Source organism: Agelaius tricolor, unplaced genomic scaffold, assembly GCF_023055355.1.
Source record: "Agelaius tricolor isolate 1412-34295 unplaced genomic scaffold, bAgeTri1.0.p SCAF_4, whole genome shotgun sequence".
Lineage (NCBI taxonomy): Eukaryota > Metazoa > Chordata > Aves > Passeriformes > Icteridae > Agelaius > Agelaius tricolor.
In genome coordinates this window covers 13276016-13420194 of record NW_027269264.1, presented here as the reverse complement: position 1 = coordinate 13420194, position 144179 = coordinate 13276016, and the positions used below count along the sequence as shown (strand labels likewise).

Genomic DNA, 144179 nt, shown 5'->3' with positions numbered 1-144179 from the left:
TAGTGTGCTGTCCAGACCTGCATGGTTTCAGGACACAGCACAAACCATCATTCTCTCCTTCTAAAAAAGGAAAGACACAAACATGCCCTGGTCCCTTGCGTCCTGCCCCCACTCTCCCCAGAAGGGAAGAAGCACTCTACGTTTTTGAAGGGCTAATTAGTAGGGAAGCAAGTTTCTGTCTGAGGGGGCAGAGGGGTAAATGCAGCAAAACTCTAGCCTTAAGGTTGTGTGAAATGGTCCTTGCTAAGGGATGCAAAACAGTGAATGTCAACACTATCCATGCCCAAACTCACCCTGTGTGTGAATAACATAATCTTATTGCTTTGAAATATCAACAGCCCTTTTTCCAAGGTCTCATTGTCAAAGGACTCCAGGAGGCTGGTCCAGCTCCTTGAAGGGCAGTGCCTTTCCAAGGTATAATAAAACCTTTGCTCAAGGGGTAGGCAATCTTTCCAGAGATCAGAGATAACAGCTGAGTGAAGCAGTGGGAACTGGATGTCAACCCACCATGCAGAGAGCAAAATACAAAATATTTTGCTGGACCCAACTTTTCTATAGTTGTACACCACTGGTGATCAGATGTTCTTCCTTTTCTATTTCTGCAGTGTCAGCACCTCTGGGGCTTCCTGGAAGGGCTTCAGGCCCCTCTGTGGACATGTGTCATCAGTTCTTTTGCTGCTGCTGGCATCCCAATGTAAGCAGGGAGGTGCCCAGGAACCCCCCGTAATACCAGGTGTCAGAATTTAAGGGTGGTGCCTGTCTGAAATTACATGAATCACAATGTATCTGTACATGAATCTGCCTGGTCTTTGTTGCCATAAATGGCTGTTACTTCAGGGGTGCTCCTGCATTGTGACCCAGTGTTTAAGTGATGTCCCAATGGACACTTCCCTGTGCCAGTCAGAGGGCAAGGACTAGATCCCAAATTTGCTCACAGCTCTTCTTTTTTAGAGGCAGGTGAGTAAAATGAATGAGGCAGTTTACTTTCTTCCATTTCTTTGTACTTGCAAATTCCTACAGTAAAACAAAGATGCATTTTTCTGAGGTCAGCACATTAGTTTTGTGTGGAAATACACTCTTTCTGCCCTTGCTTTGCTGTTGTTAGCAGACTGATTTCAGGGAACAGCAGGAGTATCTCTCTTTCCTTGAAGTGGGTCAGCTCTGGACATTACATTGTACTCACTGGAAACTATTCCTTCTAGGTCTCTTCAGTTTGTGAAATTCCTATGTAAGTAAGGGATAGACCAGCACTTTATCACATCATAATAACTGGCTTATCCCAAGGGGAAGACCAAAAAAACATTTAGATGATGTAATGCATGATGGCAGGAGAATATGCAAGAATTATTTATCATCTCTTCCCCATATATACTTCAACTTTAGAGGACTCATCATAATTATTTCACATATTCATGAGTTTTTCTAAATGAATCTTTGGTATTATTTCTGAGTGATGCATGCTAAAACAATTCACTTTGACTGTGGGTACAACATGTCTATGAACTATCTGTAAATATAGTAAACCAATTTGCTTATACTAGAAATAGTCCATTATGAGTGGGTATCTTTTTATATGCACAGCTGGAAAAAAAATTGGAAGCCTGATATTTATAGAAACAAATGTTTAACAATCACATCTTCAAGCTGAGCTCAACATATAATTTCAAACAAGGTAAAATGGTGAGGGGCAGGTATTAAGATCCCACACTGCAATTCCTTAAACTTTGTCCCTTGTTTTCAGAAGGGAATCTAGTGAATGGTTTGAATGACAGAAGGGAAAAGGTTGGTCTCCCCAGAGGGCTACTTGGGTAAGCTGCCCACGCATGTTCTCCATGCAGACAGAAGGAGAAACCCAAAGGGACTCTTGTTACCTTTTCCTGTCATGCCTGTGGACAGCAAGACATGCCCATCATACCCACAGCTTACCTTTGTGTATGATAATTCATGCTGTGGGGAGACTGAAGGTGACATAGTGCACTTACAGGATGGGGAAAATTGTTTTCTTCTGCCATTTGCACACACAGTGGCTCCAGAAATGCAGTTACAGGTGTGGCAGATGTCTGCTTCCTCGGCACTTTGTGCTCAGCACTGAGGAGCAGTAATGCAAGACTGCTGTGGCTCACTGTCAGGGATCTGGAAAGCAAAAATCTCCAAGCTTGCTGTCAACAGACAGTCCAGCTTGCCTTGGATTTTCATGGCATCAGCTGTCACTGCTGTAAGATGTGAAGAAGAGTGTAGGGCTTTGCACTGTGACATTCTTGGATAGTCTGCCTGGCACAAAGTTCATCTTAACCACTTGTGGTGAGATGGGTTTAAGTATTAAAGCATGGCATATCCCTCCGCTCTCACAACTCATCATGGTCATTAGCTGCAACAACTACAGATGATAAAATTATACACAATTTACCTCTGTTTTCATGCTCAGCACCAGTAATGACAGTATTTATGCTGTTACTAATTCAAATATTTTGAAATGCACTATACATCACTGCTATATAGAAATTTATCATACAGAAATAAGTTTTTATGGTATGACTTTGTCTACATGTAGAAGAATGAATATATCATCTTTAAATAGATGACAAATGATGTTAAGTACTTAAAAGTATTCTTTCTTCACATTTTCCTAATCTTTTATCATCTCACATGTATAGCTCACTACAGTATCAATATCCTTGTGAGACTTTTTTAGGATCTGCACGACATTCAGGGTTCAGGGTGTGATACAAATCTTCCATCAATAGAAAACTGTATTCAATTTGAAGACTTATTTCTCATAGTGTTTGGCATGCATTTCTGAACAGGCAAAATGTGTCTTAATTAGGAAGCTGCATTGCTGCTTCGTGTTTCGTACTCACTAGTCTAGAGCAATGGTGGAGGATATCTACTCCTAGTCTTCTAAAAGACAAAAAAAAAAAAAAAAAAGAAAAAATCACATCCTCAGGAGCTGACTGTTAATCAGAAGCTGTGAAAGTTGACCTGGAGATCTTCCTCTCTCTCTCTCCATGTCTCACATGACCTAATGTAATTGGAGCTGTCATTCACTGCATCATGTTTTTGAGCTGTGATACATTTCTCTGTACCCAGTGGTGGCTTTAAAAAAATTGTCCATGTCCGAAAGCTTTAGACTTTGGATATCTGGTATGAGGAACATTAGGTAAAGAACACCATTGGACATCTGTCTTTTCCTCTAGGGAAGAAAATTCAGAAGACATTGTACTCCTTAATCACAAAAGATTTTTAAGTTACCAAAGACCAAATTCTGCACCTCTTTGAGGAATGTTAGGGCAGAATGTTAACTGTCAGGTTAGCAATGTTACTGCAGAGATAATACAGTAAAAGTGAAACAACCCTTTTGGGAATTGACATTAAATTTTTAAAAAACTTTTTTTCTTTCCTTTTTTTTAAGAGTAGAAAGAACATCAAAAGCACCTTAAAAAACTCCTGAAGCATTTTACTTGTGGGACGGCTCCAAAGACAGGCTGCAACAGCAACAGCTGGCCATTATTACAGTGGCCAGAAATCAAAATAGACTTTGTAAAAAGCTTTCTTTCTACTCAGGAAAAGACTCAAATTAAGTAATTTATTTGCAATGAAGAAGACTGCCATGTGGTACAGGTAGCTCTGGTAAGTGCTGGAAAGTAAATTCTCTGTGTGGAAAGGCCTGTTGCCAATGACAACCCCAGACAAGGGAGTTTTCACAGCACTGAGAATGTAACCACCAGTTAGTCTGTTGATGGTATATCCATAGGTCAGGCCTGTTGGCTGGTTAGCAGTGAAACAGGTAAGAAACACTGTCACAAAGGACACTTCAGTACAGCAACTAAAATCCTGCTGTCAGCTGAGAGGTCAGAAGTCCCACAAGGGATACAATGAACAGCGCATGCCAGTAGATTGCTGAAGCTGTTTAGACGGTAAAATCTATGAGTTCCAGAAAAGGGAACTATAGGATGGAGCCAAACTTTGTGAAAAGGCTTGGAAGGTCTGGCCTAGAGAAATCACAGGTAGGAAATGGTTTCCAGCTTGTACAGAGGTGACCTTTCAAGAAGGGAAGTGAAATTGCTGTGACCAAGGAGTGAGGATGTAAATCACCAGCCATTAACCAGGGAGGAGAGAAACACTGTCCTTTTTTCCTAGCCCCCACCCTGTGAGGCTGGGGGAGGAAGAAGAAATGCAATTTGTCATGTCTGGAGACAGATGACAGAGGGTTATCTGACAGGCCAAGTCTCCTGTCTCTGATTTAAATGCAATTGTATGCTTTGTGCATGCTAAGCACAGCTCTCCTTCCTATAGCTTAAGCTGCTCCACCCCCGACAGACACCAAGCACAAGCAGCCACTGCTGGAGAGGATGCAAGCAGCAGCACAGATGAGGGATGGAGTCTGGATCCACATGAGAGGCTGGCATTTGCAAGCTGTCATTGAGCCCTGCTGTGAAATGGAAGTCTGCATCTCATTGATCAGGTATGGCTCTCAGTGTGCATTTCTGAGAGCATAGCTGAGATATCGTGCCAGCACAATGTTCAGCAGCAGCAGCAGCAGCAGCAGCAGCAGCAGCAGCAGCAGCAGCAGCAGTAGCAGGAGGATGCTCTGGGGTAACTGGAACTGAGACTTTAAGCATCACAGTATCTCACTGGACTGTCTCTTCTGTTATGTAGCGGATAGTTACGCTATTACTGTGTACCGGTTTGTTTTCTAATCCTGTTCTCTGGAGGTCTTTCTGTGACTCTGTGCCTGAAACAAGAGCATGATAAAGTTATGTGTCTCCTTCTTCTCAATCTGGCTTGCCCCTGCAAGCTGTCTGAAGTGCTTACAGTTTGGAAAACTCTGGCCTATAGATATGATGAAAGAGGAAGAAGTAAATATAGCAAGGTTCAGAAGCATTTATCTCAGGTGACTTAAAGGTTGCAAATCTACCCTAATTTAGCCCTTTCAGTTTGCTACATTTAAGACCCACTCCCACAAGGTTTTGTGGACATTGTCTATTTATTGGAAATAGCTGAAAACAGTGAGGTTGGATTCCTGAGAAAGAACTGCTTCCTCTTGCTAAGAAGACAGTATAATAATGTTACACGGTATTTTACATTCTTACACAGTGTCAAGATTTACTGCTTGAATGTCTCTTTCAGTTCTGCTTAATCAACAGTGACATTCACTGAGAAACCCTAGAAATTCATGCTGAGTCCAAACTTCAATAATTTTAGTCGGATTGATAACACAAAACTTTGGTATGATCCCATGGTCTTCACATGGAATTTGAGACCACATCAGTTTGAGTTCAGCTCCTGGTCAGCTTTCATAAGCTTGAATGTGAGTGAGATGTATTATTTTTGAAAATTTCCTGTCTGTCTGTCTGTTTATCCATATACAAATATGTGTTTATATCCCCATATGAGGTACAGATTGGCAGAGGGAGTAAACTGTCTGACAAGGCTCTTTGCACTTCAAGGACGTTCCTTAAGGAGTAGGACATGCCCTCAGCTACTATAAATCAGTGGCCATCCCCTGCAGTCTGGCTGAGCAGCTCTGGAGAAGGCATGGGTTAAACTCTGCTTGAACCCAGTGCCAGGCCTGTGATGGTGGTGCTGGCTGTGGACTGGACATGACAGCTCTGCTGGAGAAGCTGTGTCACTTTACACCAGCTGGGCACAGAGCCCAGGGCCCTGTCTCTTCCCAGCGCCCAGGGAAACACATCTCAGTGTGGAGATAAGCCAGGCACCAGGGGCCTTGTGACATGCAGAATACTCTCTCAACGTGAGAATGTATGTTCTCCCCTTACTTTTTGAGGTAAAAAGCTGAGAGCTGAAAAGCTTTGTTACTTTGCTATGGGTTCAGCACTCTCCTCTGCTCATCAGTATCCCTCTGGGAGCAAGGGGAGTTTTCAAAAATGTTTCTGTCTCTGGGAAGCACACAGAATTCACTAGATTTTTTTTTCCTGCCTTGACCCTAATTGTGGTCCCACTGAAGATGTCTGGCAGACTGTCTTTGTTCACAGGAGCAGGCAGCACTGCACCTGCTGAGGTGGTCCATCCACTGTAGGCAGAGAGTGAGAGAGTAACCTCACCATGCACTGCACACTGTTTTGGAGGTCAGAAAGAGGGTGTTGCTTGCAAGCTGGTGACATGATTTGTTCAAGGTCTCCATACTCTCACAATAGGATAGCAAACGTGTCTGGAGTTGAAAGAAGGAGTTCCTGGTCTAATCCAGTCCAGCAGAGCTCTTGTGGCCCTGGCCCTGAACCAGGTAAGGCTGACAGACAATCTGACCTGCATCTCTTCTCTGTCTGAGAAACTGATTTTGAGCATCACATTGCAGATGCAGGAAGATTTTAGCCATGTAGAAAATGTTTCCTCTTCACTTGATTTCTTTTTTCTCTGTCTTTGTTTCTCTCTTTAACACAAGATACGATCAATATTTAATTTTTCTCCTTATTATACTCTGCACTGCAGGTCTGGCTTTGCTGCAAGTGTTACTATCTGTTACTCTTGGCCAAAAGTTAAGGGATATTTTGCAAAGGGCATTTTTCAAAATATGCTTTCCTGTTTTTCAGTCTTCCTCCCTTGAACGTTTTGAAAAGCTCCTGCTTTCCTGACATAATCCTCTTCCCTGCACCTCAGTGAGCTGGGCTGTTTTTTCTCACAGCAAAGCCTAGACAATGAATACACAATGGTGAGAACTGGCTGAACAAAAATATTGACTTCAGTTTATGTCAATTGCAGATAGGGTCTGATAAAGTGAAGGTCCTTCCCAGGTGAGGGGACAGTGGGTAGAAACATGTTTGACTTAAGCCAGGCAACTGTCTGCATGTTGAGCTAATCATCTGGGTTGCTGTACAATGATCATTATTTATAAGAGCAGCACAATACTGTGAAAAGAGGGTAGCCTGTCATAGTTTGTACATTTCCATGTGCCCTGCTGAGTGTCAATCTCTGCTTTCTGCTCTGGGAAAGCGTCCTGCTGCCTAAAGATGGTGCTGACTTTTTTTTCTCCACTAAGTTACACAAGTGAGAGGTGAAGCCTTTTTTCCCCCACCCACTTTTGACCTCTTTGGCCCTTGCTATAGATAGTTTCTTCAGTTGTGCTCTGCAAGTACGTATTCATAAACATGTGGGCTTATAAAAGTGTGTGCTTTTGCTCCATCATATACAGGTTATTTCCATACTGGGGTTTCAGGGACTTCCACCCACTAGGTTGAAAAACAAGTGTTTTTCCATAGCTTACCTCTGGATGAAATGAGCTATGGGGAGACAAATAGTTTAGTTTGATATAGCTTAAAAGAGTTCCATGAATCTTCCTGTGGGGTTTTAAAAGCATTTTTGAATCATTGTAGTGATTTAACTATGCAGCTAATCCCCATGTAATTCTTTGTCAGTTCTGAAATGTATAAAATTTCTTTATTTAATACATAAAAATTCATATTAGCAATATGGCATAATGGATAAGGTATTTTGGTCTGCAGGAGGTACAAATCAGAAGGCAGACTGATTTCCACCAGCTAAATTACTTGCTCCACTGACTGTCTTTTCTAATAGGCTGAGCTGAAGGCTCAGAAGCACAAATTGACAAAACTCAGAAAATAACAAGAAAAGGGGAATGCAAAACCTGACTGAAGAGAAAAGGTTTAGGAAAAATGATTCTGGGCCATTGGGAAAGATCTGGAGTCGAAAGAGTGTCACTACTTTCCAAGCAGCACTAATGGGGGTGGAGGCAATGATGATGGTGATGACAGGATGCAGGGCTAGTGGAGAAAACTATTGTCAAAGGACCTGCAGACCACACCAGTGTCCTGGTTCTAGCCAGGATAGGCCAGTAGCTGGGAGAAGGCATGGCTGGTGCATTGAGGTTATTCTACACCACTTCACATCATTACTGGGGCAAAAGGACTGTTTTCTGGGAGGAAGGGGTTCTGTCTGGAGGAGAAAACATGGTGAAGGGAGCTGTCTGGCTTTGCCTATTACCAGGGTTTTTTTGTATCTTTCCTTATACCTTTTGTTATTGATATTGTTGCTGTTGTTCTTATTGTCATTGCTATTGTCCTTATGTCATTGCTATTTTCAGCAAATAGTCTTATCTCAACATGTTCTTTAGTGGTAATACTAAACTGGAGAATATCGTTCCTAAAATACAACCACCGTTTGCCTTCAGAGTTTTGTCTCAGCTTTCTCAAGTTGTCAATGTGGACTTCACTTCTTAGTGCACTGCAAACAGAGGAAAGAAATGGGGGACAGGCCTTTCCTTCTCCCTTGCTTCTGGCAATATGGCTGAAGAATTTCTCCCCATGAAGAATGGGGAGAAAATTGTGAAATGTGTGATAGAAACATTTCAAAGGCATGCAACAAACAGAGAAAATGTTAACACAAACTCCCTCATCACCTTTCTCAACAGTAAACCTCCTCTCAGCTTCTGCTCTCCATAGTCTTGGCATAATTTTCTTGTCTCTCTTCTTGTAAAGATATCTCTTTTCATTTTTTTCAGGCTTATCAGCCACCCATTTTATTTTATTTTGTTGGAGAACTCGTTTGTCAGTTTACTCCATGGTATGCATTAGCATACTTTTATTTCAGTTCGAATTAAATGTCAAAACCCTCTAAGTCACTTTTCTTTTTTTCCCTTTTGTTTCACAAAGCTCTCTCTAGTGAAAGTTACCATTTTTTGAAATCTCTCATATTTCAACAAATTTGTAGCTAACTTCAATCTCTTGATGATATAAATTCCCAGTAATTGTTCTGAATTTAAATGTTTGGTATTTTTGGATTTGGTTTGTCACTTCCAAAAAAATGTCTGAGATTGCTTTTCTGAAATTCCCTGAGTTGCCTTACAGACAGTTTCAGTCACTGGTTGTCTTCAGGATCCATAACAGGACTCTCCCTTAGATACAGTGGCTGAAAGTTAACATTCAGAGAAGCATGTTTGGATTATGAATTCAAGATTGAATCCCCCATCACTGGATCACTGAAACAATTGCTCAGCTGTCAGTTTGGAGCCAGAATTGTCATCTCCACTAATGGTTTCCACAGGTAGCCATTCCTGTTCCTTATTTCAGGAAAGTGCTTGTGAAGGTGACATTTGAGTTCTGACAGGCATCCCTTTATTTTTCTTGTTGCAAGCTTCAGGATCTGACAGCTCATTTTCAGCCATTAACTGGTCCTGGGCTTCCGCTGTGTCCAGATCTTTTATTACCTGAGAAACAGAGTTAGAGGGTGTTGAGGAAAGCCTCAGTTTTGACATGTTTGCTGGAAGCTGTTACGTTCATTCCAAACCATTAAGTAAGGCATGGTAAAGCTAGGGAAAGAAAATAGTTCTGCACCTGCATTTCCAGGTGACACACAGTTTTTAGTGTCTGAGAAAACAAAACCAAGCTAAACCAAACCACCCTGCTCAAAAACATTGTGGTAGCAGTTGAGGAAAAAGGTAATTTCCCTGTTCCTCAGCAGGAATAAACTCATTTTGTTACTTCATTTTTAATTGTCAAATGAAAAAATATGTACACATCTACACATGGTGTGCTTTAAAAGTTATTAATTTATGAAGCAATGTCTAAACAGTAAACCTTAATCATTTATGTGTACAAGGAGCACTAACACATTGAAGCCTTTTCTAACTCACTTCCTAATGAGCCTCCAAAGCTCTTTTCCCTGTTGCATTTTTCCCAGTTACACTAGCTGTGCAAATCCTGAACTCATTTGTATCACCTTCCTGAAGGAAGCAATGCATTGAATATATAATCATTTGAATACCTTCTACTATTTTTTCAATTCCTAAGCATGTGTTAGGTCAAGTTTTGTGACTATTTTTCCTTTCAGTGTTACTGTGATTCTCATTGAAGGAAGCAAAAAAAAGTCAGCTGTTGATGGAGGTTTTGCAGCCTTAGTAATTCAGTTGACTATTCTGAAAGATGTGGGCTAGCATTCACAGCAATAAATGAATGGATAACTTTCACAGTTGTTGTGATATACATATCAAACTTCCAAAGTTTTGTCTTTGAAGAAAGAGTTATTTGATTTGGGATGGCAGGAAACATTATCTGATTTCACTGGTTTGTTAGTTATGTCTTTCCAACAAAACACAGGATGAGATGACTGGTGACCGGGTCCCAGTGAACTGTTCTGCGTGCCACATGTGTTGTGCCTTTGTGCTTTCCTTTGAGTTTGTGTACCATGGACCCAAGGGCATTCTTTTGACACATGCTTCTGCTAACTGGAAGTTCAAATAATTTTCTGACCTATTTTGAGATTTCTAAACTGCATAATCAACTAAATGTGAAACCCCTCACAGTTACAAGTTTTGGCATTGTGCTCCTGCTTTTAGAAATCCTTGCACTAGATTTTAAACACAAGGAACACAGGGAAGAAAAATAATTTAAAGATTAATTTGTTTTGAGAAAGGGTGGATGTGACTGGGATTACTTTAGAAAATGAGGAGGCCAGCATAACATCACTGCAGCAGTAATGTGGTATCAGCGGCCAGACTGTCAGTGGTGGTGGCCAGAAACGTCTTGGATGGCTTTGAATGTCCAAGTCTAATTGTTTCTGCACTTTTTACCTGCAAAGGCAGGGAAAATGCTGCTGTTAGACAAGGTGGAAAGACAGCCAAAGGAGGAGAAGAAGATGTAGATGCCTTAATGATACTGGCTTTCACTAGAATTGCTACCATTTGACCACTTTTGCCTTCATGAGGAAGCAACTTTGAATAGCAGAGATATTCAGGAGTGTGAGATGTCATGGGACTCTTTAGGGTCAGACAGAACTTCTACTGAAATAGGTATGAGGGATTCTATGTACTTTGAGCTGTAAACATATGGATATGAGATACAGGATCTCCTGTAGTTTGGGTTTTGTTACAAAGTTAAACTTCTGTTTTCTGCTGGTTTCCCATGCTCTTTTAAAGATCCCCTGTGCTCTATAGCCTACAGCAGAATAAAACTCCCATGTGGGTGAAGAACATGTTAAGTAAATTGTGTCTTTACTGCTCTGTACCAGCAGAGGCCCACGCAGAGCAGCTTAGGCCCAGCCTTGGTGCTGTAGACCAGAAGTTTTCTGACGGGATGGCCACTCTGCGTGGACTTTTCTGTGAAGGGTGCTGACTGCCATGGTTGACCCAGTGTTGGTCTGGACTGACTATGGGTTTCAAAGGTCTGAACTCTTCTGCAATCTGTTCTTCTTGCAAGAGTTTTCCAAACATCAGAGCCTTCAGCTACAGCGTGAGAGTACTATTGACTGTCTCATGTTCCCATCTCTGTGGCTGACTCCATGGCCCCTTCTCTATGTCATATAGCCAGGTTGTGCACATATTCACTGTTGTGTTTTGTGGAGGTTTTCAGGTACCTCTGACCTATTCAGTGACCTCAGCTTCTCCTTCCTCCTATCTTGGACTTCCTTCACAAGTCTGTATTATCCACAGACCTTTGCCTGTCCAGCAGAGAACAGTGTGGCACTTCCATGTACATCATATTCCTAGCCAGCCGAGATACAAGTGCCTCTGCATTAGCAAAGCTGGGGATGAAACTTGTGTTTCTGCTAAAAGCAAGGTGGTTTATGTTTCCAGACATCCACACAGTCCATTATGAAGATTTCTACGTCTTTGCTTCTAGATTTTTCTTCATTATGTAATAGCTCTGTCACCCTGAAAAGTTAGTTACCTTAGAACTGCAAATATGCTACGGGTGTGTTTTAAATCTCACTACAGATTCATGGGGTATTTGTGTTCCTGTATCTGTTCATGGAAAAATCTGATCTTCACTCTGTGGGAAACTCTCAGCAGAAAGGACTATAATCAGCCATAGACAACTGGGACAGGACAGAGGAGAAACTCTGCTTTGACACATGGATGTTCCAGGTCTGGTTTGGGCTGTATCCTCAGGGAAGCAGCCTGAGGATCCTTGCATTTCTAGAGCCTGTGCTGTTTCACTGCGAACAAATAAAGACTTTTATCCCTTGAGTCTGTATTTTTTCCCTTGAGACAGTATCAGCAAGTGGGATTTCAAAAGCACAGGAAATTGCTTTACCCTTCTGCCACTGAAATCACTGAGTGCTTTACCCTTGGGATCAGTAGAAGGAGAATTAGGCCCATACTGAGCTCTTCTGAAAATCCCATTCTTTAATAAAAAGAAAAATGGGATGGTGATGGCTGTGTTCTAAAACCTCTTCATGAAGATGGAATTTTAAAAGCATGGATGGGTGCTGCAATTGCCTGTGTGACCTGCTATTTCATCCCCAGATGATAGTTTTCCCTTTGTAAATGATACTTTTAATTGCTTGTGAGATACTATGCCTCATCTAGTGAACATTAATGTGACAGAGCAGATTCTATGGAAAAACTGGTAATCTATAGTAACAGAATTTGGCTGTTCTGAAGTTGACTTTGTGTTGCAGCATGATAACAGAGAAAAAATAGGCCTATTTTGTGATTAGCACTGAGACAGAATAATTGCCCTTTTTTTTTTCTTTGTGAATACAGTGGTCAAGTGAACAGTCATAGCTCCCATAACAACAGAAAACAATTTTGAAAGAGCATATGTTTTCTCTTAAAATATTCTCTAACAAAGCACACATTATGCATTAATTGAGAAAACATCTGTCTGAAACCATCTGTAGGTGAAACTGTTTGGCTTCATTTCTGCAGTAATATAGGCTAAGCAATGACACAAGTTGAAAAATAGATGTCCTATTCTTCTGTTATGAAATGGAACAAAATGAATGACATCCACTCTTTGAAAATCCAGGACAGTCAAGGACAATACAGCCCCCAAACCCTGAAGTTTTGCTGACAGTATCTGCAGAGTGAAAGATACAAAGTCTCAAGTTTATAACAGTTCATAAATGTTTTGGGGCCCTTTCTTCATGATGAGTTGGAATTTTGCTCTTTTCTCCCTTCCTCAGTGGACTTTTGCTCAGTAATGTGGCCACTTATAGTTTTGTTCAGACTGCCTCTCCCTTCTTCCCTCATCTTCTTTGTTCTCAGTACTTCACACCTTCTTCTGCAGACTGATCTGAGTGTCAGGGTTCTGTAATGCAAGATTTATGCAGCAAGGCTGCATCTGGCACATGTGCAACCCCTTCAGTGGTTGTTTGATCATCTTTTTTCATTTCCAGCTAAAAAGTAATGAGAAGGAAGTTCCATCTCAGTGAAGGTAACCACGAACTTCCTGGTATCTACACTTTTGCATTCACTCTCAGTGGATAGAGGAAAGAGTTAAGAAAATCCTGTGCCTGACTTCTGATTCTTTTTCAGACAAGTGAGCAGCTGCCCTGGAGAAAGGTTCATTAATGCTGGTAATGTTGAAACAAGACTCCAAGTCTTAAATACTCACCTTGTCCCATCTCTGCCTGATCCTTGACTCTATTTGGTAGAAGACAGCATGTGAATAATCTTTGCCATCCAGATGTGCTTTGAATGCATTATGGGTCAAGGCTATCTCATTAATTTTTTTCTGCATGCTCCATCTTACTCTTAGCCTGACCTGTCACATGTCCCTTTCTGTTTGCTTGAAGACAACCAACTAAATCCCCACTGCACAATTATACAAGTTCATGAGACCTGTACAGTGTGGTTAAGATTCAGTCAGAAAACAAAACCAAATCAAAACAAACAAACAAACATATGAACAACCCGCCCCCCCCCCCAAAAAAAAAGGAACAACCAAAACCCAGAGAAACTTTGATAAACAATAACAATTTCTTCCTTTTTGTACTTTGTTACTCACTTAGGATGTCCCCATCTATGCCCTAGCTCACTGGGACATGCAGGTAGCAGCAAGGGCTGACTGTGAGAGGGTGACACAAGAAAAGGCTACACAGTCAATTACAAGTGCTCTGCTAATTTTTTTTTTTTTTTTTTTTTTTGGCAATAGCATTTTGCCAGTGAATTTCCTGCACTGTTCTTGGTTTGTACAACTTATCTCTCTTTAACTCCAATGTGCCATACTTTCCCTGCAAGCCAACATCAAAACAAACATTTTAACAAGGTTCTGTCAGGGTGGTCTCTGCTGACCTCAAGGTGACAGACAATCCACTTTATGCATAAACTCTGATGTACCAGCCACTGGATAGCCCAAAGGCTTCTTCCTGGGCCGAGCAAAATAAATATAGGCAGGAAGTAAAGTCTGTGACCATTTGTTTCTACACACACATAGTACCGCAAAAACTTTGACCTCTGGGAAGAGGTCACTGTGGTGCCAAGTTTTGACCAACACAAGATTAGCTTGTGAAGCTAAGGAGAGCCCTTCCCTTCCCTTCCCTTCCCTTCCCTTCCCTTCCCTTCCCTTCCCTTCCCTTCCCTTCCCTTCCCTTCCCTTCCCTTCCCTTCCCTTCCCTTCCCTTCCCTTCCCTTCCCTTCCCTTCCCTTCCCTTCCCTTCCCTTCCCTTCCCTTCCCTTCCCTTCCCTTCCCTTCCCTTCCCTTCCCTTCCCTTCCCTTCCCTTCCCCTCCCTTCCCTGCCGCCAGCAGCAGGAGCAGCCAGCCGCACCAGCCGCACTCTCAGCCGCGCTGTGGTTTTTCCCTCCCGGCACTCGAGGGCGGTCTTGTTTCACTTTTGCAGCAGCCGCGGAGGTCCAACACGGTTCTGAGCCCGTCTCTCCGAATCCCCCCGGCAAGAGCCCAGCCTCCCCTCTGACATGCAGTTTTTGGCCTTTTCCAGGTAAAGAAATCCCATTGCCGTGCTACTCTTCAGTCCAGCCTCTTGACACTTGTGGAGGTAAATGTGGTGATTGCACAAGGAGGAACAAAATCTTCTCCACGTCTTTGAGGACTTTAAATGTTGGCAGGTTTGAAGCAACTAGATTTGCATATAACAAAGGTTTTATTATGGAGATCACCGCTGGAAGAAAAACAGGGGATTTTGAAAATACAGAAGTTTGTGTTGAACAGAACAAACACTTAGGAGCAATTATTACATGTTTGGACAACTTAAACTAATTTAAACAGTCTTACTACATTTCCCTGGCTACCATGTAATAAGGTAGACTATATGCATGAGAAAATGACAGCCTTGAAATCTTACAGGCCCTTGAAAAGACACTCAGGACCTATGGGCACCCTGATTGTCTTCAGGAGCATATTGTGTTTTGCCTTAAACTTACCTCAGAACCTTAACAAGGTGTAGATTGCTACAGACTCCCAACACTAGGAAGTGCCTGCTGCCCTCATTTCTTCTGGACCAGCCACTCTACGAACCTTCAGTCTGGCATGAGACATGCATAGGTACAACTGGTCAGCATTCTCCAGTTAGTCCTGCATTATTTAGTGGGGTCTGAAGAAAAGCTGTGTTACCAAATCTGCTTTCACCTGTCAGAAGGATAATTGAGATGCTGAATAACCCAGTTTTTTGGCTGAAACAGGAACAGAATCCAGGCAGATCTGCACAATCTGACCTTCCCCTCATATCCACACTCTAGTCACTTTCTCTGTGCTTGGATATTTGCTTCTATTCATGCCTAGATGCAGGTGGTGATCTTAGCACTAAGTGGCAAAAACCATTCTCTGTAACATTTGCTGGGCATCAGGGACCACACAATTACTTCAACCTTTTTTACTTTTCATGAGCCCTGGTTTGTGTTTGAAACCATCCATGTGGCTTTATGACATTACACCAGATTATCTAGATTTATTCATGGAGATGGAACAAAATATTTCCAACAGTCAAGGAGGCCATCAGAAAAAGGGGTAACTGGTGTATTTATTGATGACTTACCAGCAGGAACCACAGGACCACACATATGCATCTCTGCTACAGCTAAACTAGGCTGAATGGCCTAACAGATCACAGATCAGTCAGATGTTCATATGAACAGCAACTTGCCAAAAATTTAGCACTATTGAAAGCACCTCACACTGCACTCTTTCCTAAAGCTGTTTTAAAAACAATAAAAACTCATACAATTAAAATGGAGCTGGAGGTCAAAATAAAAATTATAAGGTTAAGTGGACCTGCTGTGTTTTAAATCTTGAAGGCTGAATTTCCAGACTTCCTAAAAGCTTGGGAATTTTCATCAGTGGGAAACAGTTAGACATTATTTACTTTAAGTGCATCTAGAAGCTCTCATATTTTTCAGGCAAAGACTAAACTTGTTGTTTCTTGTTTGTTTTTTTTTTTAATAAATCAAATCCTCACTCTTGATAATTTCTAAAAGCAGATATAGACAATACCACCTATTGTTCATGAGGTATGGAAGTGTGTTACCCTAGTAGCACCAGCATGAATCCAAAATCTAGCATTTTTTCACAACTATTCAGAAGGAAACATAAGTATTTTGTTCTTCTAAAGAATTCAAAGCTCTACTCTTTTGAATTTTTTAGAAGATGTTGGTTCAGACTTTGTGTATATTACAGCCAATAGACTCACTCCTCATGACTCCAAAAGGTAGGGACAGGATGATTTTGTTGCAAAGGCTTTTTGATTTGTCCACAGCTGCTGAAATTGCACACAATTTGGACTTGCTGACACTTTTGAAAAACAGGGAGCTGAAGCTACTTTGCCTGGTGCCTGGCTCAATGAATAAACCTTCCCCTGAATGTTCATCACTTCATGCAGCCTACTCTGTGCAATGATATCATTCCTCCTTTGAAGCACAAAGAATTTTTGCACAAGTTTATCTGACTTTTACTGATGACATTGATTTTCAGACATTGGAATTTATTTTTACCAGGACCAAGCTACTCCATGGGCTGAAATGAGTAGCAATCTCCACCAGTTCTGAATCTCACAGCACTCTGACTGTGCCCCTACTGAGAGTCTTCCTCATCTTTTGGGAGCCTTGTCATGCATTCTCTGTCTTCCAGGGGTTTGGGAAGATGTGACAGATTCAATCCCACTGAAGTCAGATGCACCTGTGTGTAAGGGGTAAGGGCCTGGGGGTAGGGTAGGAGGAAGGAGCAGCCTGAGTGGCCTTCAGGGCTCTGGTCATGCTGCAGCACAGAAAAACTTGCCCAGTATCAGCCCTGAGGATGTAAAATCTGGAGGTTAAGGCCTCCTAGGAGACATGACTCAGTAGACAATGCCATAGAAATAGGAAAGCTTATCAACTCTCATACTTTTATGTCATGCATGTCACTACCCTCAATAATTCTGCTCAGTGTATCATCCACTAATAAAGTAACTTCTAGGCATCTTGGAGGAACACATATACTATCATACAAGTGACAAGTGAAGTATCATCCATAAAATACATAAAACTCAACATTTGAAAAAGCTGACTTTTCCTGTTGCATTTTTTTGGAAGTATCTATCAAGGAATGCTTGGCTTGCCCTACCCAACAAGATGAAGTCTCAGAGAAAGCATGGGAAATATGCAGAGGAGAAAGTGCTGTTCAACCTAAACAACATACCACCAGTAAAAAAAGGTGTATGCTATCCTAGGATAGAAAAAGGATGACAGTGCAAAGGCTTCTGGTCTCAGATGAAAGAACAGTGGCAGGTGGGAGGATGAGACATTTCTGCACTGCTAAGATGGGAATTGATCCCTCAAAAAGCAAGCATGCCACATGTCAGTCTGAAAAACAAGGTGCTGGAGTTCTATCCTAGATGTCCTGCTAATATCCTTTCCTGTTGACCAAGCGATTTAGCACATGGAATGTCCTTGCTGTGCACAAGAACAGTGCCTGGAGCACTGAAAGTGGTGCAAACCTAAGGCTTGTCCAGTATGAGTAGCTTGAGGACACTTCTGCAGTCCATACAGATGTGCAAGTTTCCTGAGGCAAGTGTTATTTCACACCTAAAAAAAAAATAAAAAAAAAAATCAGGCAGTGCACATTGTGGGGTGTTTTTTGTGAAAATCATTTTGTTACAGTGAAAATTGGATGGCAATCCCGGTGCACTAATGAACTGTCAAATCTGTGGTGTCACTCAGCCTAGCTGGCAAAGACTGATAAAGATCACAGGATCATACCAGGGTGCTCATCATACTGCTGCTCCAGCTGTGTCCTGCAGACATGCACACCAGTCCTTCCCTCCACCTCTGCTCATGTGACTTAGAGCAGCTGATTAGATGAGGGGTAGGCCTCTATCAAACACCAAAACTCACATCTCTGGAAGTCCATGTATATATTGGATACATCACAAGATTCAGACACATCATAATTCAGGTATTTTAGGCTAAATACATCAGTATCACGCTCAAGGTTAAAGATGTATGTCCAACTAACCCTTAGTGACTGAAGTCTTCTCCTGTGCAATTCTGGAGTTTCCACTCCACCTGAGGATGTTTTGGTCCATTTTGTCTTAATTTATTAAGTCAATTTATCATGGCCTACTGAGATGCAAGATATGCCTGAGGAAGTCTATGGACTACTTCCATGAAAATGTCAACATTCTGCATGGTAGTTGGTGTGATTTTATGTCTTTCTGCGTGGTGATGGCTGTATGTCACACTGCCCATAGTGACAATACTCTGGAAATGAGAAAGACGAAGAAGCCCAGAGCCATCGGTTTTTCTTCTTTTTCCCTACTATTGGTAGCAGGTGCATTACAAAAGCATCTCTAATACACCACAGGATAAGATCTTTTGGTAGGTCACCACAGCACTGCTGCAATCAGTTCATAAAAGTCTTTTTCTGAGTATCCATCTGTTTTAGGCAATTTGTCCCAAGTTGAACAGGGCTGGCCTGCAAGTTCATAACACTGCAGAGAGTCCTTGGACTTCTGAAGATCTCCTTGGACATCTGCTTCCACACATTCTGAATTCCTGCTGGTAACACTGACTGGGGATACCTGCTCACCCTTTCATCTTAGATTTTACCTCACATTTTATGTGAATGGTCTTCAACAGACCTGCCTGCTCTAGCTGAAAATTCCACTTCATCAGAACTAAGAAATTCTAACAAAGTTCATTGGGGAGAAAGAGAAGGCAAAAGAGATAAACATTTTTTTTTAAAGTGTTGAAAATATGACCTAGGGAAATGTTTCAATGGAAATCCATATCCTCTAAAGTAACTTTTCATGCATCAAGGTTCATTAGGTGTGTTAGTATTAGTTTGGCTCTTCCAGAAAGTGGCATTAAAGAAACTAATTTCCCAGAGTTTAACTGAAAAACATAACCACTGTTACACTGTTCTTTCACCTGCAAGTAAACAAGCAGTTTAAAGCCAGCTCAATGTAACACAGGGAAAAGTTAGCCTTGGTAGGAACTCCAGTGTTATTAGGGAACACCTGTACTGAAAAACAATGGTCAGAATATCAGCTTTATATCTCTAGTCTCATGGAAGAAAAAGAGCTGCAAATATATTTTGTCTGTGTTGAACAATGAAAAAAGGTCACTTGATTTTGTTTGTCATACCAGGCCTTAGTATTTACCTGATTTCATTCCTGCCTGCAGTACCTTTGCTTAAACAATAGCACATGCTTTTCTGGGCCTTCCTAATGACTATGATATCTGTTCTCTATTGAAGCTGCACCACATTTCTGGTTCAAATTTATCTCAATTCAGCTTGCACTGCGCAAGGGACCTCTATGTTTATGCTGCTGCCAGCTCAGAGACCTTGCTATGATCAAATTTCCCATGGATGCATTTTGAGTGTGTAGATCAATCTCTCCCTCCTTTTATGCCCCAGGAGTCTCTTATCTTAATGCTTCTAAATTTCTAATTGTTCTGATATTTCTTGTTTCTGAGAAATCTCTGCAGCTAAATGTCGTTCTTCTGGAAACAGTTCTTCCTGAACTTGTTCCTGTGCTCTTTTCACTTGTACCCTTTTGCACTTAAGAGAGATTACAGGCTCTTTTTGCACAAGACTGGAAGAGCAACATGAATATTGTAATTATTTCCTTGGAATACAGCCTCTGGAAATCAAGATAGATATATTTTTTTTTTCTTTTTGCTCTATGGTTAATATTTTTTGGAGGGTGGAGGGGATGTAGTGTGGGCAGGGATACCCTTGCCAAGTCTTATTTTATCTCTTCCTTTGCCAGATAGGAAATAATCTTCCCCTCACAGTAGAGATTATACAAGTATTTATTTTGCACTTAATACCCCCTACAAATGCAGACAAAGTAATATTCCCTATGCTGCAACTTCACTACAACACATCTGTCTTTGAGGATGGTTGAAAACATCTGACTTGTCTCTTGAAGAAAAGTCATGCCTGCAGCTGTAACTTCAATGGCAGTGCTTTCTTTTGGGACAGAAGTTGGCATAAATACCAGAAGTCCACAACTCCTGCTCGTGGAATAACATTGGCTGAGTCTACATGCCTCAAACTTCTAAGCACACTACTCAGCTTTGAGAGTAACATGGTTTTCTCATGCCAGTCTTTTCCAAGCAGCAGGTAACTTTTCTAGAGCATCCATGAACTTTCAATTTTGTTGACATGAGTGATATTATAGAGAGTCACAGAGAAGTTGTGGATTTCCCATACCTGTCAGAATTCCCTGTCAGGGAATTGATTGGATGGGGCTTTGAGTAATCTGGTCTAGTGCGGGGTGTCCCTGCCCATGGTGGGGGAGGTTGAAACAAGATGATCTTTAAGGTCCCTACCAAGCCAAGCCATTCTATGATTCTGTGAAAATTCACTCTCTGCACCACAAAGATGGAGAGTCTTCCAGTTATTTGGAGCACTATTCTTTCCTGCCGCAAGGCCATGCTTCCCATACCTGGCCCTTGTGACCAGCTGCCTTCACAGATAAACCTTTTTGCCATCACTAGTTTAACACACAGAATGGTTGTTTTGCAACTTCAGAGTCCTTGCATATCTTGTACTTTTCCTCTTCTTGTCAAGCCCTCTCACTGCATTGCTGACACCAAGAGAAACATACACACAGCTGCTGTTTTCAGCCACTTTGCTGTGGTGCCCAGTGACGGGACAAGAGACAGAGCTGAAACGTGGGAAGTTCCTTCTGAACATCAGCAAACCCTTTTCCACTGTGAGGGTGGCCAAGCACTGCACAGGTTGCTCAGACAGATGGTGGAGTTTCCCTCCTTGCAGGTATTCAAAAGCTGTCTAGACATTGTCCTGGGCAAGTGGCGCTTGATGGTCATGCTAGAGTGGTGGCGTTGGACCAGATGCTCTCCAGGGGTCCCTTCCAGTTTCAGCCAGACTGTGATTCTGGATGACTTAGTGTCACTGAAATCAGCATTTCTCTTCCGGAAATATTTACCTTTTGATAACTATGTTACCATGATGTTAAGGAAAATTCTGCCTGAAAGGTTCAGACTGCTGTATTATGAGCATGCCACACATTTAACATGTATATATATATATATATATATATATTGCTTTGAAGTACATGATGAAATTCATACCAAGTAGGGGACAGCAAAGAAATCAGTCTTCATATTTCATGCTCTAAATATATTAATGAAGCAATGATACTGTCCTGAAATAGATAGAAAAGAACCTAGACATTGCCAATGTCTCTAAAAAGTTATCTTTAGCAAAAAGGTACAATTTTCTAATCTTAAATATGTATAGGCATATGGGAATACCGGTACTGCTCATCATCAAGATGGCTTTGAAATAGGTTATTTGAGATGGCAAATCTATATGACAGGACTCAGGAAAACAAAATAACTAAATGAGGTGAAGCCATTTAAAAGTGTAGAAAGAATTTACTGCAGCATGTAAGGGAGCTGTCAGGCAGACTAGATCCCTCACTTGTTGTTACTGTTGCTTCACTGCACTTTCATATGACAGGGCTCTGCTTTCTCTAAGGAGACTGACTGCTGAGTTCAACTGTGTTGGATTCTGTAACACACATGCTTCCCCCAGTTGAAGAAACAGCTGGGTGGTGGCAGGAATAGTCTGCACCTCAGTTAACTTGAGAGACCTGTCAGAAATGGATGCAACTGTTTAAATTATCCTTTCAATGTAAGTAGTCTCATCTACTGCAGCAAGATGATGGAGCAGTCTCCTAGTGCAAACAGGAGGTTAGGCTCCTATTTCATAAACCTGTGTCTTCAGGTGAGATATTGAGCATTTTAGCTGTCTAGGGCTGTTGGAATGGCTTGACCATGATGCACAGAACATGAGTTGTCAGTCACCAAATACCATTTAAATCACCATTTCTCCTTGTGGAGAGACTATTTGGGACTAACCTACAAAGACTCCAGGACCACAGGGCGTAGGAGAAACAGAGATTCAGGCCAGACAGCAGCTGCTGTAAATGCAATCAGTAAACTGTTGGGCTAGTAACCAAATGAAAGCCACAATAGGCAGACATTCACAGTTCATAGACTTTACTAGTTTTGGATGACCTGTTGACAGTGTTGCTATCCCTTCTGGACATTCATCTATCAGGATTAAGTATTTGGAAGCAAAGTGTATTCCTGTAACAATGCCATTTTTCACTGTTGACAGATCCTGTCACAGAATGGACTTTCTTGTACTGTAAAGCAGTTGGATACAATGGGGTTAAGCATAGTGTAAATGCCAAGAGAGATTACAGCAAAACAGAAAATTTAGAGTGGGCTGGACCTTGACCAGACACTGCATAGATGTGATAGGAAGCAGAGGGGGAAACCCATAGCTCCTGACTCTTTTCACCCCTCAGTGCCCCAGGGCAGGCTGCAGCCAGGATGCACCCGTCCCCAGCGGACTTGCTGTGTTTTGCCTTTGCAGTGGTCTTCCACACCAGCGTACTGGCCCCCAGGGGCAATGTTGCATGTAGCTGGGTTCCACTTTTCCCACACAATTCAGCATGGAGTCAAGCATTCAGCTCTGTCTCAGCAAAATGCAGAGATGCAGGGAGCAAAGCAGCAGTCAAATTTTTCATTCCATTAAGAATTCACACTTTCTTCCCCTGTCTTGCTGTTGTTGTCTCTAAACATGACACACAATAATCAGAAAACAAAAGCATTTACATTCTCTCCACTGGCAAAGCAGCACATTCACAGCAACATCAAAGGTGGGTTTAGTGATCATTAGTGCAATACTGCACTTCAACATGATCAAAGCAATCAGTACCCAAACACAATAAAGAAGATAGAGCTCTGATTCAGCTCTTCCATAAAAGGCAATGATGAAGTGATCTGGGGAGAAGGTGAAAGCACAGTAAGTATATGAGGGCATGCGGCTGAGATATTCTTTTACATCAAAACAATTTCTCATTCAATATCCAATTATAACTCTGAGCTGTTCAGACCAACATTTCTGTCATCTCTAGCTTTCAACTGACATTGAAAATTGAGGAATAAAAAAACTACAATAAAACATGTCTCAGTTGAAATTCCTCCTGAAGTGTGTCACTGCAGATGGGTAACTGTTTGAGAGCTGGGATACTTGTGCTGGCCTTAGTGATGCTGTCAGCCACCTTCAATCAATCACATTTGGGTGAGGAACTCTTTAGTTACCATCTAGTCAACAAAAAAACCTTTTTGCTTTACTGTCTGAATCACAGAATGGTCTAGGTCGGAAGGGACCTTAAAGATTGCCTACTTCCAACAGCCCTGCCATGGACAGTGACACCTTTCAATATACCGCATTGCTCAGAGCCTCATACAACCTGGTCTTACACACTTCCAGGGATGGGACATCCACAACTTCTCTGGGCAACTTGTTCCTCACGAGTCTCACAGGAAAGAATTTCTTCCAAATATCTAATCTAAACCTACTATCTCTCAGTTTGAAGACATTCCCCTTTGTCCACTCTATTGTTTTTTGTAGGCTCCCTCCACATACTGGAAGGCTGCAATTAGGTCACCCCAAAGCCTTCTCTTTTCCAGGATGAAAAAACCCTTTCTCTCAGCCTTTGCTCAGAGAAGAGGTGCTCCATCCCCCTAGTCAACCTGGTGGCTCCCAATGTCCCTCCTATGCTGGGACCCCAGAGCTGGATGCAGGGTTCCAGGTGGGCTCTCACCAGAGCAGAGCAGAGCAGAGGGGCAGAATCCCCTCCCTCCCCTGCTGCCCACGCTGCTCTGGATACAGCCCAGGACACGTTTGGCTCTCTGGGCTGGGAGTGCCCATGGCTGGGTCATGTCCAGCCTCTCACCCAGCAGCACCCCCAAGTCCTTCTCACAGGGCTGCTCTCCATCTGCTCATGCCCAGCCTGTGCTGATAACAGGAGCTGCCTGCACCAAGGGAGAAGGTTCAAAGTAGAAAGCTCTAAGTTCAAGGACAATGGACTTTGTGATCTTGGGTCTCCATAGCCAGGGTAACAAATGTCATTGAAGGCAAAAGTGTAGATATGACATTCATCAAGCCACTGTAATGGACTGATCTTTTTGTCTCTTGGACTTGTGCAGCTCAGATCACAAAAATGCATCTTGGAAATCCCATAGGAAGGCCTCATTTCCTGCCTAATTGGGTGCAAATTGAAATTCTGGACTCCACTTTTTCTTAAAATCATTGAAACAGTCTCTTCTATATGAGAGAGGCATCATTTTAATGGCTTGGCACAGCAGTTATGAATTTTCCTTGAATCCATATTCAAAATTACCAAGGGAGGCTGGGAAAAGAGAGGTGGTGAGAACTTGTGGTTTGGAGTTTGGGGATGGGAGGGGCTTTGTAGGGGGCAGGATGGATTAACAAGACCTCAGATCCAGGAGTCTGGTCCCTAAGTATGTTGCCTGTGACTGCAACTGAGTCACTCTGTCTTCTCTTGTGTTAGCTAAACCACAAGAGCTTCTTAAGCCTTTCTCTGGAAGACGGATTTTCCACACTCAGAATGGCTTGTAAAGAAGATGCTTTAAAGAGGCATCTCAGGGGAAGAATACAAACAAAAGACCCAGGAAAAAGAGGGGTATTCAGCGATACTTAGCACGGCAGGGCAGTGGTTTGGAAGGGGCAAAGCATCAAGGAAAATCGGCATCTTGTGTCGACAGCAAATGAAGCCAGTAAGAAAGGGAAACAACTGAGTTGTGGGTTCAAAGAAGGAGCCATGGCAAGCCAGAGAGGATACAGGGCAACTCAGTAAGAGAGCAGGGATGTTCTGCAGGGGTAGAAGACTATTTTTTTTTGGAAGAATTAGATGAGTAATGAAGTTTGAAATAAAGAGGAGCTTAACTGTGTTGGCAGTGGGTGTGAAACTGGTGTTGTTGCACTCACTCTCACAAAGTTTCATCAGTGAGCTCTTTGTCACTATCAAGAAATGGCTTCAACTGGGTAGCATTCCCATTTTTGCTTTATAAATACTCACTGTCCTCTGGGTAACAGCAGCATAAGCATGACTTCTACCTAATGGAACTTTTCAAAATTAGCTTACCTTCTCTTTCAGAAATAAAATAAATTTTCTTTACCAAAAACTTCAAGGTCACACAATGGGGGGGCATAATGATCTCTGGCTGTTCAGCACTGAGTCAAACATGTATGTAATTCTTGAAAAGAGCACAATATGCAGGTATGGAAGCTTTGGAGGCTGTCCCACAGAGCAGAGGGTGTGAACCAGCAAGCAGAGAGCACTGGGAGAATTACAATCTGACCTGAAAGATACCTGGTCACGTTTTGCTGCTCTGGATTTCCACTGTGAGTGGGATTCTGACCAAGCACTGCCTTTGTCCATTAGTTACTGCTCAGTCCTATTCCTGCTCTTCCCATAAGGAGCTCATGTATTTGGTGTGCACTTGGGGGAGAGAAGTGAAGAATTTTGATCTATAAGGGTAAATAAAGGCATAGAATTACTGTTTTAAGTTGTTCTACTTCTTCATTGAATACAGTGGCTTCTTTCCAGACTTTCCTGTAGAAAAGTGACTCTCCCCTGGGAATGTTGCCTGCCAGTATTGGGGAAGCAGGCTGCAGCTCAGTAGTGTGTACTTCCAGAAAATACTTTGCTCGCATTATTCATTAGGAATCATCTGCTTAATTCTGTTACCCTATGCAGGAAACACTCAGTTAATAATTTTAAAATTATCACCTATGAGAGCCCCTTGGCATTTGTGGCATGGTGGGATTGTGCACAGGACTTGGCTTCTGCGCAAAACAGTAATATGTCCCCACCCTGATCAGCCCCACCATCTTTCATGCTCAGATCCCACATCCAGGCAAGGGCTATATAGGGAAGATTCCTGTCTCCTTGCTGCATGTGGGGAGGAAGAGATAGCACAGACAGAGGCATAGAGAGTGGCTTGGCTCCTCTTTGTCTTCTTGAATTGTCAGAGTAGCAGAGGCCAAGTGCATTGGATTTTTGCTGCAGAACAGTGAAGCAATACAACAGACAAGAAAGGACCAGCAATTACCCATTTTCCAAGAAGTGGTTGCTTGCCAGCTGCTGTATGTTTATAAATTTCCCTAAAGTTACTTTCAAATTCAGACTTTCTGTGTATAGTCTGTTCTGTGCCCAGAAGAAATATAGAAAGTTCTGTTTTCTGCTGCTCATTTTTGTGAATCTAACCACCATATGAAAAAAGCTGCAATAGCTATGGGGCAGAACACCCTTGAAAAGTCTATACATACAGAAGAAGCATTTGGTATGGTCATACAAATACAATAAAGGGCACGTATCTCAAGGCTTAGCTCATACATTATTCCATCTTTCTCATCTTGTTGTGATAACAAACTGGTCCTGCCCCTCAACAGCAAGAGAATTTGAATAGTACAGGCATTTTCACACAGCAAGGGTGTGCAGAGCTTGTCTTCAGGCTTATATTCCTGTAATACCTGAGGTAGCGTGACTGCTGCTGTCAGAGGTCTGAGATCTGTCTGATGAAGCCTTGAGGGAACCCATTCCAGCCTACACATTTTCCCAAGCAGATTTTCACATCCTCTGTGAGCACCAGGTTATCTAAATATACTGTTCTTTATTTACATTGATAAACAGAGGTATAATGTACCCAAAACTATCTCACACAGGCTGAATCCCTGTCCTGAGGGCACCCTCATGAGCAGAGCTGACACTGTAACTCATTTCTAAGTACATTTCAGCTGTATATACTGAGGAAAAAAGGCAGGTCCCATGCCAGCTCTGGCTTTCCTGTTTGCCTTTCTGATCTCCCCCAGCTACGGAGACTCCACTCTGTCAGTGGAAGTGTATCTGCCTGTCCTCTGAAGGGCAGCTGGAGGGAGTGACCTGGCTTTTGCACGCAGGGTTGGAGTGCAGATGTGCTCAAGTGTCATCTCTGTGCCATGGTGGGGAGAAGGCCACGTGGAAGTGTGTGTGGGTGGCATCCAAAGCACGCCCACGTGTGCCAAGCAACCCCACCACAAGGGGAAGATGTGCATAAGCAGCAGAGATTCTGCTGGAGAAGGAGAGTGCCTTCCCCACTGACGAAATAGGCACCAGCTGGGAGTTCCTGGGAGGCAGATGCACTGTGATGGAAGGGTGACACCACCAACAGAAATTGTACATTATCTTTCAGAGCAGCGGTTTATTTGAAACCTGTTTCCAACTGACCTGACAAATTCGTTTCCAAAGTAACAACAGATGGCACCAGACAGATGGCTTAGTAATTTCAAAGCCTCTCCAGAGAAAGGAAGTGTCACTATAAGCCTGCACTATCTTAACATTAAGAAATAATGGGATCTTAACATCTGCATTAGCTGAAAATAGTGTGCGGACACAAGTTGTAGGCTGGATTTTTGCAGTTATTATCATGGTTTCCATTTGCATAGCTCCACAATTCTCCAACCTTCTCTTTATCTCAAAATGGCATTTTGAACATTTAAACATTTAAATGATTTATTTTATGACTATAGATGTTTTCCCTGCGTCATCTTGGTCCAATCACATAGCTCCTCAATGCTTCAGTTTCTTGTCTGCAAAACACAGATAAAAATCCCATATTAATCCTGGGCTTTTAGACAGCAGACTCCTTGACAGAGTATTTTTCCGTATTTCCATATGTTCCTTCTTTTTCTTTTTTGTTGGTGTTGGACTCTCCTTATTCCCTGCAAGAAACAATGCTAAGAGGGCTGTATTCCTTTGCTATCAACTGATAAGCAAGGGAGCCTCAACTTTGACTGATTTTGTTTGGTTTTTGGTTTTTTTTTTAATTTATGCTAAAGGTTTGCTTTTCTTTGTTGCAATTTTACTGATGCCTCTCCCACCCCAAAACTGAACTCTTTTGATAGTTTTTATTATTTCATTTTCCCCTTACCTTATGTATTTTACCACAGCAATTTTTGGAAAGAATTAAGTTTGTCCTCCCTTCTGCATCCTCATCACATGACAGAGGGCCCATTAAATGCTGGAACCAATAATTAAAACATAAGGAGTGACCTCTTCTTTTTGAAGCCGAGTTCCATACAATCTCAGTTCTGACCTGTCCTCCAGAGTATGTGTAACTTCCTTATCTTCTGAGAAGGTAATCAAACATAATCAAAAGGAATGAAAGGGATGACTCTGTCTTGTCATCTGGGGCATACCCATTAAGCAAAATCAGGAGACAGGAGGCTTGTGGCACAACATAATTGATCTTTGGAGAGATGAAGTCATGGGCATGGATAAGACTCTTATTTCTCTCACTTGAGACAATTCATAGCTAAACCCAGTGGAGTTATATACCTACAAAGTTTGTATAACTAAGAAGAAGCACCAGACCAGTTTTTCTTATTCCAGGAAGCCCAGTCCTTCTCTACCACTCTGGTTGTACTTCAGGGCTTACAAGGCCCTTTGCTACCCTGAATTTTCCTTTCTCCTTTTCTAGTGAGAGCAGGCTTGGCCACTTAGACCTGTTGGAGTTGCAAAGGAGGTAAGGCTTTGCCTGGTGGTGATGGGGCTATATCAAGCTCAAGCTCAGAACTCCATGAGGGTTTAAAAATTAGGAAGGGTAGAAGTGATAGCATGTGGGTACTGTGCAGTCAGAAGGAAAGATATAATAAGATATAATAAGACTAAATAGACATGAAAAGATCCTCTCTGTCATCAAGTAGAAGATGACCATGGATGCAGAAGGAGAAAGGTCTTGTAGGAAGATGTAAATGAAGAGGGAAAGAACCAGTCCTTAGTATGAAGCCCATGAGTAGTGACATAATCTTAGCAAAGCAAGGGATAAACTGAGGAGCAAAAAATGGCAATGCCTGTTGAAACTAGCATGCAACAAGCAAACTTCAGCAGCTACCACAGGGCTGTCTGCTGTTCATTCTTTAGACAGCCCTTGTTAGGTGTTGTGATACAGGCCTTCTGGACACAAAAGGACAGATCACCCCGAAATGGAGTATGGCTAGTGAAACAAAGGGGCAGAGCTGCTTTAGGATGGAAATTATAGGCCCCTCCTATAACAGGGAAGGGGTTAAATCTGCCTCTTGAAACACACAGGTCTGGGAAAACTCTGGTTCTGCTAGCTGCTGCAGAGAGGATATACAAGCTTAGAAGACAGAAGATGCTGGGAACAATGTCATTTAATTCCCAGCTTTTACCAAAATGTTCTTACCATCCTCTTGCCTCTTATTTTTTTCCTCATCAGAGCTCAGTCAGTAAGAGCTGTCCTGTTTACAGAATGTACCCTAAGATCAAATAGGATCTGACTATATTCCTCTAGCAGAGATCTGGGCTCAGGCTTATCATTGTTCATCCAAGTCAAAATTTTGATGCTCGGTTGGTAGCTAGATGAGATGGGTAGATTTCCACTAGAGAGCAATGGTGTCTCCTACATAAAGGAGTCTGCCTTGCCAGTTGAAGGAAGGACATTTAAAAAAGCATATGAGTCACCGTGGGAATTGGCACCAGCTATTGTAAATGGAAAAGACACCAGTCCCTGAGCAGACATAAATACAAAACTAAAGGTACAAGGACTGAGTTCACTGTTTCTGGACCAGGGGAAGGCAGGTGGAAAAGCACAGCAGTCTTACTTTCTGTGAAGCCAGCACTGCATAAATTGCAGTCTCAGCTCCAGCAAACGTTCATCTGTCTCCACACAAGCTGTGAAAATAGAGAATTAACTGCTGAGTGCATGAGAAGGATTCTGAGTACAACAGAGACATCTGCAAATATTCAATAAACCCAAATGTGGACTGTTGATACCAATATAGCTTCCACCATTAGAAACAAAGTGGGGGGAGCCCAATCACTGCTCCAATGACTTCAGCAAAAATGATGAAAATAAAGCCAGGTAATTTTTCAAAAAGTATGCTTTTGACTTGTTTCCTGAAAATTACATTTCTGCCAGAATTCTTCCTCCAGTCAGGATCCTTTCCTCAGCAGACAGGAAGCAGGCACTGGTCTCAGCGGCATCTGGCTGTGAGGGTAATTGAATAGTACAGCAGAACAGGTTTGGGACTCATCAACTCTCATGGGCATTAAAATGAGATTACACGGTTCTTGAAATAAATCAGCTATGTTCTAGCCTCTAAGAAAAATGCTATTGCTGGATGAAACTCCTCTGGGTTTTGTACAGCAATAAAATAGAACAAACATGTGTGTACATCTGCTGCCCAGTGTGGTACTCACCAGTCTTGACCATGTGCTTGGAGGTCTTGTGATCACCACAGGTGAGAAAGGGAATTACTTCATGTCATGTTCTCCTGTTAGAGCTTCCTAAGAGAGGCTTTAAAGTTTCCAAGTTTGAGAGAGAAAGTCAGACAAGAGCTGGACTTGATAAGATGCTCTTCTGTACTTACAGAAGTCATCATTGTTCTGCCACAGCCAAAAGAGACACTAATTCTTTCCAGTCAATCAAGGTGACTTTTTAGTCATAAAATGTGTGTTTTGCATGTTTGTCCAGAACTTGCCATCAGTCTTGCTGCCTTTTATTTCTGGTAAGCCAGAATTGCATAACTTACTGGAAAAGGAATTAGCATGGTTGATAACAGGGAATTTTTAAGGTATATTTTGAGGTAAATTAAACAGACATTTTTTTAAAGATAAGAGAAAAGCTTAATGAACAGTGCCCTGAGCAAAGTCCCCCAGCAACAAAAAGTTCTGCATAGACTCTGAGAAGTTTCATCTCAAGTACACTTTTTATATATGCTCACAGCAGCACTGATCCCAAGAGCATGGGACATCTCAGCCCAGCTGTGAGTCTGTTCTCCAGCCTAGTTCTGCTGTTCAAGGGTGTTCCCTGAGTTTGAGCTCCTCTTGGATCCCATTCTAGGATGGCTATAAGAAAGTGCTGAGGCTGTCTCATCGCTTCGTGAAAGGAAACTTCATAGCCTTCAAAAAATCTGTCATTCCTGCTTCCAGTCAGATTAACACCTCCTTCCAGATGGGCCTTCTTTCCCTCCATGCCACATCATACTTTGGTCGCAAATTTCCACTACTAAGCAGTTACAATTAGTGTTTCCCCTTCACAGATCAAACTGGCTGATGAAGGGAGCTTTTTAGTCTCTTAAAAATAATTTTGAGGAGCATTTTAAGTAGGGGGACAGAGATTCTGACTTGGATTTTGTGTCAAGAGAAGAGCCAATGTATAGTTACTTTGCCCAGTTCTGTTAAGGAGATGGTCTCCAGCCATTCACAATTTTAGGCCTGCTTAAAGAAAAGTGAAGATGAGGCCAGGTTGTTGGAACTGCTTGGGTGGCACTATACACAGCATATGGGAATCAGCTCATGCAGAGACAGGCTGTGACATGCCATGCACCCCCACCTCTGACCCCTGTGCTGTAAAATGACACTGACAGAAGCCTCGGAGAGGCTGTGTGCATTGCCCAAGGTCACACGTGTGTCTGAGCAGAAAATGGTGCCCTAGTCCCCTGGGACACCACATCCCCACAGTACCAGCCTTCCTGCTATCCTTAACCTGGCTTTTCTCTGCTTAAACAGTAATGCATGTTCCCATTACCCTATTGTTAATTATCAAGGAATAATTTATTCTCTGAGAGAAAAAACATATTTCTCAGCCTGCTGTGTGTTTCGACAACTATAAATCTCTCGAGTAAATTGATACAATAACTATGCTGAACTTCTAAATCCTTTCGAAAAATAGCCATTACAGTTTTTATGTGTTTTACGTACTATTAACTGAACACCTCCTCAGGGAAGATGAGACGTGGCAGCTCTGAATGGGCACTGGAGTTCCAGAAGTGAGAAACAGGGCTGCAAGTGCCTTGCTGGCATCACTCATTTCTCCCCCGCCTTGCAGGACAGATGATGTCTTGTGCTGCCTGGGGCTGTAATGTCATCCCCTCATAGGCAGGGGCGATCCAGCCCACGGTGCCCCCAGGCGAGGAACAGATCTGAAGGGAATGGGTTTGAAGGGCGCGGGACAGAGCCCTGCCCACGCAGCGATCCCCGTGGCACAAGGAGCGCAGCAGCCACCACTCGCTGTTATCTCCTTCGTGACTGCGCTTACTTCAAAGCTGCTGCATCTTCATTCTTTCAACGGTGTGGTGTCCCTGTGCTGACCACGGGTGGTTTGTGCTCTCACGCAGGTTTCTGGGATCACTAAACTCTCCCTCTGCAGGCTCAGTGTCTGTTGCACGAACCAGGAGAAAAACATCAGTGAAACGGATGGTGCCATCTACTGGGAATTGAGATTTTTACAGACAAGAGCATGGACTGATCTGATGCAATCAGTTAGACTCTCTCCAGGCTTATCCGATTCTTTTGCAGCATGATGTTTATGGACAGCCCACTGGCACCACTGAAACTCAGAATCCAAATCTGTCTGTTTAGAAATTTCTATGGGGCACTTCCCTCCCACAAAATACCAGTAGTGTAAGAGCACATGGAAGGGCCAAGAAAACTGCTCCTGGCTTTTGCACCTAGGAGGAGAATATGTTCATGCTGTTGTGGTAAAGTGGAGATTAAATGCCCTGCAGCTGTGACAGACAGATATGGGTTGTCTTGGGGGTCTCATAGGAGAGGAAGTTGTTGAGCTTTCAAAAGAGTCTTGGAGAGATTCTCTCTTCTGCTTTTGCCAAAGGTGTTTTCCAAAAATTTATATAGAACACCTTTATAAAATGGGATATAAGTTTGTCACTAACCTTTGCCTCAGTACCTAAAGCATCCAAGAACCAGAGAACTCTGGGGCCTGGGAAGAGATGTTTTGCAGCTCCTTTTTCTAGACACCTGTATTACTGGATTTGGCCAGAGTTTTGATTATGAAATAGTATGGGGTTCAGACTGCTCAGCAACTCCTGTATCATTTGGACCAGTGGTTTCTCTTTGCTGTTCAATAAAACGCCTTCTTGTTCATAGTAGTCATAGCCAAACACTGAGTCAGGTTTTGCTGTGGTGTGCTGTCATTTTGTCACATCCCAAAGTAGAGCCAAACCATCAATAAGGATTTGCTGCTGGCCTAAGACTGTCCACATTTGATTCAGTGGGTGTTTTAATCTCTGATTTCTATGGGGAAATTATCATGACTGTCTCAGAAAAATCCCTTCTGAAGTGCATATTTCTGTCTTTGTAACGTTTGAAGCCTCCCTCCTTGTCTCAATTTATTGCTAGCATATATTGTTTAACAAGCAAAAGCCAATTAAGTACTAATACTTTAAACGCTATATCCAGCAGTTATTTCAGATGAGCTATTTGCTGTACTAGAGCTGCAGGCCCCTGTTTTGCTTTCTGAAATCATCACAAATTCATTATGTTGGCCTAGTAACAGAAATTCATCAATGCTTTAATGTCCTGAGAAGCAGAACTGAGACATTTTTAGAGAAACAGGTTAACACATGGTTTGGATCCTGACTTGGACTGCAAGGCAGATATAGCATGACTGCATAAAGATTCACTCCAAATCCTAATCTAGCAAATTTTTCTTTAAATGAAACACACTTAGTGGAGGTAGTTGAGAGCAGCCCTTTCCAACGTGCTCTGCTGTAAGCTAGGATGGGCAGGCTGCATCAGAACAGGACTTTGAAGCTGGCTTTCCTCACTGATGGGCTCCTGTTTAGAGATGAATCATCCACCCTTCTCCTCTCTGTTTTGCAGGATTTGCTAGGCTTTTTTTTTTTTTTTTTTTAATCCAACTGCTCTACCCTTGATGCTCTAATATGTGCCCAGAATAGGGGCTGTCTTGTATTTGGGTTGGAAAAAAAAAAAAAACAACCAAACCCAAGACTGACTCCAAGAGATTTTAATTCTGTCTGAGACATAACCACAATAAAAACTGAGCAGCTCCCTGGTCTGTAAATCTTTCAGTGTTGTAACTTTTTAATGTGTAGGGGAGAGAAAAGCCCTTTCAAAAGCCCTAACCCCAAAATCCCAACCTGAAGTACTAGTATTCCTGAGAGAAGACAAAAGAATCTGTAGGGAAATTGCCTTTGGATCTCTTGTGCTACTGTTTGGTGTGAATGGCCATATTCTCCCAATTACTGTGCTGCAATGGTGTTCTGAGAGCTTCAAGGGTTTTTATACCTGAGACTGGTTTTCCTCAAATCTTGAAAGGGAGACTTGTAGCCTACCTCTTGGAAGCACCCAAATGCACAGTTCCATGTGGACAAACACCTTAATGTTCTCCATTTCTTAGTCCTTGACTTTGAGAGGGTTTCAGGGTATCCTAAAAAGGAAGAGCTGGGAAAAATCTTTATTTGGGAGAGAAATATAATGCTACCAGCCTTAGTAAGTGGAAATATAGTGCTCTTCTGAAAATAATGTGTAAGAGAGAGAGGGAACAGGGGTGAGTGAAAGTTAACAGGCTGAGAAGGCTGGGAAGGGCAAGTGGGGACAGGACACTTTAAATTATTTGCTGCTTAACCATTATGTTAATCTGTGTGTCACAAATCCTCTTCAGATAGAATTTTAAGTGAAAACGTCTGAATAATATGTGTGCTTTCTTTCAAGAGGAGAAGCAGTCTCAGGAAAAAAAAAAAGTTGTTGGGTTTTTTTGTCTGCTAGAAGTAGTTTATTTTCAAACTCTGAGGCCTGATGCCGTTCTTGTTTAAGCAGCTTTCACATTCATGAAAATGCTTTCATTGGCTCTAACAGCTTTGCTCCTGATTTGTACCCATGTCCAGCATTCCAGCCAAAAAACAGTAAAAAGATTTAGAGGGGAGGAGCAGGAGTAAACCCAGTGGTGAACAAAAATGTCCCCACAAGCTGCAGAGCTGGAGCTTAAAGCAGTGTAAAGCATATGTCACATCCCTTGCCCTGTAAGCCAGTGACCTCAGAAACTCCAGTTTATACACCTTCACCCTTCATTTGCTAAAAGGAAAGGGAAAAGATTGTCATGGTACATTAACATGAAGGCTATGCGTGCAAGAGGCTCAAGGGAGATTTATAACCTTGGAGCTTTCTTTACAAATAGTCCTTGAAATAGTGCTTTGGGAGGGGGAAGTCAAACTTTCCTCTAGCACCAGATGGAATAAGCAGCTTAGATTTTTTTTTTTCTCCTCTTCTTGTGATCCAAGGAGAGTAGAGCTGGTCTTGACTGAGCTGCCTCACAGAGGCAGTGGTAATATTGATATTGATTTGTTCCAATGCATCCCTGGAGTATTTGCTTGGGGCAAGGGGGAATGTTGTCTCCTTAGCCCCTGTGAGGAGCACCTTTTACTAAAAATTGCTGGGTGGGAGTGGATCTGTTCTGAAAAACACAGTAGGGGATATTAGGAGCAAAGAAGAGACTCCTACTGCTCTTACTGCTTTTGGAACAAGCACATAATCTAGCCCAGTTCAGGCTGAATTGTGCACGTGTGCTGAAGCTCTGCCAGCACAGCTGGCAACACCACTTTTCAGCAACAGCCTGGTTATCAGTATGTACTAACAAAGACCTTGTGCCCTGACTCCAGTGAATGACTAACTCTGTGTCTCTGGTGGCCATGTGGACCATATGCTTTCACAGGTTAGTGCTGCCTGCTCTGGGAGCAGAGTATTCATTTCCCTTACCTCTCCTGACTGTGCCTGAGATGTGACTCATGTCCTTTCGAGAAGGATTTTGCTACAGGTGGCATTGTTGAAGAGTGAGGTTTGCTCCAACATGCATGGGAGTCACCAAGAGGCACTGAGGCCTTCACATGTGGTGGACAAGTGTTATCAAGTGAGAGCTGTGAGTGAATGACCCTCTATTTCAACAATGTGTTTTGTCATGGCAAATGATGTCACAGGTTGCACACAATCCCTCCTGCTTATGACTCTGAGTGGTGCCTGTAGCCCCTTTGACAGACAAGGCTTCTCTGGAACAGGCTTACTGCTGGCGAAACTCTGGGGAGCATGTGATGCAGAGAGAGCACAACAACAACAACAACAACATGACTGCTATATTTGAGTCACACAGAAAAGGACATGCAGGACTTGAGGGATCACAGGAGCAGTAACATAATACACACCTCGGAAGTGATCTGCTTTCAGGGGGTGAGTAACTCTACTGGATATGGCACAGCAGAGGGGTCGGGAGGCTGCTGACATATATCTGCTTTCCTTCCCCAGTAGGCTTTCCTGTAACCACCAAACACCATTCAGAAAGCCTATGTAAAGCTGTGTCAAACTAGCAACATTTTCATGCTGTACCTGAAAATTATGCTTTGACTTCTAGTACCTTTGCACAGTAAATATTTGCATAATGTAAAGGAAAGTGGGGAGATCCCAGCCTAAAACCTTCCCTGCCCCTTTTTCTGCACATGATACTTTTTGGTGTAGCCACACATAGTCCTGCCCACTCCCCAGATGGCCATGCTCAGAGTACTCTAGAGACCATGGAAAGTGATTTCTGGTAGAAATCAGTGAACTGAAACTGGAATTCAGGTTAGCAACATTGTAGGACACATTTGTGAATAACACATTTGTGTTATTTAAGTGACAAACAAGCTGTTTTGAATGCAGTGGCTTATAGTCTCCTTCAGCTGTGAAGATGCCCAGCTATGCAACTCCCAATTCATGTGAAGCCTCTCCTCTTCCACTGGGTGCTTGATCCTGGTAGTTCTCCCTATGCACCAATGTCTCTGCCACTTCTCCCATCTTCAGGCCAGCTGGTGGTCCACTAGTGTCCCTGGAGGCTAGGGGGAACTAGACACAGCTGTAAGGATGAAGTAACTTCCTTTTGTAATTGCAAAATGGCTTCCAAGAGTTTTTCCCAGACTCTTTCTTTGGAAGTGAGAGTAGCCTGCCTGTCTCTGCACACCCAGCTGTGTGTTGCCAATGTGTTGATTGCACTGTGAAGAGCCCAGGCCCTGACATGTTCCATGCCTCCTACCTGCAGCTATTACCACCTACCAGCACCCCTATTTTCTGGGAAAGAGTTTCCCTGTGTGCACTGTGTCTTAAACATGGCAAAAGAGGTGCTTGCCCTTGTTCCCTTGCTCTCCCTATGGGGTTTAGAAGCCTAGGTTGGTTGTAGGAATCCTGAGCAACCCAGTAATGTGAGACTGCAGTATCAGAGGGCCAGGCTCCCAGCTCTGCCTCAACAAAGCAATGGCACCCATATCTAGATTTTCTAGATGTCTAGATCTCTAGATTTTCAGCATGTGAGAACTCTTGTTGGCTACTCTGTATATTTAAGGACTGCAGGGAATGAGGGCCAAGGCCAGATCAAGACAAAAGGGTTATCTGTACTTTCCAGTATGATGGATAGTGTCCATTTCCCATTCTGGGATGACAGTGTCATGCCTGTAGATGCATTAATGCTATCAACTTTTTGCTACCAGGCACAACAACTTGGAAACAGGTCTATTTTAACACTTACTATGGAGGTAACATTCATCAGACAGTAAAACTTACTATGTGACTTCTGTAGAGGTCTGCAGAAGTGGCATAAGATGGAAGGACCTGGAGGGGATAACACTGCAGGCATGCACTGTCATGAGGTTTCTCAAGCTGAGAGCACCACACAGTGCACACATGGCTTTGGTGTTTTCACCTCCTGCTCTGACATCCTAGGTGTGTATGGAAACCACTGGAACTATGAGATCTCTTCTTTAAGTCCCTGTCTACTCTGGTCCCAGGTGCCTTCACTTCCTCATTTCTGTGATCTTTATCTCTGTGGGTACATTGTCACAGCCAGGACTTGGGGAGCATGTCCAAGGGGCTTTGTAGTGAAGGTGCAGCTACAGTCAGGTCTGAGACATATCATCAGCCTGGCAGACGGGGCAGCTCTAAACAGAAATCACTAAGCAGAAATTGCATGGAAGGGACCAAGTGCTGGAGGCCTGGCTGCACATCACCATGCATTGATTGTGTTTTCTAAGGAAGGAATTTGAGTACTTTAGCTGATTCTCTGGAGCATCTCTATGATGAACAGGTGATTTCTGATGATCAGAAAGTGTTCAAATACTATGAAGAAGTCCAGGAAAAAGACATCAGATGACTTGGTCCCTGATGAAATTTCTCTGCAGTATTTAATTTCATGGTGGCATGAATAGTTGTACAGGGTGGAGACTAGCATAACTTCTGTCAGTGGTGACCTTTGGCTATGCCTGGTTGTGTCAGGAAGGGCAGGTTTGTCCTGGACATCTGTCTAAAATCTATATACTGCATGTTTCAAGGAGAAAGTGCAAGACAGATCACTTCTCTGGGTAACACACTGGCCATCACAGGGCGGACCAATGCTGTCTACTTTCAACCCTTACGAGTCAGGCAGGGCAAGAGTTGAATTTACATTGTCTGGTTCTGCTGTGGGAGTGTTGTGGGTGTCGCGAAGGCCGTCAGCCTAGCACTTGGATACTGCATGTGGTGTAGGACACTTGCTCTTTGGGGCTCCTGTAGCTAGTATCACAGTTGCCTGCCACAGACAAAGAGTTTTGATGAGGTTTTTTCTGAATTTAGAAGTTTTTCTGGTGCAGGATTTTTTAACTCCCATGGAGGTAAATAAGTAACTGGTAAAAAGTCCAGAATTCTTGGTGACAACCAGTTTTCATGGACCAAGTTCTGGTAAGAGTTGTGATCATGAAGAAAAATGTGAAAACTTGATTCATCAAGTGCTAAAAAAACCTAGAAAACAAATTCCACCTGTATTTATTTTCTATTTGATATTTTCAGGTCTACTTCATGATTTCTCAGGAACCAGAATGATGGCACACATATTTTTGGTGCTGAGCTAAAGACTTCAGCACTGCTAGGCTGATGTTTGTCACACCCCAGCTACATCCCTGACTGTAGCTGAAGCAGGCCCATATAAACCCACAGACATGCTCCTCAACAGGCTGGCTGAACCTCCCCACTGAAAGAACAAGCCAGTTAAGCAGCTGCGACTTTGATTTCAAACACAGATCTCACTATTGGCTGATAGTGGAAAGTGCCTTTTGAACAGCTATAACAGTTTCATGTGCTTAAGCAGTAGTTTAAGGGATCTTCCTTTCATAGGAGCAACACCTACAATGCAGCCAACTGCAAAATCTCACCATTCTAGCTGAGAGTCACACTTTGGTTTTCAGAAGAAACTGCTGCACTGGCTGACCAAAAGCAAAATGCATAAATTAGAACATTTATTTACAGCGGACAGATGAGTTTCTGTCTTTTTTTGCAACATCTGTGAATGATCAGGATCCTGTCTGATTGCTGGATAGCTAGCAAATCCAAGTTGAAACATCTGTGCATGAGATATGCATCATTGCTGATCCATCTGCAAAACACATCAGACATCAGTTGATTGATTTGAGCTTGATAGGGCTAGATAACCAAGCAGTAGGAAAAGAGAAACTACATGGCACAGTAAGAGTTGTTCCCCCTGCCCTTCCTTCTTTTCAACTCTATATAGTTCCACTGTTTATGTTTTTGCAGTTGTTTTTCTTATGTGGTGCAGTAATTGAGTTGAATATGGATAAAGGAATGAAAGCCCACATCTCAAAAATGTGGGAACACATCTGTTCTTGGCAAAAATAACTTTATCTGTGACAGGCATCACCAAAACCACAAATTAATATCACAAAATCTTCCCTAAACTGCATTGGGATCTCAGTGGAAATACAGAGGATAGCATTCAGATTCTGTTACAGGGATTTTAACATTTTTGGGTGTCTTCCCTTTTAGTTTTTAAATCAGGTTTATTCAAATGCAGTTGTGACACTGGAGATTGTTATTTAAAGCTGAAGTCTTATTTCCTGTCTTCCTAATCCCTGATTGCATTTAGACTGGTCACCACCATTCCTCATTACTTCATACTGCCCGCTTCCTATAGCACATAGACATGCAGTTCTTGCTCTTCTGTCTGCTTCTTTATCAACTTCTGGAAGTGCAGACATGTATGATGATGATTAAGAGTTAATCATCATCATACATGTCTGCACTTCCAGAAGTTGATAAAGAAGCAGACTCTCATTTTTAGTTTTTTTTAATGCGGTGTGCAGGGGGATGTGGCCTGGTTTATGACTGCATCTGTTGCAGCAAATACAATATCCCTCAGTGCCGCAAAATCAGCCTAGACCTGGGGCTTGTATTCCCCTTCCAGCAATTAGTGAAGGATTCAGCAATTATCACTTAAGTAGCAGGGCTCCAAACAGTGCCTGAGAGGAGAAAATGAAAATCTGTCTCACTTAGCCCTACATTGCACCGTCATGGGAAGTGATAGCAGCACGTAGCTGTGAGGTTTGCAGGAAGATGTGACCACCCAGACATGATACAGGCAGCAGGTACAGAGTCAGAAAGTGACTCCTTTTTACAGACATCTTTCTGATTCTAACTGTTGTTGATGTGCCACATCTGGATAGCCAGCAACCAAATTCTGTGCTGAGATCATGTCATGCTCTAGTTTTTTATGCTGCTCTGAGAGCAATGAGTGTAGAATGTCTCTGTGCAGGCAGCACTGGTAAAACCCTATTTCTGAGACAGGCAGAGATGAAGGCTTGCTTAGCAGCCTTGTGGGACTCTGTGACTATTATAGCTGACAGAAGGGATCTGCCACACAGTTTAAAATCACAGCCATCAGCCAGCCTGTTAAAAGATCTTCCCTCTGCCATTCAAGGGTAGCTTGTTAGGACAGTAGTTCAAACTTCCCAGTTTGATGTGATGCCTGGGTAAGTGCTTTGCAGACTGTATTTTATTCCTGGTAGAACAGAGCAGTCATTGAGCAGCTGACTGGACTAGCAGAAGAATCCCCTCTTCTGTAGGCATCCCCTGTGTGAGATTACAGATGTCTACATGAGAAAGGAGATCTTCTCCTTGAAGGCTGTGGCTTGGGTGTTCTTCATGAGCTGTTCTATTTGTACCATGTCATCTGGAGGAAAGGTCTTTCTGCCTCAAAAGAAACCAGCAGAAAATCACAAATGGGGAGAAAAGCATGGATCTCATAACAGTGTAAATACCTGAAAAAGTTTGCAGATATGTTTCAGCTATTCTATTTTCAGTGATGCTGGGTAATGGGACCAGAGGAAATGGGCACAAATTGAAGCACAAGACGTTTTCTCTGAACACCAGGAAACATTTTTTTACTGTGAGGGTGGCCAAGCAATGGTGCAGATTGACCAGAGAGGTGGTAGATCTCTGTCCTTGAGATATTCAAAAGTCAACTGGACTCAGTCCTGAGCAACTGGCTCTAAGTGGCTTTGCTGGACTTTGGGAGTGATTCTGTGACAGTGAGTCAGGGCATCTTTTCAGACCAGTCTAATGTGAGCATGGTCTTCACCCAGGTAATGGGAGCTCACTGGCACATGGCAGTGAAATGCCTTAGCCACGATCATCTGTTAGTAGCAGTGCGTTGTAGTAAATCCCATGGACCTGGCTAAGGCCCCATGGAGAATTGAACAATAGGAACTGCTGAGACAGCAACATAAGTTCCTGTCTCCCTGACCCCCGCCCCAAAGCTTATCTCTGTAACCCTATAGGCTATGTTACTTAACCCTTACTATTGGTCAAGTTTGAATTCCCCTTAACCCTATAAAAGGGGCCTACTTTAGCCCATTCAACAGAGAAAGACCTGTCCATGGGACCCTTCACAGACTCCCCCAATAAAACCATCGCTGTGGAACCGCCAGGACCTCTCCTTCTCCTCTCTCACATCTGCTGCAGCCTCAAGCCAAGGGCACCCTACCTAGTAAGCAAGAGCTGAGATCCTAAGAGACTTGCAATAACTAAAGGGCTGACAATCACCAAGCTTGCTAAGGGGGTTAGCCCGCAGCGTTGGCCTCAAGCTGGCCTAGATTCCGGGCACCCCGTCTCCCTGAGGACTGGGCTCCTGGGCTATCCTGCACTGCTTGATAATAAGGCCAGAATAGAGGCTTTATTAGTGCTTCCTCTTGTGCAGCTTCTCTCTGTTGCAGACACAGAAGTACATTAGCAAGGACCCACATTTCACAACCATGGGAAAATGGGCTCCGGAAAGTTGATATGGGATTGTGTAGGTGTAAGACAGATCCAGAGGCCAATGCACTAGGCAATACCAATTAGTGTGTGAGGTGGTTACACAATGTTGTCCTAGGGAATAAAAGAAGCAATGCATTCCAGCTTTTTCTCCTACAAAAAGTCTGTGACATTCCCTTTTGCTTCTGTCCTTTATGCCCAGGGGCAGTTTAACTGGTAACTGACAAAAGGGAGTTTGCTGCAAGTGTGCCCTGCTCAGATCTAATAAATCACATAAAAGTAGAAGAGGAACAGAACTGGAAGTGTCTCTGAATAATCAGCAGACGCAAAACATTTTACGATCTACTAAACTTGAAACACAGGCAGAGATTTGGTCAGTTTTGTTTCAGAACTAAGTAATTCTGTGGTATAAATTAAATAAAAGCCAGCAAGAACATTTTTCTTCCACTGTGTGGGGGAAATATGCTCCAGATGCTTGCAGTCCATTGGTAACGGGAGGCAGTGTCATGGACTCGATAGACTTTGAAATTATGCCTCTAACTGATTTTAAGAAAAAATAATAGACTGGCTAGGAAGAAATAATAAATGGAATGCTGTAACACAGACCTCAGAGATGCCTCTTACTGTGCTTCTTTTTGGGCAATTTTCAGAGACAAGACCCAAAACCAGCCCTAATGTTGACTGATGTGTTCTCTGAAGGTACTGGTAGATATATTGAAAATTTTCCAGTGACTGCCTGGTCTAAGACCTAAACCATGGTTCTGAGCATGCAGCACTGGAAATGCAGAAGAGCAACATTACTGCTGAGATAGTTTGCTGTCTGTGGAAATCACCCTTGACTCTGAGAGTTTTTGGGATCTTTGCTACAGCAATAATCTTCTCTTGAAAAGAACACAGGCACTGGGAAAAACATAGCTAAGCATTTAAAACATGATGCTTCTGAAGCTGATACAAAAGTCTTTTTTGTCTCAGAGGACCAACTATGTGAGATATCAATGCCATTTTGCAGAGGGTTTTGCCCTTCTGTTATTACGGCAGAGTTAGTTTTGGAATTCTGGTGCCAGGATCAACCTAGCCTGTGCATAATCAGTGGCATAATAAGACACTGGGACCTATGTTCTTACTGGTTCTGACTTACAGAGTACCTTTTATATAACTGTGTTTAGAGTTAGCAGAGGTTTTATGGCTAGAAGACAAGCAAATGTGCTCATGGATTGGTGTGGTGACTTTGAAGAAAAGCCCTCTTAGTGCTCAGCATACTACTGCAGCATGGATGTACCATTTTCCAGTGGCTTCTGTGGCAATTGATGTCTGCTGAACTCATCTGTGCTGTTCACACTAGCAAAGGTGCAGCCACAGTTTTTTGTGAGATTGAAAACTTTTTCTTATTATAGATATCACATATAACTATATATTAGAGTTATAGAGTTATGGTTATCTAATCAGCCTTTTTTTCTATTAAAAATGTATTTTCTAAACTCTTGGTTTTGCTTACACCAGTAGTAGATAATGACTGTGACAGTGCAGTGCTGGCTGCCACAGATGTATCAAGATGTTTGACTACAATGCTTCCCTTTGGGACACTTTTCATCCTCACTCAGCATGGTCCAGGACCATGTCCACTACAACAAGTCCCTGCCCCCTGCATATTTGCTGCCTCCCCCCTGCATGTTGCTACCCTAGAGAATTGTGCAACCCTACCAGCCATTGAACTAGCTTTGTTAGCTCAGCACAACACTATGTGTTTATTTGACATTCATCCCACCGTCTATCAAGGACCTTTGGCCCCTGTATACTTCCAAGCAAACTTGAACACCTGGCTGTCAAACTGTATTCCTCAAATTTTCTGAAATACAAACTGTAAAAATATGAGCTTTTCTTTCACAGGGTGTCTTCTATTGGTTTGAGTGAGGGGACCAATCCCAAAAGTTATACTCTTCTGGCACAGCAGAGAGACTCTTCTGACACAGCAGGCAGTTTGCAAATATGAATTCTCCCAGCATTTCCATATATGCAACAAGATCTGCCTATGGAGGTGTGTGAGAACAGACAGGCAGGAAAAGTTATTGTGAAAATGTTTCTGGAGGCCAGACCCTGTTCTGGAGTGACAAACACTGCCTTAAAATTAGACAACAAGTGGCAAAGGCACACTAGGTCTCCATCCCTCCATTGCAAATTTTCTTCTAGGGAATCAAAGCAATCTCATAGAAATCTGCTGGAGTCTGTCAATAAACTGACCTCTCGGTATGTGCTGGTAGGCAAAAAGGGTGCATTAAAGCCAGGATGATTTGAATCCCAGGCAAGGAGTGACAAGTTCTCATTGTGTGTCCAGGAGTGATGGGGAGAATCCCAGGAAGTCAGGTGTAAATGATCTGGTTTCCTCCACTGGGGTCTAGCCAAGAATTTAACACCTTTGTTTGCTTAGGAGAGGGCCTGCAGTGCTTTTAGTGTCTGTAAGGGCCCCCCACACTGGTGCTGTCTCATGCAAATGTGCTGAAAGAGCACTTCTGAGCAAGTGTCATGAATCAACACTGGCCCAGGCTCTCCAGGAAAAAAATAGTCCATCCTTCAGTCTTTACTGGGGGTCTCTCTGTAATTTATGGATATCTGGAGGCATACTTTTTGAGGAAGTGCAATCTCCTCCTTCCGTTTAGGGTTACATCCTGAAAGCCATTTTTAGAACTGACAGGGACATGTCCTGTGCCAGCACAGGAAGAAAGTGCCCTGGCACATTGCATCTCATCATGGTCTCCACTATAGGCATATTAGCTGGTCCTGATGAGCAACTGGAGGGAGTGTTCTTCCAGGATGACATTTTGCACAGCCACAGAATTGTTACCACAGAGGTCTATTCTTTGAGTGATGATGATTTTTTAAAGTGATTATCTTAAGTGGAAAGGCTGGTTTGATGTAAGCTTACTGTAAGGAAAATCCCTTTCATATTTCACCATACCATAACTGATGTTCTGGTATCCACTTCCATTCATTCAGCCATTTATTCATTTATCAGCAGCTAAGCCCTATCATCCCATAGTCACTTCAGAAGTCCCCATGCCTGGGACAAGTGATTTTGCCTGTGTCCAAGACACTGAGCCCAAAATCACAAGCCAAGTCTGAAGTGTCATTCTGGCAGCAGTGCCAAGCAGAATGAAGGAGCAAGAGGTTGGGGAAAAGAAATCCCTACTAGCAGAGCACCTTGAGGATGTGCTAAGTGCAAACAGGCAGAAAACTTCTCCTTTCCTAGGCAAGGCCAGGAAAGCAATCTTGTGGGTGATGCAAAAGATAAAAAGGCAATGCAAAGACTGGATGAGCAGCAGATGCAGCAAGGCTGCTGAGCTGGTGTGCAGAGTGTTCTGGGGGTAAAACAGGTGGTGAACAAAGCCAAGCTCTGGCACCACAGGTTTTGTGACAGGAAGAAAAATTCTTGTGCCCTAGTCCCAAAATACAGAATGACTTTGTTGGGCTCTTTCCTCACCAGAGGAAACAAAGATTCTGCCAGAATGCATTTGTCTGAATTCTCATCCAGGCAAAAGGCATATACAGGCTGGAGCAGGGAGCCACCTGAGCTGGTTTCCTACTCCAGCCTGTACATAGCTTTTAGAAGTAGTAGTAGCAGTAGTACTAATGAAAATTTTGTTCTAGTAATACTAGTAATGAAAATTTTGTTCCATTTTAACAATTAATTCACTGTCAAACATTTTGAGAAACAACACTACATCTTCCTGCCTTAACTTCCACATCTATCCATTCTTCTGGCCTGACAGTGACCAGGATATATCCTATAAGACTTGGTATTCATCTGACAAAGCTTTAATAAATTTTTAGACAGGAAATGCTATTGTCTTTGATACCACTTCTCCCCCAGATTTTCATAACTTTAGGACACAGTCTCTGGATTGTTGATGTTAAAGCATTTTCTGTCCACTTCAGTTGTTTGACTGCTACTCCATCTCACTGCTGCATCTGTGCAGAGACCAACTGACACATCTAGATACTGATTTTTCTTGGTTTATTGTCCTATTGCTTGATAATAGAAAGAGGCACAATCAAGAAGACAGCAGAGGAAAGAAACATTCTAACATTCTTCAACTGGATTTAAAAATGTTAAATAGGATCAAGAAGTTAGATTACAGAAAAAAATAGGGCCTCCCTTATTTCTTGTAGTAGAACTAGTCAAAGTTGTTTCCTGTGCTGAACCTAAATGATTTTATTTGAGCATATGGTCCTCTTGACTTCTATGCAGAGCTGTGAGAGCTGGTTTGCAATGGCACTGGATGCTTGGCACCAGTCTGCACTCTCTGAGTGGAGTCTAGACGTTGCCCTGCCATTGGGCTGTGATGTTGGCAGCTGTTGAGCAGAAGGACCCAAAGGCAGATGGTTCATAATATCTAACAGGTATTGTGGCCTGAAGCCTTCCACAGCGGAGAGAATCTCTAGAAGATGGGTAAGGGGAAAGAGAGCATCCTAGGAAATGTACCGTGCTATGCTTTAGGACGAATCCATAGAAATCATAATGCCATCTTCTGGTCAGAATGTCTTCGTGGACCAGAAGAAGAGGAGAAGAAAACAACAATACATCCCAAATGCCTTTATCTGCAGAGAAAAAAGATTGGAGTCAATGTTGAGTGCTGTTCAAAACCCTGTCTGCACAGTATCTGGCGCAGATCCCATCTGTGAATGGATGTGCACTTGGGCTGCAATCCTGTGCAGTCTGGGCTGGGAAAGCAGCCCTGGTCCTTTGTGTGCAGATTCAAGAAAGAAACTGAGATGAGCCTATGAGCTTCTGTTACTGATAAAAGCTAACCCCATGGCCTCAGGAGAACAAAGGTGTAGCAGCTGGCTTGTCTGCTTCTCAGGTACGGAGATGAAGTGACCTGAGAGATTCATAGAAGTCCTGTTTTAGATCTTGCATTTTCACTAGAAAATTCAAGATCCAAAGCAGGACTTCTAGTGAAAACTCAGGCTTAGGTGTCAGTGTCTGTCTGAAGAAAGGCTACAGGCCTCATGAAATGTCAAAGCTCATTCTAGCAAATGCCTCTAAAGCTTAAAAAATGAGGTCTTGGTTTAAAATAGTTGCAGATAGTCACAGTAAGTAGGAGTTCTGTCCACCACCAGAAGGCAAATAAGCAGGATGAAGTAGCTTCTGTGCATGTGCCTGAATCAGGGAAGAATGGGTTGTCTTGCTAATGGTTTGGCAGATATGGCTCAGTACCAGGTCTTTAATCTTCACATGGTGAGGAGATATCCTTAGGAAAAAACTACCCTCCTAAATGTTTTTACATGTATTCATTATTAAACACACAGACCAGTGGAGGGTTCCATTTCCTTGATTGTTCTGCTTTGGGTTTGTTTTCTGCACAACAGAGCATTTGACCAGATTTCAGCCTCGAGTGGAGATCTGGTTCAGCTGTGGTACTGTCCATCTGCTTCAAGTTAAGTGTGCTTCCAAGAACCCTCCTGGTCTGGATGAACATGGTCCTGCTGCTTTCATGTCCCTGGCAACTCACTCACTTGAAAGACACCACAATGATGAAAATAATTTGTTTTATGTCATCATAGTGGGTGCAGAGGAGGTAATTTGGCCTGTTTGTGTAGCACATCTTTAACACAGGATTTAGGGAGTAATCCTGTGGTTACTGAAATCCTGGACAGAGCTGTCAGTGGAGAGAGTGAAAATCAGATCCAGACTGGCTAAAAAAGTTACACAGCATTTCCAGCAAAAATGTTCATCGTGCCTGATAAAAGTTTGGACAATGTTTCAGCTCTTCAAGATCACCTGCTTGGCAAAGTGAGATGCAACAGCTGTGGCTAAAGGCAGATATTAGTCCCCTTCCCATCCAAAAATGCTGTTTCAGCAAATAAATTCAGCATTTAGAATTCTTAGGCTAGAGTTGTGCCATTTCTTGGAATAAGTAGAAAGCACATTTATTGGTTCTTTTAAATTTATCTTCTTTAATCCTGAGGAAGAAGTGCAGGCATTTTCTTCAGTATTTAGTGAGGAGAAAGAAAATTCCCAATTGACAGAAAGCAAAGCAAGTGCTGACTAAAAGAAAATTACCCATGAAAGTAGACCTAGAATAAAAACTTAATTTCAGCTCTGCTACACTTGATGGGCTGACAAGAAACAAGAATTTTTACAGTCAAGTAAAGGATAATCACTGACAGGCTCATATCCAGCTATGTGGTCTTGTGAAAGAGCTCAAGGCTAATCCAGAATTCCATGAAACTTTCTCAGTATGCTGTTTCTTTAATTTTCCTGGGACATTTTGCAGTCAGTGAAGCAAACTGTCTATGTAACTCTTCACAAGACCTGAGCTTTAAATGCTTTGAGGTAGGGATGGCCATTAGCTGTGCAAGCCTGCATAGCAAATAACCCAGCAGGATAAGCAGTAGCTTGCTGCTGAGCAAGGACAGATTCAAGTGCTTCTCAGAAGGCAGGTCTGAAAGGGTTGGAAAATACATGGCAACTCTGGTGCCACAAATGACTGATCTGACCTTCACCACCCCAAAGAAAAATTCCACCCCACTGAAGTCAGTATCCTGAAAAACACCAAAAATGTTTTCCCTTGTGCTGGATCTGCACTCCCATGATGCACTCTGTGGCTCTCACTGCCTCAGTAAATGCAAGCAGCTTTCACAGTGTATTTATATGATTAAAAAAAAAAAGACACCTTACATACTGTTAAGACAACATTTTGTAACAAGTTACTGTTGCTTACATATTGTCTTCAACTCTGACATGCTTGCTCATATTTTTAGAGCAAGTTACAAAACCAGAGAGAAAATAAGTCTTATCTCTTGGAAAATCCCTCTCTGCTTTGTAGAAGATATTTAATTACATTTGCTAAAAAATAAGGATATATTTTCTCCCCAAAAGATATCCTGATTTTAATGGATAAACTGAATTCGATGCATATCTAAGTGATTTAAATTTCCTTCAGTTGTTCCAAAGCAAAGCTGTCCTGATATTTTCTAAAAGACATCAGAAATATACCTACGTGAACTAAAGATTTTACAAATTTTGGAGCCTTCTGGAGGGTCCCAGTATTTCCAGCTGCTTCCTAGATGGATGCTTATGTGCATAGCACTAGGGTTTGCTGGAGTTTTCAGGACTGATTTCTCTTGCATCTTCCCCAGCCCAGTGAAGGGCTTGAGAAGGGAGTGCAAAGAGAAGAGGTGCTGCACCCCTCCTTTCCAAGGTCTAAGCAGCTGTTTTTCTGCCAGAAGGGCTGAGGGCTCTATATGGGCTAACAGTGGGGCTAGAGTTTCCACAAAGAGACAGGGACTAAAGCCCTATTACGGAATTTAATAAAATCATTTTTCCAATCCTTTGCATTTTTCCTTCCAACATTATGAAATACTAACTGACTTACGCACACTACTTTTTACTATTTTGTTAGGATAATCACTAATATATTTTGTTATATATATATATATATATTTTGTTAGCACTTCATTCTCATGTTTTAAATAGTTTGGGGTTTTATTACACTCTTATAAAAATACTTTCAGATTGGGGAAAGCGGTTTGTAAACTGTCATTTAACATCTTCCAGCCTGGCTTCAAATGATCCTCTCCTTTATTTCAAGAGTGCTGGGGTCTAGCACAATTCAGAGCTCCCTGTTATGGTCATGTACTTTCTCTTCACCTCCTTTCAACGTTGAAGAGATTTATTTTTGTTTAGTTTTTTATCTCCATTCAAACTGAGATTACTATTATTAAGATGCATTTGGAGAGCAGAATTCTACTCTTTCCTGTTTATTTTTGGCTTTTAGCTAACTATGCTTGATAATTACATGTAACCACTTTACTTTGTAATATATTCCCCATATTTCCCTTCCAGCTGACCTAACACTTTCATACAGTAACATACTACAAAGTTCACTAACCCTTTTTTATCTGGAGGCATAATTGGGATTCTGTGTTCATGAATCTCTGAAGTCCACATCAATCCTTCTAAGCAAACTTCCTTTCAAATGCAGATAGAGTACTTTTTCTCAACTCCATGAAAAAAGCTCCTTTGCTCCTTTTATATGTGCTTTATGATATGTTTCATAATTTTAAATGGTGAGAAATACTCATGCTTAAAATTCATGGTCTTTAAAATCAGTTTTGCATTCATGTTCAACAGTGGGTGAATCAGAGCTGACCTGCCTGTTAAAGGACTGTGAATATAATTCTGTCCTGAATCCTGTGCAAACCTCTTTTGTGGCAGCTTCTTTCACTCAAGGTTTACTGTGTTTGGCTGTATGGGGTGGCTTTCTTCCCCGCTGCAGGTTAATGTTAGGCAATAAAGGCACATGCATAACCAGGAGGTCTCTCAGGCATGTGTGTCACATGTACACATGGATGCATGCCATCCCAATTAGCACGTGCAGGAGTTCTGGACTGTGATGCTCTGCAGATCTGTCACCAGTAACACCCACTTGAGGAGACTTGTGCCTCTGACAGCCTCTCAGCCATTTCCACATAAATGCTCTTATGGCTTGGGAAACTAACTGAAGTTAGTTTCAGCTGAGGTACAAAAAAAAAAAAAAAAGAGAAAGACGCAGTCTGTTTTTGCACACAGCCCAGGTGATCTCCTGGCCTCACCTACCAGGCACACCTAAAGCTTGGGATGTGAACCTGAGCAACTGCTTTTGCATGCCAGCTGCTTCAACTAGCTGCTCAAACTGTGCTGCTGTAGCAGACACAGCTCCTCCAATTACCTCGAATTAAGAACCGTCTAGTGACAACTCAGGGCACAGACACTCTGTGGTCTAAGGCCCTGATCCAGAAAAGCATTTAAGTGCGTGCTTGTTTATCCTTTCTGTACAATGTTCATAAGCACATGCTTAGATGTAAGGACATTTTGAAGGCCTATTGAAATAATTTTGCAAGGGACTGGGATAAACAAATCCAATTTCTCCAGAAAGAAATTTGTTAAATAAAAATGTTGTGTTTATCTCTTAGATTTCTGCTAATAGAGTAGGGTGTGGCTTTCTACTGAAATGTCACAGTGCAAGTAAAAATTACTTTGGAAGTCTCTTTAAAACGCGGCCTTCTCATTCCCTATTTTTCATTAGCAATTCACCACAAAGAATGCATTTCCCACCAATTCAAAAATAAGGCCAAGCAGCATGTTAATCTGCATTGCCTGCAATTGCCATGTGCTGTATTTCAGAAAGCACTGTTACAAATTTTGCTACTTTAAAACAAAAAGCAAACCAAATGGTCACCCAGAAGATACCTAATTGGTTTGCCAGCACATCTCTCTGCCATGAAAAATTTATTCTCTCTAGATTGATCAGGGTATTGTTGAATGCTTGACTATCTGTGACTGGTGGGAAAACTCACTATTTGATGCTCCAGTGTTGAATCAGGGTTCTTTTTTTGGAGGGCAGATAAAGAAAGAGGTACCACCTGCACTTCTTGCTCTGATTGTTACAGGAGTACCTGAATGGCTGGCAAAATGCTAGTTGTACTTTTCCCTGTTGAAAGAAAAAAAAAAAAAAAGTAATAATTAAAATATCCTTGGTCATATAATGCTCTTTGCTCTAAATGGTTGGCATGACCTAACAAAAGAAGATGCACTTCATGTATTACTTCAGAAAAATTTGCCTCATCAAAATCCACAAGATTCAGATATATAGCAATGCGCATAAAAGAAGGAAAAACAATTAAGGGTTTTGGCTCTGCCTACTTTCTTCTGGAGGCAGTTAATTTGCACCAAAAAAACCAGACAAAAGTAAAGAATGGTACCTTTTCTTTCTTTGAGCTGATGGGAAATTTGCCATTGACTCTAAACCAGAATTTTACCTTGGGACAGATATCTGGATCTCGGGGGTAGAAAAAGATGTGTTTAGAAGTAAGAACATAGGAAAGCTAAAGAGACAGTGACTATCTGAGTCTGCAAACAGCCAGAAATGCTTTCTTGTGTTGCTTTGTTCATTGTATTTTCACATACATGCTTTGGAAGGAAGGGTCCACATTAATAAAGAAATTATAGTGGTCTTTTAAGACCATCTTTATTTACTCTGTGTACTAAGCCCAAAGGTAGGTCAGGACCACCAGCAACTAAAAAAATACAAACCAAAAAACCTAATCAGAAGAAAGCCCCTCAGGACAGTGAGCATAATGGTCACTACTAAGGTAGAAATTGTAAAAATTACTGGATAGTATATATGACTAATATATTAATATAATATATATTGCTAATATAATAGCATATATTACAAATATAATTAGTATTATATTACTAGTAGAATTATACTGTAATATATATTACACTTATATATAATTAATATAATTATATATAATTATGCTGACAAAATATGGAAAAATTCATCATAGAGAATGAGCTGCATAAAAGTAATACCTTATTCTTCTACTTAAACAAAAAGATACTGCTTTGTAGACTGACATGTCTTTTACCTTTCATTCGTGCTCTATTGTCTTGTTATTTAAGGCTTCAACAGATTTTGGCTTTGTTGTTGGGAAGTATTTAATTAAAACAAGTGAGAATGAGCAAGAAGGATTGTTCCATACAATAATGCCACACACCTTAATGAGCCACAGATTGTTAGGATTTTAACTTTAAAGGTTTACCCAGTTTAAGCCTTAAAAGTGGTAACAGTTTTGCTATATATTAATTGTTTACACATGCTGTAATAAAATTATCAGGAGACTACTGAATATTTTGAGCACTATGAAAGCTCATTCTTTTAATTTGCACTGGATTAAAACCTGGTGCATTTCTGGCTTTTCTCAATATTTTTAAGACTGTTTTAGCAGCAAGGTGTACTTTTGTGAAGATTTAAACACTAGCCTCCTCGGCTGGGACAGCTGAATTTCACTGTTAGAGACTGATAAATTCTTCAGCGTATTTTTGATCATGTAAGGATCACACTTGGAGCACGGTACTAATAATACCAAGGTCACAGGCTTGATCCCTGTATAGGCCATTCACAGAAAAATTGGAATGTTCTGAATATTACATATACATATATATATATATATATATATATATATATATATATATATATATATACACAGAATATACTGGTGATGCTGTGAACACTGCTTATGAGAGCACACTGGACGCACAACTTTGGAATGGCCGCCCATGAAACAAGAATGAGTCAAAATAATTCAAGCCAATGGTCAATATAGAAGCTTGTGAAGAATCACAGTATTCCATTTTACATTCTCCTAAGGAGAGCAGTAGGAAGGGCAGGGACACAGGCGGGCTGGCCCAGGGCGGACAGTGCCGCGGTGCTGCGTTCCCTGCGGGCCCGGGCGCGGCGCGCTCGCCGCGGGCTGCGGGACGGGGGCGCGGCCGCCCCGGCCCCTCGGGGCCCGGAGAGGTCCCAGCGTGGCACTGCCCGGCCGGAGGCTGCCGCGGGACCCCCCCGCTGCCGCCCCACCGCCCGCCTCCGCTGCGACGGGCCCCGCGCCCTCCCCTTCCTCCCCCCGCCCCGCAGGGGACCTTTTAAGAGGAGGGGGCAGAGGCTGGAGGGCTTGGCCGGGGGACGGGGCTGCTCCTGCGGGAGCTCTGGGATTTAATCGGACGGCCAAAACCGAAAACGTCCAAAAAAAAAAAAAAAAAGAAAAGAAAAAAAGAAAAGAAAGAAAGAAAGAAAAGAAATAAATAAAGCAGGAGGTGTGGAAGCACGGAAAGGTGGGGGGACAAAACAGGACCCGCAGGGGGACGCGGTCCGCAGGCTGCGCGCAGCGCGGGGATGGTGCGCCCCGGCGGGCTGTGCCGCCCGCTGCTGCTGCTGCTGCTGCTGCTGCTGCAGGGCTCCCTCCTCCTGCTGGCCACAGCCCCGCACGGCCGCGCCGCCGCCTGCCCGCTCCGCAGAAAGGTAAGCGCCCCGCGGTGCCCTCCTGACTCGGGGTGCCCTCCTGCCCGGGGGCGCCGCCGTCCGCCCGGCCCCGGCCCGCCCCGGCAGCGCGGGGGAGGCGGGTTTGCTCCCCGAGGGGTGCGGTGATGGAACGGGTTGGCGTGCGGACCCCCGGCCGAGGCTGAGTCCCCTCTGTCCGGCGGGCGCGCTGCGCCCAGCTCGGGCGGCAAGCGCTCGGCAGCGGCTGTGCGGCTTGACGGGACTGCGAGACAGGGTGCTGGGACCCTGCATGGGGGAGGAGGAGCCTGGGGTGAGCCCCAGTAGGATCTTTTGCCTGCAGTGAGTAGGACGAGCTGCGCTGCTCGCCAGAAGACAGACTGCCCGGGAGTGACTTGCTAACACCATCCCGCGCAGGGTTACCGCCTAGTCCCACTTCAGAACGCCGAGCGTGCTGGAACAGGTTCGGACCAGCAAATGGCCGTTTGGCGTGAAAACGCGGCCACACGTTATGTTAGGTTTTACTTGTCTCCTAAACTTAGCAGCTTGACTGCAGTAGCAAGGAGCAGCATGCGCTGACTTAGCTCCAGTGGGTAGTTAGCACAGGCGAGGATCCCTGCTGCAAGTTAGGGCTGATGTTACAGCTGCTATAAAGCTGGTGCAGACGATGTCTGTCATTTCCATGAAAGATCAGAAAAAGTCATTCTTATTGAAGCTTGAAGCTTCTGATACAAAAGTACCAAAAATCTTGTACAAAAAGCCTTCTTGAACTTACTTTGTGTTAACAGGCCATCTGTGCTGTCTGTTGGCATCTCCTTGAGCCTGACGTGATTGTGCGATATGTGTAGGGCCACTTCACCTTCCCTCCCAGGCAGCTTTTAAGGAAACTGGAAGCCCTTAGAAGTAGGCTGGGGAGGTGCCAAGGCCACAGCAGGCTCACTGCAGGGTAGGCGTGAAAAAGTTTTGCAACTGAAGAAGGTCTGCTCTGTGACTTTACTCCGCTCTCTCACCTGGTCCTGCTTCTACAGGTAGCCCTTGTTCTTGGGGGCCTTCCTGCCTCTGTGAGCATGCTGGTTCCCCAGAGTATCTTCTCCTAGGATTTAGGGCATTATGGAATCAGCCATATGCCAAGCTACATGGGCTTTGCTGGAGGTGTCTGCCTGAGCTTGAGTTAAACAGAGCCTGGCCCTGCCTTGTGGGATGGTGTCGTTACAATTTGCTTGGAACCAGTTTGTCAACTGGATTTGTAGGTGGCCAGCTGTGACACTGCCATAAAGCCAGGTCAACACTTTGGAGTGGGTACCCCCTTCTCCTTGAGGGCATGAAGTGTTAAAGATGTGGGCCGGTATGAAACTACTACAAGGAGCTAGTGAGAGCAAGTACAAAGAGGACAGCTCCTGAGCAGAAGTCTGTGGAAATGGATAACTATCCATTACTTGTGGAAATGGATAACTTCACAGATTGGGTGGGACATGCAGGAAGTTTTTTTCAGAATCAATTGACTGGACTTCTGCCAGTTGCTAGCAAGACTGGAGGTGAAATGTGTTAATGGTAGGTAATTATCTGCTGATTACGCTGTCATTAAAATGTGAGACCACCTGTAGTTCTGGAATAGGCAGGCCGTTTCCGAGGGTCATTTAGGACAGTGGTAATAACCACACTGTCTAGGAATGGCAGTGTCTGCCTTATTTACAAAACTGTTGAGTTTATCCTTATGAATATTTACATGAACTCCTTAGGGAAAATATACTGTCTTGTTCCTGCATCACCACGGATGGGTTTTTAATTTACTTTAGTTCTTTATAGGATTCCTTTTCTCACCTCTCTTAGACAGGTCTAACTTCGTTCTTTTTGTTAGGTTGCCTCAGTCTCTGCCATAAGAGATGTGCGTTGTTGCCTTAAAAGCTTCTATTTTAAGGAACGAACCTACAGTATTTCAGAAGGCTTTCTCATCATGACTCAAAATTATAGTTAGATCTACAACCAATAATGTACCTAATCATCCTCCCCCCACTCAAAAAAAATTGAAAAAAACCCATTGAAAACAATTAATTTAAAATAAACTATGCTGGAATCTTTTTGGGTTGTATCCATATACTAAGTAATGTGGTCTGGTACTGCTTTCTTTTTGCTTAGCATTGGAGTGTATTGGAAAAATCAAAGCCAGAAATCACAGATTAATTGTGGAATACTTGTAGTTGTAGTTGGTTAGCATTTTATGATGTCTTGTTCCTGACAGAGGGCCAATTAATTTATATGGCTGCTTTTCCCCATATATGCCCTTCAGCAGAACAAGTCATATGTCTGTTCTTAACCTGTGGCTTTTTAGTTAAAAACTTTATTTTTCATTCCTGGCACTTTGGATGTGTTCTTTTAGCAGCTGTAGCCAGTGCAGTGTTTATTCCTCAGGTGAGTTTTACTTTCAGTCTTAAGCTGAGTTTGAGAGTGTCAGTAATGCAAGTGGGCAAAAGCTCAGTATGAGTACTATTAAAAATGTCTTAACATTTTTGTGTGCATTACCATAGTTGCATAGGCATGTAATGTGGCAAGTAAAATCTTTGCCCCAATTAGGTATAAAGGAACATGACAAGATAGGATGCCAGGATAGATAAGAGAGAGGGAGAAACCCATAATAGGTAGGGTTATAAGGCTGCCTGCCTGGGTGAAATATTGCATGCCATGTAGTTTGGCTTCTGTAGCTAGCAGGAGAATACTGTGGATTGAGAAACAGTCCAGTTCTGGGCTGAGGTTTGGAAGGTGTGGTTGTGAGGTCAGGTGGTGAATATTAGGGGTCCTGAAAGACAGTGAAGCCAAAGAGGGCACCTACCTGCACAGTGAGGTATGCACTTTGTGCTTTGAAATGCATAGTCTACACAGATGAGATAGAAGATGGAAGGAAGCAGCTCATGTAGAAGGAAGCAGACCAAGTGTAGGTTGTCCATGTCTGGAGTTCTCATCCAATTCTTCAGTCTCTAGACTGTTTTCCTTTCCCTCTGAGTCTTCATTCCCTGCACAGACAGTCTTCTGTCTATGCTTTTCTGTTTAGCTTTTTATACTCTCATGCTTTTCCAGATGTTTGGAGGGCTTTCACTAGATAAATTCTTTGTTCCTCCTGGTGCTTTTCTGGATTGTTTTCTGGATATTTGCCATTTTTACTCTTGTTAGTATGTAATTCAGCCCAATTTGAGATAGTTTCTGTGAGGGGAGAAAAAAAAAAGACACTTTCTCTGATTTTCTTTGGCATTTCTCTTCCAGAAGAATCATTGCTGCCTCACTTGAAGTGATGTGTGATATCTGACAAATGCAGTAGTATTTGTGTATTTGAAGACTACTGGTTGTATCCTATAATGGATCTCGAAATAGTGCTGGAAAAGCAAGCTGTTGGTGCTAGTTAAAATGAATAAAATCTGAGGCTTGGGGTGTTTTAATCAAAAGGAGGAACCTCAGCTCCCAAGGAAGTACTCATGCATTTGCAGAATTTTTGCAGTGACTGACACTGTTGTCCTGTCATGTTGGGGAGGTGTTGTCTGTCCCTGTGTGCCCCATTGCAACTCAGTGGACAGTGGAGTTTGTCCCCTGTGCAGCCTTGGTTGGGAAAGGAGGCTTTCCAAGTCTTGTGGTAGGGAGTGGATCCCACAAGTCCCAGTGTGTTCTCTGTGACTGTTTAAGCTTTGTCACCTGGGGAGGTAAGGCAGAGGAGAAGGCACTATGCTGTAGTGCTGAGCATTCAGAAATACCTTGATCTGATGATTCCTTGGACCTTTGTGTGGCAGCGAGTTGGGAGACCTGTGTTCTCTTGTGAGACTGCCGCTCTTTCCCTTGCTCAGGGTTTTTCATGTGACGAGTAATGCATTGACTACCACCTGTAAATTGTAGAGTGGAGACAGAAATATGTACCTATGCATCTTGAGCTATTCATGAACCTTTTTTGTTGTTACGCTGCTGCAACTGAAATTCCTCAAGCTGCACAGCCCAGCTGCCATAAGCCTCCAGGACAACACTTTGACTGTAATTTGTTTGTTTTAAAGCAACTTTTTTTGTTGCAACAGCTGAGTTAAAGGATCTTACTGCAAATGAAAATTGGGCTGTAGCACTTTTGTCTCCTGCACGCTCTCAGGGAGGCGAGGTGCTGTGGTGATGGTGTATGGCGTGATGCTGAGCAAGCCTGGGCACCACTCCTGTGCTATTTCATGGCTACCTAGAGCACTGCTAACAGCTGCCCTTTTATGGTGTTGGGGTGAGATTATATCCTTGCTTTTCCCTCTCTGAGGCTGCATTGAGACATGCAAGAGGTCCAGGAGGTCTGCAGGGAGATGGGAGTGCCTGAAGGTACAGCAGGGGAAGAAGACAGGCCTGCTCAGGCACACCGAGGGCTTTGCCCCTTGCCCACTCGCACAGAGCAGTAACAGGAGGCTGTTTGCAGGGGTCTGGCACAGAGGCAGAGCACTGCTGGGATTCCAGTCCCCACTTTGGAAGGAAAAGGAGATGCCAAAGGAGTGTGAGGCACTAGCCTGTCTGGAGCAGCTGCAGTGCCACCTTTGAGAGGGAGAGTGAACTTTGGGAGCTCCCTGTATACCATCACTTGATGATGACAAACTGCTGGTGCTCAGAAACTGATTCTGCAGGGTCTGGGGAGCTTCCCACCAGTGGTGGGACACTGAGGTTTTCTGTCCTCTCATGCTGGCTCCAAGCTTTCTGTGGAGATCTGAGTGGTGCTTAGTGTGATTTTTCAAGTTCATGACTACTCGTTTTGACATGCAAGTGCCAGCAAGAGTGCTCAGCTGCTTTGCTTTGTAATGTCAGGGTCTCGAGAACTGTGTGAAAATTTTTGCTGTGTCTCAACCTGCTTTCCTTCTGCCTGTGCTACAGGCTCTTTAAAGGAAGACTTCATGTACTCTGTGCCTGATGGCCTGTTTTATTTCTTCAGAGGTATGACTGGTACCAGGCAGTATTACCCTGCTTTCAGTATCCAATTATGAAAGTTGTGGGCATAAGGAAATAAAAAAAAAAGAGTATAATGCCAAAAGCCTTTCTAGCTGGGCTGTGTGCAGTAGTTCAGAGTAGTGCTAATGATCGTGTTGAAATCTGGTACCAGTCATCTGGGCTTGAGCGTTCTGGCTGGATTTATTGAGGAGCTGAAAAGCTGGCAGGTGACCGCTTGTTCTGTAGGATTCCTTGCAGTTGTGGCTGGTTTTGTGCACTCCCACCTACACGATCAGACCTGTGCGAAGAGAAGAATTATTGACCTCCTAACCTCATGCCTGTGCCAGGTGCCTCCTCTGTCTTTATACTTGCTGTAGATAGAAAGCAGCACTTCTGGTCCTTCCTCCTTGCTGCCTGACCACTACTTCCAGTTCATTTCTCACCAGTGGCATGCCCTTTCATTTTCCCCTTCTGACAACGTTGGGGGAGAATTCTCTCTCATTTCCCCTTTTGTTTTACTTTGCATATTCATTCTTCTGTATTCTTCCCTGATCTATGTTAGATTTTTATTCACCTGTTGTACTGTATCTTTGGTACCCCCTGGGGCTCTTCCTGTTTCTTAACCCTTCTTCCTATGGTCTTGAGGAGAGTTTTTGTGGTCTGTAATTCAGGTGTGCATTCCAGGACTGTTCTGTAGGATTTGGAGTTGTAGGATGGAGTTGCCAGGATCTGAAGTATCCTTCAGACTCTTGATATGCTGCAGAACAGTCTGAAAAGCCCTTTGGAATATATTTGGTTTGTACAATGTTCTTGGGCACATGGTGCAGTTCTTGGGGCTCTCCCATGCAGCTCCAGGAGTTGAACTTCAATGATGCCTGTGTGTCCCTTTCAGCTCAGGATATTCTATATTGCATAGTCCATGCAGGTGAAGAGGACTGGTGGTAGCACTTTGCTGAAGTGCTGCCTGATCTGTGGCCTGGTTCTGATGTACAGAGCTGCTGGAGAAGGTTGTCTGGGATGAGCCATTGCAGAGCAGTCTTTAAGATTAACCTTTCTGACCCTGAGTCTTTAGTGTCAGAAGTTTATAGGCAATGTGCTTCCAGTAAATTCCTGCAAGCAGCCTGTTCTGCTTTTGGCAGTCAGGCAGGCTTCTTAGATCAGCACACATGCACAGTTAGCCCCAGTGCTGAGGTTAGAGTTATCTGCTGGCTCAAGACTGACCAGATGTTTGAGTGCATCTGGAAGCCTGTTCTCTTACTTAGACATGCAAAGGCTCCCTCTTCCTGTCTGTGCCGACAGACACCACTTGTATCCATTGTTCCAGTGAGTACTGTGGCACCAGTGAGGTGCTGTGGGTGATGAAGGCTGTGCCTGCTGCTGGTGTAAAGTGAATTGAAAGGATTCAAATTCAAGCAGGATCTGTGTTGTCCTATCTGCTCTTCTGTCCCGTGGGAACACCACAACCCTGTATTGAGGTATCTCAGGTGATGCTGTGAGGTGTATTTTCCAAAAGAACAAATTTAAATCTGATTCTGACTTCCTGATGGCTGTGAGTTTTAAAAGGGTTTAAAAGCTAATTTTAAAAAAGATGGGGTTTTTTTATCCTCTGTGTTTACAAGTGGATACCCTGAAACCACGGGCCAAGTTTGGCTTGCATAAATTTTTTTTCATTTCTTTTCCAAGGTATTTCATGCTCTTCTCTGCTACTCAAGAAAGAGTACCGGGCCATTAGAGGTCTTTACTGGGTGTCTGTCTGCCATGAGCAAAATTTTATTTCTGCCTGTTCCAGCAGGTCTGCCTGCCAGCTGTGTTTTGTGTTATTCATTTTCTTGGTGTCTTGCTGTTGTGTTATAATCCCAGCTGTCAACCAAGCACCACACTCATTAAATTCCCATTCCATGCAAGAGAGGTTGCAAGAGAGCACTGGAAGGGTGAATTGTTGGGTTCAGATAATGACAACTTAATAGCTAAAGCAAAAGTCATGCACACAAGCAAAGCAAAACAAGACATTCATCCACCACTTCCCAGGGCAGGCAGGTGTTCAGCCATCCCCAGGAAAGCAGGCTCCATCACACATAGCAGTGACTTGAGAAGACAAGCCCCATCATTCTGAATGTCCTCTCTCCTCTTCCCCCACCTCCCTGGCTTTTTGTGCTGAGTGTGATGCCATATGGTATGGAATATTGCTTTGGTCAGTTAGGGTCAGCTCTCCTGGCTATATCCCCTCCCAATATCTTTTGCACTCTCAGCATGCATGCTCACAGTCATTTGACAGGGAGAAAAGGCCTTGGCTCTGTGCAAGCACTACTCAGCATTAACAAAAACATCTCTATAGTATCAGCACTATTTTCAGCACAAATCCAAAACTCAGCCCCATACCAGCCACTGTGAAGAAAATGAACTCCACCCCAACCAAAACCAGCACAGTCAAATGGGAAATTCACCCATGATGCTGCACCACCTTCTGACTAAGCATCACAGCAGTTTCTTTGATGAAAGGTGCCTTGCTGTGCTGAAGTGAGAGATGAAAGTGATAGAAATCCTGCTATCCTGCTTTGCTACAGCAAGTGGTGCCAATTTTTGACTTGATGAAAGGCAGAAGTTGGGTAAGTGTTGTGCCTGAATCATGGTGTGCTAGGGCTGTGCTCTGCTGCTGCTTTTGGTAGATACCCCGATGATGTATCAGGTGATACTACTGTTGAGAAGACTCAGTGTTACCCTTCAGGAGGAGAAAGCCCAGGCCAATATTCTTATGTTTTTATTTCATGAAAATTGAATTTTTACCTCAGGACCTGAGAAAAACAATGGTCAAAGAGGACTTTATGTGAGCAAAGTCACTTTAGGAAAAGTCCATGCTGGCCAGCTGCTGAGCCAGGTGACCTGCTGGCTTGGCACCATGTTTTCCTTAAGCCCTATGCTGCAGTGGCCTGGCGTAAACCTGTGTACTTACTCAGCTGTGTCTCCCTCTCTCCCAGCAAAATGAGCTGAACTCCTTCCTGTGGACAATCAAGAGAGATCCCCCATCTTATTTCTTTGGCACCATCCATGTCCCATACACGCGTGTCTGGGATTTTATCCCAGAGAACTCCAAGAAAGCCTTCCAGCAGAGCCACATTGTGTACTTTGAGCTGGATCTCACTGACCCCTACACCATCTCAGCTCTCACCAGCTGCCAACTCCTGCCACAGGGGAAGAACCTCCAAGATGTGCTGCCCCGAGACCTCTACCGCCGGCTGAAGCGGCATCTGGAGTATGTCAAGCTCATGATGCCGTCCTGGATGACCCCAGACCAACGGGGCAAAGGGCTGTATGCAGACTACCTCTTCAATGCCATTGCTGGCAACTGGGAGCAGAAGAGGCCAGTGTGGGTGATGCTGATGGTGAACTCCCTGACAGAGGTAGACATCAAGTCACGAGGCGTGCCTGTCCTGGACCTGTTCCTGGCCCAGGAAGCGGAGCGGCTGAGGAAGCAAACAGGTGCTGTGGAGAAAGTAGAAGAGCAGTGCCACCCGCTCAATGGGCTGAACTTCTCCCAGGTGAGGTGGAGTGGTGTGCAGGGTGCCAGGCTAGCTTCTGAGCTAGATATCACAGCAGAAACAGCGTGGGCTGGGGTGCGGGGTAAGTGCTTTCTACCCAGAGACTTGTGTCTGCTCCCTGCAGCCCGTGCCTTTGCCTGCATCCTCAGCAGAATTTGCTAGCACAGGATCAAGCCAGAGCTGAATTCATCCAGGCCTGGCCTACTCTCTTCCTTGGGCAACCTGTTCTCTTCCTTGGGCATTTTCTACCCTCAGAGACACTGGACCCCTTTGGATGTGTGGTCTCTAACTCTGACTGGGCTGACCTGCAGGAGCTCAGGACAGGCTGGGGCTCAGTCTCCAAACTTGTTTTTGTAATAGCAAGTTTAAAAGAAAGAAGTGATTACTTGGGGAAAGCAGGGGTGCTGTGAGTAGTGCTGAGTAGTAATTGCTGGTTGGAAAGCATCACAGTGAATATTTTGATGCCCTCAGAAGTAGGGCCCCATCATTTGCAATGAGAAAAGTATTTTTTGTTTGTTGGGGTTTTTTTTCCCTTCCTTTTTTACCAGGCAAGGGTCAGCACAGCACAGACTAGTATAGGCCCTGGTGCAAATGCCTTTGTGTTTGCAAACCTGTTGGAATTCAGCACTGCTGTTCATGCAGCAGAATGACCTCTGTGTTGTCCATGTGTTGGATGAGGTGCTCCTTTCTGAACCAAATACACCAAGCAATGGTGTCTGCTGTTGTCTCTGCCCAGTGGGATCACAGGCATAACATTGCTCTCAGATGTGGGGTACCTTTGCTGCAGGGTGGTGCTAGTTTGGGGAGTTGAGTGGCATTTGCTTAGGAATACTCAAGACTTGCATTTTGCAATATGCCCTAGTAGCACAAGATGGGAGGACCTTTAGGGCTGGGGAGTTAGATGCCTGACCTTTCTCCCCTGCATCCTGAAGCCTCTGCTGTCACTGATGCACGGTTTGGAAGGGAAAGAGCAGAAGGTGAGTGCAGCACAGCAAGGGCAGGGACAGCAGCCCAGGACATATGTCTGAAGAGCTGCTACCCCAGACAGCATTGGTGTGGGGACCATGGTGCAGGGAATAGCACAACAGCCCAGGCTGCATCACTTGAGCAGTCCTTAACTGCAGGAAGGCCTTCTGCACTTCTCTTTTCCATTGTCTGGAGCTGGGCAACCTCATTTGCATCTCCAGTCTTTTGCTTAACAAGGTGCTTTGAATCCTTATGATGTTGCTGCTTCCTTGCAGCTAACCTGGGAATAGGCTGGGAAGTCCCTCCTTTTCCAGCTCTTACCTGGCTGAGGATTTATAAGCATTATTGCCCATGTTTTTCTTTTGCTGGCATTGCCCCTACAGTTTATCATGATAGAAGTGGGGGCGAGGGCATTTTTATCCACTGCCTTGTAAGAAAGTAGTAGGGAGACTGAGATATATTGACTGCAAATCATATCCCTGCTAAGCTCATGTAAATGTTGACTCTTAGGCCTTCACAGCTTTCTTCAAAGAGCAGGTGTTTTTTTGTTGTTTAGCAGATGGGATAAATACCAAGTGATCCAAGAAGCTGCATGGGCAAGGGACACAACAACATCCAAAATTGCCCAGCCTTCTGAGAAGGCCAGAGAGACAAAATTTGCAGGAGAATCTAGCCTCTAGTTGGGAAAATCATACCCTTTGGTTGCCCCATGGTGAGTGGAGGTGTGCATTTGCATCATGAAGGCTGCACCTCCTTCCCTCCCTGCTTACTTCCCAGGGAAGGAGCACACTATCCCTTGAGGGAGCAGGTCTGGAGCAGCTACTGCACTGCAAATTCATACCTCCACTGCTACCCACTACTAGATTTCCAATACAGGCAGCTCAAGGAAAAGGAATACCAGAGGCAGATGATTTTTGTGCTTCTAAGCCAATTTCATGGCTGTTTCAGAAACTGACTTGTGAACTTTCATAGTTGGCAATTTGTGTAAGTCTTTGATTTCAGAGCTTTCTTGTCAGTTTTTTCAGACAGTAGAGTTAATTATGTGTTTAATAGAAACTAAACAAAGAGTTTGAACTAGGCTCTTTGGAAAATACTTTCTTTAGTGTGCTGCTGTTTGGAAACCCCCTGTATTGGGCCACTTCTGTGCAAACACACAGACGTGACTTAGAAATTTCTGTTGGGGAAAGTGGAACCCATAAGGAATAGTCTAACACTGTACAAGAAATATAGAATCACAGAATGGTCTGACCTAGAAGGGACCTCAAAGATCACTTAGTTCCGTCCCCTCCACCATGGGCAGGGACACTCTTCACTAAGACCAGGTTGCTCAGAGCCCCATCCAACTTGGTCTCAAACACTTCCAGGGATGGGGCATCCACAGCTTCTCTGGGCAATCTGTGCCAGTGCCTTACCACTCTCACAGTAAAGAATTTCTTCCTAATATCTAGTCTGAACCCACTCTCCTTCACTCTGAAGCCATTCCCCCTTGTCCCTTGTAAAAAGTCTTTCTTGTAGGCTTCCTTCCCATACTGGAAGGTGCATTATAGGTCACCCCAAAGCCTTCTCTTTTCCAGGCTGAACAATCCCAATTGTCTCGGCCTTTTGCTGTAGGAGAGGTGCTCCTTTCTTCTAATCCATCTTGGTGGCCTGCTCTGGATGTACTCCAACACATCCATGGTGCTGGGACCCCAGAGCTGGATGCAGGGTTCCAGGTGGGCTCTCCCCAGAGCAGAGCAGAGGGGCAGAATCCCCTCCCTCCCCTGCTGCCCACGCTGCTCTGGATGCAGCCCAGGACACGTTTGGCTCTCTGGGCTGGGAGTGCCCATGGCTGGGTCATGTCCAGCCTCTCACCCAGCAGCACCCCCAAGTCCTTCTCACAGGGCTGCTCTCCATCTGCTCACCCCCAGCCTGTGCTGATTCTGGGGATGGTCCTGGCCCAGATGCAGCACCTTGCACTTAGTCTTGTTAAACTGCATGAGATTCCCATGGACCCACTTGTCAAGTTTGTCCAGGACCCTCTGGATGTCATCTAGGGAGCTAGGGAGATGCTTTTTTTCTTACAGCAGAATCACAGAGAAATTATTTACTTAGCAGAAAAGCAAGTTCAGTGTTTTCAGTTTGTTTCTGCATAGGGTTTGATTTTTCTTTCACATCCAAAATTATTCTTCTGGTGGTAAGGCAGACTCCCGAGCCACTTTCAAACCATACATTGTTACTGGCTAGGTCCCTGTTTTGATCCATTCTATTGAGCAAGGCCTTGATGGTGTATGTATGCAGGTGAAGGTCTGGAACAGTTTATTCTTGTCTCCCTGGGCACAATGCTCAGTAACTGCAAAGTACAGACAAACCCAAATTAGCAACTCTCTTCTCCTTGTGAAAACAGTAAAAATGAAAAAAAAACCAAACAAAACCCACATACAACAGCCAAGAGTGCCTGTCAAGGGGCTCTTTTTCTTTGGGCTTTTGTTCCAAAGACTCTTGGTTTATGACTCTCTTATTTTACCTGCCAAATCTCTCTGTTCATGCTCAGCTCAGGCTGCCTGCCCATATTGCCAAATCATAAAAGTATCATTTTTGTTCAGTACACAATGATGTGTACACAATCTGTGAAATACTTTACTGCCTTCTCAATCTCTCTCTCTTGTTCCAAGTTCTGTGCAACTTCAGGAGTATGGAAAGATTAGTTTGTCTCCATGCCAGAGCCATGGTGTTTATTTTTCCTCTTTCATGCTGTTCCCATCCTAGTTTGTCTCCCACTCCACTTCTTTGCTGGGTAGTGCCTCTCTTGTTGCAATACCCTGTATAGGTCTCATTCCTAGCTGTGTCTGGGCTTTGTAGCTATGTATGATCTGACACTGCTGACTTCCAGCATGGAGTCAGTCCCTCCCAACTCTTTCTTTATAGTTATGCATGTGCTTACATGTTTGCTATATTGCAGGCATTAGTGCTCCAGCCCAAAACAGCTTTGCTGTTGGCTTCAGTAGTGTCACGAACATCAGCTTAGTACTGGCTCAGAAGAGGAGCAAGTGTTGGCCCTTGTACTGTGCCAGGCACTTGCTTTGGTACACTATGGTGGTACCCAGGCTGTATTCCTCACAAACTGGTCCCTGCTTGAACACAAGGAGGTTGGACTTATGTCTACTCTTTGTGTGGACCCATGGTTAAGAGTGTAAACACTGTCCAGCCATCACTACTTCCTAGCCAGAGCCCTGGCCAGTTTGGCTTTTTCAATACTAGGACCCTTGGTAGAAGATTCTTGTACCTGATCTTAATTTGAGAATTGTTTCCCCACATGACTTTCCTGTGGTTATACCTTGTCACAGCATTCTTCCTACCTGAGCACCTGAGTGTCTGATTACATTGCTGCATATTCAGACACAGTCTTCAGAGCTGCTTGGGATGCAGTAGGAAGCTGGGAGCCACAAAGGGCTGACTGATCAGGAAATCCTGGCTCCTGCTGCCCCTGTTCCGGCTGTGGGATGACAATTAACCCTTTACGTTGCCTGTCTGTGGGGACACCAACTACCGTCAGCAATGAAAAAGGCGGGAACGACTTAGGGTTGATTAGAAGCTCATTTATTAGAGCATCAGACATAACTGAATTTAGGAAGGGCAACCTCAGAAGACAAGATAGTGCAGAAGACATGCTAATATATACCCTTGACTATAGTTCTTCTGTGCCCTATCCAACTAATCAACAATTTTACTACCTTATATGGAAACATAGCTTACCAATCACTAACAATGTTACCTTATATGAAACTATGACATAGTCTTTATTAACATAACAATCCCACAATCCTCTACGCAAAACCCCTTAACAAGCTACTTAACGCACTTTACTTTAGCTTATTCAATTGTATATTTAATCAACCTATAATATTATGTCATGCCTAAACTGGCAGGCTCTTTAGCTCAACAACAGCATCTATCTTGATGGTACCCACACAACTTTTCATACTGTGTCTAGACATTCTCTCTCTTCTGCACTTTGCATCCCATGGTTTTTTTTTAGGTTGATACCTTCTGCATAGTCAGCCTAAGCAAATTCACGGTCAGTCCCTGCCAATCCAACTCCCACATCTCCCCCTTTCTGTTGGGAATTTAATAAAAATTCCTTACAAAGATTTTTGCAAAGTCTTCTGTAAACAACTCACTAAACGTGGTAATAACATCAACACAACAACTATTACAAGAACTAACAATCACGTCTTAACCAGAGATAACAACCAACCTGATAAGCCACAACCTTTAAACAGTCCGTTTAATCAGTTTGTAACATTTTTCACTTGTAGTTTCTTGATTCCTTCCTTTAATAGTTGTTAGTTCCTTTAATAGGTGTTCCAGTGTATCGACTCACTATTGTCAGACAGATTCATGCAGCATAGTCCTTCAAAGTCTTGGCAACCATGCCCTTTTGCCAGCAGCAGAAAGTCACCTTTTATAGTAGAAAGCAACCCTGTTATATAGAGTGGCATGCCTAACACTACTGACATCTGTTAACAGACCACTTAGTGCAAGAGACGTAGCATTGGTATGCTTACTCAGCCAACACCCCAAACTATCCAATTGTTTTAGTGCTTTTGCTGCATTAACCCAATATGCCAATATGGATGCTGCAACTCTTTTTTTTTCTTTGTTCCAATAAATAACCTCATCTTTAGTTGAGTTAAATCAATTTAATAGTTTAATCAATTCAATAGTTTAATCAATTCTGATTCAAATTGATGGATGAATCGTTTTTCTTGAGTTTCTCTATTCTGAATTAGTGTGATGTTGGGTGTTAGTAGAGTAAGTCCACCCAGGCTACATGGTCCACCTTTAATGTGTGATGGAAGGGCAGGCCAGGCCCTATCCCCACAAATGAAGAACATCCCTGGTGCCAACTGCAGGGGTCTGTTGCTGGACCATGAAGGTGTGGGTGATGTGTTATTGTACCAAAGGTTTTCATTAATATAGACAGGGTGGTAAGGGGAAACATCTCACAGAGCTGACTGATCTTTTGTTAAACTCCAGCTTGAATAATTAAACTTTACACAATAGTCCATTCTAATCAAAGCAAGGAGCTCTAGCTCCTAAGGTTCCAAGGTTGCTGGTAGCTCTGGGATGAGGTTCTGAAGCTCTATGCTGCTGGGCCTCCGGTGGTTGTGGGCATAGGCAGCTGGGGCATTTTTGTCATCGCATGGGGCCGCCCCGTGCTCGCTTGAGGTTTCCTGGCAGTGGCTTGCTGTCGACAACATATTTTGACTAGCATTGGCTAGGGTGATGACCACTTCTCTTATATCTGGAGCATTTATAGAGAGCTTTAGATTTATAACAGTCTCTTTTAATGTGTCCTTGCTTGCCACAGCCATAACATGGGCCAGGACCTTGCTGCTGCAGCCCTTTTGGAATGGCTTGCACTGCAGTTAAAGCTTCAGCAAGCCCTTGGCCTACAACTTGCACATGAAGAGCTACAGAGTGCTCTGATGTCCCAAGGCGATTACAACCCTTAACCATTTGCATTGTTCAGGCTCTGGTGGAAGGGCACGTGATATGTTTTTACACTGAATTTGCATTAGATACAGCCAATTTCTTTACCAATAAATCTCTTGCCCTTTTGTGTGTAACTTATCGCTCTTGGGCTTGCCTTTGGTGATCAATGTAGGGCTCATTAGGCCCTTGCTTTATTTTAACAAAATCTAATGTAGGCATATTGCTATTGGGAACTTGCATAAGTGCCTTTCTTGCTGCATTTTTAATGTCATCTAAGGCTTGCCTCAGGAGGTTTGCTGGCTGGTCCTCAGGTTGTTTGTGTGCTCCTTCACTGGCAAGATGATCTGTAGTCAGTGCTGCCAAAGCTTGATTACCCAGGGAGTCCACCAACAATTGATTTAATAGCCTTTTTAGTCCTCACTCCCATAAGGTATACTGTGTTGGTGATACCAGCCTTGTCATTAAATACTTGATAGCATAAGGGGTTAAACATAAGCTGTGACAGTTGCATGAAATAAATTATTAAAAAACGGTGATTCCCTCCCATAGTCCTTAGCTGCTTTATGTAGTTCCTTTATTTCCCCATAAATCAGTGGCTCTAATTGTGGATTTGCTCCATACTGTCCCAGTGCCACAATAAACTTTGCTGCCACTTCTACATCCCTTTCTTTAATCGCAGCTTTTTGGATCTTTTCCCAATGGTGGGAAAAGAACCTGGGCATGTGGTGGAAGTTCCTCAGATCCAGGAGGGTCCAGGTCTTCTTCCAAGGAAGAATAACTTAAAATAAAAGTTGCTTTATTCTTAGAAAGGCTATGGCAGTGATGTTTAGCTGTAGTGGAGGAAGGTGGTAGGCCATGTGACAAGATGGTGGCTTCCAGAGCCAAGGTTCCAGTTCTGGTTTGTGATTCCACAGAGGGGGTGTGGCCCATGGAAAGGGCAGAGTAATGGCAGGGGCCCTGGGGCAAGATGGTGGCTTGGGGGGACGCAGGAAAATGGTGGCTGGAAGAAGAGGAGGAGAGAGGAAGAGGTGGAGAAGCAGGAAGGGGAGGGTCCAAGATGTTTTGGCCACCACCATCTTGGGCTGGAGGAGGAGGAGACAAGGATGGCATCTCATCCACACCTCTTGGCGGGTTCCATCTTGTAACCTACTCACAGGGGCCAAAGGGCAAGGAGCAGAGGGGACTGTGCTGCCTTGGGTGGGATTGGGATAACAGAAGTACCAGAGCCATTGAACTTAACTTCTAATTTTAAGGTTTCCAAAATAAGGTGAAAAGCAGGCAGCATACAGGGTGATTCAGGGTCTCTCCTAGTAGCTAGATTATAAAGTTTAATGCTCACAGAATCCCAAAAATCAACAGTAATGATCATTGAAGTCATACCATCGGGAAAACTGTGGAAGATCCACTTCATTATCCTCTTATCTCTTTGAAAATTGTTCGCCATGCTCAATTGAAAGTGCCTTATAACATCCATACATGCCCCCCTGTTCCACAAACATTCCTTGTCCTATGGTAATTTCCCACAGGCTCACCTGCACTCTCGCTGCAGATGAGTAGTTGGATCTGGATGCTTTTTCTTCCAGCCACTCCAAGTGCCTGCTTCTTGTAGCACTCCAAAATTCCCAGAATCCCTGAAAGCTGATTTCCCAAACAGCCAGATCTTCTATAAAACTGGAAAAGTCCTTGTTCAGGCGCCACTTGTCGCGTTGCTCTGTCCATGCCCGCAAGGACAGAAAATGGTTGTGACAGGTCGGTGCGGAAGAAAAGCAGGTCGCAGGTCTTAGGTGGAAAAATCTGAGAGTCCTTTATTCTTCTGCCGCAGTGACAGGAGCACCCTGGAACACAGCCAAACACTAAGACCAGAAGCAAGGGGTGAGCCCAATTTATATACACTAACAGAGAACATTCTAGCAACATTCTAACCAATAATAACCGGCAATGAAACCCATATGAACAAAGTAATTCCCATGATCCTCTTTGAACAAACTTTAACTCTCCCTAACTTGAAACAACTTCCCTGAATTTAGGATGTTGCTTCCCATGACCTAGGTTTGATCCCGGCCAAGGCTGGCTCCCTGGCCAGGCTAGGCCTTGGGAGCTCTGCAGGCTCCTACTCTGGCACTGAGGGCTTGAAAGTCCTGTCATTTCCATCTTCCAGCCAGTCTCCCATATAGCTCATTGCAGATAGAAAAGGAAGCAAAATTTTCTACCTTAACCATTTTGTATAATTACGACATTATTTGTTTATGTTTCTACTCAAAAAAACAGCCTTTGCAAGCAACAGAGTGCTGAGAGATTCTTGCTTTTCCCAGCATTTCCATGTTCTGGATTACTAACATGACTGTGAGAACTGTAGACTGCTGCTTAGCAAATACAAACCTTCTGACATGACAGCGACATCATTTTTGCTATTTAATCTGTGTACCCACTTGGGTGAAAGGGCCACCCTTGATAACCCATTGTATAAAGTTATTATGTAGGAAAAGCCTGTATTTATGGGGAAAGCAGGAAGCAAAGAGACCATTGCTTTGTTAACAAGCGTTACATGATTTGTTGGTTGGATTTTTTTCCCGTTCTTAGGGAGTTAGAAGTGATGCCTTGAAATTAGGCACAAAATATACAATATTAAATTGGTGAGATTTGTGCTAGTCTTCTCATTTTGAGTAAAGGGGGTTCTTGCTGCACTTGATTGGCCAGTTATAATAGTTGTCTTTAATTTCCGGAATGATGAGGCCAGATTTGGCAGTGTTTCCATTCAAAAAACCTTGGTTCGGGCTCATCTTTGACAAGAACAGTAATGGAGAATCTCAAAGAAAGAAAAAAGCAAGGAAGGGCACACAGTACAAAATCTGCAAAGAATAGATTAGATTCTGTTTAGGTCCAGATTTGGAGCAGAGCAAGGCAAAGAGCAGTTTCTTGATGAAGGAGCAGACAGAGGAGCAGAGCATTTTATTGCTAAAAATGTTGGATGGGACACTGCTTGCAGTAACGTGGTTGCATCTGCTGCCCCACAGGTGTAACTTCAAGATTTATTTGTTAGGATGAGCTTTTTTTCCTCAAGTGATGGGAACATCAGGGTTTTGTGCATGTGAATTGGAGCTGGAACAAATGAATTGATCCTGTGTGCATCTTTAGCTGCTGGAGTCTGTGACCTAGATTTGTTTTTGTTTTCAGTTTGTGTGTAAACAAACCTGCAGACTTCATGTCTAGACATCAGGGATGGGGAATGGGCTGGCTGGTGGGAACCAAAATAACTAAGGCTTTGCCTATGTATTGAAATAATTACAGTTTAATTAAGATCTTTTTAACTGTCTGGGGATTTTAGGGCTCTTCTCCCAATGAAAGTGGTAGTCAGTGGTGATATGCTGCCTCTGCATTCAAAAGGGTGGGGAGTTTGTTTCAAACAGCCAGGACTCTGTGGTAGGGCTTTGAAATCCCAGACTGTGAACTTTGCTCCTTGCACTTGCACTCCATATGCTATCAGCTAGCTGGATTTTCCCATTAAAAATGCCCTTAGCTCAGCATATTACACAGCAGAAACAGAAGATGTCAGGTGGCAAACATGGCTTCTTCTTATCTTGTCCTTGCTGCTCCCGAGGAGGTTCCTTGTGAATGTCTGGCTGGCAGTTTTAGAGTGTGAGCATGCCAGTGCACTTTCCTTTTCATTCAGTGAGCAAGGGCGGGGCAATGAAATGTGTGCCCTGCTCCGAGAGCTCTTGTGACTGAGTTATCATGCTAACTACTGACAAGTGCACTAGGCTGGGTTATCCTACTGTCCTCTGACTAGTAGTGCTAAACTGGTGGGCTGGTTGGCAGGTGCACTGTGTGTCACTGGAGATCCTCCACCTTTGGGTGAGGGCACTGTTGCTGCAGAGGAGCACAGCCCTGTCAGCAGGCTGAGGGCTGCCAGGCATCATGGCCACTCCAGCTAGCACACAGAGCAGAATGCCTTTTGGAACAGGTCAGGCAAAACTGAGGAGTGTGGAGCAGGGCAGAGGTATGGCCTTGGCTTGGTCAGCTGTTCAGGAGTTGAGTGCCCCTGCATGAAGCTTTGTTCTGCATGTTCTCAAGTTCTGATAAAATTACAGTGGTGGATCACAGTGGTCTGATGCTATGGCTCTGTCAGATGCCTGATCCCAAGAGCTCACTAATTGCCACTGGAGAATCCAAAGCATGGGACTGGCTGCCAGCTTTTCCCTTGGACAAAAGGGTTACCACTGGTCTGAACCAGTCGTACATGCCTTAAAGGTACATGCCTGTGGAAGTTGTGGAAGACAGCTTCCTTTCACACCTAAGATCTGGACTGCACTCCTATCCAGTGCTAACCCTCCTGTCCAGTACTGGTGAGATGGTACTTCTGGTACCACTGGACACACTCCTGTACCTCAATATCCTTAATACCAAATATGAAGGTTGGTATTTGGCATTAAGGATATTGAGGTGCTGGAGTGTGGCCAGTGCAGGGCAACAAGGCTTGTGAAGGGCCTAGGAAACTTGCCTTATGAGGAGTTGCTGAGGTAGCTGGGTTTTTTAGTCATGAGGAGGCCCAGGGGAGACCTGGTCCAGATTGGATTGCAAGATCCATGGGGATCCATGTCGCCTTCTGCATTCCAACTGACATGACTCATGGCAGTGGTTCTGAAGACTGATTTTTAATTTTCATCAACAAATTCAGATGAAAAATAAAGCCCAGCTTTAGTTTTCATCTGTTTGATTTTTGTGAGGGTTTGTATTCCACTGAAGAGTCTCTGCTGTACTTGTGTGAGCATTTCAGCTGTAACCAGTTTGTACTTTGATGTTCTATTTGTTGAGCCTATCCCAGAAGGGCATATTTTCTATTTGTCAACTGTTGACTCAGCTACTCCCAGGCGTAGCAGTATCTGTCTTATGACATGACAGTCATTTGTGTGCTTGGTGCAGTGGTATTGTCACTGTCCCCATCTTTCCTTGTTTATGCATCTGTGTTTGGTTGTGGTTCTTTCAGGTGCAGCAGTTTTCTGAGCACTCATGCTTGGGGCTGTCAACGTCCTTTTTACTCACACTGCTTCCCAGGGAAGAAAAAGTGTTACTGTTGTTGTTGGTCCAGTCCCTGTCTGCTCCCTGGTCAAGGTGAACATGCAAGCCAACTTACATATTCTTTCTCATCTGTATTTTTAGGTCTTCTAAGTACTGTTTCTGTTCCCCGTGTCTTCAGTATTCAAAGTGTTTTGTATTTCTCTAAATTCCTACTGCCATACAGTCTCTTGAGAAAACTATTCATTGATTCTGTTGTCTTACTGCAGAAAACTTGCAAAACACTATCAAGGTTTTTGGAAAGGGTATGGTTTTCATTATACTTATTGACTTAAAGTGTTTATATCCTTTAATTATTTGCAATAATCTTCATGAAGGCTTTTATTAGATAATTTGAAAGATTGATTGCAAGTAGGATGAGGCTGAAAATAAGTTTTAAGATAACTGTTTCTTTTTCTGACCTAAGGCAAAAAGGAAAGAGTAGGAACAATTCTTCATTTTTTGTTGATGATAAAGAAAATATTGGATTCTTCAATAAAATTCTTATAATCCAGCAAGTTTAGCAGCTATATGCACACCAGACATCATCCATTTACAGCATGCCTGGATGAAAGATGCTCAGATACTGAGGTGTGTGAGCAGTTTCAAAGGGATTAGACAGATGGATGAAGGATAGTCACACTGGGGGAACTCATACATGTCCCAAGTGCCGTCTCTGGATCAAGACATCTCTCAGCTCCTGAAAGCTTGAATTGAGGGCAGGTGTGAGTGGAGGAGTTGTTGTGGAGGTTATGGGCTTCTGCACCCCTGCACAGATGTGGACAGTTTGTTCCCAATATGTAACTGAGATGGGCTTGGAAGCTGATGTGGAATGGGTCAGCTGCAGTAAGTTTGGCAGTGTCCCTGCTGGAGCATTCAGATGCCCACGTGTTCTCCCTTTTCACAAAACTTATCTCTCTTGAGCATGCAGAGGTCACATGAACAGTTGAGTATGTGGGGAGCAGTTGACTGAATTCTGAAGCCAGGGAGAGGTTTAGGAAGGTTTATCCATGGATCTTGAGAACAGTCCTGTCCATTAAGACCAAATGTGTAACAGTGTTTAGTCTGCAATTAGCTGTGATGTCAATCCTGTTCTATTACTATTTGAGGGAAGATTTAGGTAAGTGGCCTTGTGCTTTTCTCAATCCTTTTGTTCCTAACAAGATTAGCAGGATTGCTAGCTTCATCTGGAACTCAGATTAATCTTCGACAAAAATAGATACACTCACTTGACTTCCACAAAGTCAGGTCTGGTAAATGCATTACAAGACTATTCTAGCAAATAAAATTTTAATTTTTTAATGGCAGATTTTATGTGTTTATTTTGTGACCTGTTTTGTTTTTTGAGTTCATTCATTAGCAACACATAGTGTTAGAGACTGATTTGCATTTTACGCACTCAAACCCTTCATTTCTATATGGATCATCAGTGTATCCCACTCCCTCCATATTCCCCAGATAGCACCATATGTGAAAAATATTTATGCATATTTTATGACCATCAGGCTGTCAAACCTCAAATTAACTGGATTTGCAACTGTGCATAAAATCTGGCTGAATTCAATCCAAAGAAACCGTTCTTCCAGGTGCTACTTGATGCAGAGAGCAAACATTATCCTATTCTCTCCAAGATGAAAGCTGACATTCTGGCTGCCTTTGCTGGGTATGTCTGGTGGACAGGTATGGTCACAGTGGCCACTACTAATAGCTGTAGGGAGAGACCCCACTGAGACATGGTTTGTGGGGAGAATATCATGCCTTGTTGCTGTCTTGAGAGCACCCCATGTAGTGTTAGCCCCTGTGCCTTTCAGCAGGCTCATTGGGATGTCACACAGGATGAGCCATCCTGCTGCCACCAAGGACATGAGTTTCATGATGTGCTTCATTTGGCTGAGTGGGGAGCCTGCACAAGCCTTTTTTCACTTCTGCCTGAGAGAAGTCAGAACAGGATGGGATCATGCAGTTCCTTGGCTTTGCTCTTCCATCATCTTTTGGCATTTTGAAGAGCTTCCTCCAAGCTCAGGGGAAGTGTTTGTGTTTCTCATGGGAACATATTGTATAAATAATGCCAGATGCTCTACACTAGCAGGAGAGCTACAGCCCTGCTCTGGTGTGCTGCTGGAGGTATCCCAGCACAAAGTGTTGTTGAGGACTCTAGTACTGACACTGCAGTTTGCCTGATTCAGGAGTGTAGGCCAAATTTTCAGTTATCTCAGCTAAAAGATTTACCTTTGGTTTGGATGCTGGATTAACTTCTTAAAGATCCTAACCACTGAGGAAATTTCATCTAGACATTGTCCTAAACATCTTCCTGCCTTTCCAACTGCAAATCTTTGAGTCCTGGCTCCTGCATACACCTAAAGAATGTGGGTAAAAAGCAGGTATTGATTTGGACTTGCTTTGCAGAGGGGAGCTGGCTAAATCACTCAAATGCTCAAAATCCACTGGTTTCTTCCCAGATTTTTACCTCTCTGTCTTCTGAAAGGTGGGTTAGTTATGTCAGAATCCATTGGTAAAAAAACTAAAGCAGCTTAGCTTTCCATGGTTGCACAGGATCACCAAAAGCTAACTCTCCCAGGTCTTTCCCTAGACATCTCACTCAAGGCTATGGCAACTCTGTGATTGCTAGCCAAGACCAGAGCTGTCTCAGCAGGAAAGACATGCCCTTGGCCCCTGCTAGGCAGACAGATTTGCTACTATTCTGAGCTCAGTTTTCAAGCTCCTGCCTTATCCTGGCCAAAACAACTCATTCTGCTGGGAATGTGCAGCAGTTTGATCACCTGATCACAGAACCACAATTTCCAGATTACAGAATATTCAGAGTTGGAAGCATTATCAAGTCCAGCTTTTAAGTGAATGGTCCATGCAGGGTTGAACCACAACCTTGGTGTTATTAGTACCATGCTCTAAGCAAATGAGCTAACCATAGGGCCACCTGTGATAGCCAATGCCTATAATCTTGTAAGAACTCTCCCAACTTCCATGTATGCCTGAGGGAATTCCTGTCCCTGGAGTTTCAGGGTATCCCCCAAAGTGCAAACATACCAAACCCCTCAGTAGCTCTTTGAGAGAGGAGCTAAACTCCTGTCACTGTTGATATATTTGGCAAAATGATCTCTGGAAGTTTTTAAGGCTGAAATGTCTGTACTCAAGTACTTGCAGATATCCTGAGATGAGGTGTATCCTTACTCTCCTTGAGACCAGAGTGACTAATATAGATAGATAATGTGCCTTTCACTCCTGTGTTGGCCACTACATTTCCAGTTTCACAGCAGCCTGTATATGTGGCTTGACTCTGTAAAATGCAGGCATGTCAAGAGTGGTTGGAAGCTTCTGATGAAATAAGTCACTCTGTGCAGCCTAAGTCTGAGCTCCTGTACAGTCTCTGCTGCTCAGCCAGTGTACAGTAACTTGTCATGCTAAATTTGATTGCAAATTTAACCCCTGTGTGAATTTATAAGGCCTGTTTATAAAGATAAATGAGCTATTGTCACAGCTGGAGTCCCATGAGATAAGCTGCGTTTTTGTAATGTTCACAAACAAAGTAGCTACAGACATGTTTTCTAGGAAGGATGAAATGGAGAAGGAAGAGAAGGTAACACTGAATATATTTTTATTTGCTTTGAAGCTGTTGGTAAGTCAAAAGAAGAAGACATGGAAAGCTCAAGGTTTTAGTTGATCAGCAGTAATGCAGGGGATGGAAGTACTTGTTACCAGTATTTTACAGTTCCTGGGTGAGCATCTCCTTGAAACTCCACCAGAGAAGAACAAGAGAAAAATTATACTCCCATTTAGGTACTTCAGCAATCCAAGAAAGCTATTTACCTAAAACACGTATGTGAATAACACTGTCTAGGAAGTATTGTTGCTGTCTTGGGGTAATGCAATTTCAGACCTCGTCTAGCTTAATAAAAAATGAATTAATCACTGAACTGAAAAGGATCCTTCCTTAGGTACAAATAATAATGACTGAACTTTATTTTTATGTGGAAAGAGAATATATAGTCCCAACCAATAATATGTATGATTGGTGCTCTAAGGGGGGTCAGATTTTTGAAACAGGAAAGAATTATAGGCCAAATAAAGTAGAAGGAAGAATTTAAGCATAAAAATAGGAATGATAATTGGGAGTTGTTCAAGAATCCTAATTAGGTCCCCAATAAACCACAGTTCTGCATTTGCAAAGACAAAACTTTTGGTTTTGAAGAAAGCTGGTTTGGTTAACAAAGGAGATTAAAGCATTAAAAAACCTCAAAATGCAATGAATAGATAAAATAGAGCAAGAAACACAAACAAGTAATCTGCAAGCAAAGACAGACAATTGATGGGGAAACTGAAGGGTACCAGAGAAGAGCTTTTGGGCAGCAGATTTGAACAATAAATTCTTTAAATGTATCAGGGATTCCTGAAATGCTAGCAGTGCTCTAGGCTCCATACTAACCAGGAGTGAAAAAACATACTAAAAAAGCAGTCGCGGAAATAATCACTATTTATTTTGTGATGTTTGGAAAAGAGAAGACTCTATTTGTAGCTTGGTAATAAGAAAATGTTTTCTGCTCTGCTGACAAATTGCTTCCAGTAATTGGCAAAAATGTTAAATGTCATTGTTTTTAAATGTTCAAAACAATGGTTAACTTACAGTCCATAATTTTTAGAGACTAAGCCAAGGAGCTCTTTGAATCATTAATTGCACTTGAAAAAATTCAGGGGAGTGGAAAAAAAAACTACTGTAAGAGCATTTTTCTGGGACAATGAGGGACTAGCCTGCCAGACTACCCAAAGTTCAGTTTGGTTCAGAGCACAGAAAGTCTGATAAGCTCTGCAGCTGGTGGAGAATTGAGAGAAAACAGTATGGTACTAGCCAATTTTCTCTGAATGGGAAACTGGCTTTGTCAGACAACTTTTTCATATGAGTATGATTTTTGGGATAATTGGTGGAGTAATTACACATAGCTTTGGAAGCTTTTGACCTTGTTCCTGGTGATACTCTGATACAGGAGTACACACCAGACAAAATCAAAGTGGCTTATTGTAAATAGCCAAGAATATTCATGCATTCTTATGAAACAGCTGCAGATGGGGAGTCTCCTCCACCAGGGAGTAGGGAAGCTAAAAAAATAATGTAGAGAAGCACTGAAGGTGTCTGTTCCTGGTCCTGTGTTACCCAGTGGCTCTGCCAGTGATACAAATGCTGCGTAAGTGTTGGCACAAGTGTGGGAATGCTGCGATTGGAAGGGATGTACACAACTGTACACAAGGTCAGCTGTTCTGTGTGAGAATGTACATCTAGAGCAAGGCACAGATGTCAAGCTAGCAAGAGGCCTTGCCTGGAATATCCTGGTGGTGCAACAGGCTTGGAAATATCCATTAACTACTCCCAAGCTCAGTAGTTCAGCTTCGAGGCAACTTGCAGTCCTCATGTGAGTGATAGAAGGAGGGGAGAGATGTTCTGAGGATCCTAGTGCAGGAATGCTGCCTAGTCCAGGTGTCAGCACTTCAGAGAGCATTGAAGAGCTAGATAGTGGCCAGGAGAGAGCTACAAAATTATTCTGGGACCCGAAGACCATGCTTTTATAAAAGGAAAGTTAAAAAACCAAAAAAAACTGAACTTGATCCAACAAGTTGTGTCTAGAGAAACAGACAAATTATTCCTTAAATTGGGTATTTGAGGCAGCAGGATAATATAAGAAATGCTGTATGTCTAGTGGCCTAGATGTTGTTGAGGAAACACGCTATCAGATTCAATATAATTGGTCTCTAGTGAAGGCAATTAGCCAGTTAAACAAATTTCCTTAGGACCTAGTGGAGCTGCCATTATTTAGACTTCAAGTTGCCAGTAGATATTTCTCTGAAACAGAAACTGTTTCTAGGTATCTCCTGATTTGTGCAGGGTATAAATGTACATTTTGATCTATCTGGCCAGGGACTATCTTTATGCTAATGTGAAACCAGACTTTTTCTTACAACGAGTCATAGGACAATAAGGTTTTCTATAGCAGAAGTACTGTGACTTCAGCAGGAAAGAATAATGTGGCAGCTGCAGGTCAAAGCTGTGTGCTCTTTGCTGCACATCCTCTGCAAATAGAGTGAGCTTTTAGAAACATTTAAATGAAAGTTGATAAGAGGGGGTCTTGAGGTACTGGAGGCCCTCGCTACCTTGTTAGAAATGTCCTCAGGCATCAGCTCTGTGTGAGTCTGTGTGTGTGTGTGTGTGTGTGTGTGTGTGTGTGTGTGACAGGAACCAAAAGACTTGTGGGTGTGCATGCAGTGCTGCAGTGCCTGCAGAGAAAGGTCCCTAAGGAGCAGGTATCATCTCTTCTGGACTCTGTTTAGCTGCTTAGCAAGGAATGAAGTGGGACCTTAAAGCCATAATGCTGCCTGGAAGCCACATTCCTGCTCTGGTTATTCAGGAATGATCCACTGGAATTCAACAGGGCCTTCATCTCACTAAGGCCCTGCCTTAAACTTAATGGTTTCCCTCTGTTCCAGGACACTGTAAAGGGCCTGTTTCTGTCTGGCACAGGGTAGGGGACGGCCCCCAGAGTGTGACAGGTGCAGAGATGCACGGCAGGTGGGCAGCATGCCCTGTGAGCATGTGGTCTGACACTAGTCCCCTCATATCCACAAAAGCCCTTCCCATACCTGGTGCTGTTAAGTGGGGGACTGGGATTTTGGTAAGTGATAACAGCCCCAGCTTGTCATTGATGTGTGGCACTGAGCACAGGGAGCACCAGACAGATGAGGAATGATTTTAAAAGCATCTGTGTTTCCAGGTCCCCTTAATTCAAGGCTGTGCAGACACTTTCTTGTGTGCTGTTGTTAAGATGCTTGAGTTGGTCCCCAGAGCAGTGCCTTGTGAAGGTTACAAGGGACAGCAGCAGTGTCAGGGTGGTGCATCGAGGTGGGAAATTGTGGCAGCAGTGGTGATGAATTCATTCACTCTTCATTCACTCTTCTTTTCGTACTCTCAGTATTTCCTCCCCAGCTGAGGTTCATACTGTCTGAGGAAGTTGCAGCATGTATACACAGTGGCACTGTAATGAATTCCCTGGGAGTAATCTACTTTTGGCCAAAATCTGATTGTTATTTTAGGCTTGTCCAGTTTAACAATGAAAGTTAACATTTCCAGCTTACCAAAGGAATAGTTGGAGCTCATTGCCATGATTGCAAATCTGCTTCCAAAATGTCATTATGTTGTCACTGTTAGAGAAAGCATTGTAGTTAGGTGGGGATATCTCTTCTGTCCTCCTCATGCTCAGTGAGGGTTGGAAACCTGGCCAAAGACATTGCCTTGCTCAGGTAATTTTCTAACAGGTAGTGTTTCGAGGCTATTATGGTGTTCTGAAGACCTGTCGTGAGTGAATCTGCTCCCTGTTGTGGTGGATTAGGGAAGATGGGTTGCCTCTGTTGTTGGAGCATAATGTTTTTGTAACCTCCAGAGATCATGGGCTTGCAGGGGGAAGTCCGTGGCACTGCTTTCATGTTCCATTTACCATGTATAATTGCACATGCAGCTAAGCAGACATTTAAAATTTAGAGGAATTATGTCCTTAGCTTAGGAACTTAAATGAGTTAGTCTGGTTTAGTTGATAAGGTGATGTTAGGTCATAGGTTGGACTTGATGATCTCAAAGGTCTTTTCCAACCTAGCTAATTCTGTGATTCTGTGTGACTGAGACAGGAGAAACGGGTGTTTCCACATACCATTGTCTTTAGGAGATGTATGTTCATCCATAATTGTTGTTTTTATGTATCTTCCTACCAGAGGGTTATCTCTTTGGAAGGAACCACCCTGTAGGCTTTTTGCTGAACTCAGAGCTGGTGGCTATGGTTTGTCAGGGAGTGCAGGACTGGATGCTGGCATCAAGCAAGTTCTCAGGGAGTGCAGTGGAGTGATGGAGTGACTCAGTAGTATCTCCCTAGTGTGCACAGTTGTGGTCCCATGTGCTATATGCTTTTCTGTTCTTCCTCCTAATATAGATGCTGGAGATCTCTTGAGAGCCTGTTGGTTCAAGCAGGTCAGTAGATTGCTGCATGGTGCTAGACCTCACCAAGTCAGGGCATTTGCCATGCAGTATGGAAGCAGAGCAGTCAAGAGCTTTGGACACAGTGTTAATAGAAACACTCATGTTCAGTTCTACTTTCCCTTCAGCTGGGTTTGCTTCTTCTCTCCCTATCTTAACAACAGTGTGGTTTAGGACAGATGTCACTGTTGATTGCAGAAGTTAAATGAAATGTTACTTGGTGCTCACATGGTTGTATTCACAGCAATGACAAACCCTGAGGTATGTGTGTCTAGCTGAAGAAGGGGAGAGGTAAAAGCATAGGGATTTGAGTCACTCCCATTTTCTGCATGGCATGATGGTAATTCTTCCTTTTGTCCCACATCCAGGGCCTAGTTTTACAGAAACTCTCAAGTCAGGTCTGGTTTGCCTGGTACTATGGTGCTCCATATAATCCTGCTGCTGTCATTTTCTCTGCTGCCTCTGAACCCCACAGGCATCAGAAATTCAGTTCTGTTCCTCTTCAGGATGAGCAGAATTCTTTTTTCATTCCCCTTGCCAAATTCTGGACTCCTGCTCTTTTCTGGAATAAGCACAAAGGGACAGTTCTAGAACTGAGTTTTAACTGCATTCCTGCCTGGCTCCTTTTTACAGTTTAAAATCAACCCTTGGCCAGAAGTTTGTTGGTTTGATTTGATTTGTTTTTTTCCTGTCAAGTATTTTTCCTGGAATACACACTGTTATTCACAGTTGGATAGGTCTGATGCATACCAGTGGAGTTAGTGCCTGAGCACTGACTAATCAAGCAAGCAATTTTACTTCATGTTTGAAGACAAAGGCAACCATTAAGCAAACTTTCCTGATTCTTGGGTGACAGGCATCAGCCCTGCAAAAGCATTACTGTTTGAACTCCCTGTTGTAGTGGCAGCAAGCCTCCTGGAAGCTGGTGTCTGCTGAATGTTTGTTCCTTCAGCATTGCAGGCAGTATGTGTGATGTCCTGGCAGATGGGTGCAGGGCTCAGGGCAGCAGGTCTCCCCACTGTGCTCCTGGACTCAGTGTGCATGCACCAGGTGGTGCTAGGAGATGACCAAGAAAGAAGCCCAGATTCCTGCCGGTCTGATCGCCAAGACTTTGCTACACACTGCTTGAAAATACCCTCCAGGCAGGACTGCATTCCTGGCTGGATTTGTACATCTGCATGCTCTGCAGGTTGCACAGCCAGAGGTGCCGGGAGTGGTGGGATAAGGCTTAGGTTTCCACTCACTGACAGCCCCTTGTGAAGTAAAAAGGAATGTCCTTCCCTCCAGCTGTGAAGGGGAGGCCAGAGCCTGGGCTAATGATGTGGGTTTCCCAGAGCACGTGCTGTACATAGATAGTGCCATTCCACTGAAGGTTAATGAGCTTCCCAGGGTCTGGTGGTGAGAGCTGTGCAGACATTTGTCATCTTCTGCCTGGCAGAGGGAACAAAAACGTGACTTGTTTCAAGGCTGGCAACAAGCCATTCGCTCTAGAGCTGCTGCATTTTCTCAGTTATTTTCTCCCTAGCTGAGGTTCCTGGTTTTATATGCTCACCTGCCTTTCTCAAGGACTTTCAGTGAACCAGAGGTTCTTCATGTTGCTGTACTGTCCCAGAGCACAATGCAGTGCTTCTGTTCAGAGCCTTTCTCTTCCCCCTCTTTGTCCCCTCCTTTTTTTCCCAGTCACTCATGCCATGCAGAGGTGCAGTACTGCTGAATTAGGAGGAACATTTGCTTTGAAGCTGGGATCTCATACCAAATTGACCATGATCTTCTTCAGTCCCAGGATCTCTGCTTGCAAATGCCTGCCTCTACAGCATCAGAGCTCAAGTGTTTGCACTGGCACTGCTGGTTTGCTTGAACTCCTGTTTGCTTTCTGCTCTCACTGTATTTTAATCCAGCCTGGCAATCCTAGAAACTAGTCAATCTATCATCCAAGGTCTAGCTGTATGTCATAGAATGGAAACCTGGAGATTCACCAATGTATGAATATTCACATTAGGTATTGTAAGTATTACATAAGGTTTTCAAGCATCCTGTAGATAGCTTACTTAGGTTCTAATAACATTTGCCCTGGCCAAGATGTTCTTCCATCCCCTACAGTCCCTAGAGGCGAGTGATTGCAGATTAGTTAGCTGATAGCAGGAATTTTATCCTGGCCACAGACAGTTCCAGCAGAGGATTTTATTGATGGGCTTTCATAGCTAAGAGTTAATACAGCTGGGAAAGCACTTTTCTGAAAGCTGTACTGCATTTAGTTTTAATGAAGGCAGAAACTGTACTTGCCTCAGAGTGATTTGAGTAGGAGCAGTCATCCCTTATCTCTGCTATGACCTCTAATATGAGTGGCAGGAGAAAATTAAGGTACTATCTTGTTGCTAAGACTCACAGGAATGAAAATCTGGTGAAGTGTCTAGGTCTCAGAGAGTGGTGACTGAAGCCAATCCATTTCTCAGCTTCAGCTCCTACCATGAAGATGATCTTATCGTCAGTCACATGCCATCTTATTTTAGAGTGGCAGAACCATGGTAGGAAACAGCTCTGTCCCAGCATGAGTCAAACAGCAAAGGGATTGCTAGTTTAGCCTTAAAACTGCCCAGCATGAGCAGTTGTGGGAAAATGGGTTGTGAAATGGTTGGTGCAGGAGTGAAGAGGGCTGAAGTGAATTTCTCAAGGATGGAGACTATAAGTCTGAGAGATACTGCAGTCCTTGAGTAAGTGACAGCACATGATAAGTGGCACAATGGAACAGCTCCTAGTGTTGGCATCACTGCTTTCCCCTCTGCTTCTCCAAGCTATGTCAGTGGCAGGCACTTAGCATGCCCTGTAGATGTCTGGTTGCTCTTGAGTGTTTACATTTCATGCATATCTGCTCCTACTCTTTTTTTCTGATGTTCAAGCAATGTGTAGCCTTCCAGAATTTGGCTCTAAGGTTTTTCAAGGTGGTTATTCTTACACCAGGCTCTGCCCCTGAGATGTAGGGGTGAGACACTTGTTGTGTATCGCTTCAGGTGGCAAATGGAGTGGCAGCTACATAAAGCAATGCTTAACTGCAGAATTAAAGACACGGGGTACAGCTCATGAGAGAGATGCTTGATGTTCTCTATCACTTTTCATATATCACTTCAGGTTTTAGATATCCAGGTCATTTGAGGATCCCTGTGGAGAGTCTCACAACTTTTTCCTGGTGAAACTGTGAGGACTCCACATGGCTTTGCCAGCCATGAATCCCTGTGCTGATTTGTGGCTATGCAAGGGCTAGGCAAGGGCTTTGTAGACTCACAAGAAAGGCTTGTGTTGGGAAGAAGCAGACAGGTTGGGGCGTGGAAAACCAGGTATGGAGCCCACTGGGTTGTAGCCCATTATGGTTTCTATTTGACTGCAATCCTATAATGCTGTACTGCAAGTTGTCTGCAGAAATGTACCAAAGATTGTCTAGTACTGCATCAGTAATTATTAGTGGTGTCACCTGTGATAGCAGAGAGCCCTCTTCCTGTGTGATTGACAAAAGTATTTCTAACCTTTTCATCTTTTGATTTGTGCTGACATGACTAGTAAGTCTGCCCCTGATGTGCAGCCTGCTACATAGTAGACTCTACTGAATTTACTTTGCATTTCTGTGCTCCATCTAATCAGACATTACAAGGACTCCAGTTATGCTTTGTAGATCAGTTATCCTCTCCTGAGCTAGCAGTTTGCAACTGAAAATTGCACAAGAAGACATCTTTTATTCACTTACATTCTCTCCAGTGAGCAGTGAAACATGAAAATCCTGGACAGAGATTGAACATAGCAGTTCCCACCATCGCAGCGCAGCCTGACTCATTAATGTCAATTTTGCATTCACTGCTTATCTGTAAAATCTAGGAATTATGATTCCAGCTTGTAATTCCAAAATCTAGAGATTGGATTACTCAGAAAACATAGAAGACGTATACTTAATGGCTTGCAGACCAGAGAAGGGTCCAGTGCTGGACACAGCACAGCATGGTGGAAAATACATGCAGAAAATTGCATTTAGAAGCAAGGAAATTAGAAAGGATGAGAGGAGGATCCAGATATTCTCTTAGCAGTGGTATACTGTAGAAAAAAATTATTGTATCTTCTACCGGAGAATGAGACACATTAACAGACTTATTTATCTGTTGTCTCCACTGATCTTTCAAAGTGGAAGTAGATAACTTCCCTAGAAATGGGAAGGGAGCACAGGAAAAGGAACTAGTTTGGGACTGGATCTACAAGAGAAGTTTCCATTCAACCATCTACCTTGTAATGTGATTTGTATGTCTGCTGATCGGGACCTTCTGATAAACAGTGTTACTTGTTCCTGTGTTGGTGTTTTTTTCACAAACAGGGTGGGACTGCTGAGTTATGTTCCTTGAGCTTTTATTGAAGCATCATCCTCATTACATAGTTGAAACAATAGAAAGATGTCAACAGCTCACATCTTGCCAGCAGCAGCCAAAGATTTCTTTGTTAAAGAGCATTTTTAAAGCTTTCTAGCCAATAGCATATTGCTAAAGCTTACAGACAACTGTTCTAGCCAATCACTAAAAGCACACATACACTTGCTTCACACAGTGCTTGCTTGTCTGCTCCCTATTAACAATACACAGTTCTTCATTATTAAGCTTAAAACCTTCTACTATCTTGCTAAGCATATTTTTCTACAGTCTTAAAGTCTATCTTAGCCAAGCCTAAAACCCAAGTTATTGTTTCATGTCCTTGCTTGCTGTACTATTGTAACTTTTTCTACTTTCAGATTTTGCAGCTGCAGCTAGTTCTAAGTTTTCTGTTCTTTCTGTTTCTAAGGCCTGCTTTTACCGTTTTCTGGAAATCTTTTTACCTTTACTATTTCCCACAGTTCCAACAGGTCAAAGAATGTTAATCAGGACAGCTGAATTAGTAAGTGTTGGCCTTAAATGTTTTCCAGGTTTTTTATCCTCTGAGGTCATGGTTTCCTAGCTTTTACGCTGCATCCCTCCAAGGCCTGGCTAGCTTCTTATCCAGCTGTAGCCAGGAGGGAGAGCTGAACAAGATGTGGTTCCATAAAGGAGTGAATCAGAATGCCACAAATGCCATTGCATAATTAGCTCACTGCAATAGATTCAGAGGAACAGTGTGCTGAAATATCCATGTTAATTGTTCACATGACATAAGCTAGGCTGGCCTGGATCCTGCATTGCAGTGTAGCATGTTTTGCAAGTCCCCTGCTTATGGACAATGAATCTCCTCTTGAAGAGATGAGCATAGAGCACTGATGATGTTGTAGGGCTGGGGTATGTGAAGTGGGAGATCAGGGACCAGAAGCTCCAAACATGGGCTCTTGGTGTCAGAACACCTGGCTGCATGGTCACTTCTCCCTTACCTCTGCTCCATTGTGCTCTGCAGTGATTAGTTCTGACACATGCCAGAGACCTGGCATTCAGTGAAAAGGAAAGAAGTCTGAGCCCAAAGGATGTGTTCAAGAATGCCAGGCAAAGCCTGCAAGACGAGGTGCAGAGTAGGAGCAGGCTTTGGTGTTAAGAAGAAGGAGATGGAGAGTCTTACTTGCAAGTGGTGGCTGGAGGCAAGTTTCTGCAAACAGGTCCTGTGTGCTGCAGGGGAAGTGGGTGCTGTTGCTGTTGTGTTCCTGCAAACTCCCCTGTATCTTGACCAGGGTGATCAGGTGATATAGTGCCCTCCATGTCTCACCTATGCCCTGTGTCCTCAGCCAGCTCTGTGGCAGCTCTGCAATTCCTGATTGCCAGTTCTGCAGTGGGCTTTGACTAGAGATGCTCTGAGGATCTGGGGGAAACTCTTTTCTACCAAAAGTTTTGTGAAAAGGCCAAAGAGGCCTAAGTTGAAAGAAAACCATGAACATGTTAATGTAATCTTGATGATAGTTTGAAAAAGGCTATACGTGGTTATTATTGGGATAATATGGGATGGAAAAAGAGCCTGGTGTTTTCAGGCTGAGAAATTATAATAGGAAGACCTGGCTTTAATTCTGAGGCCTGACCTTGCATTTCTGCCTGTACTGTGCCTTCTGTTCCTTGTATAATATCAGGATTAACAGTGCTGTGCAGAGCTGTCAGGGAGATGGTGCAGTGAATACTGCTGTGCTACTGGAAATAGCAGTAGCAAAAGAGCCCACAGGAACAGAGGATGGTAGCATGCTGCTTCTGCTGTTGACTTTCCTAAACAAATACAGCCTGGCCACATGCTTTCACACCCTAGGTTCTTTTTTTTTTTTTTTTTTTTTGTTCCTTTCCTAGCCTGAGAATCTAGTTCCCTTATTAGTAGCAAGCCATTGCAGTAGCCTTTTAGGGAGGTAGAACAGGGTTGGTACTGCAAAGCCAGCTGAGGAAACATGGGAGCTACTCTGTCTCCTTTGAATGAAGGTGGATTTAGTTCCCCAGGAAGTCTAGGTTTTTCACATGCAGTGAAGCTATGTTAATAAATTAGATTCCAAATATTTTCTTTCAAGAGCTAAGAATGTATTTTTGGTAAAAAAGTAGAAAGAATGCATCAAGATTACAGTAAATACTCTTTTCTGGATGGGTACAAAATCTGTCCTGTAAGCAACAGACAAATAATTACATAGGACAAAAGCAAATACCAGAATGGGGTTAGTTTGCTTACTTTCTCCACTGATCTGTTAATATGTCTTTTAATCTCAGGTAATGCTGCTTTTCTTTATGATGTTTCCTATTAAAGGATTTAGTGAATGTGGATTTTGTTTATTTATGTTGGTTTAATTTTACCATAAATTTTATTAAGATTGACAGTGGCCCAGTATGTCAGAGACCCAGCAGTAGCTGGGTGTTTTGTGTCTTTCCTCTTAATAGACCTCAGTTTCTCTAGCAGGAATTAGATTTTCATGTTTGAAAAGATTATATTCTAAAACACAAGGGCTTTAGAGGATAGTGTTGCACCAGTGACTTTACACACTTTTGTGGAGAGGAGGATAGCTGTTGTCTCCTGATTTCCTTATTTTCAGGTCTCTAGTGAGTGTAAATTAATTATTTTGGAGACTGGAACAGTATTTCACATTTCTGTGACCAATGGGCCTGTTAAGAAAACAGCAGGAGGGTAAGTGCCTTTCAGCTGGGGAAGAGGGTGTGTTGGCAGATGCTGTTTTGCAGCCTGAAGATAATGTTCTTGAGAGTTTTGTCTCATGAGTGCTTTGTCTCATGGTTAAATGAGTTAAGCTGGGTCATGGCAAATTTTAGTTCAAGCCTATGTGTCATGTTGATGGGTTTGTGTTTAGTGCAGGGGGTGATATACAGTTTCCTGTAGGCTTCTTGCAGTGTGAAGAGCATCCCTTTGCTCCTGGATGTGATGTTTGCCAGTAAATTGTAAGATAAGTAAATACGTATTGGCTGAAGCAGATTTTGAAAAGGGTCAGGTGGGTTACAAGAACAAGTCTTTTTAGTCTCAATATTATTTGGACTCTTATATTCCAGTCTGCATCTAAATATCTTTGCTGGGATAACCCAAAGTCTGCATAATTCTGGATTTTTGAAAGAGCTATTTAAAGGGTCCTATTTCTTTTCAGTGAGACTGTTTGTTAAAAGATGTTAGGTCTGAATCTCTTTGCCTGTGTTGTGACAGTCCCATCACCAACGTCAGGGATGTGTGAACAAGTGATTTTCCAGCTGTTAGTGCAATGTAACAACTCAGATTGCTGGAGGTGAGAAGATGGTTTCTTGCTGGTTTGGCTGTGCTCTCAGCTGTGTTGCTATGTAACAGAGATGCTGAGGGAAAGCATCAGCACACTTTCTGGCCTAGAGCAGAGTGGAGGTTGTGGCTAACTTTCCTTTGCTGAGTATCTTTTCCATGGATTATGCTTACAGCAAAGGTGGCAGGATAGACAAAGACAGGTGCAAACAATCATCTTTCAGTGATCTCAGGTGGTGACATTTTTGGCTTTTTGAAAATGTGATATAACTGAGGTCAAAGGAGATTTGAACCTTTTGCACATACAACTCACACTTTTTTCAGCATTGATATAGCATTATTATCACAGGGAATAAATCAGGAGGAAGACTGACTTGGGGAATACAAGCCATGTCCTTGAGTTCTGTAGCTTAAAGGGTCTTTCAGCACAACCCTGGTAGCTGATGCTTATTCTCTCTCCCCACTGGATTGTTCATAGCCAGAAGGCAAGGAATCATATTTTCTCAGGTCTGGCTTTCAAAGGTACAACTAAAAGTGTGTGGGAAAGGGTTTATTTTTCCACTAGAATTTTCTAGGTTTCAGTAAGATCTCTCTGTTTTGAATAGCAGTGTGACTTTACTTTTGTGACAACAGGAAACCTGGAAGGACTCTGACATTTTTGTATCTCCAAATTTTTAAATTTTAAATCTCATTATATTTGCATGTAAAAGTTAAATATTTTTTTAGTCCTACTGACTGCCAGTGATTTTGAATTGGGCCAAAAGAGTCACAGGACTTTTGACATGTAATATCTTATACACAGGAACTCAATCATAGGTTGATTCTCTTTGGACAGCCCCATTTGAAAAACATCACTCTGATTTTCAGAAAGCTGGATGGATATGCATTGTTCAGACTTCTTGGGCTTGTTCTGAAATTCTGATACCTTTGATTTCCTTCTGCCCAGCATTTCCAAGAGTGCCTGTTTGCTTGCTATCTTGGCAGTCTTTAAAATCCAGCTGTTCTATGCAGATTTCTCGTGGGCTTTCAAGTTTCTGGCAGTGCAAGGCAGTAGGGAAAGGCTAGAACTCTGTACCTGTGAATTCAGTTAGGTTGGAATCAGGAGAAGTTTTCTTCTCAGGAAGGCTGAACAGACATTGGAACAGGCTGCCCAGGGAGCAGCTTGGTGGAGCCCCTGGAGCTGTTTAAGAAAAGACTAGATGTGGCACTTGGTGCTGTGGTCTGTTTGACAAGGAGGTGTTTGGTCATAGGTTGGATTTATGATCTCAAAGGTGTTTTCCAACCTAGATGACTCTGTGATTTCTGTGATTCTGTGACACATATTCCTGTTCAAGTGTGTGTGTGTGTGCATATGAGTGTGTTAAGCTGAAGCAGCAGTGTGATGGGAGGTGACACATGTGAAGGGGATCTGAGAAAGACATGGAGTTGAGAGATAGGGTTTGGTAGAGACATGATTTGTCAAGAAGGATTGGAGTATGGGGAAATCAGAATTCTCTTTGCGAGACTTATTATTTCAGTGGGATTTTTGGTTTTTTTTTGCCTTCTGGCATAAAGACTTGTAGAAGGGGCTCATCTGTGGCAGAGATTACTGCAGTCCCTTGGATGCAGTCTCACTTTCAGCAACCTTTTCTGGTTACTCGAAATATCTTGAGAATATGTCTGTGCTGTAGGAATGAGTTGAGTGGTCTCTGAGCTCTGTGGGTATCCATGAATAATTTCTGCTCAGTAACTAAATTAACAGCTAATTCAACAATGACACTTGGTATATTAAGTAGGTTTATAAGATAAACTGACTGGTTTAATTTAATAAAATTGAAATTGAAGGACCTGCAGTTGGCAGTTATTAAAGTTCCTGACTGAGCTGTTTTGCAGACAGCTACTGAGCTCATATGATGTAGATGAATTTTTTATCACCAGGTCTCATGATTCTGAGAAAATTATAACCACCACTATGTAAATAATCTCCAAGATGACTTTTTTTGTCATGTAACAAACAGAAACATTTCATATCTTGTGCATTTGTGGAGTTTTACAAAACTGCCAGGGAGCATATGCTTTTCTATAGTCTGTTTTCTCAGATACTAATTTTTGGGAAGATTATGGTATTATTTTGATTGCTGACTTTCTCTCTGCATACATTTCTTTTCACTGCTCTAGATGGTTCTTAATTATTGTGCGTACAATATTTGGTACGCAATTTCAGGTTTGCAGTTGTTGTGGTTTAATCCCAGCCAGCAACCCAGCAACCAAGCCCCAGGCAGCAGCTTGGTTATTCCCACATGAATGGGATCGGGGAGAGAAGTGGAAAGGTGAGAGGTAGAAAACTCATAGTCAACCCAGATAAAGATAGTTTAAAAGGAAAAGCAAAAGCCATACCCATTCCCTGCTTCCCATGGGTGGGCAGGTGTTTGGCATCTCCAGGACAGCAGGGCCCCCTCACGTCTCACAATGACTTGGGAGTACAAATTCCATCACTCCAAATGTCCCCTGTTCCTCCTTCTTCTCCTCATCCTGAAACACTGAGCAAGAAGTCTCATGGTCTGGAATATCCCTTTGGTCAGTTTGGGTCACCTTTACTGGCTGTGTCCCCTCCCTTCCTTCCAGCCATCCCCCAACTTCCTCACCAGCCTGGCAGTACAAAAAGCAGGAAAGACCTTGGCTCTGTATAAGTTCTGCTCAGAAATAACAAAAACATCTCTATGTTATTAACCATGTGCGCAGCACAAACCCAAAACACAGGCCCATACTTGACACTGTGACGAAAGTTAACTCTACCCCATCCAAAACCAGCACAGTGTTACAGCAGCAGATGAAACCTTTTTAATAGGGAGGAACAAATTTGCAAAAAAGACTAGAGGCTGGAGCAACCTATCAGTCAATAGAGCTCTTGGTTTCATTTCAGCAATCACTTTTTCCGGGCTGGTAAGGTCTGGTGTTCTGGTATCACGTGAAATGGGAAAATTCTGGGCAAAGTAGCCTGACCTAGAAAATTAGGAATGTTTCAGAGATAACTGGGAAAATAAGGCAACAAACCTTTTAGAAAGCAAAAATCCCCAAGTATTACGTCACTTCAAAATGGAGATGGACCTGGGCAATTCAATTGATACTACTATGTAGGAAATGACAATTTGAGACACCTTGCTTGATTTTGTCCATGAATTCTAGTATGGCTTGTAAAAACAGAACTTGTTTCCTTTTTGCCTTTTTTTTTTTGTCTGAATACAGGTAATATACAGTATTCTACTTACTCTGCTTTCTGAAATGAACCTTTTTTTTGAGCATCCTTTCCTTAAGAGTACAGCTTGACAAGGGTAGTAAGCACATGACGAGTTAGGCATCAAAGGCTGAAGAACTATCAAAGGGATGTTGCAACTCAGCCTTTCCTAACGGTTTATTTGTCTAGAGTTGCTGTCTTCATGCCTGAAGAAGCATATACTTTATAGCGTGAGAGCATTTGGTTATGACCGTTAAAAAAACTTCCTGAATTAAATTTATTTTCTTGTCCCAAGGTAAAAGTGAACCAAAATGATGTATGGAAATGAAGCTAATGGTGTCTTAAGTGCAGTGTTGGAAACTGTACAGTGACCCAGGGAAATCCATTCCTCTTCTTTCCTTCCCAAATTAGCTTCACCTCATACCCAACACATTTGCTGTTGCAAGCTGATGTCTTCTTCTTGTGGACCATAATTTGCTGATTTTTTTTTTGTTAACTGTCTTCTGTAGGCAGGATGAACTGTGGTGATGCCTTTCTCTTTCCTCAGCCTTCTTTTGTCCTGAATTGGTTAAGTCAGTATCTTCATCCTTTCCAGTAGCTTATGTTTGCAAACCTCTGAACAGTCTTCCTTTTCTCCTCTGAATTTGTTTCTTTCTCAGTAGTGTACAAAACAGAATGCAAGAGACTGGCAGAGGCCTTGACAGGACTGGATAGGACAGCTTAATTACCTCCCAGTTGTTATGGATTATATTACTGGAAATTGCTTTGGCAAAAACATCATGTTGTTGATTCACAAATTGTCTAATGCCTTGCCACCCACAGATCCTGTGATGGTATGACTACCTTCTCAATAATTCCTCATGTTTATTTTTGTATTGATCCTGATTTTTGCTTCCCACATTTTGATTTGATCCACCTGAGATTATCCTTTCATTTTACCATAACTGTTGTGAAATACTGTGCTATCTCCAAAGAGGAAGTTCTAGTGACCTTTTTGACCTTGGAATCAAAACAACCTGACCAAAAATGAAAAAACCGAACCAAAACAAACCAAAACCGCACCAAAATTTGTTGTAATAAATCTTCATGTACTGAGATAGAGACCCAGGAGTTCACAATCAATTTTGCTATTTTTAGCTCCTTAGCCTATTACAGAAAGGCTCATTCAGTTTGCAGTGAGAGCCCCTGTCCTGGGAAGACCTCATAAATTAGCTTGCCTAAACATACTGCCTGTTTCTAAGTCTAAAAAGTCCTTTGATTTCTGTGCCCATTTGGTTTGGAAGCTCAACAGATATGACAAGCTTGAAACCCAAATTTGTCAGAAATGTTACAAATTAATTGTAATTGTGCATTTATTTCATTAATGTAGTAAATCCCATAAGCATTTATTGGATATCAAATACTTATTAAATAATGTCAGAACATATGAAGAATAAAATGAAATGTGGAAGGATTATGGTGTTTTAGTTCATTCAGCTGTGCCAGTTTGTGCAGTGATCCTGAGTGCAGTGTGTTTTGCAGTGCTGCACAAGTCCCAGGCCATGTGTGACTGCAGACTCCTAAGCTGTGGTACAGCTGTGCCCAGTAGCACAGGGCACTGTGTGTGCTCTAGCTAAAGTCCATGTTTGGTATGCATTGCTTGGAAAGAGAAGCAGCAAATGTTTTGGTAGCTTTAGCAGTGTGTCTGAGGTTGTGATATTTCACATCTGCAGAGGAGGACTTCTGCAGTGAGAAGCTTTAGTTCCAGCAGTGAGCCCGTGCTCCAAGTTTCTGGTAGTTCCTGGTGAGCTGTTTCAACAGGCTTGGGGCAACCATCTGGTCACTCTGTGAAAAGGGAACCTGGTGGTAGCACTTGGGCTGTTTGTTAACTGTGGGGCTTTTTTCCCCTCTGGAGTGTGTGCTTTCTGCAAGGCTTCTTTTGTATGTTAGCTGTAGTTCTTGCCAACACCTTTGAAAGACACCCCATGCTTTGTTTTTGAAAAGAACAGGGCTGAGGATTAAGAACCTTATGACAGAAGCAGACATATTTTCTTGTGTCAGAAGCTAAGAATTTAAAAGACTGTAAAAAAACTTTTTATAGAAAGTGACCACGGGACTCCCTTTCTACAGCCACTCCTGCCCCCTCTAGTAACCTGTCAATGTGTAGCTGCCCTTCAAAACTAGGATAAAATTTCATAGGACTGTCTGGGTTTAGCTAAAACTGTTACTTACGCAGCTGATGCTTTGTTATTTATGTTCCCTTCCAAATGAGGGAAATTGACTTACAGGTTGGTGGTCATTTAATACTTTTCTTTGACTTGTTAAATTAGGAATTTTCTTATAGGGTAGAAAAAGCCGTGAAGTCTAATGAGTGTGATAAGAAAATTGAATGGACATAAGCAAGTAATGTACAAAATATTTTTTCTGGTGGCCAGTTTTTTTGAGCACTGTCCACCAGCAGATCTGCCCTTGTTATGCCCAAATATTCATTGCACCATTTTGCAGCAGGGGAGCAGAAGCTGTGGAGGTAGGAGAGGAAGATGAGAGGAGAGGAGAGAAGGACTTGAAAGAACAGCCTTGGACTACCTGAGCATGGCAGAAAGGCTGAAGTAAGCAAATATTTTTGTTTAAAAAAAGTGCTGTTATGGACCATCAGGAAGAGAATAGAACTGATACTGGTTTCATCAGAAACTTACTGATGAGGGGAGGGTGAGAAGATACCTGGTAAAAGTAACTATTTAAAAACCTGCAGAAGCAGGCACCTGCAGCCAAGGCTTCTAAAGGAACTAGCACAGGATACTACAAACTGCTAGGCAGCCTGTTTGAACTTCCATGGAAAACAAACAAGATCCAAGGAAACTAAGCTAGGCAAATGTAGTAACAGTCTTTAACAAGATAAAAGCCATGTCCCTGGAAATTGTTAAGCAGAAAGTTGAATTAAAATTTTTTTCAAATGTTATGAAGGTCAAACATGTCAGCACTTATATAAAAAACACTTTTTCAGCTATTTTTGATTTGAAATTGAATTAAACCTTTCTGCTGGTAGAGGATTGCAGACCATTCTGTGTAGTGCTGTTGCAACAATTCCATCAGTACAGAAAAAATTATGATAGGCTTAAAGTAAGAATTATTTTTATTTCATAATTGCTTAGGTTTGATTTTTGATTAAGTTTTTCAAAATGTGCAGTCATTTAATATATAATTGCCCGGTGTCCCTGGATGACTCCTCTGTCTGACCAAAATTTAAATCATCACTGTGCTGCACCAAACACATCTTTGACACAATGTACTGAGGGTTGGCCCAGTTGCTTTTGAGTTTCATGGAGTCATTCAAGACAAAAGGTTGGGCTGACAAAATTTTGAGGGCCTCTGGAGCAGAGCTGTGTGATTGCTGAGTAAACTGAAAACATGGGCCTGGATTAATTGAAATGTGAGTAAAATTGTCTCTATATTCCATCCTGGATAAAAAATAAATGTGCTAAAATATTTTCTAAGGGCCTCTGCAGAGGAGTGATATATTCCCAGCAGAGGCTGTGTATCTCTAGCGGACAGGCTGGGGGCACATTCATGATTTGGATTGACGTTTATCTGACCATCCTTCTTGCAAAAAGAGGACTTCAGAGAAATGCCACCTTCTGTTGCTGGAATACATTGTTTCCCTAGCCAAGGACAGAGAATGAAGTAGTTACTTGCCAGGGTGTACAGCCTTCAAGTTTTGTTTTATTTGATTTGAACTGTTCAGGAATGTGTATGCAGTTGGACATGCTGAGAGCCTGCTGTATGACTCAGGTTTGCACTTTTTGAGCAGTAGTGCTGCTGTTTTGTGTTTGTGAGCTTGCACTGTTCTGGTGTGAACAAAACAAGCAGGACTGTTCTCAGGTAGCAGTTCTGTCCACTTCATCTGAAAGGTCTCCTGGAAGGAATTGTACTGGGGGGATTGCAGTAGAGGCTGCAGGGGATTGGGATTCTGGGTTTGGCACTAAGCTTTGATGATGAGCAGAGGACATACCAAGGGAGTGAGTTATTTCCCTGTGATCTCATTCTCACCATTTATGGCTGGCTGTGGAAGCACTTCCTTCCACAGTGCTTCTTGTCATCAGGCAGAGAATCAATACTGCCATGTCAGGAGAATCTGATACATCACCCTGCAGCTTGAATTTCATACTGAAATATTGACACCTTTTGCTCTTGCATCCAGGAGGTATGGAGAGCCTCATTATAAAAAGAAAGTGTGACAGCACTTAACATGTGACCATCAGGAATAGACCCTACCCTTCTTCCCTCCTTTGGAGCAGCAGAAAACTGGGAGCACTGAATTGAGTGAGCTCTGACTCGACTTGTCAGGTCCCCACCCCACTAATGGCATTTTCATTGGCTGAGTGGCTTATTTGCATAATCATACAGTCAAAGTAATGACAGCAGGTCACAAGCAAGCCTGGAAGAGGGGGCTTGGAATGGAAAAGGAAGAGAATTTATATAGAGCTCTGGTTTGTGCAGCAAGAAGAAGGACTTCAGCCCATGTATCACAAGCAGCTCAATGTGCTCATATAGTGTGAAATCCTATTTTTGGGTGCAAGAAGGCGAGTAGAAGCAATGAAGTGAGACACTAGCAAGTGTTACACCTAATTTTCAGCACTGTTCAACTGGAAGCATGTAGCTGGTTAGAGCTGAATTTTTGGAAAGTGATGTGCATGCACATGACAAAAGGCTTTAATGTTCTCTATGCTTGAAATTTGCATGTGCATTCACTGCATTTTGGACTCACAGAGATCACAGTGATGTGCAAGGTATCCAGTGGCTTCTGAAATCTCTTCAAAAACTTACATTTCCTTTTTACATTAATTCCAAACCTCTCAGCAGATTCTGGAAGTGTGACCATGTTTCTGAGCTTTTTGGGATTTATGTAAGAGTTTGAAATGCAGTTTTGAGGGATGGTGATTTCTTTCCATGTTTGAGCTGTCATAAACAGATGTTAATTTATATAAGGTTTGCTGGATCTATACAAGATGTTTGATGTGAATTTAATTTTCAGAACCAAGTTCATTGAACAACACAATAAATATGGCATGTTCTGAACAGGAACCTCTGTTGTCCTGTTAGGTTTCTGTTTAGTTTTATTAAATCTTGAATGGTGCAGAGCCTAAAAAACTGGCATGGCTGGGAGAAACACAAGTCTAGTTTTGGTGGAGGGGTGGTTTTGGATGAGTGTTCTTAGGGAAATGTCTAGGAAGATTCCTACACTAGCAGGGCTTTTGTGGGCTTTTCTTCCCTGATGAAATACTGATGTGTCTGAAAAAAATAGGCAAGAAGTAATACTGACATTTCTCTGTCATCAGTGAATCCCTGTCCTGCTCATGTGTAAGGAGGCAAAACCACTCCCAAGTGTGGACTTGAGTAGAAAGCAAGCTAGTGCATCTCAGAAAAAAACAGCTAATAGAAAAGAAGGGGAGGTTTGGAGCTAGGGTTGCTTTGGAGGGCAAACAAACACGGCTTTGGAAACAGACTCGTAACAGAATGCAGTGTAAGGACTGCAGCGTTAGGGTGCCCTGTGTGTTGTGGCATGCTGGTGTGTGTAGTGCTGGGAAGGGCTCCCTGTAAGCCATGATACCACCCAGCCCATTGGGGCCCTCACGGTTAATGACTCTGGTAAAAGATTCCCTGCCTGGGAATGACGCATCGCTGGCTCTCAGACACCACATGTCCAGTTCTTAGGAGGCAAATTTGTGTCAGAAATTGTTAGTTAGAAAGTTTACAGATGAGTCAAAAATACCAACAGGGCAGCATTTTTCCTATGCTCAAATGAAGAATTCGTAGAAGTTCATGTTTATGAGAGTTTCTTTCTTCTGGTGATGGATTTTGACACAAATTTTTCAATTCCAGCTTTATTTTCCTTGCATATGAGTTTGGGATGAGTGTTTTAATCCTTTAATGTGTATGAATACTTTAAAAAACCCTGTAGAAGCTATATGATGTGGGATATGTAGAATATTGCAAGGGCTGATTATGTGCTTTATGTTACTTATTCTGTGTCACAATTCATAGCATCAGTGATTGATACCAGAGTAATCTCTGAACTCTTTTATCTTTAATCCAGTGTCACGACACTGCATAGACACAAGGCTTGTGGACCTGCATCTCAGATTTTAACTGAAGAGACAGAAGCATAAGGAGCTCCAGTGGTGTTGCCTGACACTAAGAAGGTGCACACTACTAACAATGTAATGATGCAGGAGGGAGGCATACTTCAGCAGATCTTTGGGGTGGATAACAGTAGTGAAATTTAACCCAGGACTTTGTACACATTGTGTTCTCATTCACATGTAAATTTTAAGGGTAGACTTTTTGTAGTACAAGTCCCGTGCTTATGCTGTACAGACCTTCTTGAGGGTTTTTTGTTCAAAAAATGGAGTTAAGTCACTTGATGTTTTTGAATCCTTTACAATCTTTTGCACCAGAGCTTTTTGCTTTGGTGCTGAATGTTACAGGCCATAAGTCAATATATTCTTGCATTTTTTCATACAGAGAGTTGCTGGTTGAGTTGATACCAGTTACACTGTGGGTTTTTCACGTAATTTCTGAAAAGCATTGCCCTGCCTAGCCCGGGAAAACTACCCAGTAATTCACTTTGAGGTCAAAGTGTAACATGCCCAGAAGATAAATCCTGACATCCTTTGTTCCTGTTTCTGTTCATTTCATCACACCCCAGAGCCTGCCTGCTTATCTTGGACCATTTTAATCTTGCCAGTCAGACTTACATAATCATGGTGACTTAGCAAAACTTCTGAGCTCTTGGCAGAGAGCTCTGCTTTTCTTAGGGATCTTTGAGCAAATGTTTATCCAGAACACTTACCCTGACAGTAAGTGTGCTGGAACTGCGGTGGGGAAGGTGACCTGCCCTGGCCTTTAAAAAAATGATTTGACTATCTAGGGCTCAAAAGTGCTAAAGAAGACAGGGTTAGCAGTTGGAAAAGTTGTCTACCTTGTTCACTGAGATGTTTAAGACATTTCTGTTCAGTTGGTCTAAAAGGTTTAAGTTCAGAGATATTCTCATGGCTTTTTTGCCCCACAAAATCTTGCAGTAACTTTTTTTTGTCCGTTCCAAGTGGTAGTGATGGAGGAGACCTTTAATAAAGCTTCTGCTATCCAATTTGAGCTAGCATCCTTCTGCCTTCTTATCTTAATGGACTGCAGTTACATTTTGATGATATAACACTTTTATTTTCAAATGTAGGTAGCAGAGGAATTTGAATAATAAAGGCATGTAGTACAATGAACAAGTACTGCTCAGGGCTAGCAGAGCAAAATAAGACTCTTTTCTTCTGGTTTTGGATGCATTGAAACTGGCTCAGAAGTCCACAGGTTAAAATCTTCCATATTTTGCCAGTAACAGTTTACCTTATAGGAGATGTCTTGCAAATCAGTTGAATTTAGACAGCCACTTAAAATTCCGGAGGGATCCTTGCTGGCATGCAACAATCCTTTCCAAGAGTGAAACAAAAATGTAACAAAACCACCCAGATACTTTCTAGCCTTTTGCTCCAAAGTGCCAAACAGCAGCTTCCTCATGGCATTGGCAGCAGATGGATTTTCCTGGGTCTGAAAATCTAAATATTTTAGATTGGTGTATTGGCTGAATTGGGACAACTGGTCATGTCCTAATGTGGACAGCCAGGGAGGTGAGTAGAGGTGCCATCTGGCAGTGGATCCATGTGACTCATTCCAAGGGTATCATCTTAGGAGGTTCTTAATGCACAGCTGGTGGCTTGTAAATTCCCATCCTACCTTGGGACATGCTATTTTTTCTGTGTGGCTGAGCTCACAGGTACTATGAAGAACATAGATTTAGGCCTGTGTCTCACTGTTTGAAAATCTTGTCAGTCATTCCTCTTGGAAAACTTTTGCATTGAGAACTTCCAGCCTTTGATCCTCTTGAAATCAGCTAGGGACCATTCCAGCAGTTCTTGTTTGAAGTTTTTTGTTGCAAGTGTAACATTATATAACAACATAGAAATATAATGTAAATTCTTCCTTTCACCCCTGTACCCATGGAAAGGTCATCTCAGCCCTGCTGTACTCCTTTGGGAAGCCAGAACCTTCTCTTAATAGTTGCCTACAACATAAAGAGTAGTTCAAAACTGTTGTTCTGTTTGGAACAGCAGCCAAAGTCCTGGCCTAATTGTTCTATTGACTGGAAAAATGTTTTATCAGTGCTGAATGTTTTATACAGAACATGCTTTCCTAGCTGGCAGAACTTCAAGAAAAGCCAAAGATCTTGTTGCATGGTTACCAGAAGACATAAGATAACTGTCTGGGCCTGTTTGTGGCATTGCAAGGTTAGGTTGTTTACTCTAACAACCTTTAGTCTTGATTCGTTCGCACATAGAGGAATTGTGCAAGTAATGTACATCAGTTTTGCAGAAAGAGGGGGAAGCATCCCAGCCAATTAAAAATATGTGTTCTGAGTTATTTCATTCCACCAAAAAAAGGTGTACAGATATTGGTGAGAATATGTTCAGTATTCTAAATTTCTAAGGAAGAAATTATTTCTAAATTTTCTAAGGAAAATCTCTGTTGTTGAGTTTAGTCCTAAGCTATACATGGCCTGTGGTAGAGAGGACAAATTAAGAAAATACTGAAGGTAAGCAGACAAGTAAGAATTTTTCTTTCATCTAGCAGCATTCCAAAGAGCATCTGTGAGCACTGAGTGAAAAAAACATGGCTGCTAAACCCCAGGTCATTAATACCAAGTTCTTTTAGTGTCTGTATTTGTGGGTCAGGAGGATAGAAAGTGCTTCTAAATGTTGTTCTTGAAGCTGTGAAAGATGAGCAGTCTTCAGCAATTTTACTAGTTTACTCCTTGCAGTCACAAACACAGTGAAGTGTCATAATTTCTACATTTTTAAATGCTTTCTACAGTCGGAAAGACAATTTTTTTTTCCTTTCAAGATAATTTTCCTGTATGGATATTAAAAAGTGTAAAAAAAATAAGTCTGTTAACCTCAGGATTTTGGTTTTGTTTCAACTGCATTTAAGACTATCCAGTGAAAAGGAAGGTGGAGGAAGTGGATCAAAGCAACTATTTCAGCAGAAGCTTATTCAAAACAAACAAACAAAATGCCAACTAAAACATCAGTTGCAGATGTTGAATTTTAAAAGTATAGCTGGTCTCAGCCCAGGAAACCCTAGTTTCAGGTTTTTTGCCTTGCAACTTGCTTATTTTTTTAATACAATCTTGAGATGATTTTGTTAAGTGTCTTGTGAAGTAAGTATTGCACAAAAGAAAGAAATGATTGCTACTAGTGTACTGGTTAGACAGGTCTGTAAATTGGAAAGTGAGTATATTCTAAGAGAAATAAGGATAGCTAGTATTTCCTTTTCATTTTGGTCATTGTTCCAATTTTGAAGCTGGACATTGCTAACTGAAGAAATGCTGAGTAGGAGACAGGTAGGAATTCTAAGTGTAGTAGGTTGAAAATAGAGGGGATTTTTTTTGCCTTCAACTTTGCTTCAGGACTGTAGAAATCTGAAATTAGACAAAGGGCTCGTCTGTATCTTGAAGTAAAAATGTATCTGATGGAGATTTTATATGTGAAGGTTTTAGAAACAAACTTTGGTAATATTTACAAAATCTTTAACAAAGATGGAATTTAAAAAAAAAAGTTAAGCTTTCTCCAATAATGTGGAAATATGGATCACCAGTTCTAGGATTTTCTACACTATAGGAAGAATTCACTTCCTATGCACTATAGAATGAAAGCTTGGGAGATTCCTGCAGAACAGGGAGGAATCCCAATAAGCTTAGATGGAGATTTCTCAGGATGAGTGCAGCTGCAGGTTCATAGTCACATAATTAACCCTATAGAAAATGGGAGCAAGTTCCTGTGAGGTCTTGGAGGTGTCCAGATGTAAATTACAAGCCATCCTGAGAAATGGGAACAATCTACTCTACTGCTGGTCTTACTCCACATTCAGCACATAGTGGGGCATTTATTTCTGCTGCAGTCTGTGAAACAAAAAAATTACATTTTATACTGTAAATCACTGTAAATTGCTCAGACAAAGGGCCATGTATTAGTGCAGTCTATTAAAGTAAATGCGTTGCAGTTCTTCCAGCAGTGCTGTAAGTACTGTTCCTTTGATTCAACATTATCAACCATCCTTCTGCAATAAGAAGAGAAGGAAAAATTCATTAATTGCTTCTAAAGCCTTGTTTTTTTATAGCTCCTCATTGAAAAAGGGTTGGTTTGTGTGTTCCTATTTAAATTCCAGGCAACAACTTAAAACTTTCAGTGTCTTCTGTTTGGTCCTGGTAAGACACACTGCAAAAATTTGGCAAAAGATGTGTTAGTGTGAGTTTATTGTCAGCAGAGACAGATCAAATTCTTCACTGCCTTTATCTGTCCCTGCATTTTTTTGTCTGACTTGAGGCAAACTGCATGTCATCTAAGTGACTTGGATGATCCTGCTACAGAAAAGGTGCTTCCTGTACTTGCAATGCTTGCTTTGAGAAAAAACCCAAATATAAATAATACGAAGCCCATGGGAAATGCGTAACTCATGAGTCTCCTAAAGTAGTTTCCATTTCCTTTTATTTCATTGACTTCTACTGTTTTTCTCTTGTCTGTTTGTCTCATTGACTTCTGCTCTTGTCTCTGTCCTCCTGGACAGGTCCCTCATACTACCTCTCTCTGCTAATGGATTTAATCCAGTCTTTCTCACAGAAGTGGTTCAAGTTTGAGAATTTGCCTCATTTTTCTCTCTTCATTACTAAAGCAACAGTTCTGAAAGTGACTTAGACTGCTCTGAAGGCTGCAGATGGTGGGTTAAACCTCCTTTTGCCATTTTCAGCCCATGCCAAAATCAGGCTTCTCACGCCTGTGTGTGCAGGAGCTCCTCATGGTAGGTGGGTTCAGACTTCCAGGCCACTGGCATTGCCAGTCCCAACTTTTTGTTGAAGGCTCACCAGACTTCTAAAGAGCTGCATCACACTGGAGCAAGAAATCCTGCTTTCTTCTCAACACTTGGCCTCCTGGATCATTACCATGACAAAGGAGGATTATTGACTTTTTAGTCATGATGCTTTTGATTTAGGGCCGGGTTTGATTTGGGGCAATAGTGTTCATTGGCCCAGAGAAGCAATGGTTTCCTCCAGGTGAAGAGCAAGGAGAGAAACATGCTTTTGAGAAGGAGGAGAAAAAGGGAAAGAATTGGCTGAAGAGGCTGAATGGAAGCTGTAATGGATGCAGTTTCTCTCTGGGAAGGACCCAAAAGCAGCCCATGATTCCTTAAGACAATTAAAAGCAAATTGTCCGGCTGAGCGATCCCAGAGCAAGGAAGATGCTCCCCAGACTATAATTCAAGGGGTTGAATGGCCCTCAAAAACTGAGAGCAGAAAGAATAAAAACCCCGAAGATGAGGCAAATGATGGAACAGATGTGAGTGCTTTTGTTGGGAAGACTTGGAGGCTAGCGGGATGGCGATAGGCTAATTTGAGGCAAATAATGCCATGTTCCTTTCATATGCAGAGTAGCACTTTGATCCAATGTGGATGAAAGTACTGAAAAGTGGAGAGGATGGCAGGGGGTCTTTTGTCTTTGACAAAAAAGGCATCTGCCAGGCTCTAACTCCCCTTTCCCCACCCCCGTAGCCTAGCAGGCCACTTCAACAATGCTAGCAAAGGGGACAAGTGTCTCCTGACAGCTGAAGAAATCTCCAGGAGGAGAATGAGGTTTGCAGCAATATCTATACTGGAGAGCTTAATCGATTTTTTCCACAGTACAAAAAGGGAGAGGGTTGGGGGAAAACAGGGATCACAGTGAAAATGGGAGGTGGGAGATAAAAAAAATCCCTTTCTAATAAACTTGTTACTTTTGTTCTCCAAATGCATCTTTTCAGAAGATGCTTTGATGCTAGTATGAATACACTTAATGGAGCAGAGTAGGATGGAGTTGCTGGAGGGGGTGTGTGAAATGAGGAAGAATAGCCTTGCAAGGAGGATGAATGTAGAGTGATTTCTGTGCATTCCAACACAGGAAAGATCTTGGAAATAGTAAAATAGTGTAATACAAGAGATATCTGCAAAACAGAAGAATACTTTTTGTACCACGTACTGGAGGAGCTCAGATCTACCCAAATTCTTAGGTTTCATTTCTAAGAAAAAACAAAAATTTCTTTTTAACCTTTCCATATTTGCTGTTTTCTTAACTGCTTGGAATTACTAGCAATAAAAGGACTGCAGGATCAAATGGGGATTTTGGAAGGCAAGCAATATTTGTGCCTAGCAAATATAGCAATTTCAGACCAGCTGCTGATGTGGTACCTGCTTCTGCTCTGTTGACTTTCTTCAGTTTTTCACACCTGGTAAACAAGACTGAGATCCAGTTTGCAGAGTTTGATGGCTGTGGTCTTCTTTAAACATCACTTTGCACCCAGTCTAATGTTTTCTTTGAGAAGTAATGACAGATAATGAGTTATCAACTTCTGAGCAAGACCCATCTCAGTAAATTAAATCCTTCAAGAACAGTAGGTTCAGGAATCTTAACCTTTTTTTTTTTTTTTGAGACCCTGACAATGTTTATCCATTACTGTTTACTGGAGATAACCTTCTCACTAGGGCAGAGCTTTAAGCAACCTCTGATATCGCAAACAGATCCTGCCCCTTTACTCCTCTCTTTCTGCTGAGGACTTTCAATTCCCCCAAGAAGGTAGGAGTGATAGAGGAATTGAGGGGAACTATCTAATTGCTTTGAGAGGCTGTACACTTACACTGATGGCAAATTGTAATCCTGTGTAGCTGTTCAGTAGGTGTGCCATCATCCCCCCTCCAGCAGATGCCACCGTTCTGTTCAGACCAGCTGATGTGGAGAGTATTATTGACAACAGAATTTCCTGTACTCCAGCTGTGCAAAGCCTGATGCATGAACTACTGTAACTCATTAGGGAGGGCTGATTGTCAAGGACGTTGATGCTCTCTTGATTTCTGCCTCTTTGTTGTATCTTGATTTTCTTGCTTCTGGTGCAGAAGGACTTGAGCTGCTGCTGCTGTACTCAAAGGAGCAGAGACCACCCCCGTCCCTCACAGCACCAAGGTGGAGGCCCACTCTCTCTCTATGTGGTTCTTGTATGACCTCCCCTCATGCACTATGTACAGTGATAGTACAGGTGGTCTAAGTGGGGAAATATAAGGTGGTCTAAGTGGGGAAAGTTGTTTGTGGGGAAACCTGAGCTGTCAGGGAACAGCTGTAGTCCTCCATGACAAAAGAAGAAAAGCAGCTGATGCATTGCTACTCAAACCACCAATATGGCCATGGAGTCCCAGGCAGTTGTGATTAGGATGGGATGTAGGAGTCTTGAGCAGTGCGCTGGGACACTTTGTTCTTTCAGATGAAACATGAACAACCTCATTGTAAAAGGTCTTTCGTGCTTTCCCATTTGGGCAGGCAAGCCCTTCAGCTGCTGCTGTCCTGAAATTTCTTCATATGTCCAGTATCAACTCTCACACCTCCAACCAGAAAGGTGGACTCTTAGCAAAGGCCATAGAGCTGCCAAAGCTGCCTCACTGGGGCAGTTGTTTGTCATGTCAGCAGTAACATTTGAGATATGGAGGATGAGGGGGTGAGTTGCCTCTGTTCCTGTGAAAATTTGTGCAGTCATCCTCCATAACTGTAGGTCATCATTGAAATTTATCCTGTGTTTTTGGGGCAGCATATGTAGCTCTTTGCAGCTTACTTTGTGCTTACGGGAAGGAAGATGCCTGTATGGCTTGGCCTGGCTGCTGCAGTGCAGGCCCAGTCTGTTTGGAGGCAAGACAATCTATTTCACCTGAAGCACATTGCAAGGGAGAAGGGAAGAGATCTGTTTGGATCTGAGGGTAGCATGCAGAGCAAGTGACAGCAGGAGTACAGGCTGCAGGGGTACAGCAGAGAGAGGAAGATTGTCTTTTTTCTCACGTCTCACCCAGCAGGCTGGTGTTTTCTCCCCAGAAGACAGTTACCCTCTACTGATTTGTGTTTGGATGAAAATCAAACAGTAAAGATTGCAAAGCCTCTTTGATGTACTTAGTCTACATTGAGGCAGTGCTACCTGAACAGCTCAGGAGACTGCTACATTTCCTGACTGCTGTCTGGACAGGGACTGTCTGGTCATTGTTTCCAAGTCTGAAAAAGGGCATACTGCTTTAATGGTAAATAATCAAGCAGGTGGTATCCAATAGCTTAAAAATAGGCCATTCTCATGGAAGTGGTTTCGGCTGGACTGGTTGTACGTGTGACATTTTCCTGGCATGACCTAGCACTCATGGCTGTAGAAGTCTCATATTTTCAGGATGGATTTGGCTTGTCTCTCAGTGAATGTTGTCTGGTCATCAGCATCCACCAAGAGTTCTCTGAAGCCAAACAAATGGAAAATAATGACTTTGGAGTCTGATAAACTCTAACCTGCATGCAAACCTTTGTTCAAATGTAAAGTGGTTTCAATTTGGTTTTGTTCAATTTACTTTAAAATATAACAGAGGTCCTTTGCAAGATAGGCACTGCTTAGTTATATGTAACTTGCCTGAACATCTACATGGAGTTATTATTTAAGTGCAATTTGTACCAACAAAATGAATTCTTTCCCTTTTTACACAAATGAGATGTGAGTGAATGTTGCTATTCACCCTCCAGAATTAATGCTCCGTTGTGTGCTTTCATATTGGGTTACATACACAGTGGTTTGGATCCAAAGAGGTAAGTCTAGCTGTAGTGGGAACAGCATGATTTCAAGTTTGATGGAATTTGCACCTTTCTGTAGAAGACAGATGGTTGTGCTGGGGAAGTTGCACCTGTTTGTTTCTACATCTGCTCTGTAATCCCAAAATTTGGTTCACATAGTCTCAGTACATTGAGTATGCTTACTCATGTGTGAGTTTCATAGTGTTGGCAAATACTTTCAGTTCTAGAGTGCCTTTGATGGTGTTTGAGGCAAATGTCCAGGAGTTAATTACACAGAGAGTAACCAGAGCTTACAAAATAACACTCTCATGAGTAATTTTTGAAAAAATTCAAAGCAATATATCTGAGCTTACTTCCTTTAAAAATAAAAATAATAGAGCAGTAGGTAGTCAGAAAGCTTGTTACGGTTGTCCAGTTTTGGTATGAAAACCAGTGGTAGCCTGAGTGTAAGCATGAAGAGATGTGCTCGGAAGAAATGGTAGTGTTTTACTTGCCAGGTGCTGACAGAGGCCTGGTCCCTGCACAGGAGAGTATGCAGCTCCATGCCTCACCAAAGGTGCCCACAGGTATCCCATGTTCAGCCTGGGGAGTTCCACCCCAAGTCTTTCCTTGGCTTCCTGCCTCTCTGGAGCTTGGTGGCCGCTGTCTGCAGTGGCTAGAGGTACAGAGATTTTGCATCTCTTTGGCTTCAGAGACACCTGTTGGTCCAAAGTGCTCTCTTGTCCCCTTTAAGTGGCTGCCACCCTCATGGGCTGTGCAGTGCCCATGGCAGGGGACACTTGTATCAGCAGCCAGTGTCTGGGTCAGGCCCTGAGGCCACCACCTTGGGAGAGCCCTGCTGTGCTGGAGGTGAGGAGGCAGCCACATCTGGAGGGTGATTTTGTCTGATCTTCTCTCTTTATGGGCAACAGAGAGGTCCCTGGGCAGCCAGATTGTTTTCCTTGAGGCAAAGGGGATGGGAGTGTTTGCATTCCCAGGGGAAGGCTGAGGAGGAAGGAATGCTGTCAGCACCCTGCCTGGGGAGGCAGTCAGCTGGGAGAGACTGAGTGCTGAACAGCTGCAGGGAAAGCAGCTTCCCGTGTCCCCCAACAGCCACAGCTCTTCCCTGGCCTGCTCCAGAGAGCCATTCCTGCCTGAAATAGATGTGGTGTCTGAGAGGAGACACAAAGCAGGAAACAACAGCCTACGACTGTTCTTGCAAATGAGGAAGGAAGGGCAAACAAGGAGAAGCCATGCTTAGTTTAGGAAGGTGGCTGAGGAGATATGAGGATAGGAGCCTGTCAGGCCCTGGGGCTCTGTGGTGGTCAGGCAAACTGTCATCTAAGGGAGCAAGGTTGCCCCTGCTTCAGCCTGCCCCTTTGTAGCATTTGTATTCATCAAGTCACAGGCAAAACCCCGTTGAGTTAAATGTGGTGAGTCCATTCCCCCTGAGCAGCCAGGATCCAAGGTGTGAGCAGCTGTGGAGCTGTAGGAGGCATGGATTGGTGATGTCTAGACCGGCAGGCTCAGAGCAGGAGCAAATTCAGAGAGCCTTCACCCAGTGGCTGTGTGTCTGTGACCTTCTCATGGGATGAAAAGAGAACTTACCAGGAACTCTGTCTTTTCCTCCCTTCTCCTCCTCCCTCAGGTGGTCTTTGCTTTGAATCAGACTCTCTTGCAGCAGGAGAGCCTCCGAGCAGGCAGTTTCCAGATCCCCTATACGACAGAAGACCTTATCAAGCATTACAACTGTGGGGACCTCAGCTCCATCATCTTCAACCATGACACTTCTCAAGTGAGTCTTGCCACTGCAGCCCTTGTGCTACACACATCTCCCTGTAGTGCTAACCCCTGTAACATGTGTGCTCATCTCTCACTCCTTTCTGGGTGAGGTCCAGGGGCATGTTTCTGGCTCCCTGGCACATCTGCTTTCCTGAGTCCTCTGTTCCAGGAGTTTGCACCACCTCAACCCCTCTCCTGCACCCAAGCAGTGAAGGTGCACCTGGCTTTCCCTTTTGGATGAGTGCCGTGTTCACTTTAGCATCAAAGCTCTATGAGTTAATAATTTACTTTCTTAAGGATCCTGTGGAATTAAGCTAGTTTAGGTATGAGCAAACCTAATGCCAACAGAAAGCAGCAGCAGGCTCTCTTGTGCAAATAAGAACAGAGCAATGCACTCGTGGCTTGGACACTTTTGTAAGGCTGGGCGAGTTACAAGCTTTTTAATGTTCCCTATCAGTATGACTGTGTGCTGTGGACAAGGCCCAAAGGAGAGAAATGGAGTGAAACAAAGAAAAGATAGATTTAGACTGAATGTGAAGGAAAAGAGACCTTCTGAGACCTCACAGACTTGGGTTTATGGAGATGGTTTCCTAAGCAGCACAATGGAATGTAACACTGATCTTTAAACCATGAGAAAATGCCCAGCAGGGACCAATTTGGCCTATTTGGGCTGTTAGATTAGCTAACCTCAGGCTGAGACATCAGGCCTCTCTGTTCTTGTTTGTGAGGTATTGCCTGGCAATTCATGCACATCAGTGAAAACACAGGCTCTATCCTTAGAGTGCTGAATAGGTGTTGGTACCTGACCTTTCTGTGCTGAATAACCGTTCTGCTGTGGCATACAGTGCAGAACTGCAGAGCTGCAGAGCCATACTAACTCCTGCTTCTCTGGTGACGAGCTTGGTGTGTGTGCTGCTGCCTCCCCATCCTGCACACCCACCCTTCTGCAGGTGCAGGCATCCTGGTCTTCAATACTGCCTAGCTTTTACACTGCGCACTCTATGCACAGGTTTCAAAGCATTTCTCAGAGGAGACCAGTATTTTAAGAGGATGCAGATGCTGCACCACTATCCTGTGGAGATGTTACAGACTGCAGACATTGCCCCTAGGTCCTTGGAGAGAGCAGCTCTGAGACCAGCATGTTGCCAAGGGAAAAACTGTCCTTTACTTAATGTGAGGGGCTCCACCTCAGGGCACTCTCCTTGGCAGCACAGCTGAATACTGATAGTGTGCCACACTGTCAGCTTATGTTTGAAGTAGAACTTCTCCGTAAGTTGTATTTGACTCCATGTTGCCCAGTAGATGACTACATCTGGGCTCGCTACCCTTTGGAAAGATTCTGTAATAGTCTCTGGGGGAACCCAAAGTCTCTGCATCTGCTGCAGCCTTGCAAGGGAAAGCACCTGGCTTATTAGTGGGTCTGCTCTCCAGAAATCACCGCTTGCAGGCCCTTTAGTTAACCATCCCCATAACTGAATGCCTAAAGCTACTTGTCAAGAAGCCAGGATTGCTGCAACAATAGCAGACCCACGTTTTCTCTCCACTGGCAAGAGGTCAGGGTAGTGTGCAGCCACAGCTGTCCTTGGGGGCCCCAGGGGAGGAAGCCAGCATTTTAAAAGATACTGTCAGGACAGGGCAAGTGGAGGTGGTAATGCGTTCCTTCTTGACAAAATCTGGGCCTCTTAAAGTTTAGAGATTTTTTTTTTTAACTACTTCAAATTGCACAGTTATACTTTGGCAGCCTGAAGGCTCTGATACCAGTCAAATTCTCTTAGAAGAGCATAATTATCATTATAGTTATGTCATACCTGTAGCAATTTAAGAAAGAGGTATGTACCTAAAGGCATTTAGGGGCAAATACTTACTTTCTTCTACTGAACAATCAGGGTTTAGGGTCTTCAACATGGTAAAATGATAGTATTTGTTGACTTTCAATTAAAAAAAATCCATCTGCTCATGAAATGATGCATTGAGAGAAATGAAGCACCATGCATCATTAGAAGATTATTAAATATTTTTTTAGCTTGCTTTGGGTTTTGTCCTACTGGCTGTGCCTTGAGGGACGAGGCAGTTGCTACACTCTGTGTGGAACAAAAATGCCTGTGCATAATGGCTGCCTCTGAAGTAAATTCCCCTTTCATGAAGACTTCTTTTTTTCTCCCTTAGGTCCCAAATTTCATTAATGCTACACTTCCAGCTCATGAACGCATTACTGCCCAAGAAATAGACAGCTACTTCCGGCAAGAGCTCATCTACAAACGAAATGAGCGAATGGGCAGGAGGGTGAAGGACCTGCTGGAAGAGCACCCAGACAAGAGTTTCTTCTTTGCATTTGGAGCTGGTATGTGACTGTGGTGCCAATTAACCTGAACTCATCCTTCCTGTGTCATTCAGAAGCATTTTGCAAATGCTTGCCTCAGTTTAAAGAGAGGTCAGTATTTTTACTGTGGCGGACACGGAACTCAGCTTTTCCCCAATAGTTGTACCCTAGTAGGAAAACCTTTTCAGTGTAGGAGACTGTTTTTCTTCAGTGTGCAAAGAGCTCACAATGCATGTACTTACTGCAATATCTGGTAATTACAGACATATTTGTTGCATGAGGAGGCAAAGATACTGAGTCAACTACAGTGCATGCACAGGAGGTCATCAAAATACACACGTGTTTATTGTCTGGGCAAGCAATGCAAGAGAATGGGAGCAATAGGGAACTGAGATGAAAGGCAGCACATCTGAGGCTGCACCAGTGCTTGAATTAACCTTTCAGGACATGTTCAAAAGAAGAATATGCCAAATTGTGTGAATCTAAGGGACTCAATAAATGCAAGGGAATAAGCAAGGCACAATTTTGCCTTTCTCTTCTTCCTGCACCTCCTTACCTCTTCGTGCTTCCACAAGGAAGTTGTGTCTGCTACTATTTTGGAGCAGCACAGTAGGCCCAGCTGGGGAAAACCTACTCCATTTTATGCCTCTTAGCAGTCAGCAGGACTCTACAGGCACATCCAGCAGCACATCCAACTCAATAAGGTTAGCATCCACGCTTCAGACTAGGGCTGGGTAGAGGGTGTGAACATGATTGTTTTGCCATGACTCCCATCTTTTACTCTAGCTCCAGGGAAAGGAAGAAGTTAGGATCAACGTTAAAAAAGACAGGTGCTAATTCCCAGAGAAGTATCACATCCCCTCTGCCATGAGCCATATGGCCTTTGGGAAAGGAGGAAAACTGAGACTGGTGTCAGCATCCATGTGTGGTTTTCTAGTCTCAGTGCATATTGCTTTAGTGAGGATGAAAGATCTAGACAAGGCAAGGGAAATACTTACTTAAACACTAAAGGCATTTGTTTTCAGAGTCTGTGAGAATTTCTGTGTTTGCAACAGGGAGTTGTGGTTACAAATTTACCATAACAAGGGCCAAATGTGTGAGAGCTGAGATGTCAGGAAAGGTGGCTGACCATGTTTGTTCAGATGTGTGTGAAGATTGTAACTTGCAGTCTTCCTGCAGTATCACTGCTCTGTGCAACTTGCTGTGACAAAGAACAATTAAGCAGGCCCTGGTTGTATATATTCTGTAGGCTAAGATCAGGGCGTTGCTGCGCTCCACTGCTGAAGTCCTGACCACATTTGAACCTGCTGCACTGATGTTTCTGACATGTGCCAGCCCCAGGTCCAAGTTGCATCTGTTGCAGGTAGCTACTCTTCTGTTAGGAGGCCAGTTGCAGATATTTAGGCTTTGGTTACTGCATCACAGCTTGAGTGACGAGCAGCCCATGTAAGCAGACATATGTGTTGCTCTGACATGTCCCAAGAGCAAGATCCTTTGATAGGAGAGAGCTTCTTCCCCTCCTTGCACACACTCTGAATCCCAGCAGCTGCAAATCACATGTCGTTAGATGTTTTTTTGTCATTTGTTTCCCCTTCCATCAATTTCTTTCTGTTCCTGCCCCTCTGCCCAGACTGCCTTCAATGTCACAGGTGTGCACAGCACTGCCTCAGAGCCCAGAAGCACTGCAGGAGCAGGACAGATCCCTGTCCTTAATTTCTCAGCTTTCTTGTTCTCAGCATTCATGGCAGTACTAAAATCCTTTCCCAGGCTTGCTGGAATCTTGCTTTTCTTTTTCCTTTTATTTTCCCAGTTCCCCCTTTTCTGTGTCCTGATTCCCAACATTTCTATACTGCAGCACTCCCAGGAGCCTTGTGCCTAAATGAACACCCTTGATCTTTGGCTATGTGTACATGGCTTGATCTCCAAGAACCCGGTGTGCTCTTCTCATGCTTTTCCATCATACTTTTGAACCCAGACAGCTTCCCTGTCTTCTCTGGGGACTTTGGACTGATTTTGAAATTGTCTCTAATTACTCTCTGGCTTTGATACCAGTCTGTACTCTGTTCTCATCTGCTCATCCAAATAGTTCTGTTCAAAGGATAGTGCCAGCCTCCCACATTTAGCAGCACAATTCTTGATTACACCCTTGTTTGGCTGCATGAGGTTTTTTGGTGGATTTTTGTTCATTTGTTTATTTGTTTCCTTTGTTTCTTATTAAGCATCTAAACGAGAAGTAGCATCACAGGATATATTGCAGAAAACAGATCAATTTTTACAGATTTCTGAGGTTTCCTGAGTGCATATTGCAATTATGGATGCAGTCTTTCGTTGTTTTCCAGCAAGCTAATTCAGCTGTTTGCTTATGCAGATTGCTGTATGTGATAGATAATTATGTGGAAGAGTTATTTTTATGCCAGCAAGCAGTGAAGATGAACAAATATCTTGTGATCAGTTTTAAGCATTGTTTGGAATTGTACTGCTGTTAATTACTGTGAAAAGGTTCCAGGAAAGTCCTCATACAAAGCAGGTTAGAATGAGTAGTAGGAAAAGAGAAGCAGAAAAAAAAGGTTATAGGAATGGAAATAAATCATGATGGCGTGGTGGCTTGCCCTCTTCTGACCACCAGTGAAGAAAGTTATCTCCTAGCAGTAGCTTATAACCTGCAGGACAAGGTTGTATTAAAACGGTAGTAGGATATTTAAGGGCCTCCCAGTTAGTAGAGAAGACTTACAGTTGTTTTCTTTACAGATTTTTTTCACCCTGTGAATAAAACAGCTAGGCTTTTTGTAAGGAAACTTCAGTCTTTTAATTAACAAAACACCACTGAAAAAACAACTTTTATCATCAATTATATGCAAGCAAGATCATGGTTTGTGGGTGACTGTGGTATTACATGTACCTTTTCTTGTTATTTAAACTACTCTTGGTATTTTTATTTTAAACAGAGGAAAATCAGAAAATACTGATTTATTTTATATGCTAACTGGATTGATGGGATTTAGACAGGTGTAACACATTGTGCAAAAGAAGTCTCCTCCCTTTTTAGGTCTTGATATAGCTGCATGGCTATAGATGTTAACTTCTTACATTGAATTATGTGTGATAATTTTGGCCATAATCAATTTGATCATTAGATTCATTACATTTTATGCCTTTTTAAAAAACAATCAGGCAGACTCTCCCTATATTTGGTCAAAAATGCTTCACAGTCAGAGCTCATTTCTGGAACTATTTTTGTTTGGAAGTAATTTGCGCCAAAGCGGAGAACTAAAAACCAGCAGATTTTGCTGAAAAGATCCAAAACACTTTGCTTCTGGCCAGAGTGCAAACAAGGAAAGTTTCAAGCCAAAGTAAGTCTCTTTGAGGGAATTAGAGGAAAGCATGGGAAGAGAGAGCTGGCAATGCCAGCAGCATTCCGCTATGTTCAGTAAAAATTTGTCTTAATTGTGGACAGGCCTTTATGTATGGCAGCACCAGGGTAACAAGCCAGGCCTACTCCCTTTTGCCAGTGGTAGAACTTGTGAAGCAAAGCCAGCTATAATCCTTCACCAACAGCCTTCCTTCCCAATGCATTTCTGATTTCACTGCATTCTGGAGTGGCATGTTCAGGCTCTGGATGCTAAGCCAATGAGAGTGATGGCACATGTGATTCTGTAGCCAGCCAGCCAGGTAATGCCATAGGTTTCTGGTTTGTCTAGGAAGGGAACACTGACAAAGTGAGAACTGCATTGTCTTGCTGTACTGTGGAGAGTTTTACCACTTGTCCAAGTTTTACAAGGGTGCTGCATGCTGGCTAAACCTTCCCAGAGTCAAGGGATAGTTGATACTGGCAGAGAGCTCTGGAAATTGTCTGATTCATCCCTGTGCTCAGAGCAGGATCATATAGAGCACGCAGTTTTCCTAGGACTGGAGTATGGGCAAAGATGAAGACTCCAGAACTTTTCTGAGTAATCTTTTCTAGTGTTTAAGCACTGAAGATGCTTTTTCTTATGTTTAAGTTGGACTTTCTGAATATCAGTTTTTTTCCATTGCCTCTTGTCCTTTCATGGAACATTACTACTGGGAGAAGTTCTGCTCTATTTTGCAACCTCCTATGAGGTATTTATGCATAAGTTATTGACCCCCAGCCTTCTCTTGTCCAGACAGAATAGTCTCAGTCTCTCCTAGAATTACACACAATTATGTTCTAATAGTTTCATTTCCTTTGTGGCCCTTAGCAGCACTCTCTCCACTATGTCCTCATCTCTTTTGTACTGGGAAGCACCCATATAGACTCTGGATGCACCCAGCTATGTGTTACCAGGGCTGAGGTGCAGGAAAGGATCACCCCCCTCAATCTGCTGGCAGCGCTTCCCCTCACACAGCCCAGGGGGCCATTGGCTGCCTTTGCCACAAGGACACCTTGCTGGCTTAAGGCCTGCTTGATGATCACCAAGGCACCACATCTTTTTCTGCCAAACTAGTCTTCAGCCAGCTGGTGCTCAGCCTGTCATGGTGCCTGAAGCTATTCCTGCCCAGGTGCAGAACTTGATTTGCTGAACTTTATGAACTGAGTTTTCTCTCATCATAAAGCCATACTGACCCCTCCCAACCATTTGCTTATCGCTGACACATTTGGAAAGAGTTTGCAGGCTGATTTGCCCCACCACCTCCCCCAGGAACAGAGATGTTGCTGAGCAGTTTTTAATTCCCCAGATCCTTCTTCCTGTGCTTCTTGAAGACAAGAGTTACCCTTGCTTTCTTTGAGTCCTCAGGGACCTTCCCCACTTGCCATGACCTTTTGAAGGTAATTGAGAGTGGCCTCTATTGACATTAAGCAAGCTAACACAGTTTCTCTGGATGTATCCTATAGGGACTGGAACATGGCTGGTCTATTTGAATGTTCCATAACCTGATCCTTCTCCACCCACAGTGAACCTTCTTTGCCCTAGACTTTCGCCCTAGTCATGGGAATCTGAGATTCCTGAAGGTAGGTTTGACCACTAAATAAAGTAACAGAGACATTTTTTACTTGGCCTTTTCCACATTCTTTGCCATCAGGCCTTCTGCCCCCTTCGGTGCTTAGATTATATTTCTCTAGTCTACAGTTTACTGCTGACGTGCCTGTAGAGGTGTTCCATGTTCCCCTTGATGTTTCTAACCAGATTCAATTCTAGATGGGTTTTTGTTCAGCATGGTCATTTTATTCCATTTTATTCCTTTAGCTTACTTATGGTTTCTCTTGGAGGAGCTGAAGAATAAGACAGAAAAAAAAAAGTGTTGGCGTTTTTATTTTGTAGGAGGAAGCATAATTAATGGCTTGAGATCTTGACTTTATTTTGACAGACAAGACCTCTGCTGAAGCCAGGTTTCTGGGAGCCAAGTTTAAATTCCCTCTAGTCTCTCCTGCCTCTTTGAACAGTTGAGAAACTCCAAAGTGTCAGTTCATGAATAAGAAGTACAGAGGGATCTAAGATTCCTTATATCCCTATGGAAGAAATTACTGACTTCAGTGAGAGAGGCTGGCTGATTTGACAACCTCAGAAGCTGGTCCTCTTAATCTTGAGAACACTGGAAAATTCCTTTTTCTCTTAGAGCTATTTTTCCTTGCTCCTGAAAAAAACATCATTCTGAGGCTTTAAAGTATATTGGATGTTGGTAAGCCACCATTAACACAAAGAAAAAAAGGATATTGGTGAGAACTTCTTCAGCTACCATTTCTTCTAATTACTAAAGGAAATAACAAACGTGTTTATTTGGCATTAGTCTGATTGTATGGAGTCAAATCTCCAGGGACTGACTGGTTTTTTTCCCAGACAGAATGTGTTACCACCAATGGTTATCCCAGTCTGCTGTATTCCACCAAATGGCTTCCTTCAGCTTCTCCAGGTTTTGAGGCAATCCTTGTGATGTGAGAGGTCAGTTTTGTGTCAGCCTTAGGTGCCACATAGGCATGTCTAAACCCTTTTCCATCAATCCTTATGTCATAAAAAGGAAAAACAAAACAAAAACAAAAACAAAAACCCAAAAAACCAAAAACAACCCCCCCACAACAAAACAAAACAAACACCAAAAAAACCCACCAAAAAGCCCCACAACAACAACAAAAAAAACCAAACCAAAACAAAAATTCCAGGAGCAAGTGTGCTGAATCTGAGTGATGTGTTAGGTGGTGCTGTTTCTGTGTAGAGCTCTTCAGTCTTACTTCTTGACATTTTCTGTTCCATCTGGAATCTTTAGATGTGAAATTATGCAGGAAGACCAAGATTTTTTGTCTCTGAGAAAAAATGATGGGAGAAAGGATCTGTCAGCAGTGGGTGTAAAAAGCAGTCAAAGATGTAAAAGCCCAGGATGTGTCTGTCCAGCTTGTATGGGTGTTTATACCCATAAAACAAAACCAAACAAACACTTGCCATGGGAATGCAAAAATTGCTCAGGGAAATGAGATATAACTTTGAAATTTGGTGGGAATTCAGAATCCACCATGGAAAATTTGAAGCTGCCATCAGTATATTTGGAATTGCAGATATGGGCTCCACAGGGAATGTAGATTTACCTATGCCTTATGTTAAAGATTTGAAATGTTTAATGAATAAGTTCATGAAAAGTCTGTAAGAGGGTGAATATATGTGGAACGTGGAAGAGGTAAAAAAAAGCTGGTGGGAGGAGCAGGAGACAATGTAGTGATAAAATAGATTTTAAAAACAGATTAAATTAGTCCTGTGGGGCCACCTCACTTCTCCCTGGGCTCAAAGGGCTTGCTGATTGCCTGCATGCTTGTGTCTCTGGAATGCAGCAGCATTTTAACTTCCTTGGATGGAAGGAAAGGCTGAGTGCCTGAAGGTGTGCCTGTACCTCTGTAATCTGAGAATGCCAGATACAACCCAGCAGCTTTGAGACTGTTTTCCTTAGTCGGCTCTTTGAGTCTTCAGAATGACAGGGTTTATTAGAACAACAACCCCTGAAGGGGAAAGATAATGTTGTGTGGAGGCAGGACCCACATCCAGAGCCGCAGGGTTCACATGAAGGGCACTACTCCTGACATCTCTGACACCGAAATGAAGAAAGCTTTGCATTTCTCCATTAGAGACAGTCACCTCTGTTCTAATATATTAGAACAGCTGTCAAAATCAGCCTGGCCAAAATACTGTGCTGTTTCTGCTCAGGTACTGACAGTCTTCTTATCAGTGCTGGGTTTGCCCATTACTGCCTTTACTGGGCAACTAAAGTGGGAAAACTTTCATCACGTAATGTGTGTTTTGAGCTAGGGGAATTTCAAGTCCTTGATAACTTTTTTGCAGGAAAGGAAGGAGTGGTGTGTAATGGGAGCAGGTTCAGTGGCAGAGGTGTCTGTGAGTAGTGTAGTTCAGGTATTACACTGGTAATTTCTTCCCTTACTGGTAACATAGTGCTGGCTGCTAGCGTAGGGTCTGTAAGGGTCTTCTTGTCTCATAACTTAAGAAAAACTCTCAGTAAATGGATACCCACTAGCTAAGGCTGCCTGTATATAAACTGTTTCTCTGAACTGTTTTTTTTTACAAAACAAGCAATATGGGCATGTAAACTTTTCTTCTCTGTTAATTTAGCTATAAATTCAGTCTCATAATCAGTGAAAAAGCTTTTTCTCACTATTTTTTTGTGATTGTTAGGGTGTTTGACTTGCCTAAGAGTAAAAATGGGAATCCCTGAGGTAAAAAATACTCACGTCTTACATTTAAGAGGCCTAATTTTCAACAGAAACAGGTAGATTAATATCTTCTTATCTTTCTCAAGAAAAATGCCTTCATTTTGGCTCATTCAAATTGTAACTCCACATGCTTCTTTTCCATGGTATTTGCCATGTTGTACAAGGCCACTTGCACAACATCTACTACTTTGAGAAGTTACGTAGGTGAGTTGATTAGCAAACCACATCACTTTTGAAGAAATGGAAGATTATATTTTTTCCTCCTGAGTGAATTTAAGTTTGAGGCACTTGCTTTAAGCCTTTGCATGTCTAGGGAAAGCACTTTCTAGAGACACCACTGCTCCACAATTGTACCCACCAGATTTTCCTGTTTCGTTTAAGAGTAGTGAAGTATGGTCCACTAAGACTTAGTACTAATAAAAGATTTCCACAAAATCATGTTTTTGTGGACAAACACTTATCATGGCCTCAGTAGGATAAAACCTTGGTTCAAAGTTTATGGAGTAGTATTTCATAAATATTTCATCTTGTAGGTAATCAAAGTAAGGATTTACTTTGGAGGTCTGCAGTCTGAAAAATACAGGAAGGCATGGGAGGGCTGTTTGTGTGGGATTTGACCTGCAAGCCTGCAGAAGTGTTTTAATGCAACATCCTTATACTGCTACACCTAATGTGAATTCAGGGATTCTTTAAGTTGACTTACAGTATCACTGGTGCCACTTCATCCCTTTCAATCTTTGTCATTTCCTTCTCCCTGCAGTATTTGTGAGACTACCATGCTCTTTGTCCTTTGGTTTCTGTTCTGGTACCTGGCCTTTTCTGGACTTGGAAATACTGTGAGAAGCAAGAATTTACTGGATTTAGTATTACATGTCTTGCATTTGATACACTTAAATGGCAGATTTGGAAGTCCAGCCACTTATCTGGTGGCTCTGTTTTGCATATGTTGCTTGGATTATCTAATGCAACTGTGCAAAATTTCCTCCTCCTGATTCTGGGAGAAGTGATAAGTGTGAGCTTGGTACACATGGGTGTATCATACTCATGCTTGAAAACAGTGTCTTCCTCTTGAAAAGTGTGTGCAGAAAGCATATGTATGAAGGAAACTGATTTGTAATTGAATTGATCACATCACCTGCTTTCCTTCTTTTGCTTTGGATCATAATAAATACTTTGTATAGCTTTTTTCTTCCATGATTGTACTAGCTGGGTTAAAATTACTCCCAAGTTCTGCATCCCAGTGTGTACTTAAGAAGTATAACTGTGTTTATGTTAAAGGCAAAGTTATGAAGAATGAATGCAGATGATAATTGCCATAAGCATTTCCAGGAGGTTTCTAAATAATTGTAAGATCCATACCTCTGAGACTTTCTTGAAAGTATTTGTTTCAGTGATGCATAGAGTCTCTGGCCCCAAAAGTCCATTCAAGTGCTTGTAGTCCAAATAAACATCCAGCTTTATGATGTCCCCAGTGGCTGGGCTAATTTGTGCTGTTTTGTGATTGCAGTGCTATAATTCTGGGCTTTAGCTGTTCCCACAACATCTTGGAAGTCAGCAGTCAAGATCAGATTTCCTAACAAACAGTTTGGTGTCTTTACATGTATGTCCAGTGATTCATTGTCTTGGGATGTTTGTAAATGGTGAGGTCTTGACATGCTTTTGGGGAGGATGGGAAGTGCCATCTTTCTACTAAAGAAAACACAGAATTATGTATACTTGGGGGTTTCCTTTTACACAACTCTAAGAGGTCAAAGAACTTTATTTATCTTCTTGGAATAGACAATTTTATTGAAATTCAGAGAGGAGTTTAGTTTTCATTAGTCTTACAGACTTGGTTTTGGTGAAAAATTAAAATTTATTAACAGAAACAGAAACTTTGTCATGCAGTATTTCTTAACTCCTTTTGCTAGACACAGAAATATTTCAGACTCCCAGTGCCTCAAATTTGGGTTCAACAATCTCTGCTGAAACCCAGTCATCTAGATAAAACTTACCCAAACTGGCACAGTTACAGAAGCAGCTCTGCAAGCGCTGACAGTAAAAGCTGCAAGCAGGAGACAGGTTTCAGGGCAGTAGGAGCCTGTGTTCTGCAGGATTGGGTATGGCTGTTGAGGAAGGTCAGAAGCACACAAAGCCTGGTCAAGTCTGCAAGTGCGCATTGGTCCAACTGCATTGTTCTTTGAGCATATTGCCTGTTGGGGTCCCTGCATGCCATCTCCTTTCAGTGCAGATTAAAGGCCTGGGTCTTATTTACTCTCCAGTAGTGTGCATGGCTGAGCTGGTCCACACAACAGCTTCCTAGTTTCTGTTTGAGCTTGAACATAGAAGAATAAAGATTCATGACTCCCCACCCCCTGCCAGAGTAAATTGACCTTTTGGAGGCATCTCTTCACCTAGTGGTGTGAGGATAATGCAGGGCTATGTACAGAAAGAAAAGAGCAAGCTTTCTGATAGGACAGAGCCCAGGGCCTTTCTTTTGGGGAGCATTCAAGTGTGTTAGGCTAAAATAGAAAACAGGTGAAAGAAGCCTGCACCCTGCTGCATGACTTATCATCTAAGTCTCCCTTGCAGCAATAGCTGCTTCATCTTAAACCTTGGGGAGTGACTCTTTCTTGTGTTTCTTACTGTTGTTTTTGACAATCTGATCTCTCATACACCACTGATTGCTTTTTGTGATGGTCCCCAGTAATGACTCAAAAGTTCTGACGCTAGAGAGGCTCCTGATAGAGTTCTGCACCTCAGACTCTCACCCTTCTGCCACTTTTTAAATCTTGCATCTCACTCAGTTGAACCTGTAGATCCTCTGGGCCACAAACAAGCTTTGTCTCATGAAGAGTGAATGGCCCGCCTTCTGGATAGTGAATACTGCATCACCCAACCCTTTATGTTCCTAGCCTGAGTGATTCCTGATTGATCACGTCTTGTGAAGAATCTAATATCCCATACCTGTTTGTATTTGTATGCATCTCTTTCACACATATTTATTCAACTGGTCTGTTCTCTTTTGCACAATATTAGCCCATCATTTTTCTCTCACATGCAGACATAGCTCATTGCCTTGGCAACAGTGAGCAAAGGCACTCCGTGGAAGTATGTACAGATAACTGTGATAAAAAATATATTATTATCACTGCATTAAATTAAATTTAAAATAAAGAGCCCAGCTACAGAAAATCACTCAAGCAATTTGACTTATTGAAATGGGATTCATCCATGTGCTACAGTGATTTCCTACATTCCAGTCTAAATCACTGCTCTGAGCAAGGATGACTGAAGATTGATGGAGGAGTACTATGTTAAATGGTGTGGCATGAGCAGCTATTCAGTAGCTCACTCACACATGAAATCCATGTAACTGTAAGCTCTTAAACTGGCTCAAGGAAAATTATTTTAAGATCATACATTGCCCCATAGATTGCTTATCTTTATGTCTTGTCCCTTTCCTTCTGAAAGATTTGGATTAGGAAAATATGAGTTCAGAGACTTGGCACTGCTTTTCACTTCTGAAGATGAGATTTGGCTCATGCATCGTTGCCTGCATGAGGTGAATGCCTCATCTGAATTTGGAATATACACTGCCCCTATCCTTGTCAGTTGAGAGGCACTTCTCTACAAGTCCAAGTTGACCAACCTGCCTGTCATTTGAAAGGAGTGCATCACCCTTTGGAAGCATCCCTTCATCTGCTGTGGAGGTAGGGAAGGAGGAATGAATCCCTCTCCCCTTCCCTTTGCACATACCTCTCCTCTGTGTTGAAGGTGAGAGATGGAATCTAGGTCTGGCATCTCATATACCTAGTGTTTGTTTTACAGTAGCTAATTTTACTCAATTGCAATATTTCATTGCAGTCATTCCTGTTCCCTGCTGCACCTGGTCTTTTTTGCTGACATGATGGAATTCTTGCTTAGCTGTACCTGGAGCTGAGCCATCCTGAAGCAACAGATACCCTCAGTATTAGGTTAGGTCAACATAATAGTACATAAGCTTTGCTCCTTCTGAAGACAAAATTTAATCTGAGGAGGTGGGGCAAAATCCATTTACTGTCTGAGAAAATATGGTACCCAATGGGTGTGCATTGCAGTGTTCACTTTAAAGGTTTCATCTGAGCTAGATTGGTTTATGCTCTTAGGCTCTGGGGGGAAGCTCATCTTGTGCTCAAATGGTACCATCCAACTCATGCCTTAAGCTGGTACATCATAAGTAGTTTGCTGTTGTGGCATGACAAACTGGAATTTTAGTACTCCAGTTCATTCAACCCCTTTTGGAATGAAAAGTCATTAATCCCTTATGTTTAGTCTCCTGATATTCTCAGCTCTATTAGAATTCTCTTTATAACTTCTTGCTTTCCCTGGCTACTAGAATAATTCTGTTGGTTCTATTGCCATGTATTTATGAACAGTATTATCAGAAAACAGTTCTTCTAGAGATTCTTCTAATTTATGTAGGCTGTTAAATGAAGAAATGTTTTATGAAAGCTGGATCTATGAGGGCATGTGCAAGGCCTTTGTTCTCTCTTTGTTCTCTCTTTCTTCTGCTTCTCAGCAGAATCTGGTCTGATGACAGATTAGAGTGATGGTGGAAGCTATTCTGTGAGCAGAGCATACAGTCAGGAAAGCTCCTGCAGTCTTTGAGTAGTCATTTATTCACTATGATGCCAAAGTACAATCTTACCAGCCATGACAGCTGTCTGAAAATGGAGTAGAGATGTAAATCACAGAATGAGGGCAGAACTATCTAAGTCCTTCTAAAACTGAGTCCTTTCATCAGCGCGGCTGAGGTCAAGTTTCTGGCCCCAGTGGCATATAATGAAGAAGTTGGTCCATTTGATGGTCTAAGTCATTGGCTTTCAGGCTGGAGAGTGTTTTGGCCAGATTCTGACCTTCTTTGCATCACCACCAGTAGTAGACTCACTGCTGCTTTTGAACAGGGGTGTCCAAACCTCATCTCTTATTCCCTCAAGTAATCCACAATGGCCTGATAATCACAGAGTCAGTTAGGTTGAAAAAGATGTCTCAGATGATAAAGTCCAACCTTTGCCCAACCACCACCATGCCAACTAGACCATGGCTCTAAGTGACGCATTCACTCTTTCCTTAAACACTTCCAGGGATGGTGACTCCACCACCTCCCTGGGCAGCCAATTATGCAGCAACCTGTGGGACCAGAGTAATTGCAATCACATCTGCATTTTAGAAAGGCACAATGTAGTAATTGGAGTGACCTTGGGAAAGTTCAGCAATCACTCATTAGAGATCCTGTGTTTCTGGTGCATGTTGATGGCGAGTGATAAAGCCCTGCCTGCCTTGAGTGTGGCACCTCCTGTGATGAGGAAGGACTTTGTTGTTCTTCTCCCTCGTTTCATGTGGTTGGTGAGTTCTGATGTAATTTTTCTTTTAACTGCAGGTCATTTCATGGGCAACAACACAGTGATTGATGTTTTGAGGAGAGAAGGGTATGAAGTAGAACACACTCCAGCTGGACAAGCCGTCAACAAGTAATGCATGCTTTTACCTAGCTGAGCAGCCATTGGGGGGAGTTTGTAAACAATTATGAAGTAGGAATGGTAGCTGGAATTATAACTAAGAGGAAGCTAGGCTTTTTCTCTCCTTCCCAGCAGTTTGCTTTTCTCTTCCATGAGCTAGTTTGGAAAGGGGATTTTATTTGGTTTTGTTTTGGTGGGGCTTTTTTCTTTGTTTATTTTGTTTGTTTTTTGGGTTTTGTTGTTGGGGTTGGGGCTCTTTGGTTTATTGGTTTGTTGTTGTTGGTTTTGTGGTGGTTTTTTTGTGGGTTTGGGGTTTGTTTTTTGTTTTGTTTTTTGTTTGTTTGTTGGGGTTTTTTTGTATTTTTTTGTTTTTTTGTTTTTCTTGTTAATAAAATTTCTACCCTTGTAAGTTTTTAACTCTTAAATGAACAGCCACAGATTATGCATGCTTGGTTCATCAGATCTGGATGCTGTCTTGTATCACACAGGCTCCCAGGTTTCTCTTTCCTCTCTTTTTTATGTTTGACTCCCCTGCCTTTAAATAATGCCCTTCTTTTAAACTGCTATTTTTTATTATTTCTTTTTACTCTCTCCCAGTCTGGAATCTGATTGCCCAGAGTATTTGCAAGCTGTGTCTATGACTGATTGCTTTCATGTCCCTTCTTTTCTTCTGCATTTTTCAGCTAAGGTACTTGTTGTTCTGGTTCATCCTGCAGCTGTCCTTTGGGATATACCCTTCCTGCTTCTTTTTATCTCTCACTGGATGCTTTTATCCACCTCCATGGTTTCAGTAACTAGAGAATGCCAGATAATCTCCTCCTCCACTCTCTACTGAGAATTACTTGTGCTTTGACTCACCTCTTCCTGGAATTCTTGCCACCAGCTTAGGATCTGCAATCTTTGCTTTCCCCTTCTCCAGACTCTTACCAAACATGTAGCTGTCAGACATACTTGCTCTTCTCTCCTAAAAACCACAAAGGAGAAAATTGGAAATTGGTCTCAATTACAGTACTGTTTTCCTTTTATCTTCTCTGCTGGCCGTAGTGTCCCTGTTTACATTTCTGTCCCTCCTTCCCCACATTTCTGATGTGGGACTCTCAGGCAGGACTACTGCCTTTTGATAGGATTTGTGCAGACAGCACAGTGTTGGATCTTGGTCTGTGCCAAGGGCTCTACAGGTGTGGTGCAAGTTAGTAACAGCTGTTTTTCTCATACTCTGATTGCTTCCTTTTTCTCTTTATGCCACCTTTGCTGTTGTCCGAAAACATGATATTGAAATTCTGGCAGGTCGTGTTTCTGCAATGATTCTTAATATGGACATACATCATTAACTCTACATGCACTGAAAAAAACTGATTCAAGACTTGGCCCATGATTATATGAATGCCAGTCCCTAACCCTGTTTCTATCAGTGGGCATGTGGTCTGACAAGGAGAAGCACCTGTGCTTAGGCACAAGACTTAATGATTCTGTGACACTGGAGTTGTGCTAGAAAATCAGTGTTTGTAAGGATGATTAAAAGCTAACAAACAAACAAAGAAAAACCCAAAACAGCCTGCACTGATATTTTCATGTTTTTTCATTCTTAGCTTAGTTATTCCTAAAAACAGCTACAGCAGCTTCTTAAAGCTTTAAGAAAGATAGCTTAATAGGTACCTGAGGATAAACAAGATCTGATACTGCTCTGTAAAGACGTAACTGTAAGGGCAGACAACTGAATAAAGGAGGGATAGATTTTCACTTATCAGGAAGGCTGGTATCAAGGTTACTTGGAGTAGCTGGGCACCCAGTTCCATAGCCACATTGTGGGAGTTCATTTTTCAGCCTCTTGTGCCTTTGAAAGCCCTGAGTTTGGCATCAGTTGCTTCTTAAACCTCTTATTAGAACTATTGGACAGAACACCTTCCCTGGAGACTTGATACTAAACCTGAGTAATAAGATGGCACTTCACTGTTGGCATTTCTGGATGACTTGGAAACAGATTTAAAAATATTAAGTGCATTTTAAGAAAAATGTGGGTTCAAAGGAAAAGAGCATTTAAGGTGAGGGAAAGGACCTGTGGAAAGAGTTTGTCAGAGTCCTAGGGCTTGGAAGGAAGATTTCACTTAATTGCTATCCAGGGCTCGTTCTAGGGGCAAGTAGCAGAGCAGCCTAGACAGGAAACCCAGTGCTGCTCACGTAAATGTGGAGCTGTATCCAGCTATTGTCCTATGTAGTGCTGCACACAGTCCAGTCAGTACCTGTGGACTATTTACTGTTCATGACTGAGACAAGGTAAAAAGGCAAGTGGTTGAACTGAGACAGAGAGTTTAAATGACTGCTCTGGTGTCAGACACAGTAGGTATATTAGTTGAGAGATCCTAAAATACAAGGAGGAGGAAGTCTGCAGTCATCTCCTTTCCCTGCGACGTGATGTTTTGCTGTAGCAGCACAGTCTGCTGCTTCCTGTGCTCTGGCTAAACAAAAAGTTCCTTGCGAGATATGTTGTAGATATCTGTGTGTAGGAACCAATGAGAATGCAGGATAGTCATGCTCATCTTCCTGTAGCAGGCAGGGCTGCCTGAGGTGTACTTTCCATCTGCAGAGCAAATGGGGTGGATGTCCCTAGTTGGAGACAGAAAGGTTCCTTCTCCCTGGTCTCTCCCAGGCAGGGAAGGCAAAAGAGGTGCCCCAAGCAGGCAGTATTGCAAAGAACAGTTTATAAATAGTACCACAAGTTTAGTCAAGCTCCTTCTGACTCACTTTGGTCTTTAACTCTTGTTCCTGATTTTAGAATATAGTAATATATTGTAAAATATTCAACACAATTGCAGCCATAATTAAGGTGCTTGCTGACTCTCCCTTAGCTGCTGTGATGGGAAATTGGCCTGGGGGGAAGAAGGATGGGCTTTTGAATCTGTTCCTTTTCCAGTGGTCTCTAGAAGAATTGCCTGCAGGAAGTGTTGCAAAGGAGGTTTGGAATATGGACGTGTCTGAGGCTGCATCTATCAGAATAAATGTCTGTCCATGCAGTGTGCAGGTCATCTTCTATCTGTAGCAGTGCTGAGCTACAGCATGTGTGGCCATGGGCTCAGAAGGGAAGGCCGAAGGCAGCATGGCACTCTAATCTACAGGGGTGAGGTCCTACCCGCTCTGTGACTTAGTTAAGGAACAAAACATTGAAGAGAAATGGTGGAAAAGGGAATCATGAGCAGAAGATCTTGAAACAGATTAAATCAGGTTGCTGGAGAGAGCTAATGAGAGTTCATCACTCTGCAAGGTGGAGTTAAAGAGTGGATGATGTGAAGCAGCTGAGGATGAGAGCTGAAGGGTGATGACAGTCCAGAGGCAATAAAGTGTGACAATGTGTGACACTGCAATGATTTTGAATGAGATTGATAACCAGGGTCCGTTCTGCAGCAGACTCTCTCAAAAAACATGTGATCACTCTGATTTTCCTTGCAGCAAATAAGACAAATTTTCTTTGTTTTCCATCTACTCTCTCAATGTTCTAGTCCACAACTTCATTTCCCCTTCTCCAGGAACTACCCTGTATTTGCTGTCAAATAAGTGTGCATACAGTGATGGGCTAGCTTTAAAAGTGCACCCATGCCGAAATATGCCTCCTTCCAGACCACCTCCTTTTCATGTCATTGGAAGCTGAAAAAGGAACACAGTTCTAGGGAAGTTTCATTGATTAAAGGCAGGTTTCTGCTCGGTGGTCTGTGGTTTTCAGTTACTTTCCTGAATTTCAGCCCAAGCCAGTCTGCACTTTTGTTACAAAAGACTATTGCATTTCTTCTCTTCATGAAGTAGCCATAAAGATCAGTCAGATATTCCTGTTAGGTTCTTTGTACACACAGACTGGTTTGAGTTTGTGGTTTTGTGCTCACAAACAAGTAACAAGGGAAATTTGTTTTCCAAACAATGAGAAATGTGGGCCAGCAAAACCATGAATGAATAGAATACTGCAGACTGCCTGCCTTGGAGTATAGATGAGATGTTGCTTGCTCTAAAAATAAAGAAACAGCTTCAATAATCACAGTGAAGCTGATTGTTGTTTTTTTTCAATTTATCATCTTTGCAGGAAGCTGAGTAGTCATAGCCCTGAGAGCTTTTTCTGGGAGCTCTACTTGGGGTTTCCAAGATTTGTCTTGTATAGGACAGTTTGTACATGCCCGTAGTCTCAGTACATATCTCACTGGAGCTGCTTTGAAATTCCCAATAATGCTACCAGCATAATACAGGATCTGGGCAGCTGGGAGGTTAAGGTCTGACTCCCACTCCATCATTACTTCCTATAAATGTGTGCAAAGCTCAGCTCTGTTTATGAGAGAGATGCAATTTCTCAGTTTCCTCCCTTTCATGTAGACCTCCATACTTGTCCATAAAACCCACTAGGACCACCATTTCATGCTCCTTGGTGTGCTTTATCTGAGTGGCAGAACAGCATTACACCCTTTTGCATTCAACCCTAGAAGCCAATATCACAATTGTGTGCTGAGCTCTGGTGTCTTATGTGTCAGACATGTCCTCTGATGTGATCTTTTGTAAAGGCTGTGAATCCACTGCATTGTACTGTCTGCCTTCGTCAAGAAGAAAATGAGAAGAGAGTGAACTTGGTGATGCCAAAACTAATCTGCTTTCAGTTGATGCAGACTGATGGCCCAAAGGATTCCTTATTCATAGAATCATAGAATCATAGAATCATAGAATGTTAAGGGATTGGAAAGGACTTCAAAGATCATCTAGTCCTAATCCCCCTGCCATGGTCAGGGACACTTCCCAGTAGACCAGCTTGCAAGGTCTTATGCAACCTGGCTTTGAAAAATGCCAGGGTTGGGGCACGACAACCTCCCTGGGCAATCTCTTCCAGTATTTCACCACCCTCACAGTAAAGAATTTCTTCCCAATACCTGTCCTAAATGCATCCCTTCTTCAGTAACAGACAGGAGTGTCTGTTACTCCTGTCACTACAATTCCTGAGAGAATCCCTCTCCAGCTTCTCAGTAGGACCCTTCAGATACTGGGAAATTGCAATGAGGTCTCTACACAGCCTTCTCTTCTCCAGGATGAACAGGCCCAGCTTCTTCAGTCTGTCTTCACAGGGACGTGCTCCAGTCCCTATTGTGGCCTCCTCTGGACTTGATCCAGCAGTTCCACCATGTCCTTCTTATGCTGAGGACCCCAGAGCTGGATGCAGGGTTCTGAGTGGGCTCTCACCAGAGCAGAGCAGAGGGGCAGAATCCCCTCCCACACCCTGCTGCCCACGCTGCTCTGGATGCAGCCCAGGGTCCCATTGCCTTCCTGGGCTCATGGCTGGGTCATGTTAAGGTTTTCTTCAATCATCACCCCCAAGTCCTTCTCCTCAGGGCTGCTGTCAATCTCCATTCAACATGTGGCTGTGTCTGGGATTGCCACAACCCAGGGACAGGACCCTGCACTTTGCCTTGTTGAACTCCATGGGGTTTGCACAGACACACCCCTCCAACTTGTCCAGGCCCTTCTGGATGGCATTGCTGCCTGCCAAGTGTGTTAGCTGCTCCACAGAGCTTGGTGCTGGTGCCAAACTTGCTGAGGGTGCCCTTGATCGCACTGTCCATGCCGCTGATCTTGAACAGCAGTGGTGCCAGGACTGACCCTGGAGGGAGACTCCTCATCACTGGTTTCCATGTGGGCAAGGAGCTGTTGACCACAGTTTTTTGTGTGCGGCCTTCCGGCCAGTTCTTTATCCACCAAGCAATCCATCCATCAAATCTGTGTCTATCTAGTTTGGATATCATGTCAGACAGTGTCAAACACTTTGCCTATGTCCATGCAGACGATGGCAGTTGCTCTGCCACATCCATCAGTGCTGCAGCCCCATCAGAGAAGATAATCGAATTTAACAGGCATTGTTTGCCCTTGGTAAAGCCGTGTTGGCTGTTTCCAATCACCTCTTTGTTTTCCATGTTTGTTTTAGTCTTCAGGAGAATCTGCTCCATGATCTTGCCTCACCCAAGAGGTGAGACTTTTACTTTCTCCCTTTCAAAAATGAGGGTTATATTTCCCTTTTTCTAGGTGTTGGGAATTTTACCTGAGTGCCACAAGTTTTCAGAAATTATTTAGTAGTAGCTTAGCAACTTATCTGCCAGCTTCCTTAGAACCCACAGATGAATCTCATCAGGCCCCACTCACTTGTGCACATTCAGGCTCTTTAGATGGTCTCAAACCTGATCCTCTCCTACACTGTGCTTAGGGCCTTCATACTCCCATTTGCCTTTCCTGACTTGGGCAGCTTGGCTGGAACACTTGCCATTGAACACTGACATATACTGGTCATTGAGAACCTCAGCCTTCTCTGGGTCCAGCATGCAGCCATGTTACTGTTAATGGCATGCTAAGCCTTTCCCTTCAAAGGTGGTAATTCTCAAGATGTGTTTCTGTAGCCATGGTCATGGTCTGTGAGCTACCTTGTTTCTTACCTTCTCCACCAGTGAGAGGTGCTGATCCAGACCTGGTTTCATCAGCTGGTGTGCTTTAGTTGTGTTGTTTGCCCTTCCCTTTGTCCCCCAAGTTAGTTTGCTCTGGGCAGGAATGTTGAAAGGAATAATCTGGTCTGTGTTCTGCAGCACATCAGATTAGAGGAGTGTGGTTTGACTCTGACTTAGAAGTGATTCCGTTTTTGTCTTTTTCTAGATGTGCAAGCTTATTACCAAGAGTTACTCCAGCCTTATCCAGACTGCATTCTTTCCACTGACACAGACTGCCTCTTTTCCAAAGTTTTTTTTTTTGCTAAAGAGTACTATTTTGATGATAAAATCAATATTGGCTTAAGGAAGAGGGAGCAGGAACAAACAGCAGAGACATGAGCATCCAGGGAGAAACATCTATTTTATATGTATGTGCCTTGATACAGGATTTTGCCTCAAAGCCCTTTTAAATGCTATCTGTGTTCTCTCTCTTTCTTCCAGCCGAAAATCTCCCAAAACCTTGTTAGCCTTTTCATCATCACACAGTCCCTATGTCATGTCCCATGAGCTCCCACTGCACCCCCAGAAGGAGGAGGAAGAGGAGGAGGGAGAGTTCCTGCCTCACCTGCTATTCCCTGACAGCATTGATGTGCTCGTGAAAGTGGACAGGAAGTACAAAAAGAAGAAGAAAAAGCAGCAGAAGAAGCAAAAACTGCGGCAATTTAACGACCTCTGGGTTCGCCTTGGAGAAAGGTAGCTAATGGCTGGGGAGGGGGAGGATGGCTTGTCAAACTGGGCTTTAACTTCGATGGCTTCATACAGACCCTCAACCTTCTGCAGGGGTAGATATATCCTGTGGACAGGATCTGACCTTCTCCACTGCTGTGATTCTTTCTGAAGCATTTGCATGAGGTTTCTTGTGCTTTTAGTGGCAAAAAAAAAGCTTTCTTTTTTTTCTTTGCATAGCTAGATTTGCAGAAAACTAGGCATAAAATAAGTGGAAGTCTTGTCTAGATCATTCTCCATTTGAGCTTGAGGGATTGTGAGCATATGGCAGTCCTCTCTTTCATGGAAGGCTGGGTCCAGTGGTAGATGGTACAGATCAAAGCGTTGGATCATTAAACAAAAGCTGCTGCATATGAGGAAACTATTATTCCTGACATATGTTCTCCTTGTACTTGGGCAATATTCATGCAGTATTTTCAGTCTCTGTATTATTTCAGTCTGAAAAAGCATGACATCCTAATGGACGGCAGAGTTTATATTAAAAAATGAGTGTGTTGTGGGGCAGATGTTCACACATACCAAGCTTACTTACCAGAACTACAGCAACCCTCAGAAAAAAAAAAAAAAGGCCAATTTCTCTCATTACCTATAAGGCCTGTGACTGAATGTATACCTTAACGTTTCCCTCCTGTCAGAAAACACACATGCCCAAATATGCTTTCTTTTGTACTTTGTGTGTTTGTATCTCTGCCATACTTAGCTTGAAGGCATTAAATTTTTGTGATACCACAAACAACCAGACAGGTGGGGGTAATGGAAAAAGTCTGACAGTTCTTGAAACTAAGCCTGTACATTATTTGGGTTTTTTCCCCTCTGAAGAATACTTCTTCCTGCTCCCCACATTACTCAGTATAGCAGAGTTCTCCTATGCCTTTCCTATCATGTCCCTGTATCCTAATTGTACCACTGCTATGAGTGATACGTGGCTCAGGCTGGCCACAAGTGGCTGCAGCAGCTGTTTTCTTTGAGGCATTCAGCCATTGTCAGATCTTTTAGACCGCATTCCCTTCTTTGCTCCTTCCTTCAGCCTTAATATTAACTATTTGGGAGACAAATGCTCATGTAACATGTCATCTGACAGAGCTACACACAGTCCAAGATTCACCAATATAACAAATCCTATACTGATCACACTTCATTTTGTCTCTTATTGTACCATTTACTTTCTGTTAATGTAGTTTATACTAGCTGATTGTGAATGGATTTTTGGAGTTTCTGTTGATAGTCTGTTTAGTCAAAATGCTAACAAATATCTGTCTTAATCTCCCGCTGTGCCTCCACAATGCCATGTTCAGTGTTTCACATGCAGTTGCTCCCACAAAGCTCAGGAAGTCAGAGGGCAGTGACTCTAAGACACCTGTGCACTTGCAGTATCAAGCCCTTAGAAGGAGACGGAAGATGGGAAGATGTGCTACTGTGACCAAATTGAAGGCATATTAGGGCTGCATAGATTTGAAGTAGTGCCAGGCGGTAGTGAGGCAAAAGCAAAGACAATGATGGCAGCCTAGGAAACTCTTGCATAAATATGGGAACAGGCAATGCTGCTTTTCTTTTCTTCTTTTTATGTTTCCTTTCTTCCTCTACTATTTAAGATGTCCTTTGTGCTAGAAGCTTACCCTGGTGCTAGGTGACAAACGCTTTGTAGGGCGACTCCTTGGCAGCAGAGAGGAGCTTCAACATCTGGAGATGGAGATGTTGCATGGCAGTGATGAGAAAGACAAAGGATGCCTGGGAGATTGCTGTGCCCATAGTGCCGAGGGAAGGCAGTGTCCCTCAGGCAGGAGCCCCACCTGTGCACTGGGCTTCTGCAAAGCCCTGGCTGTCTGCTGGGCTCTGCCACAGCACCCGTGCTGCTGCCGGGCTGGGCTGACAGCCTCACCTCGCAGAGCATCCCTTCCCAAGGAAATCCAGCACCTCTGGGCTCCAGCTCACCTGTGCAGGGCACGTCTGCCCGGGAGTCTCAGCCCTCGCTCCAAACATTGCTCAGGGTGTGCAGACACCGGTAAAGCTGTTGGTTTCTTACGAATGGGCCATTCACAGCTTTCTGGCTTACAGATGGGCTTGATGATCTTAAAGGTCTTTTCCAACCTACATAATTCTATGATTCCTCCCGTGAGCCTGAAAATGTGAAAGGTGCAGCTCAAGTGATTTAGTAGTGTTGTAGTGCGCTTGTCAGAATGGCCTTGGTTCGTGCCCCTCTATGCATCAGCCGCTGGCTGTATTTCCTTGATGTGCTGCCAGCTGGCTTCTCTCTGGCCATTGTTCAAATCTTCCGGGGAGTCCTTTGGGTAAGGAAGAGTAAAGTGTTTTTAAAAAGGATTGTAATTGCCTTTAATTTCCCAAAGCATTTTTGCTTAGTGGACTGAAATAAGAATGGTGCAAAGCAGCTGGAGATTGGCAGCAGAAGAAATTACTTGGTTTTGTATTTGCTAGGTGGACTTGCTTTTAGTTTTGTCCAGATTTATCTTCAGGTTCTACACAGCACCCTGCAGTCCTGGGGGGTATGTGAGGCGCACACCTGTGGTGTCAAGCATTGCTTTCAGTCCATTGCCAAAGAGAACTACAACCTGTGTAGTGTCTGACCCTTCTGACTCCTGGCCTGCTGTGGTGTGTGATCTCCCCCAGATCAGGTTCAGTTGGCCTTAGCAGCCTGGAGCATACAAATTTCTCTCCTCCATCATGTATTACCACTATGGGAGTTCAGCTTATGTATGCTCTAATTCAGTTCTTGATCATCCTGATGTCAGAGTACTCTCTACCACTGGGAAATACTCTGAAATGTGGTGATCTTGGATGTGTTTCTGGAAGCCATTCTTCTCTGCTTGAAGTATGTCATGTAAATCTTTTTGTAATTCCTGGCTTGTGGAAGAGATCATACAGTATAGGAACAAGGTGGGCCCCTATGAAGTGCAGTGCATGGAGCATGGCTGAGGAAGATGTACTCAGAAAACAGGTGCCTCACTCCAGCTGTGCTCAACAAGTGCCCCAGCAGTGACACTCCTCTGCAACAGCACTTGTTTTCTTCTTATCTATTTTCTGCTCAGCTGACAGAGGTTAGAATATGGTCATCTTACGCACCTGACTGACTGTATGGGAGCAATGAGCAGGCTGGGTAGATTTGAGACAGGGCCAGTATTTTGGTGCTGTCATCACCCTCCTCAGTCTCTTCACTGTTCCCCCTCAAGTCTACTTCACAATTTGGCTGGGTAGCACCTCATCCCTGTGGGCTGGTGTGGGAGCTGTCCACATGTGTGGGGAAGGGACAAAACAGCACTCTGCCATTTAGGAGCCACAGAGTTTTGGTCAGTGTGTGTAACTTGTACAAGAGACCATTCGGATGGACCCAGAAAACTGACAGGGGGTCACAGAGGCTGACGACCTCCTGCTCTGTGGCTGTTGGGCAGCTGTGGGCTGGGTCAGGACTGATGTTCTTCTCTTGCCTTGCAGTGCTACTGATCCTCCTCCGCGGATCCGCATCATCAATGGCTACATCACGGTCGAGCCTCAGCCCCGGGGCCACAGGCGGTCCAGCCACGCTCGTGCAGACACCAGCAGGGCTCACCAGATTCCCCATTCCCTCTGCCTTCCACTGCTGACTTTGACTTTGTGTAAGATAATGCTTCATTGAAATGCAGGAGGACCCAAGCTGCAAGACTCTTGCCTTAAAAATCAAAGAAAGAAGTTTATGCAAAAAAGAAATAGAAGACTATGAGTGGGACACCTATTCTTTGGGATGTTCTTAAACTGCTTCCTTTTCCTGAGTCCAGATCATTAACTCTGTTAACTGATTTGACCTTCCCAATAGAGGAGAAGATATTTTAATGAAAGTGTTATTTATCCTTCTCTTGCAGAAGAATGATTTCATGTTATCCCATAATACTTTGGGGAGATTATAATGCCGCTATAACATAGCTGTTGTTTAGCTGTTTGAGCCCAACTAAAGTACATATTTTTCACCTTCAGTGCCTTGTAAAAAGATTTACACACCACTGACTTGTTTATTAGAACAGAATATTTTGATCATATGAGCACAGCTGGGAAAGAGAGTTGGTATTTTATGTCTCTACTGGTAATGCTTTTAATTCTTGCTTGTTAGGGCTCCAGATTACATATAAAGGTTCATGGCAACACCTACAGTAGAATAAAACAGTGAACACTTGTGAACAGAATGTGTCTGCTGTTTGTTTGGTGCTATTTAAGATGGGTCCCTCTGAACCTCTAGTGGCCGGGCAAGTCTTATAAGTGCAAACTAATGTACATTTAAGAAAAAAACAATTCTGTGGGAACTTCACAAATCACAATGTTGGAGTCTCCCAAAATAGGTTCTCAAGAGGTGATTTGCACAATTAAGACTTAATTGTAGAAAATCCATTCAAGTTTTGTACTAAGTTCATTACTTTCCAAATTATTTTAAGTTCTTTACTGTCTGTGTGAAGTAGAGGTGCTGTTGACTGTGGAATTAAAGAAGCTTGGAAGTGGTGATGAATTTTCTGTATTTGTACAGGACATTGTGATCACATTTAATTTGTGAGGATTATTTCACCCCCATCTCTTAGCAGGGTTTCATTGCCTGGGAAGATCTCTGAAGTTTCACCCATGGGTGAACTTAGAGCCACTGTGTGGAGCTTAGTAACTGGGAAAGATAGTAATCATCTGCCCCAGTAAGACAAAAACCTTCAGGTTTCCTTTCCCTATGCCTTTACACCTACTTCACTGCTTTTTCCATTGACTGCAAAAAGTAGATCTTTTTCATAGCTTTCTTTAGAACATCAGAAGAGGAACAACAAAGGTTCCAGCTTTCCTAACAGGCTTTTCATCTCTTGATCTCAAAATTTCAGTCCATTTCCAGAAGGGCTGAGCCTGAGCACAGCCTCTGTTTGCTGAGGGAAACAGAAAGGAGAGGCTAAGTGTCACAGTGAGCAGCAGCATTGTGGGGGATTAAATGTGTCTGGGCTAGAGTAGAAGACAGCACAACCTCATTGTGAATTCCTTCTCACACATAATACTGCAAGACTCTGAGTACCTGAATGCATTCTGTCTTCCTTGGCTTTCACAGCAGTCAGGCTCCCCTGTCTCTCCCTCTGGTTGGTCTTTCACTGGTCATACACCTGATGGGGCTGGAGCTTGTTTTCCTTGACTTGAATGTGACCTGAAAGGAGCAGATTGTATGAAGTGTAGGTTACTTACAAAAATGCACTGCAGGCCTGACAAACTGGGCACATGGGATCATAGAATGGTTTGGGTTGGTTAGGTTAGGTTAGGTTTGGTTTGGTTTGGTTTGGTTTGGTTTGGTTTGGTTTGGTTTGGTTTGGTTTGGTTTGGAAGGGACCTTAGGAGTTCATCTCATTCCTGTGGCACAGATTGAAAGAGCACTGCAAGCACTGGGAGAAAGTGGTTGAAGCAGAGTTTTCATTTCTTTTTTCCATTACAAGGCTGCTGTGTAAAACAGCTCCAGGCTGCCTTTTCTCTGTGTTTTCTCCTCCAGGGTGGCTCCTGAGCTTCATCTCTGTGGGGGTAACTGGGTTGAGTGAAACAGCCATCAATGTTTTTCTTAGGTTGACATGAGGAAAGATGGGTTTAAAATACTTTGAAATAACAGAGACCTGCAGTAACACTGTGGATAATTCTGTTCTGGCAGTGTAACTCATTTTGTAGCCTCTTTCCAAGTGCCTGACTGTCAGAGAAACAGAAATGTACTTAAACTGTGGTGGATAGTGTGCCTACAGACACTGCATCCTGTGAGTCTTTCTGCAAAGTAATCAAATAAAGATGTTTTTGAGGGTCTTATGGACTTGGGTTGATATCTGTGAACTAAACTAGTGGTTCCAGTCCCTACTTTTCCTTCCAGACCAGTCATTGCTGATTGTCCTCTCTGCTTCCCCCCACCCCAGTAGCAGCTGGGTGGTACCAGCAGGAGGTCAGAGGTCCAGCTTTCTACACATGGACACCCAGTGGAGGAACTGCTTCTGGAGTCCCAAGAAAAAATGGAGCAGAGCCTTTTTACTCTAAGGTAGCTCTGAGACGAAAGTGTTGGCTAAGACATGTTTTCAGCCCTCTGCTAGAGGGGATTTGGAGCCAGAGCTCCTCCTGGTGGCCTCTTACCTGCTGCTGTCTCCATACAGTGAGACATCCTCTGTATGGAGGTGGCCTTTTCTAAAGAAATGGTAATAATCAGATATTTGGATTATGTTCAGATTAGAAGTAGAATAAAATAAGACACTGTCTTTTCAAGTTGCATTGCAGCAGATATGCAGCTGCATGTAGTTGCACATTGTATTATTGTGATTTTCCACCCGACTATTTGGTGCCTGATTTCAGGTGTCTGATTTTAACATAGTGGAATGTTGTATAAATTCACTTGGCCCATCCCCGAACTTGGTAGCAGGCAAGGCTGTTCTCTGATACCTTCCAATGGTGGGTTTGGGTGTCAGTTACATGTGGAAGGCACGTGAAGTTTTGTGCTGGACTTTTGCAGCAAACTGGATAATTATTTGCCAGTACAGCTTCAAGGATATAAACTCACACCTAAGTGGATAAAATGGACAAAGGCCATTAAAAGTGCTGGAGAAGAAATGCTATAAGCAACAACAATCTTGAATATCAGTCTCCTGCCCTGGAATGGAAGGCAAAAAGATGTGCAACACAAGTACAGCAGCTCTCTGTCTGCCTTGGGGACTTAATGTTTCCAAGGACTTTGCTGCTGTGCAAACACCCCAGCCATGCTGGGGAACTTCATCCCACACCCGGGCTCCTGTGCACGTACACAGTCTGCTTTTCCCTCAACACGAGTGCCACACAGTGCTACTGGGGTTTTTTGCAGTGTTGTTAGTGTGCACTGCTACCCCTGGAACTAGACTATAGTAATCAAAGTACTACTTAGCAAAGGAACTTATTCTCTAGAAGGTGACTTGGGACCACTGTCACTCTAGTGAAGTTTGTTCATATTAACAGTGATACAAGAAAATACAGAGTCTTTGCAATAGAAATCACCAAACATTGCCAAGGATGCAGTTGTATTTTGCCAAAGGATCTTGGGCTGACAGAAGAGCTTCTTCATATTTGTTCAAGATTTTTCAAGCTTGATGCCTAAATTGTCTGGATGTGTGGAAGCTTGCACACACTCAAAGTACTACACTCAGCAGAATTAACTGCATTGTTTATTTATTTATTATTGTGGGCATACTTGTCCATTGTCTGCTTGGGAGGTAAAGCTGTAATGTTGGAGTTGTTTTCCATGGTAAGACTCATATTTGAGGAAAATTAGTTGGGTTTCAGAATTCTGAAAAAGCCTTTTTTTGAGCCCAAGAATTGATTAGCTATAAAGGAAATTAGGCAAGTAGAGCAGTTTGCAGAAGAGCTGGCAAATAATGTCTTAACAGTTCATCGCCTAGTCAGCAGGAATGGAAACTGATAATCCATGAAGTGTTTAGGTGTACCACTGTGAATGAATACAGAATAAATTGCCTAGGAATTAGGATGTCAATGATGAAGTACAGTACAGAGCTTGGTTTACAGCTTAAAAACTGACAAAAAACCTTTCCAAAATTTCAGTGGCCACTGCTAAAAAGAAGCTGAATATTCTTCAAATGCCCAGTGCTTTACTGAATTTATCTGCTTTGTCTAGTCTGCCTCCTCTACTAATGTGTTCAAGCTTTACATGGAATTTCTTGCACCTTAATTTCATTAAAACTCAGATTTCTTTTAAAAGTAAGTTTTTTAATGCAGAGTAAGTGTGCTGTACAGCTGGAGGTGTTTATGTCTGTTCTGTATGTGGTAAACCAGAGCACGTTAGAGGTCTCTGTAGCACCTCTGCCTTGCTGCAATCAATCAGCTTGTACTGGCACGGCCCACCCGTCTGTCTATCCACCACTCCCGCCTGGATCCTGAATCCTTTTGCATGCTTCACAAGTCTCCTACTCACCATTTTGTACAGTTAACAGATCCGGAACTCACACACTCATCTCACAGGTCCCATACAATCTCAGGTGCCGTCAGGTACCAACCCTGCTTCTCTGCCTGCTTGGTACCTCTGCTTGGACCCAGCACCTTCTGCTTGCTGACAGCTGCAGCTTGAGGTTTGCCAGTGAAGTGCACCCCACATCTGCACCCAGTGGCTTGGCAGAAGACACAGACCCTCCTGTGCCCCGTGGCAGATGGTGCCACGCACCTGTGCCTGTGACTTGAGGTGTCAGTCCAGCTGCTGGAGCTGAGCCCCTCACCTGCTTTGTTCTCCCTCACAGTTACTGTTTTTCAGGATGCCCACTGTTCTTGTCATGGTGGCTGGTGGCCAAGACCACCACCCACTGTATTTAAGGAAAGATTTAAAAAAGAAGATAGGAGCAACTTTATTGATCAGGCACAGGGTGTGTTCAGACAAGTGTAGTGACCAGCAAACCAGACTGTTTTGTACCACTTCCTGTCTACTCCCTTTCCTTGTTTCTCCCCAGTCTCCTTTCACTAAACATTCTTGTGTAAATTTTTCTTAGTCACTACACCTCTCCCCTTGAACATCTCAAATCCTCACAATCCTTTTTTTCCCCCTTTTCTTATCAGTTATGAAGGTGGCCATCTCCAAATCTGGGCCTGGGAGTTTCTTTCAATCATCCATCAATTAGTAACTAGAAACTTTTAATCCTCAGCATCATTTGTCTTATCTGTTGTCTATCGGGTTTGTCTTTTAGTGTTCTTCCTTATCACTTCCCCTCTCATTTATTTTCCCTTTTGCACTGAAGAGGTCCTTGATTAAGCTTAATCAAGGACAGATGCTCTTACCTTCACATACCTATAGCACAAGATATTTTCCCAGTAGGATGACAAAAAGACAAGAGATTTTTATTGTTGGCAACTTGGATTTGAGTCAGGAATAGTACAGGCCAGGGCAAAAAGAGTATCAAACTCATATTAAAGCCTCCTTTGCTGAAACCAGCTCTATTTTGCTAAACCCAAGAAACATAACTATATTGCTATCTTTGAAAATCCAGCATGGAAAGAAAAACTGTAGGTTATGCAGTTAAAAGGGCTAGCATGACACCTGGATCTAATATCTTGTCTGACCTCATGGTGCAGCAGCAGCCACCAGCACCTTGCACTGAGCCCAGTGGAAGAAATTGACAGCATATTTTTTTTTTAGCTTACTTGTGAATGATCTATAGCTTGCAGGAAGCATGGCTGCTGGATGACTCCCAGAGTAGATAGAGGGATATCCTGTGGATTAGAAACTTGTTTGTCTAAAACATATCACTTCTGAATTGGTACTGTACCTTTAACATGCTTTCTCAGGGTCCAAACTGTTTATTAGTAAGTTTAAAATGGACACCAACAGAACAGACCACTTACAGCAGTCAGGCAGTGAGACAAGGGAAGCAAATACATAATGTGTGCCTTTTGTGGTGATACCTGTCTATCTCTAGGACGTATCCTCTTGACCCGGCCAAGAGTTTTCAAGAAAACTCTTGCATAGTCATTGATTGTCCGTAATCCGGATGTTCAACCATTCACGGATGTGGAATATGCCTCAGCTAACACTAGATGTTGCTCATGTACTTCAGAAGCTGATACTCATCATGCAAAAGGAAACAGGCTTGAGGCTTTAGGAAAACTACCCTAGCTTCATAGCTACAGGCTTCCTATTTCAGAATTATTTCAGTCAGCAGTACAAATATATTTCTGCCTCACTTTAAGTGGTGGTTATGTCTTCTTATTCTTCTCACCATTGTTCATATCTGGCCAGTCCTGACTGAATGGTGATTTGAAAGGAAACTCTAACCTGCCTTCTTAAAATTTCCTTTGTTTTTTTCCCTTGTTTTTTCCTTTGTTTTTTTTTTGGTTTTTTTTTCACACTGTTTTTTTTTCACTGTGAAGCAGTGTTACCCAGGGTGGAAATATGCACACTCTAAGTGGATGTGGCAAAGTTGTTACTAAGCCTTCAGTAAATCCTCACTGTTTTCTATCTTTGTACTCTGTGTCTTGTTCTGTTTGTCATCTTGTTCTCTCTTGAACAAAAAAAGTTATGTGGTTAAAACACTAAAGTGGGAAATTGGAGTACTTTGATCAGATTCCTGCTCACCCAGGCATCATTTACTGTTTTAGATTAGTAGTTTTGCTCTATTTGGGCCTTGCTGTCTCTTTTCTTAGGAAGGGCCCTAGGGGTGCTCCCTCCCCACATAGAAGTATTACATTCTTAAATATATATCTAAGTGCTGGAATGTGACTGATAAAATTCTGTGGGAGAAAAGTACACTTAGAGATAAAAACCATTACCTATATTAAAGATGAGAAGTCTATCCCACAATATTCAGCTCTCTAGAGTGCCGTGTATTTGGACAAATTAGAGAAATTAATGGCCAGTGTATATACAGTCCTGGCAGCTAATTCCTCTGAACTCCAGTCAGACCACAGCTCTTGTTCTTTTGAGGCATACCTTGAAGACTTTGCCATATGCAAATCCTTCAAAGTGCTTTAATCATGACTCTTTCAAGAAAATAAAACCACAAGACCCCCGAATTCCATCCAATGACCATAAGTAAACATCAGGCTGCCTGTATATCTATCACCCTTCTGCAGGAGAGACTCTGCTCTATTTCTGCCTCTATACCTGTGAGAGAAAGCCACTTCCACTCCCAGTCCTTCTGCCTTTCTTGAAAAAAATCCCTTCCTTCCTGGTGTGCTGTGACAAAAAGTATCATCTGTGTTTCTTTGGTTTTACTGCTCTTCTTGGATTTATATCACTCTTGGTTTTTATATCAGTTCTCCTCCCAATGGAATCAAGGTGCTGCATCTTAATTCTTGATGTTATACAGCATTTCAAACACATACTGTCTGGATGATAAATCCATGTACTCTGTTAGACATGGTCAAGGCCTGAATGTCTGGCAATTAATAAGCAAATATTATCAACATATCTACCTAGTGCATGTCCTCCTGGTGACTACTTTGATTCATCTTGCACACAGAAAGAGGTCCTTAGCAAGAGAAACTCAATGACCCATTTGTCAAGGATCTCTGACTATATTGAGAAATTTCATCAGGTCATTTTCTTTCTCTGGACTGGTCTGTGAGTGGCTTCTCTGTAGTCAGACTGAATTAGAAAGATCTACGGCACAGACTTCATCTGTTTGAAGAAAGAAAATAGAAGATTTGACATTTAATTGCTGCAAAGTTGGACAGCAGGAGTGTTTGAACTATTGTGGCAGGCAGCTGTACCAGACAGCCACTTGCTGAGTCCCCCACAGTGGTGTGGGGAGAGAGTTGGAAGGGTAAAAGTGACAAAACTTGTGGGTTGAGACAAAGACAAAGTTTGATAGGTAAAGCAAAAACTGTGTGTGCAAACAAAGCTTCAGCAGGCAGATGTTCAACGGTCTCTGAGAAAGGAAGGTTTCATCACATGTAATGATTGCTTGGGAAGATAAATACCATAACTCCAAGTGCCCATACCCCTTCTCCCTTTTTGCCCCTCAGCTTTATGTGCTGAGCATGATGCCATACAATATAGAATATTGTTTTGGTCAGTTGGGGTCAGCTGTCCAGCTGTGTCCCTTCCCAACCTTTTGTGCACTCCCCTCCTGCTCACCAGCCAAACACCATGAGAAACAGAACAGGACTTACAGTGTTCAAGCACTGTTCAGCAGTATCTAAAACACACGGATATCACTCTATTTTCAGCACCAATCCAAAACATAGAACCATACAAGCTACTATATAGAAAATTAACATTATTGAGCAAAACCCAATACAGCTATGGAGGAAGAAATTATGCATTTGAAGTCTTATATTTGAAGTTGCTAAAACTCTGTTATTTTTCTTTAACAGATAATACATGTTTCATTTGTGAGTAATAATGTCTAAGAAGCTTTCTCTCTCACTATGATGTCTAATCTTTCTGTTTGAGCAAACAGCATATTTGACAGATATTCAAATGAGGGGTTACTTAGTGCTGTCAATAATAACAGCAGTCCAGAAGAAAGTCTGGTTTGTGTGTTTCCCAAACACACAAACCCAAGTGCCTTGAGATTTGTGCATAACCCAGAACTACGAGACAGAGCAAGGAAGGGACAGCAAGCTGTAAGTGTGGAACCCTTTGAATGTTGAAAGATATAATAATATTTTAAAGATCTGCTTTTGAATCTGCTTCATTTGTAGACTTAAAAATTTAGGGCAAATGCTGTCTAAATGGTTCTTTCAAAACTGTGATACTGACATTCTTGAGGAATATTCTCTATCATGGTCTGCGTGAGGATGACCTGGTGCCACCTACTGGGAATTTATCTCTACTTTCTAACATAGGTTAGATGATTAAAGGGGCTGGAGCATCTCTCTAATGAGGAAAGGCTGAGAGAGCTGGGCTTGTTCAGCCTCAAGAAGGAATAACTGAGAGGGGACCTCACCAATATCTGTAAATATCTCAAGGGAGGGTGTCAGGAGCATGGATGAGACCATCTTCTTGGTGCCCAGCAATAGGACAAGAGGAAGAAACTGATGCACAGG

At 42.9% G+C, this 144179-nt stretch overlaps 1 protein-coding gene across 2 annotated transcripts; it reads left to right on the top strand.

Moving 5' to 3' along the window:
- Window positions 1-53271: 53271 nt before the first annotated feature.
- On the top strand, window positions 53272-137465 carry LOC139588879 (metalloprotease TIKI1-like). 2 transcript variants are annotated; one of them, XM_071424630.1, is made up of 7 exons: window positions 53274-53738; window positions 61613-62173; window positions 108880-109026; window positions 111180-111354; window positions 124401-124491; window positions 131412-131663; window positions 135144-137465. In XM_071424630.1, exons 1-7 carry the CDS (start codon window positions 53613-53615, stop codon window positions 135322-135324), a joined length of 1533 nt encoding a protein of 510 aa, XP_071280731.1. In that variant the 5' UTR covers window positions 53274-53612; the 3' UTR covers window positions 135325-137465. The 2 variants fall into 2 exon arrangements, with proteins under 2 accessions (XP_071280732.1, XP_071280731.1); XM_071424631.1 differs by lacking the exon at window positions 108880-109026 and having other exon boundaries at window positions 53272-53738.
- Window positions 137466-144179: the final 6714 nt, after the last annotated feature.

What these genes read in the sequence shown, in the direction of transcription:
- LOC139588879 (XM_071424630.1), top strand. Translation starts at nt 53,613, where the DNA reads ATGGTGCGCCCCGGCGGGCTGTGCCGCCCGCTGCTGCTGCTGCTGCTG. An exon ending in CCTGCCCGCTCCGCAGAAAG is followed by an intron (nt 53,739 to 61,612) that starts GTAAGCGCCCCG and finishes CCTCTCTCCCAG; the next exon opens with CAAAATGAGCTGAACTCCTT. An exon ending in CTTCTTTGCATTTGGAGCTG is followed by an intron (nt 111,355 to 124,400) that starts GTATGTGACTGT and finishes TTTTAACTGCAG; the next exon opens with GTCATTTCATGGGCAACAAC.